Here is a 121,027-nt window from a genome sequence, read left to right on the forward strand (position 1 = left end):
ATGTTGGGCAACCAAGAAAGATCATGTAAGGAGGATAGAGGCCTCAGAAATGAGAATGCTTCGGTGGACATGCGGTAGGACTCTGTGGGATATGACAACAAACTCTGCTATTAGGATGTCCTTGGGGGTGGTGCCTGTTTCCGAGAAATTGAGGGAAGGAAGACTACGGTGGTTTGGGCATGTCCTTAGGCGACTACCATCTGATGTGGTCAGGAGGGTAGAGTCGATTACAGTCGACGGTGCCAGAAGGAGAGGACGACCAAGGCGGAAGTGGGAAGACTGCTTGAGATCTGATATGATGGATTTAGCCCTTACCGAGGACATGACCTCTGATAGGAAAGTATGGAGACTTAAGACTAGGATAGTCGAGTAGTGTGGGTCACATCTCTAGGGTGTATCATCTCTGCCTTCTTTTAATGCCTTTGTAGTAACTTCTACTTTTTATCCGTTTCTGTTATTGGTATTTATGAAGGCTTAGAATTGGCCTTGCTATCGTTTGACTTCTGTGTATCTTTTTCTCCACTTTTAAATTTTAAATTTAGTCGGTTCTTATGTTTCTGTCTATATACAAAGATTACTGCCCATTACAGACGCGCATATGATATTAATGATATTAATGACTGCATATGAATACTGTACAACTATGTATTTATGTATTTATTTATACATGCATTGCATTTTATCTATATTTTTAATTTTCTGACTGCCGGAGGTCTTCCACGGAAGCTACTCTCAACCTGGCGTTGGGGGCAGCCTACTACCCTACCTCCCCCTTACCCCATTGCATATGGGAATTGGGTTTTGTTGTTGTTGTTGTTGTTGAAACGATCAAATGGTAAGAATATTTTATTTGATTAAAAAATTAATATAATATGATTTTAAATTGACTTATATTTAGAGTTGAGTATACGGTCTATCAGTCCGTTTAGCCCGTGGGTTTTGACGGTGTGATCTTAAACGGAGCGGTTTAAAAAGCCTGCAATCATAAACGATATTGAATTCTAAGGCCTGCGGCCCGTCCATTTAACCCGCGGGCTAAACGGGCTTACTCATTTACTGTTTATGTGCAAAAAGAGAGAAATTGGGGAGATAGAGAGAAACGACGGAGAAGGGAAACAAAAAAATGAGGCTATGGTTCCAAAAATTTTATAACGACGTATATATATAATATAAATCACACAAAACAACATATTTTAGGGCAACAATAACAAGTTTTAATGTGTTAATCGTGTAAGAGCTCCACCCACTTTGAATTAATACAATATAATCCTCAAACATAGTTTATTATTTTAATTTTGCACTCTAATTTTATGTATGTTTTTTATCACTGTCTCAAGTTTTATATATTATTTGCATATTATGTTACTTTACTTTTTTAATTTAATTATTATATTTATACATGGTTTAATACTTTGATTTGTTTTTTCTATTTTTTTAACGTATATGTATATAGTTTTTCTTATGATTAATTATTGGAGTATAATAAATATTTTATGACTTATTTATATATATATTGATGGTATTAATTATAAATGGTAAATACATATATAAAAAGATGGAAACCTTTTTGCTTATGTTATCATATTACGTTACGATATGTATAATTAATACATTCGAACTTTAAAATTAGATATTATCAAATTAAAACGTGAATTGGGATTCGGATTTCAGTGCACATAAAACGTGAATTGGGCTATGGCTAAAATGCACATAAAACGTGAATTGAGCTAAACGTGAATTGTCTTCAATAAAACATAAAATAATTAAATTAAGCTGGCTACCTGCAGACTACCCGCGGGTATACCCATTAAACCCACGGGTTTAACGGTCTGGGTTAATAAGCCTGTAATTTAAACGAACTTTATTTTTTGAGACCCGAAGCACGCAAGAACCACGGATTATACGAGTAGCCTGCGGGCCTTAGCCCATATACCCCGCTCTACTTATATTAGATTGTCATCATTTTTACATCATTTAGTGGTTTCTTAAATGCCATTCAAAATAAAAAAAATAAAAGACTGCAACTTTTTGATTTACCAATATCATTTGATTAGCTTGAAATAGAATAATATTAATCTTTTGGTTAAACAAAACTTTCATACTATTAGGATAATAAGATAGAGATGTCTAAGGAATGCAACCTAATATAAGGTTAAGAAAAAACGCTATCGAAAATGTTAATATTTTTTTAACATTTATGGTAGAGCGCTACTAAAATGTTATTTTTTCTATAAAAAATATTAATATCTGAAATATTCATTTTAGGTAGCGAAATTAACATTTACAGTAGAAAAAAATAACGTTTTAGGTATCGCTCTACCGGAAATGATAAAAAGTATTAACATTTTCGATAGCATCTTTCGTTAGCCTTATATTATGTTGTCGTGCAGCAGAACTGCCTATAATAAGGTTGATCGAAGATTATTTTATTCATCGGAAAATCAATCTTCATTATCACTTCTAATTTGAAAAATTATCATTTTTTGGAGAAAGAAAATTTTAATATATCACATCAATATTTCTTAAGTACAACTAATGACAATGACCATAATAAAAGCGAATTAAAAGTTTGATAATTGAAATATAAATTTTAAAAATCTAAGTGACTAAAATGAAAATAGCCTAAAAATTCAGTGACAACCATTATAGTTCACCCAAAAGAATATCAGCAAAATCACTACAAAGTAACCTAACACTCACAATTTTGAATTTAACATAAAAATGGTACAAGTTGCGTATAAGACTTGGTAATAAATATTACAAGCGTGTGTGTATGTGTAGAGGCAAGTATATAGATTTTTATAGTACATAAAAAATGAGTAATAATAATGATTTTGAAGCGACTAATATTACCACGGCTCAATTACAGTTGCAATTCCTATAAGGTTTGATGTAAAATATGTGTGCAAAGTATATTTCAAGTTAATTTTTGATGTTTAAAGAATTATTTATTAAAAATAAGTACCTAACGTTTTTAATATTATATTTTTAGGTTCTTAAAATATAATATCATTATCGTTAAATGATATGTGTTACTGTTATATCTTTTAATTTTTTTTAAAAAAACCCATTTAAAAAAGAAAAGGCCTCCTCCTTGTCCCCACACAACCCCGAGCCTCTATCCCAATTTCCTCCCCCCTCGTAGTACCTCCCGTCCCCTGGTTGTCCCCCACGCTCCCAATAATTGGGATTATGATGATTAAATGTCAACTAAATCATCTTTAAATTTTGTATTAGTCTATTAGAGATTTAAAGGTTTAGGAATTGAGGCAAAGGCAATGGCGATGACTAGTTAATAGGTAAGCAACGTTAGATGAGTGACCTTTTCACGATGATGATATTGGCTGAAAAGGACTGATGACAACTTTAAATGTCTAAAATTAAAGATTTTAATTTTTTTTTATATTTATAAAGATCTTTGTTTTTCTTTCAAAATAAATTATAAATTTAGATTTTTTATGTTAAAATAATAAAACTTTTAAAATTTTATAAGTCTGACATGTGTCAGATAACGATACTTCTTAACGGTATATGTATCTAAAAATTTAACATTGGAATATTAAGCACTTAAAAGTGTAACAGAGAAAACATTAGACACCTACTTTTGATAAAAAATTCTTTAAGCATCAAAAGTTAACTTTAGATACAGTTTGGACACTTATTTTTACATTAAACCTTTATATGACAAAAAAATTCTAACAGAAGACGAATTGCTGGAAAAACAAGAGCAGGAAATATCAAAAGAACTATCTTTCTGCTGGAAAATTCAAGTTCAGGCAAGACAACCCTGAAAACTGCATAGTGATGATTTAAACTTTTCTCACCCTGCAACCTATGAACACTTCCCAATGCCCCGGCTTCAGGGTTCGGCAATGCATAGAATATGCGCCTAATTCTTTGATGAACCAGAGCCATAGCACACCTTAAAAATGCCAAACCAAATGAGCGTATCAGATATATTAACAAGGTTTGGCATAATCTCAAACTAGATTAAATTAGCTACTTCCAATATATTCAATCTACAACCTTTTGTCTTCAACATATGTAAAAAAGTGGGAATGTCTCAGGAAAGGCGGGTTAATATACGGTTAATATACAGCATTACCGGATACATTAAAATGTATTTAATAAATTCGGTTTAGCGGTACCTATTATGTTGACAACTAATAATGTTTTAGGTAGAAAATATGAAAAACTATTAAAAAATTTGGTAACCGGTAAACTTTGGTTATCGGTAAGTATCTATCCTTTTTATAAAAGTGTCCATACTTTTAACATATCAAGTAAATTTTACCGGTTTTGTCATAATGAATCTGGTTTTGTCATATTTTTACCTGTTATATTGTAAATTATCTATCCTTTTTATAAAAGTGTCCATACTTATTTCACTGTGAAAATATATTATTATTAGTTAATATTGTTAAATTTAAAATCTAAATATATTTTATAAAATATCAAAACAATCAAATAATTTTTTGTGTAAATGAAATTATTAAATTAATATTGTAGGTGGAAAACATGAAACACTATTAAAAAAAATTGAAACATAAATACATAACTTTCAAAAAGGTATATATCATTTTTATAAAAGTGTCCATACTTATTTCACTGTTGAAAACATATTTATTATTATATTTGATTAATATTGTTAAATTTAAATTCTAAATAATATTTTATAAAATATCAAAACAATCAAATAAAATTTTGTGTAAATTAAATTATTAAATTAATATTGTAGGTGGAAAACATGAAACACTATTAAATAAATTGAAACATAAATTACATAACTTTAAAAGCAGTTATAAATCCTAAAAAGTGTCGATACTTTTAAAAATATATCGATCCAAAACGATATACCAGGTAAAAATGATAAAACCGGTAACAAAATGATAAAACCGGTAAATTTAAAAGTGTCGATACGTTATATAAGGATCGACACTTTGTGAATTTAAAAGAGAAGCAGTTATAGCGCCTATAATGTGTCGATACTTTAAAAAAATATATCGATCCACAACGATATAACAGGTAAAAATATGATAAAACCGGTATCAAAATGATAAAACCGGTAAAATGATACCGGATATATTGAAAGTGTCGATACTTTCGTAAGTACGTGTAATAAATTATCGACACTTTCAAAGAAATAGGTAATTATCCTTTCGAAAGTATCGACACCTGACATAAAAGTATCGACACTTTTGTATTTGTATCGATTAAATATAAATAACATATCCGATGAAAATATAAAGGAAAAATATCCTCTGAAAAAATATAGAACGGACGAGTTTTTGAAATCGAAGAGTAATTGTTGCTGCATTTCAGAAGGCGTTTCTAAAGCGAAGTTTGTTTGTTTGTTGCTGCAGTCGAATCGAAAAGTATGTTGTCGAAACCCTAATTTTTAATTATTACAGTAATCGCGATAGGGTTTTTTATGTGTTGTTTGGGGTTTTGGAGTAAGGAAGCATTTGGGACCGATTGCAGGTAGAAATAGATATTCAAGGAAAAATATAAATGTCGATACTTTTATTAAATATTATAGGTAGAAAATGATATTTATAGGTTGTATAAATGTGCCGACACATTTTGGTGTGGCCATTCAAATTCTTTTGAAGAAAACCGTTTTACCACAAGAGTAGTTATCTATATTTGTATATTGAAAAGTGTATGTAACAAAATAATTTGATTTGCGTAAACTGATATATGAAGGAAAAATGGAGTCAATGGGTTGGAAAATTGTTGGTGGAGCAGATGACTTTGAAATTGAGGCCGAGACTCGAAAGCAACCAAAGGGTGGATATATGTACTTCTAGTAAGTATCAATGTCTTTTTGTTATTATTGTTGAAATGGTAATTGGATTAAAGTATCGATAAACTTTAAATTGATTACAAATTTTAAATGTTAACAGTATGGCCGAATGCAAAAGGATGAAGGGAGATGGCACACAGAGCGGTTCGGTATGTAAAATGAAATTGACATTGAGTAGTATTAGTATTTAGTGTTAATGTATTGATTAAGAAACGTTTATGTTTAATATTAGGTGAAAAAAGATGTGAGGTCCAAATGGAATTCAATGAGTGATGCTGAAAAGGAACCTTACATCACACAATCAAGAAATGATAGTAAAGAATACAAAGAACGGAGGAAAGCACATGAAAATAAGGTATTCATTAAACTTGTAAATACGTTGATACAAAATATATAAGAACTATAACATTATATATTGTTAAAAAATGTAGGAAGTGTCGACAAGATGCAGCATTAAAAGGGTTAATTTATTAATTAAACACCTTAAGGAGAAGGGTCAGTTGAATGTGCTGGGAGAAATAGGTTTTGGATCGTTGATCGGAGTAAGGGATCGACCTATTCGGAGGGAATTGTGTCGATCCTTGATGGCACAATTTGACGTCAGTCAATGTATGGCTAAGTATGGTGATTATTCATTCCCTCTGGGGGTATCGACTGCTGCAGCCGTATTGGGGGTACAAAACAAAGGCAAAAGTGTTATAGAAGTTTGTAGGAGTAAGAACTGGAAAGCACTTGCCTCCAAATATGGTTTGAATCATAAGGTGACATATGCTGAAGTTGAAGAGGATATCAAAAGTGGATCTTACTGGGGGGATGAGCTGAAGGCCCGAGTTCTATTGTACCTTGTCGGGATATTTCTTTGTCCAACGGGTGATACGTCAACGAACAAGGAATATATGAAGCTCATTTGCGATGAAGGCTTGAAGGGTGAATTCAATTGGGCTGAATATATCCATTCGAGATTGATTGAATCAATCATCACCTTTAAAAAGGGCAGCCAGAGATACCTCAAAGGGTGCATAGCAATCTTAGAGGTAAATGAGTTGAATCACTTTTTTGTGTTTTTATATAAAATATAAATTTTATTATAAATGCAGGTTGCACTGTTCGATTTTTGGTCGGGCTGTGAGGCAGTGCCGGCTTATGAAAGAACCGGAGTGGCACACATCCGTGCATGGGGGAAGGAAGAGGTGGTTAGAGTGATGGTGAAGTTGAAGTTGGATAGAGGGAAGAAGCAAGAAATGGTAATAAATGTAATTAAATAATATTAAGAATATAATCAATGTCTTACTATTGTAATTTAATTTTGAAGGTTATTGGCAAGGATGTAGAGGAGGCAGTGGAGGCAGAGGAGAAGAAAGGAGGGATGGTTGTATTGGGGGATGACGGTGAGTGGGACGACGGTGAAGCAAAACAGAGTAACTTCGACATTTTGATGTCTGAATTGGCTGATATCAAAAAAATCCAATTTGAAATCATGCAAAGACAATCAAGAGTCGAAGAGAAACTTGATCAAGTCGTAGAGAAACTCGAGAGAGTCGAAGATACACTCGAGAGGCATAAGGGGGTAGTGGAAGGAAAAATAGATGGAGTGGTGAAAGAAGTAGAGGTGTTGAGGGTGAAGTGGTGAAAGAAGTTGGGGTGTTAAGGGGTGATATTAAGATGGTGACGGGAGAAAAATTTGAGGGAGTGGTGAAGGAGGTTGTGGATTTGAGGAGTGAACTTACGGGGGTGAAGGGGGTGGTTGATAAATACTCGGATGAAGGAGCTCAATTGAAGGGTGAAATAAAAGAGATGAAGAGCTATGTAGAAAAAAAGTACGATGAACTGAAAAAAATGAAGAAGAAAAGAGGGAGGAGGAAGAAGAAGAGATGGAAGAAATGAGGAGGAAGGAAGTCGATGTCATTTATACACCGGAGAGTGTTATAGCAGCAGTTTTGGATTCGGAATGTCCTGCACCCCAGAAGAAGAAGCAGAAGGTAAGTTTAATAAAAGAATACTTAATTTGATTTTTATTATGTTGTTGTGACAAAAATTTGTATGCAAAATTGTAGGTTGAAAAAGCGGATATTCCAAGCGGAATTGATGACATCGAAGCTGCAATTTGTGATTATTTATGGAATAGCGAGTTAGAATCGGGGTAAGTGAAATATATTGTTTTGTGAGTGATATTTAAATATTTCATGACAACATATTAATCCTAATGATTCATACAGATATTCTGTAATATCAATGGGAAATCAATTCGCTACTGTATACGACGTTGCAACGTTGAAGCCTACGGAATGGGTTGGCGGTGTGGTAAGTAGAAAGTAGAAATGTTAAAACTTATTGAATATGTTCTGATTGTGTAATTAATTTTGTTAGGTTATCGATTTGCTCGCCTGGACCATATGCTACGATTCTCAAAAGTCACTCCGGAGGATTGGCTACCTTCCATACCTCTTAGTGGTGAGTAAATTAATAAATATTGAAAAGTAGTGTTATAGACGGTAAATTAATAATGTTTGTTGCGTAATTACAGCAACAGGCGTTGGAAGCCAACAACAAAGAAAGTGTTGAGGGTATTTCTACCTTCTGGGGTGTCATATTGGATAACTATGTGAAATTGACCGACTGTGAGAAGGTAAGACACCATACCAATTGCAAATGATGTTTTCGGATATAGAATGTTGAATTTTGTCAAATTGGGTGTGAAATTTGTTGCAGATCATGATCACAATAAACTACCATAATTCACATTGGTATCTGTTGGTGTTGGATATGGTAGATCATGTTGTAACAATATATGATAGTATGTTTACAACTGAAGCAGCTAAACAGAGAGTGAAGGATGCTAAGAGATTGGTATGTATGTATGTATGAAATGACATTATGTAAATTATAATGCATAATTTTTTTGGTGCATAACTTCTTCTATTTTAATGCAGATTAAAATATTAGATTCTTATAATAAGAAACGCATTTGGGTTGAGTCCTGTGGATCTCTAGGAAAGTATCCCTTGAAAAATTTCAAATTTGTGGAGCATAAGAAGAATAAGCAATTGAATGGGTATGAGATGTTATCACAAATAGAAAGCTTAATTTATGCAGTATTCATCATAATTGACATGTGTGGTTTTCAAATTTTGTAACAGATATGATTGCGGCATGTATGTGATGATGTGGATGGAATCGATCGGTTCTACAGGGGCAACTGGTGATTTTGTAAGTCGATAGAAAAAATCGTTTGTGGTAAAATTGTTAAAAGTTGTATATTGAATGCTGTAGTTGACAATACTTAACGTTCTGACAATTTGAATATAGGTTGTTGGAGACTGGGATCGATCGCGAGTATTAAACGATCTCGTAAGCCACAATCAAAATGAACGAAGACAGGAGATAACAAAGCTGCAATATTACATAAGAATAACAAAAGAATGCAATGATGTAAATGTAGGGTTAATTTTGTATAAGATTTATAATTTTGTATACGATTTATATTTTCGTATGTGAATATAATTATGAATGAGATGAGAAATTTAGCAGTATGTTGTTGTACATGTTTCTTATACACATTAAGGGTCATGTTGATACTTGGAAGTAAAGGCAAATTTACGTTATGGCCAAAGGATGTAATTTTTCAATCTAACCGGTACAATTATACCGGTTTTATGTGAGAATATGTCTAAATAATGTGTCGACACTAATATAGTTTGTGTCGATATTTTTTTCCAGAATGAATGGAAAACAGGGTGCACCCATAAAGTGTCGATCCATATATAAAAGTGTCGATCCCAAAATCATCGAACCCAAAAGTATAATGTAATATGTAATTTTTCAATCTAACCGGTACAATTATACCGGTTTTATGTGAGAATATGTCTAAATAATGTGTCGACACTAATATAGTTTGTGTCGATATTTTTTTTCCAGAATGAATGGAAAACAGGGTGCACCCATAAAGTGTCGATCCATATATAAAAAGTGTCGATCCCAAAATCATCGAACCCAAAAGTATAATGTAATATGTAATTTTTCAATCTAACCGGTACAATTATACCGGTTTTATGTGAGAATATGTCTAAATAATGTGTCGACACTAATATAGTTTGTGTCGATATTTTTTTTCCAGAATGAATGGAAAACAGGGTGCACCCATAAAGTGTCGATCCATATAAAAAGTGTCGATCCCAAAATCATCGAACCCAAAAGTATAATGTAATATGTAATTTTCAATCTAACCGGTACAATTATACCGGTTTTATGTGAGAATATGTCTAAATAATGTGTCGACACTAATATAGTTTGTGTCGATATTTTTTTTTCCAGAATGAATAGAAACAGGGTGCACCCATAAAGTGTCGATCCATATAAAAAGTGTCGATCCCAAAATCATCGAACCCAAAAGTATAATGTAATATGTAATTTTTCAATCTAACCGGTACAATTATACCGGTTTTATGTGAGAATATGTCTAAATAATGTGTCGACACTATATAGTTGTGTCGATATTTTTTTTCCAGAATGAATGGAAAACAGGGTGCACCATAAAGTGTCGATCCATATATAAAAAGTGTCGATCCCAAAATCATCGAACCCAAAAGTATAATGTAATATGTAGTTTAGCTTTGAACTCAATCAATATTGTCTTTTAGCTTGATGGTTCATAAAGTATGTTACTTGAACAGTATGAATCAATTATGCAATTTTCATGTTCAATTTAACAACGCATTTCAAATTCATTTCATATGTAATTGGAGTTTGAATTTAAATTTCAATTTGAGTTTGAATTTCAATATATATTTCGGCTCCACTATAAATATTAGCCCAAGCCAATATGCATGTTATCATTGATTATTCCTAATTTCCATTGTTTTTTTTAACGTTTAAACGCGAGGGAATTCAGACCATTGTATTTTTTTCAACTTTAAAGCGTCAGAAACGTTTCGGGCGTATGATCTGGGTGGTAAACAAAATAACATCTAAGTCCGAAATGCTTCTGAGTACCACCCAAATCATAAGTCTGAAATACTTCCGATGCTCATCAAAATCCAAAGCTCATATGGTGCCAAGCAAAAGGAAATCAAAATTCAAATCTCATATGATGCCAAGCAAAAGGAAATCAAATCTACAACTTGATTTTGAACATTGATATGATATGTTCAGTTGTTATTGTTGGGATTTTCGTTTTTGATTGCTTGGATAGTTGTTCTCTTGCTTCTTCAAGTGTCCTTAGCTTGTAATTTATAGCTTGGAATGTGTTTGATGTTGTATATATTATTATTAAATTAAAAACAATAAACATATATATTACATATTTATTATTATCTTGGTTAATGTTGTTAAATTAAAAATTCTAAATAATATTTTATAAAATATCAAAAAAATCAATATTTTTTGTGCAAATGAAATTATTAAATTTGTAGGTGAAAACATGAAACACTATTAAAAAAATTGAAACATAAATTACATAACTTTAAAAGAAGTATCGATCCTTTTTATAAAGGTATGGACACTTTCAATATAATGGTAAAAATGTAATAGGTAGCGCTTATATAATGTAATAGGTATCGTTTATAATGTAATAGGTAGTGGTTATATTGTAAAGTGTCTATCCTTTTTATAAAAGTGTCCATACTTTTTTCACTGTGGAAAACATTAATTTAAGGTTATCTTTTGAGTGAGTTTAAGATTTTAATTTAGTAATTATAGGCGTCTAATGATTTATTTTTTACGTTACGATATATTTAATGTTGTTAAATTAAAATTCTAAATAATATTTTATAAATATCAAATAATCAAATATTTTTTTGTGCAAATGAAATTATTAATTAATATTGTAGGTGGAAAATGAAACACTATTAAAAAAAATTGAAACATAAATTACATAACTTTAAAAGAAGTATCGATCCTTTTATAAAAAGTATGGACACTTTAAATATAATAGGTAAAATATGATGTAATAGGTAGCGCTTATATATGTAATAGGTATCGTTTATATGTAATAGGTAGTGGTTATATTGTAAAGTGTCTATCTTTTTTATAAAAAGTGTCCATACTTTTTTTCACTGTTGAAAACATTAATTTAAGGTTATCTTTTGAGTGAGTTTAAGATTTTAATTTAGTAATTATAGGCGTCTAATGATTTATTTTTTACGTTACGATATATATTATTATTAAATTAAAAATTCTAAATAATATTTTATAAAATATCAAATAATTTTTTGTGCAAATGAAATTATTAAATTAATATTGTAGGTGGAAACATGAAACACTATTCAAAAATTGAAACATAAATTACATAACTTTAAAAGAAGTACGATCCTTTTTATAAAAATTATGGACACTTTCAACATATTATAATAAAAGGTAAATTTGCAATATAACCGGTATAAATATACCGTTTACTTATAAATTAGTAATATAAGCACACCTATTACATTATAGCGCTACCTAGTATGTTATTGTACTTTATAATATTTCCGGTTAAATAATATAACATAACCGGTATAAATTTTAACCGGTCACTTATTTAACCGATCACGCCGTATATTAACCGTTTTTTAGGCGCCGCACCGCAGAACTACCCTAAAAAAGTGCAATGTAAAAACAGAGAGAGATAAGCTTAACTAACAACTTCCATTGTACAAGGCTCCCAGACAAGATAGATGTCATTGCCAGTACACAGATAGGGTCTGGTTAAGGAGTTTGAACCTTCGGTGTTCGCATCCTGTTCCCCATCATTGTTTACCTAAAATAGTACTTGTTATACATGTTTTTGAATTTGTCTTGTTCTGTACAGATTTATACTCCACATGATATTCTTAAGAAAACTAGTAAAAATAAACCTTTCAAGAATAAACAAAACCTATTACACATTTGACAATTTGCTATCAATGATCAAGAAATTGTTGTTATTTACAAAAACTCTATTGGAATAAATTTGTTAAAACCTAACGAATACTGCAAATCTGCAATTAGACATACAGCTATCCAGTTTTCTTTCTTCTAAAATGGCAAACATATAAAGGTGTCAAATAACATCATTTTATATCTAAAGGAAAACTAGAAAAACCATAATATATTTTCTACTTACAGACTAACTGATGCTTCAAGTAGAATTATGAAACAAAATTGGAGGATATGCCCCCAGCTTAACCTCAGTTATATGGATCACCAAGATGAATATTCAATACGAGAAGTTAACTCACATTTTCAAGGGTGATCCTTTGTCTCTTTGCTGGAGAACCTGAGGGAGAAGAATGAGTAGAATCAACATCATACAACTTATCACTCTGCCCAGAACCAGGGAACAAATGTCGGTCCCTGGCAGCAGAAGCTTCAATAGCAACAATGGCAGCATGTCGTAATGCTTGACAATAACAAGGACTCGTATCCAATGATTGTTGTGCAAAATGCCAAGGGTTTAAACAAGATACTGTGGTGTGACATTGTTGGAGATTGTCAAATGACCCATTTGAAAGCAAAGTTGTATCTCATGCTATCCTGTTAGCATCAGCATCGGAAGAGAATCCTTCTGACTGTTTGAAGGAGCAGGTTTCTGTCTTTGCTTTTTTTGTTCCCATATGCCACGAGCAGAGTTCATCACATGCACTTGCAATTATATTCCCGACTAATGGATCCACTATCAAAGCAGCATTGACAGTCTGCAGAAAAAAATGCAGAATTAGACAAGAAAAAACTAATATCTGCAACAAAATTAAACTAAGATGAAACACCACCGAAAATGGATTTCAGGGCATACTTAACTTCAGTGAAAATTTAGGAAAAAGTGACTGATTTCTACTAGTCCTTGTTAGACAAAATGTTAATACGAGTAAAAATAAAAATAAATAAATAATATTATATAATCGAAAGAAACAAATAAATAAAGAATCAAAATAGAGAAACGTGATTTGTTTACTCACTCGGAATCAAATGAGTTGAGTAAGATAAACCGAAGAAGGATTTTTGTTGAGGCCTGTATGAACAGTTTCCTTAAGACAAATTCGTCATCTCCTCTGTGTTTTGAGTAACGTTGGACGTCAGTCTCCCAGGATACAACAACAAACGATCACAATAGTAATCACAACCATAGTGATCAGTCAAACACAACTTTCTCTATCACCGGAAAGAACGAATTTAGATGGAATGTTCTAAGTGTTTTCCTATTCCAAGGTTCTACACTTTGTGTTGTAATTTGTAACTTGTGTCTAAGAAGTGTGCCTCAACTAGCCTATAGAGGAGGAAATGGATCGAAGGGCTAAGACCTTTTGATGAAAGGATTTAACCTTTCGATTAAAGGACTTAACCTTTTTGAAATAATTTAATATTTTCATGAAGAAAATTGTTGAATATGTATGATTGAATGGATGCAAATTTAAACCAAAAATTAAGTTCATTCACCAAGTGACATGACTTATTATTAATTAGTTATAAATAGCATCAATTCATTCCATAATTTTTCCAACACTTATTAATTAAGGTTGCACTATATCTTGTTTGTATTAGGGCAGACCACATATGTATAGTTTATTTTTGCAACATATGTTACAACTGATCATTGACAATTTGAACCACGGACTTGAGATTATTTTGAACTTTTTGCAATTTGCTCATTTTAAAAATTGATAGGGACCCAATGAGTATATACACTAATTTGTTAATTAGTTTTTTCAAATATCCGAATTGTAAAAGTTTACCTCGACTCGAACTCAAAAAACTAAAAAACTTATTCGAGTTTATTTAAAAAAACGAATAACTCGGATAACTCAATTCGATTAACTCAAAATTTGGATTTTTTTTCGATTTCCTAAAGTCGGATCGAGTTTCACTAACCCCTAATTTTGATACCATGTAGAGAAACACGAAGCTGAATAAAACTCTCTATATACATTTCTCTTAGAAACATCCTATATAGACACATTAGAGTGATTTACAAAAGGTAAACAATAATACATAAAATCCCTAAGATTAGTCTAATTGATTCCTCTGGTCATGCAAACAGTTGTGTAACAAGTTATAAATGTCCAGGTCAACCTGTGTTCTAGGAGGCTTGGATTAATAAAATATTGAGATTTCAATATTTTGATATTGGAATGTTGAGACACTTGAGGAATTTTAACTAAAAATTCATATAACTGCTTGAGTGTTTGATTCGACAATACTTGTTCTAGATCAAGCATCCTATGTTATCTCTAATTCCACTTCCATGAAGCATTCATAGGGTCCAAATACCTACTATAAAACACTACGTATCAATTATTATATTCTAAATTAACTAATTAACTATAGAAGCTATTTAGACGGTGTATGGATTATGCTATTGTAAAGGGACATCAATTCACGTATTCCAGTATCTCATACATATCCATATACAATAAAACCAGTGCATAAGAAAAATAATTAAATAACTACCAGATGATCACCGGATTTCGCTAACTCTACTGTAAACTTCATAAAACTGAAAACTGATTTAGAATCATCTTCACTAAACCCAGCAATACCAGGAATGTTGCTGTGAATGAAACAAAAGAGAGAAAAAGTAAGCATATAAGGAACGTACTACAGCTTGTGACAGCTGAAAAAATATAAATGAGAGACAATAATTCCAGCACCACGAATAACTATGTCTAAGCATTTCAGAATCCAAACACAATTTCCAACTCTAAAATTCCACCAATGAATGGTAATGGACAATATGGCATTCAAACCCCCCCCCCCCCCCCCCGGGCGCAAACGAAGCCAATCTTTTACATAGCGATTATAATCCACAACTATATCACTTTGTTTGAACAAATACATGAACATTATTTCCATCCTATTATATTTTTTTAATTGTTCTATCATGCAAAGAATCTTCATGAATCAATAAATGAAATACTTGAAACTAATGTTGCTTCACAGTGACAAAGTAAGCATATTTTTAGCACTTAATGGAAATGAAATGAAAGAAAAGAGAACATTCAATGTACAATTGTGTAACAATAGAAAATAAGGATACTATTAGGTGGTGTTTGTTTTTACTGTGTAAGGTATGCAAAGCTCTTATGTCTGCACCGCGCAGACCACATGCAGATATTGGACTTCACAGACCGTTTGTTTTTTAGAAGACAGAAGTTCTTCTAACGTATGCGCGTGCTCTGCGCGGCGCAGACGTGGTCTTATGTCTGCAGACGTCTTCTAACCTCTTCAAAGAGGTTTTATATTTAATTTTATATTATATTTGATTTTAAATTTAATATTAATTTTTAAATAAATTAAATATTAATTTTTTAATATTATATATATTAATTTTAATATTAATTTTTTAAATAAATTAAATATTAATTTTTAATATTATATTATAGATATTTAATTTTAATCATATAAATTATTTTATATATTATTAAAATTTATATTATTTAATTATTTTGGTTTAAGTTTAAATATAATATTTTTTGGATTTGTTATTTTTAAATTATATTTAAACTTTTTATACAAAATGAAGTATTTAAACCACATTGCTTAATAAAAAATGATTTTATTGTTTGATAATTAAGATTTTAAAATATAAAAATTAAAATTATGTTTTTAAAATTTAAAATATAATCACAATTAAATAAAAATAACATAAAAAATTTGATAAATTTAAAAATATTTTCTAAAAATATCATATAATTATAAAAAAATTATGAATATATATTTAAAAAAATTAAAAGTATTACATAATTGCATATTTAAAAAAAATCATATAATATAATTTAATGATCATTTATAAATTTTATTCTATAAAACTTATAAAACTAATAATACATGTGATTATGTGAGACTTATAATAGAATTAATAAGGTGATGTTTGTTTTTCTAAAAAATTTATTATTGTAGTTGTATGAATTATTTAAATTTCAATATTGTAAAACTAAAATTATTTAAATATCAGTATTGCAAAACTCTTTTAAGTTTAAAAAATCAGTTTATTTATATTTCAGTTTATTTTAGCAGTCTACAGATGGTAAAAAACAAACAATTTTCTTCTTGCAGACTGTAGACTTTTGGTCTACCTCTTCTGCTGCAGATACCTGCAGATGTGGTCCTTAGACTGCAAACCTTTTACTTCTGTAAAAACAAACACCACCGTAGTGTTTACTAACCCCTTGGAGTTGCTTCTTGTGAATCCGCTTCAAGTGGTGAAGGTTTTGAAGCGGTGCAATCTGATTAAGCAGCCTATCATTCCCATTCCATCCGATTTCATTCAAGAAAACTACTATTAGTATTACTAATATAATCCATGATGATGATCATCATCATAATAACAATAAAAGTGATAATATTATTATCTGACCTTATAATAGTATTTGCATGTTTCGGTTCAATTAAGGAAACATAAACCTTTTCTGTGTAATGAATATGTCGGTTAAAGAATCATAAAAGGAAAATGAAAAAGGAAACAGGGAAATGAGAATTGATGAACTCACCAGTGGGTCGGTGGGTAGGGGAAACGGGTGGGCTGGGTGGAATATGGATGATTTGTTGCAACTGCCTGTTCATTATTAAGGAACCAAGATGGGCTTCTCCAACAGAACAGCTGCTTCCAAGCAGAGGCAGCACAGCACTGTAGTTGTGTTGTGCTGCCCAAAATCCCTAGAACGTACTGTAGCTGTACTGTAACGAAATAAAATAAAAAACACGCTGCATGCCTACATTCGGCAGAAATAATGAAATAAAATAACAAAATAAAATAAATATGCTGCAAACTGATAAGGTGTCAGATATTTTTTATTGAAGTATTCCAGAGAGTAGAGATCATGGTACTATACAGTAAGGTCCATTTTTTGACATGGAAAAATTTTACCCAAAAATAAACCATCAGTTCTCAAGAGCCCAAACCCAACAGACTATTCCCCTAAACCTGTTTTTCCCTAAACACTTAAAAAAATGGAAAACATAATAATAGGGTACTCGAGATTTTCGGGTACCAAAAGCTCAGCCCATGCCCCGGCCCGTAATACTCGGATATTTGTAAGTCGGGTAACAGAGTGCCCGGTTCTAATTTAAATTAAAATGATGAAATTTTTCCTCACAGTTGGATCATTGTGGCATCATCCTGCATGAATGTCAATCTTTACCATAAAATTGTATAGGGGTAATTAAATTCTTCCAGAAACAATAATTGCAGAGAAACATAATTTTTGGGGTCAATCTTGAAGTGCTTATCCATCACTTTACCCTTTCATTTCAGACTATTAATTGATATTCTTCACTAAGCTTTGGTTTGATCCATAAGGAATTTTAGATTGGGACGACGAAAGCTATTGAAAGCAATACGACATAATTTCAACAGTTTTATGGTTTTATTGGAAGCAATATTTCTTATGGCTGCAATTTGAGCATCCGCATCTCTTCAGTTTCTTCCATCATTTTGTGGATTGAGAAATTCAAATTACAAAGAGAAGAGAAGAGGAGAAGAAAGAGCACCTGGCTAACTAGCTCTAGCTGTGACCCATGTATGACGGCAAGTGACGACTAACGACGAGACGATGATGAAGGCAGCGAGATTGGGAGAGACGATCAGAAGAGAGTAGAGACTGAGAGAGATCGACTGCAATTGGGGTTTGCCCGCTTGGGGACCTGAGGTGAGGGGATGAATGGTACGGAAGTTTTAACGAAATACAAAAAAAAAAAGTAAAAAATAAAATTAAGGGTAAAGTATATAAATAGTCCTCAAACTTTTAAGACGATTGCATTTTGATCATCCAACTTTTGAAACTTGCAATATATTCATCTAACTTTTAGGGGCGCCTCTATTTTGGTCACCCAACTTTTAATCATTTGCAGTAAGGTCTCTGTTGTAACCATTTGTTGACGTGACAATTAACTGTCGTTAACCCATCCCCATTTTTCTTCTTCGTTTTCTTCTTCTTCTCCTATTCACCCTACCTCCGGTCAGCGGTGGGTCACACAACCATCACCATCGTCACCGACGTCGCCTCTCGACTATACCCCGACCCTCGATTCATACTTACCGTCTACCGTTTGTCTCAAATCACGAGAAAATCATTCGAACACCCATCTCCGATCAATCGTCGGTGATCATCACCATCGATATCAGTAGGAGCACCGCCCTATTCCGACCAAAACCTCGTTAGCCACTCACCGAGACTCACCTCTGTTCGTCATGGAGAGGGCCCAGAATCTCGTTGAAAACCCCAAATCTTATTTTCTATTTTGATCGATTTTCGATCGATAGGGTTATCCGTTCGCCACATCGCCACCACCGTTGAAGTCCTCACACCATTCCGAACAAAACCCAGTCAATCTTGGCTCTTCGTCGTAGTCCCTCCTCTGTAGAGGCGAATAAGAAGTAGGCAACTAAATAAGAGGTGAAGAAGAAGAGAAGGAGAAGGGTGTTAACGTCAGTTAAGTGCCACGTCAGCAAAACCTAATGGGAGAGTACAACAGGGATCTTACTGAAAATGATTAAAAGTTTGATGGTTGTATTGCAAATTTTAAAAATTAGGTGACCAAAGTGCAAGTATCCTAAAAGTTTGGAGACTATTTATATACTTTACCCTAAAATTAAAAAGGAATAATGTACTCGATACTCTGATACTCGATTAAGATTTTTTTATCCAAATCTTATTTGAAACTCTAAAAAATAGCGGGTTAGGTATTAAGCCCACAAATTTAAATATTTTCATTATAAACATTCAATAATTTTTAATCGAGTCAACATATCGACAATTTGATAATTCGAATCAAATATTTTTTAACAGCCCTGCATTGAATTTCAATTATCTTAATATATTATATCCATATATTTTTAAATATTGTTGGAATCGAAATTATTTTTTATGTTATTAAACATAAATACTTTTATGTCGCACCTAAATCAATGTACTTATTTTTATACAATTTTTAAATATGAAATTTTTATTATTTCATACATTTAATTAAATATAAAATATACATTTTAAAATTACTTTATTTGGGGTTTCTAAACTATTTTAATTATTTTAAAGCAAAGATAATAATTTTTTTTGAACCAAATAAAGATAATCATTAGTTGGTTTAATGTTCCTTTTAGTTACATAAGTATTAAAATAAGAAAAAGCTAAGTTTTTATATGAATGTTAAAATACTTTTTTCATAATATAAAAAGCATTAATGTAAATTTAAACTTAAAAATTAAAAAATCGTAAGAACTTAAGAAAACAATAATAATTCATCAAAATAAATAATATATATTCTTTCTCTTTGTTTAAATAAATAAGCAAATTTACTAAATAAAATTAATTCATAAAAAATTATTCCTATCATTTTATATGTTTTTGTAAAGTCATATAATTATATATCCTACTTTTCACACTTAGTGACGTTTATGATATGGCATCATTATCATATAATGAAACAAGGAAAGCTACACACACTAACAGAAGATACGGTTTCTTCTCATATTCATACATTAATGAACAAAGCTACATATATTTATCAATATTTCTATATATAATAAAAAGGAAAAAATAACAATAAGAGTATTTTGGTGTAAATTCTAGGTAAAAGCATAGGATAGTATTAATAGATCAAACGGGGGGATCCCTTTCCCTTAGCAAGGTCATCTGATTCTAATTCATCCTGTGTGTCTTCCCCTTCATCCCATTCTTTATTGTTTTCCTTCTCAAGAGACCCAAAAGCCCAACAACACAACAAGTAATAGAAGACATTTATCACGCTTAGAATTGTAAGTACCCAATAATAATAGTCATAATGACCCTTATTAAGGCTGTTTGACACCCAACTCACTTTCCCATGTTTTTTAGTCTCACTGTTTATTATACTAACTATTAGACTCCCAATCAAGTTTCCCACCGCCATGCCAAGGGAAAAGAGTGCGACACCAATGCTAGCCATGCTCTTAGGAAACTGGGAGTAGTAGAACTCTATTTGCCCTATTGCATTCAGAGCCTCAGCTATTCCGATCAGGCTGTATTGTGGCACTAACCACATGGCACTCATGTGCACCGTCGCGTAGGGATGATCGGCTAGTCCTTGTCTTACTGCGGTGGTTCGTCGTTTGTGTTCCACAGTTGCTGCCACCGCTGTTGCCACACAAGATACCACTAAGCCCATCCCCATTCGTTCTTTGAGGCTGAATCCTTGTGATCGTTTGGTGAACTTGGATAGCAAGGGAACTATGATTCGATCGTAGGCGGCTACCCATATCATCAACGAGATCATTGCGAACAAGCCAAAGGAACCTGCAGGGATTTGGAATCCTCCAGGAACTAAGTGTCTGTCCATGGATATCGCCTGGAGCACCGGGAACGAGTGTTGGCTTAGCGTTACAGCGATCATGATCCCACTAGACCAAATCGGGAGCACTTTGATCAATGCTTTCAACTCTTCCACTTGTTTAACGGTGCATAGTTTCCATGGATTCACGGCCCTGCCATCCTTTTCTATGTCCTCGGAGTTTCTTATCATACAAGCTTTGTTAAGAAACCTGACAAGAAATGACATAAGCAACTATCTGTCACATTATTCATAACATAAGTACTACAGTATTATATATGATTGTGTGCTACCTCAGTTTTTCTGTAGGTGCAATAAGCTTGGAGCCTTTGTGAAAGTACCATACGGCTTCACCAGATTCAATTGGAGGCAAAGTCAAGTCTCTATTGTTCCAAGCTGCCTCCATGACTTGGGCAAAGCTTATGAACAAGCTCTTATTCGGCTTCAACTTGATGTAAAGTGGTGAACCCACTAAGAACATGACTGTGGAGAGGAACATGAGCCCTGCAGGAACTCCGAAGCCTACGACCCACCCCACTTTAACTTGAATATAGACGATAACAGTTATCGATATCATGATCGCAAGTCCGACTGAAGCATAATACCAATTGAAGAAGCTTTGCAAGACCCTCTTGTTCTTGGGGTCGCTAGGGTTGTAGAACTGATCTGCACCGAAGGCCAGGGAACATGGCCTGATGCCACCGGCTCCGATCGACATGAGAGCAAAAGACGAGAACAGAAGCGCCAACTGGGCTGCCGTCGGTGAGGCACAAGGTTCTATCAACGGACTGGCGCAATGAGGAGGCCTTGCTTGCGGAAGGACAGCAGTTAACCATAACATGCTAATTCCCTGCCACAATAACAAAACATTAATACATATGTTTTTCCTCACGGATTATAATCATTGACGATAACATTTTACTTACAACAAGGCTGATGACCGTCCCCATTGCAATGACAGAAAAGCGGCCAAGGAAAGAATCGGAGATAAAGGCTCCTAGAATCGGCATGAAATTGGAAATTGCAGACCAGAGGAAGAGAACGTTTGTTCCTGTGGCGTTGGACATGTGATATTCTCTTGTCAAATACAAAATCATATTTGGTAGAAGACCAAAGCTTGCAACTTTCTCAAACGTCTCGTTTGCTGCACAAACAAAACACTTCAATTACTATAATGGGGGCAAAAAGCAATAACTTCATGAGAAGAAACAAATCAATTTTAACACTTACATATGACAAAAGGCATGGTCCTAAGGCCACCCAGTCTCCTGGTGCCATGCTTCTCTTCATCGCCAATTTTCATCTGATCAGAAGATTGCTTCTCCATCAATGTTCTTCCTTGCCGCTGCTGCTGCAAATGCAAAGAGCGAAAGAGTTAATTTGGTGAGATGCCACTCCAATGGAGAAAACTAGTGCGTCTCGTAAGCATCAAATATAATGTCTTGGCTTACCTCATTTCGTCTTATGCTATTCGGTATCAAGTGGCTATGCCGTCTCTAGTAATCAATCTCTGTATGTATAAACTTTGTTGAAATTAAGTCATTCGTGTAGTATTTTATGCAGTTATAGTAATATTTATCCAAACTTTTAGTTTTAGCTAAAGAAGATAAAATAGAGCTTTTGTTGTTGATATAAAAATCAGGTAATAAATAGATTTATAAATTAAATAAAATAGAAGTTCACCTACCACAAAATTTTATCAAAGTAAACTATATCAATTGATTTATTACCATCTTTAGGTATTAGATCACTGTGATTATGAAAATAATTTTTGTAATATTGGTGTGATGTAATTTCCTTTATATTAAGGTCAATATAATCAGTTTTTTTTAGCATTCTTCAAGTATCGGGTTAAATTAGGTAATTTAGATAAACTTAAAATTTCGCTCAGAACATTTTAGCATATATTTCAATCCTCAACCTGTGATTCGATCCAACAACCGTAGTCATGGACGGAGAAATTATATATTGAGGCAAAAAGTTTTAAAATTCCTTTTTCCTGTATATAACTTATATAATATTAAAAAACAAAAAAATGATAATATATTTTTAAAAAGAATTAACACCTCTTAAAAAATTAATTTTATCCTTTTTAAAACTAATTTATAAAGTACTTAATAATAAAAATTTTAAAATTATATTTCACTCCATCAACACTTATCCTTTTCAGAATTTATTATTAATTTACACCTATATTTTAATCATATTGTACATTAATTTATCGAATAGTTATACTATGCGTTAATATATATAACTTATTTTAAATGTAGATTTAACGACGACGTAGGATACTTTTAGTGAATATATGTGACGACTCCAGTCCAACTACAAATAATGTAATGATTTTGCTAGGGTGGGTTTTCAATCTTCCTAATTACTGTTATTTATTTGAATAATTTAAGCAGAGAAGAAAAGGAAGAAGGTTGAGGGGGGTTTGATGTGACTTTGAGAATTGAAGAAATGATGAGTATTTAGAGATACATTTTTTAATCTAAGCATAGTTTCTTACTACACAAATGATAAGATTTGAAGAAATAATATTTATCGATCAACAGAAAATTACATAATTTAAAAATAATATATTATAATCACGTTAGACTATTTATATATATATACTCATACAACATAGGGTACAGATCAGTGGCTACTTGTTTAGCTATCTAATTCTCACTCGTTAGACGCTAGCTAGATCTTTGAATAAGCTTTACAAATTTGAAGGGAATGAATTCGTGTTTACTTGATTAGCTATCTAATTCTTCCCTTAGACATTAGCTCTTTGGATAAGCTTTACGAACTTGACTTTGTCCCTATATTTATCGAGTCCTTTATTGATTAAAAATGCATATTCATTTTTCAACTTATATTTCAAATTACACGATTTGACTCCAAGTATAGCAAAGTTAGAGTATATTATTTCACTTAAAAGCATATAAGTATTAATCTATCAATTGATCTAATATAAAAAGGTATTGGATTTTCTAAATAATATTTATAATTTAAATCTTGACATTATAAATAGAATAAATTAAGTTTAATTAGATTAGAAGGATTGTTTCTATAACGAGTCTATGTAATATTTAATATCGGTCGATCAATAAATATGATATCAATGGTCGTAAAAAATATAAATAACTTAAATTATTTCTCTTTTCTCTAATATCGCGTCATACTCTACTGATAATGGTTGGCAGTTGAGAAGGCGACGACAAAGGTGGGGTTTGAAGGGGAAATGGAGAGGTGCATTGATAATAAATCCACACACTAAAAGGCATTGTCCTAGGAAATGACTCCCACATATCTGACAATAATATTATATATGTCAATTGTCATAAACGTTTTTATCCGAAAATGAAAATCACGTATAACGTCTTAGCAATGCAATTGCAATATGACTGTTTCTGTGTTTTCTTCTTTTTCTGTAACGTCATTTGTGACGATTAGTGGGTTTATTTAATAATAAAGCTATGTCAGCTTTGTTAAATCTTTATATTTTTTTCATAAGAATAATGCACTCTACCATGTAAATACTAGTTAATTGATTAAATTAGTTTAATAAAACTTTATCATATGTAATTAATATAATAAATATAATTTTTAGCGATATGATATTATATGACACCATTTCCCCCATTTAAACTTTCGTGCAAGGTTTTTCATTCATTTCGAGAATTTTCTTTTGTTTATTTGAGTTGTCGAAACTTGCATGTTCATTGATCAACGTTTAGAGTAAGAAAATACAACAAAAGTAAGAAAATATGAGCTATTCGACTGGAAATGGTGCACCACAAATTGATCTTGTTCAATAAAGTCATGTATGTTGAGAACAAGTTTATTATCATCAAACTTAAAAGCATCATTTATTTCGTCTCCTTGATGATTCAAATAAGGCTTAATATAAAAACAAGTGTCTAAGTTATAACTTTTTTGTCAATTAGGTGTGTAATTTTTTTTCTCAATCTAGGTGTCTAACGTTTCTAACATTACACTTTTAAGTGCCTGAAACTAGAGATGTAAATGAGACGAGACAGATCGCGAGCTACTCGAGATCGACTCGATCAAGGCTCGATAAATACTCGGATCGAATGGACTCGACTCGAGCTCGACTCGAGTTCTTAACGAGCCGAAACGAGCTACTCGTTATTCAACTCGAAAAGCTCGTGAGCAGCTCGAAAAAAATGTTATATTATAATTTTAGATTTTTTAAAATTACATTATTAAAAATACATTATTGATAATTATAAAATTTTAAAAATATATTAAAAATTCTATAATACAACTAAACCATATTGTAATGCATTTAATATTAATATATTATATTGTACTTACCTCATAAATCGGTACCAAGTCGATTAATTAATGTATTTGTAATTAACCCTAAACCCTAAAACCTAAACCATAAACCCTAAACCCTAAACCCTAAATCCGATTATGTGATAGGGGTTAAGTTATGTACATGAAGGTAACATATAAATTATGCAAAATGATGTTATGTGACTCCTAAATAAATCATTCGCATACTTATACATAAACATATCAACATGCAAAATAAATATACACAACTTGGTGATTGAGACATGATTTCATCATATTTTAATGATGACTATCGTCACCGTCATTGCTTTCAAGCACTGACTCACCAACATAATATTTCAAGAACTAACTCGACGACATAATGTAAACGGAGATTTGATGTACAAATACAACTAAAACGATGAGATCATATTTTATCATACCCTAGTCAACAGGTTAACATCAATATCATACAATCACCAATTTTTTAATAGAAAATGACGAGTTTGAATCATATGAATCGTCGAGGTAAATACATGATAGGATTATGATATATATAATTATAAACAATTAAAGTGTTTTAGAATGGAAGTAGAATTTGGGATAGTTATAAAGTAATATATATTTAAAATTTTCTTAATCAATTAACAATGCTCACACATCCTATAGATACATTTATTTAAACTCAAAACCTTTATGGAGAACAACATTTCCTTTTGTTACAAAATTATTGATATTTTAAAAAATATACTTGAAATGTGTTATTTATTTTTACCATTTAGTATCCAATGAACTTACCATGACTAGCTGAAAAAACATTTCCCAGATGTTTTTACATACACATGCAGGAAAATTTCCTAAATGTCTTCTTTGGCAGTGGTTGCTACTTCCAGGTTGGGAACTCAGTAAAGCTTGGAATGTCAATTCCTGCTGCCTATAAAACAACATTAAGTACTTGGGCATCATGGGTTGAGAACACGATTGACGCCAACAGAACACTTGTCTTGTTCCGAACATTTGAGCCATCGCACTGGAGGTAACCAATAATACTACAACACTTGCACCTATGACTGAGCGGAATGCTCTGATGCACCATAATGCTCTTTCAGTGGATTACCATCCTGTTAATCAGTGGCATACACACACATATGTTGCAGCTTTTTCTCTTTTTCAACAAACAATCCTGAATTGATTTCTATGTACAATTTGAACTGCTTCACAACTTGATATCTGCTTCACAGTTTCCCAAATATTTTTTTCATTCTTCAATCTTCTGATAAAAGGGCTTTGGAGTTGGGTCTATTTCATGGGTTCCTTGCGCCGTCAATAATCTAATACCATTTATCTACCTATTATCTATTACAATATTTGCTTATTTGGTTGATTTCCAAATGAACTATGTTTGTCAATTTACAAATCATTACTATTTTTTGGTTTCTGCATCAGTGAAAAATCCCGCAGGTTTTGCAATGTGACCCAGAATCCATTGTCAGAAACCGAAGGGAGGGATCAAAGCATTTTCTCAGAGACTGTATTTGATGTGGTAAAGAATATGACTGTCACTGTCCACATAACCATTCTGCAAGTAACTTCATTGTCAGCCTTCCGGAAAGATGCACATGTGGGTGGGTGGAGTGACAATCCGTTGGTACTTGATTGTAGCCATTGGTGTCTTCCTGGCTTGCCTGATGTCTGGAACGAAATTTTCCTCTTGTACCTGCTTGCTGATTATGGACTTCCTGCAGGGAACGGAAAGCAAGTTGAGTTCATTTCCTTTCTAGTTTCACTTCTTTCTGTTGTAATTTTTTACACTGCTCAGTTTGATATTTATCTTCTAAGATGAATGCAAACTATTAGAGGCTTGAATGGCTTGCTTGTGTTCCTTTGTTATTGTAGTCTACGTTACTTGGGCTGGAGTATAAATGTTGAATACGGGTATATATTTTACTTGGGTGTTCCATGTATTTGGAGGTCATATCCTCGAATAAATGTTTCAGACACTAGAGCAACATAAACTAGGTTTGCTTGTGTTCATCTTCGATTCTCGATACTTTTTTTTTGCAACAAAGATAGTGTTCATTCATGGAGTTCCATGCAATCTTGCAATGCTCCTCTTTGTTTCTCGACGATCACGTTTCCATTTCCGCCATTGTAGAATAAACTTGTTAGCTTCGCAGCCTCGGATAATGCAGTGTTGAGGGTTTGAAAGAGGTAGAAAAGCATGTTGGGACTGATGTTTACTGAAATGGAAAGCTTCAGTGAATCGAAACAAGAACCTGGGTATGGAGTTGATTTGCAGAAGCTTCATATGGAAGTGAGATTTGGGTTCAGAGAATTTGTTGAAGAAACGATGAGAGAGAAAATTGAAGAGAAGAAAAAGAAGATGAATATTGGTATAATGATGGAAGCCATTGAAGGCTATTGCAGAAGCTAATAGGATCTTTTTCTGTTTTTATATACCAATGTTAGATCAGATAAGGCAAATTGTTGAGATTGTCAGACTTAGCGTTGAACTTGAGTTGGTTTGATATCTCACATCGTTGGTTCTTAGGGAATAAGGGGTAAAGTGTGAGTGTATAAAAGTGGATGGGTTTCAACAAAGGAAAATAATACCTGTCGAGCTCAGAATTGAGCTCAAAATTGAGCTTGAATCGAGCTCAAAACTGAGCTTGAATCGAGCTCAAAACAGAGCTTGAATCGAGCTTTAATCGAGTTCGAGCTTCAGTCGAGCTCTTGAATTTTTTTTGAGTTCGAGCCTTTTCGAGTTCGAGTCGAGTTTCAATATTATCTTTCGAGTTCGAGTTGAGCTTGAAAATTTTAGGCCTGCGAGTTTTCGAGTTGAGCTTAGATTTATAGTTTTCGAGTTCGAGTCGAGCTCAATAATACTCGAGCTTGACTCAGCTCGTTTACACCCCTATTTGAAACGTTATGGCCGTTAAATTCTACTGTTAAATGACATATGTCATCGTTATAAAAATTTAAAATTTTAATTCTTTTAAAAAACGTCATTTTTCCTAATTTTTTTATAAAAAAACCCAAAAACTTTTAAAACCCTAATTTCACTCCCTTTGTCATCGTCGGCTGCCACCAACACCGTTAATTAGTCGCAACCAACGACGTATGACTGGCTAAACTCCCAATGGTCGAAACCCCTACTCTAACCTTTAATTGCAGCAAAAATATGCAATGTAAGTGAAAATCGACGATTGCAAAATGTTGCATTTACATCGCCATTGGGTGTTCAAACGGTTGAGAAAGTAAGGGGTTTTGATTGTGGGTGGTTGGGCAGTCACACGTCATTGGATGTTCGGTTGATTGACAACAGTGGTGGCAATCGATGGTGGAAAAGAGATTAAAATTAGGGTTTAAAAGGATTTTGAAGATTTTTTTGTAGTTTTATAAAGTTTTGGGGTTTTTCTTTAAAAATTTTGTAAAAGCAACATGTGTCATTTAACGACCATGACAGTCTAAACACCTAAAAGTGTAACGTTGGAAACATTAGGCACATGGATTGGTCGAAAAATAGTTTAAGCACCTAAATAGAAAAAGGGGTATAAACTTGGACACTAATTTTTATATTAAGCCTTCAAATAACATAACACGACACTTTTTTGTAACAAATATGCATATTAACTCATTGATTATAAGATAGTACGTGTTTATAATTTTCTTAAACTCTATAGACACAATTGCTTGAACCCACCACCTATAGTATAGTGAGAAATAAATAACCTTCCCCTTTACCACTACATTTATTTTTCCTGTTTGCGAGGATCTAAAATTCTGATCATATAAATCAGCTGCTATGACTACTGTAGCAGATAGAACATATATGAATGAAAATTCGCATTGAATGCATATTAAAATGAGTCAAGGACAGAAATAATGTAATATTTGAGGTAAAATTATTAACCAGAGAATAAAGATGCATTTTACTAAAACAGAAGGAAATTTGAAGAATCAGAATTAACGGCTATTTTTTCTTCAAGTACCAAACAGTATTTAACCCAGAAATGATTTAATTTTATTTCTCCATTCAAAAATTGAGGTAACACGCCTCTTACATGTAATCCCAACTACAATAATAAAGCAACAGCTTACAAACATAGCTCATATGATGTGGCGAACAATGGCGCATCATCCATAACCCCCATATGACAGTCATCCACAGATGTATAAATTTACTCAGGGATCTGGCAAAACTCTATACAACGGTGGACGACAGCTCTATCAAATCACATTTTGAAAAAAAAGGAAGAAAAAAGAAGTGAGTCTAGTAGAAGCAAACCCCAATTATCAAAGTAAATCCAGGAGATGTGGCTGTTGAGATGTTGATTTGGCATGGGTATTCACCCTTGCCCTCCCCATCCCTCTTCCTCTACCCACGGCCACAGTAGTCGAAGGTGGTGGTGCAAGTTTTGGAGCAGCCTACTCATTTTTGCTACTACTAAATATAGACCCCAGATCTAAGGATTTCTGATTATCGTACAAAGAGTTCATCGAAGCTGAATTTCCCTGATTCTGTTTTATGAACCCAATAGAGTTCTGCAGACTCCCACTGTCCAAAATGCTTGCACTGTAACTTGATCCTCAGAGATTAGGTCTTAGCAGCTCCCCAGAGTTTTGGTTGCTGAAGGCCCAACTGTTGCTTTTGTCATTGGGGTTGTTCATGTTGATTTGCATACTTGTAAAAGAACTGGATCCATAATTGGTCGTGGCTGGTCCTCCCATGGTGCCATCGTTCAAGCTCCCCAAACCATTTGAGGCACTAGTCCGTGGAGGCCAGTTTGGATCTAAATCATCAAAACTTGATGCTGATGATGTTCCAGTATTCAATTGCTTCTCACCATTGTCTGACTCTGCAGTAATACCCGAAGTTGCACGAGGAGGCCACTCAATGTCAACCGCAGGGCAAGAAACAAGAACTTGCTGGCTGGATACAGTAGATATCACGGAAGGCTCTGATTGTTTGGATGCTGATTGAATTGATTTATCACTCAAGATGGAATCAGTGGATGAGTTGTCTTTTGAAGGCTGCTGTGCAGTGGCACTGGCACCGGCACCGGCACCGACACTGGTAGTTCCTCTGGCTGTAGGACCCCAATCTTCATACCAAGCTGTGCTGGGTTTTGCCGAAGCCACAGTTCCACTTTTTTGCTCAAGGCTTCCGACTGAAGCCCATTGGCAGTACTAGAACGTTTTACCTCTGGAATTCCCGAATCATTTAAAGTAACCCCTCGTTTGTAATCTATCTTTCTGAGTTAAAACAAAATCAGAATTATAACATCTTCATTCAAAATGGTAAAAAGATGGGTAATACTAACTAATACTTTTCGCAATGGAGATAATAATCATTTTTTTTTTTGCAGAAATAGGGTCCGAGCGAATTCAACATTCACAACTATAACAATTATACCAGATAACAAACTGCTGAATATTCAACTGTTGGGTGGTGAGAAGAGGTGTGAGTAGAGGGAGGACATTCTCTGCAGTGAATTCAACTCCATACTGAACAAGATGAATGGAAAAGGCAGATACTGAGCTGTTAGGCACCAGGACTTCCCGACGTACAAATGAAAAACAAGTTATGCAACAAAAAATAGAGTCCATCATTACGTGTTTGAGAATCGCATTTGAAATTGCTAGGGTACACATAAGCGTGGGAGCTGAACGATCAACCGCTGTACAACGCTGAATGGTTTGTAGTACATCCAGCACAGCATGTTTATTAAGTGTGTGAACAAAATCCGCTAAGCATAGCAAAGCATTGACTCTGACCCTGCTCAAAGAAACCAAGAGATTCATTAAGAGATTAATAGAAATGAAAGTAGCTATGTTACTTTAAAAGGCACTTTAAAAACTGCTTTAGAATCTAAAAAAAATTAGAAAAGCCCCCAACTCCACACACTTCGAGAAACAGATGTATCTGCTTCATTAAATTATCATGAGCATTTTGAATAATATTGTATGATCGTAAGTTAGAATTCAGATGCCTTCCTAAATGCAACAACGAAGACACATTTCAATAAGCATTCTCTTCCTTTTCCAATATGCTTCTGACCTAAATCCATTTTCTTCGAGAGGCATGAGTCTCTTTCAAGGAAACTAGCAGGGATAATGCATAAAGTTAACCTAAAGCAGCTCTAAAATACGCATTTGAAGCAGACCAAAAGATCACAGACTGCCTCATTTTTTAATAACTTAATGAGAAAGTGACGAGCAACCTTACAAGTTTGGGAAGAATGTGACGCCGGACAGAATAGTGATTATCCTGCAGGCGCTCCAACAGATGATTCACAAGAGAAAATTCGTCCAAAAAAAATCAGAGAAAAAAATCTCTAGGGTTTAATAAAATATTATAAAATCAAACAATCCCCAAAATCAGTCCACAAGCCGGACTGTTATAGCCAAAAATCGTCTTTATTCGAATTTTGCCAAAAATAGCAAAATCCCAAAAATCACTCTAAATTGAAATTCGAAATAAAATAAGCAATCTCAAAAAAATCCGGTCTAAATCAGATTTAAATTGACTTCCTAATTGACAATCAAAATATTACCATAAATAGTAAAAAAATCTAAATCTAGTGATTCGGAGGGGAAAACGACAGAATTTGAGGTTGAAAAAAAGGACACATAGAGGAGAGCGTGCGCGTCGAAAATAGCTTTCTGGATTGGGGTCTTATGCGCGATTCTGACACCTGTAGCCAAAGTTTATGGCCAAAAAACTGAAACATACTCAAAACGACCCAATGAGAAACATGTCACAATCAATTCACGCCTTTGCGTTGATCTGCCAATTCATGGTATCTCAGCGCCATCAAGGTGCAATCTGACAGCTCAGCATCATCTGTGTCGGATCCCCCTGCATCAGAATGTCTATCCTAGCCGTAAATTTAGAAAAAGGGATTTGATCTCTTAGAGGACTTGTTTGGATGGTTTATTTTTATAACTTGCAACTGATTATAATTGTGTAGTTTGTAAATTAGTTTAGAAGATAAACTCTAACCTAAGTTTAAATAAGAGTGGTTAGTTTTGATTAGGATAAACTCTATCCTAAGTTTAAATAAAGAGTTGTACAGCCATAGGAGTTCTAACCTAAGTATACTTTTTTTTTTACAAGACTCGTGTATTTTTTTGTGTTTGAAAATAATAAAAAATACAGACTGAAAAAACAAACTGTTTCTCGTCAACTTCCACAATTTTTATTACTATATTTATTTGGATTAGTTAGGCTTTTTTTCTCTTAAAACCAGGTTATGAAGCTTATATAAATTGTATTATGTTTGGAGGTTAGGTTTGGATAACAGATCAATATTGATACTGAAAATGAATACTATTATTCTGGAGAATTTGTCCTACATCACATGGAAGTGTTTAATCATATAATTACATCTAAAAATTATGATTATATAATTCAATATCAAGATAATTATCAAAAATATGCATACATACCGCAGCAACTGTTGTTTTAAGAGCTAAGCCATGAACGCGAGGCAGAGTGGCATCTTTCACAAGCTGAACAACTTAAAAAGAGTATTATTACTATAAAATGGAAATGGAACTTTTCTATCGAGGAATAAAATTATTTGCCTACTAGATCTGGGTCCATGCTTTTTAAACAAAGAGAATCATCAAAAGTAAACATAAAGACCCAGGCACTAAAAGAGTCTAAGAACAAAAGTTCCCTACAAAAATGTGTCGGATGCCCTAAGAATGTTCTTTAATTTTCTCTATTTTTGTGACACAAGTGCCAACAATATTTCGAAATTTTGTTACTCGAGAAGATAAGAGGAGCCTGGAAGAATAGATAGCTTCTATGAAACTTACAAACCGCAGAACAATGGCTAGATAGAGCAAGTTGGTCAAGCATGCAAGCAATTGATAAATAAAAGGGGGCACAAACAACTATTCAAGCAAAATGATGAAAACCTGTAAATTTGTCTCTTCATCCATTCTTTCAACTTCACAATTGATTCATTTCAAATCCATATAAAATGCAGATAATGAAAAAAGGGTGTGATCCTTCTGCGACAATAATTACTTTATCTTCTTTAAAAACTAAGGCAAAGGTGAGATCTAAGTGTGAGGTCCGTGTATACCTCTTATCAACAGGTACTAATGATTATTGCTTTTTTTTTCTACTATCCAATAACAAGCATCAATAACATCCAAGTAAAAAAAAATCCAACAATATTCTGCCTCTCTTCTAACAGATTGATGATAATTATTATTGCATGCAACAAAAGTATGAGAAGGTAAACTTATGGAAATAACAGTCCATTCGAAAGAAAAAAGCATGACAATCACCTGCGTATCAAGCTGCTTGGCTAGGAGTAGAGATTTTCTCAAAGCATCCTCTTGTATACGAGGATCACTGTCATCATAAGCATGGGCAGTACATGTGACACTCAGTGCTCCGGAGTTGTCTACAGTAATTGGAGCAACTATAGTTAAATGATTATGACCCATGATGAGAACAAGCCTCAGAAGATAATGGGAAACATGACATTGCCATTTCACAAAGGATCCTTTTCAGCAATTACTATACGGTGGAAGGAAGCAAAACACATAACCCCAGTAAAAGTATACAAGTCATTTATATAAATGTAGGTTGTCAATTTGTTATCCTATTATTTTCTGCTTTAAGTTGATTATGCAGTTGTTGAAATCCTAATTAAAGTAGAACATCTGTTCCTTCTAGGAATGAGGGTGTTTGGAGCCAAAATATAAAATTATTGTATGAGAACTTCTAGCAGTACTCTATCATAAGATGTGCTAGAGTCCTAGTTGAGTTAAGTTCTAGCTAAGTGAACTTTATCCTTATCTACAAATTAAATTAAATTAGAGTTAGAGATAAACTCAAATACTAAAATTTACAAGATAATTCCAACATAAATTTCTAAAAATAAGAGCAAAGCCCCTAGCCATGATATGAACATGATAGGAAAGTAGTTTTTCTTATTCAGAGAACAAAATAGGCAATCGAAAAAGTATAAAATTTAATTAGTAAGTACCATCTTGACATTGTTGTTGCAGTCAAACAAAGGCTTTCGAGCAACTAAATGGTAGGCCAGGCATCCAAAACTGAAAATGTCAGAAGACCATCCAACTGAAGATTCTTTATTTCGAACCAATTCAGGTGCAGTATAATTCAATGATGGCTGAAGAGGCATGACATAATCTTCAGTATCATATTCCTGCATGGACCATATCAAATTAGAACATGATGAAAGCTAAATTTAGATAATTATTGCACATGTAAAACCATCCATCATGGTGACTAAAGTGACAAAATATCATAAGAGAACAGTCATATTTGCAAAGACCAAACACATCATGGCTAACAAGTCAAAAGAAAGCAAAGCCAAAAAAGTAGAAAGACAGCTACTAAGAATGGGAGTATTTATGCCAAAACCAATAAGTAATGAGAGAATGGAGTTAGAAGGACATCCCAAAATATACAAAAATAATAAATAAGATTATCATGTATGACAGTGTACTGCATCTATCATGTATCATTTTGGTTCATAAAAGTACACACAACATTCATATCTACATTGCTAAGTGGCTAACCTAATGAAAGATGGCATGACAATTAAGTACATTACCAATAATGAACTAAAGTGTGCTACTTATTCTCAAGGTGAGTATCATACATGCATATTTGCCTGACATTCCAATTTTTCATGCTTTTTCCTATAGGATGACAGTCAGACCGCCATGGCCACATCAGTCGAAAATGTGTTGAACATAGTTACTTCATGGAAAATGAAGTCACAGCTACATAGCTAGAGCAAAATTGTTGATTCAGTTGGTCAATGAATTGAATTAATTTTTTATTTGAGTACAATAAAAAGTATTGTGGCTCAAACCTGGCCTTTCTTCTCATCCTCCACCCATCCTTACAGTTTTGAGCTAAATTATTAAGATATCAAAAGTCCAACTTACAGAATAATGGAAGGCCTTCACAGTAGCTGAATCACTAGAGGTCTGATCCGTTGAGATAGCAAAACGAAACCCAAGTTTCCAAGCTCCACTTGATGTAATTAAGACATTCTGCAAAGTACAAACTCATTCATCAGACATACCTGTAAACCAGTTATATTCCCCACCTGCTATTATCCACCATGTAATCTCGAAATTGTCACTGGTTCTTTATCGCAACACGTGAAAAAAACTAAGCAGAAAAAGGGAAATTTCAAAGCATTTTGAGGATCATTTTAGTATAAACCAGGAAAATATTTTTATCGGAAAAAAATAAAAAATGATAAAGAAACAACCTCAGGTGATATAGCTCGGTGAATAAGATGTGCATTATTATGAAGAAAATCCAAGGATTCCACGATCTGAAGCAAACCATGCTTCACCTCCAACAAACTTATTTCCTGTGAAGCAAGAACACTTTAAGTTTGCTAAAATCATAAAGCTATGATGTCAATACATAACAAGGTGGTGATTCAAACATGCAGCATTCCCACTTAAATATTCAGAAACAGCTTTTTAATCTTATATAAAGAGATGCCAAATAAAAGAAACATGCATATCCGATGTTTAAAAGAAATAAACGGGCTAGCATTCTTTTTTGATTAAAATGGGATGCCTCATTAAAAAACCCCCTTATAACCATCAAGCTACGAAAATAGCTTGACGAACATTGGAAGGAGAAAAAAATACCTCAAAATTTTATTCCTGAAATACCAAGTACATCTATAGTTCATTACAACCATACACAACCAAAATACAACCTCAAAAATAACCTACTCTGAACTACCAACTCATCTAAGACCTTCTCCCTAATTAGAACTAGTTTTCCACCTTATATTACAACGTAAACTTCCTATACATACCAAAACATTATGAAAAACTACAAATAATTACCCAATACCCGACTTTGCAAGCTCATCGGCCTTCCAATTACAACATCTTTGAATGTGCCTTAGGATTACATTTTTATTTGCCAGCACTGCGCAAATTTCCTTAACCAAAGATTCGAACAAGGATGGGCAGGAACCAGGATTTTTAATCCACTCCAATGCCTTCAAACAATCAGTTTCCAAAATCAATCTTCCTTTAGATCCCCAATCCCTCCCAAAGAGTAATCAATAACTATTGGTCGAATGATGCTTTTAGCCTTTGTTTTCGCAATCACCTTATTCTGCAAGTGGGGAAGGGAAATTCCATTTTGTTTTGGGAAGTTGAACAATGGATTGAGTTATTATCGATATTGGATAGTGTTCGTCTTGGATTGGAGCCGGATGATTGCTATGTTTGGAAAGGAAACGGGGAGGGTGTTTATTCAGTTAAATCATGCATTAACTTTGCATCAAGCATGTCCGATCCGGATTTGTCTTGGTCGAAGCTTGTTTGGGTTGGTATAGCTCCTCCAAAAGTGGAGGCTTTCTATGGCAGGTGTTCCACCATAAGTTGGCTGTTAAGACTGTTCTAATGAGTCGGGGTGTACGAGGGATCGAGGATCCTCTTTACCTAGTCTGTGGTTTGGAGCCGGAGTCGATTTGCCACTTGTTCTTTTCGTGCAAAGTAGTTTGGGGGGTTTGGGTGCGGTTTCTACAGTTGTGGAATATATATACAGTCTTGCCTAATAATCCCAAGGCGTTTTTGTACTCATGGTTTGATTTACTACCGGATTCGGACATTTGGAAATTCGTCCCAGGTGCTGTAATGTGGACTGTATGGAAATGTCGAAATCATATGGTGTTCGAGAATGGTAGGTTGGATCAGACTCTTCTATTCTTTTTGGCTAGATATAGGGTGGCTTCCTGGTTCTCGACAAAGAACTCAAATTTCCCTATTCTTCTAGATTGGCTTATGGGAGATTTAACTTTGGTTGATTTGCACCGTACTCCTACGAAGAAAGTTTCCCCTAAGTCACATTGGTGCCCCCCTCTTTCGGATTTTTTTAAAGTGAATGTGGATGGGGTTGTTAGTAGTGATGGAGATGCAGTGGTATTGATGGTTTGCTTAGGGATGCTGATTATAAATAGTTGGGGTATTTCTCGGGAGCATCCGGACTAGGGCCTCTGATTCTTGACGAGCTAAAAGCAATTCAAGCTGGTTTGAGTCTTTTTTGGATTTGAGGTGGAGTGATAAGGGGTGTCTTATTTTAGAAAGTGATTCTTCTATTGCTTTGAAGTGGATTAACAATCCGGAGGCAAGTTCGACTACTTATGTTCTTGTGGTTAAGGAAATTGCCAAGCGTATGCTGGAGTATGTTAGGATTTGCGGAAGCTCGAATCGACAACCGAAGCGGTTCGCCAAGAGGGGTCGGGTCGGTTTTTGTGTTTAGGGAGTAAATATATTGAAAGATAGGAAATTGTACAACGATTTATAGTGGTTCGACTTTTCAATCAACATCCACCACCTTAGCTCCTCACCAAGGATTTTCCAACAAATTCACTAATTTGTTCTTTCTTTTTACAAGACAAAGAGATAACCTTTACAAATTCCCTAGTTTTTCACGGGTTAAACTAGAACCTTTTCCCTAGCTTTTAGCGGGCTTAGCTAGAACCAAAACCCCTTTACAATGAAAGGAAATGTAAACAAGAAGACCTCTCTAAGGTAGGTGTTTACAAGAATTAAGCTCACAAGAACAAAATATTTACAAGAGAAAAATGAAAATAAGATTGAAAAACTCTTCTCTTGTGTTTGATTGCTTGGATATTTGTTCTCTTATTTCTTCAAGTGTCCTTAGCTTGTATTTATAACTTGAAATGAGTTTGAAGTAGTATATAGCCGTTGGGGATGTTTTGGAGCCGTTTGGGGATTATTTTTCTACAAAAATAGGTTGTTCAGAACAGGGGGTATCTGTACCCCTATATGGGGTATCGGTACTACCTTTGTTAAATTTAAATTTAACTAGTCGTTGCTAGCCGTTGGAGCCTTGTAGTATCGATACTACCTAAGGGGTATCGGTGCTACTTTGCACTGTGGTATCGATACCCTTGCATGGTATCGGTACCCTTTTTGCATTCGATGTGTCGGTACCCATTCATAGGAGTATTGATACACATTCATAGGGGTATCGGTACCTCTTAATATTTTTGCGCAAATCCGAATTTAATGGACTTTGAATTATTTTTGAAATCTTTGAATAAATTCAATTCAAGCCCAAAAATATTTTGCCTTAATTTTTATATCGAAACATAGTTCTACAGAGTACGATGTGACTATTAGGCATATTCAGAGATGTTTTAATTGGGAAGCATATAGTTTAGCTAAGTCGGGCATAGGATAATGTGGGGTGTTTTGATTGGGTGTTGTGGGGTGCGTTGGGTGTTTTTGTGGGGAACTTTTGTACTTAAAATGGTTTTATCATGGATGTACTTTATGTTTCAGTAATAAAATTTTGGGCGCTCTTTTCCTCCTTCCAATGTCTGTTGAGTTTCCTACGTAGTTTGACGGTTATGAAGGGGGTTTTTAATGAGGCCGTATTCTTATAAAAAAAATACTATGGTTCCTAGTATTATAATTACTGGTTGTAGTCTGCCTATTATTGGAGCAGAGAAGGTTGCTTCATGTTCTACTATTATTAGTTTGTTTTGTTTACTGGGTTGTTGCATATTTTGTTTGATACCGTCCACCAAACACACTTCATGAGTATTGAAAAGATCCACTTGTTGCTTACTTTTTGCAGGTTTCTGAGGTTAGCTCTCTTTTAGGTAGAGCTGGTACTGTTGGGCTTGGAAAGGCAGTGGAAGTTTTGGACACCCTTGGTAGTAACATGACGAATTTGAACCTCAGCAGTGGCTTTACCTCTGGGGTAACGACAAAAGGGATTAAAATATCAATTCTTGCTTTTGAAGTGGCAAATACAACTGTTAAAGGTGTCAATCTGATACAATCACTTTCTAAGGAGAACATCAGACATTTCAAAGAAGTGGTCTTTCCATCAGAAGGTGTGCAAAATTTGATATCAAGAGATATGGATGAACTCCTGAGAATTGCAGCTTCTGATAAGAGGTGAATAATATCCTTAAATGGTGGTTAAATTCTCAAAGCGTATGAGACCGTTGAACATTTTATGTTATCTATTTCCAACAGGGAAGAGTTAAAAGTTTTTCTGGAGAGGTGGTACGCTTTGGCAATCGTTGTAAAGATCCTCAGTGGCACAATTTAGATCGTTATTTTGAAAAGTAATTTTGCAGATTATTTCACTCTTTCTAAGTGTTATTTACGAAATTAGTGCAAGATTATAAAATCTTTAGTTCACCATCTTTTACAATTTTTTGGTTGGGTTCTGAGCTTACCCTTGAAAAGCAATTGAAGGATGAAGCAGAGACAATAATACAACAATTGATGTCTCTGGTTCAGTACACAGCTGTAAGTTTCAGGTCTTACTATTATTATGAGAAAGCTGCTCTTAGAAGTTGGCAGTGTAAGATAAAACTGTTTAATACCAAGACTTTCATTCCATCTTTTTCTAAGTTGTGGTGAGAAGATTCTATTCTCCCCTTATGTTTGGAGACATTGTGTTAACTATATATCTGTGTGGTAGAGAACCTCCCCCCACCTCTCTTTTGGTTCTTTCTTTTGTAAGGCTTCAAGAGTCTTTTTCTTCTTAAATTATCTTTTGGACTATGTTAAGAAATGAGTATTCTATTTGTAAGGCTTCAAGAGTCTATTTTAACTCATTTCATTTGACTCATTTACAGTTCGCAGATGATTTAATCCTTTTCTGCAGAGATTCTCCAATGCAGATTTTAAATATTAGAAGAGTATTGAGGATTTTCGGGGTCATGTCTGGGTTACATTTAAATTTGTCTAAGAGTTCGTTATTTAGAGTTAATATGGATGTTGACCTGGTTAAAGAATTGGCTACGAAAGCGAGCTGTGGAGTGGGGTCCTTTCCTATGTCTTATCTTGGTCTACCGATTGGCACTAGGAAGAATTCAGAGAGTATGTGGGATCCTGTTTTCCAGAATTTTAATAAAAGACTAGCAGGTTGGAAAGCAAAATCATTGTCGTTGGCGGGTAGACTTGTTCTAGTTAAATCTGTGCTTTCATCCTTGCCGATCTTTTTTTTTTATCTATTTTCAAGATTCCTCTCAAAGTGACTAAGAAGTTGAATTCTCTTATGGCTAACTTCCTTTGGGGTGAAGACCTTGATAAGAAACGAATTCATTGGGTGAGTTGGAAGTCGGTTTGTCAACCTATTGAAGAGGACGGCTTGGGAATCCTTGATTTAAGGGTGATAAATAGAGTCCTACTTGGGAAATGGATTTGGAAATTTGCAAATGAAAAAAGAAGCTTGTGGAAGGAGTTGATCTGCTGCAAAAACAATGTTGATGTCCTGTCCCTTTCTATTTCAAATGCGGCTTCTCCTTTTGATTCTTGGATTTGGAAAGGCATCCTAAGTAACTTTTCGAAGAATGATCAGATCGGTGACTGTTTGAGAGACAATTCAAAGATCCAAGTGGGAAATGGTCAGTCGATTGCTTTCTGGACTGATGTTTGGATCACTAGTCTGCCTTTAAATCATCAATTTCCCAGAATTTTTGCTTTGTCTACAAATAAATGGGGGAAGGTCTCTGAGTTTGGTGGGTATGTAGATAATGTTTGGGTTTGGAACATCCACTTAGAAGGAATTTGTGTGATTGGGAATTGGACCAGTGGATCGATCTAATGTTGTTGATTGACAAGACTAAGCTGTCATGTTCTGTTGATGATTTCCTGGGGTGGTCAGGTAAGGGGGATGGCATGTTCTCGGTTAAAGCTTGTAGACTGTCGTTATATGATAGTTCTAAAGAGAGTTTTGAGTGGAAGAAGTGGGTTTGGGATGGTTTGGCTCCGCCTAGAGTTCAAACCTTCTTATGGCAGATTTGCCATCAGAAACTAGCAGTTAGAGTGGAATTGAAGAAAAGAGGGATCCCTCTAACGGAAGTATGTCCATATGTAATTCCCAGGATGAAACTATAGCTCACCTGTTCTTAACGTGTTCGTTGCTTCGGGATTGTGGTGTAAATTTCTAAGGTTATGGGATATTTCTACTGCTCTGCATCAAGATCCTTCCTCTATTCTCTGCTCATGGTCCAATCTTAGGTATAATTCTATCATTTGGAGGTTTATTCCGACTGTTATTTTCTGGTCAATCTGGAAGGCAAGAAATCTGGTTGTTTTTGGAAATAGAAAATGTGACAGTTCAGTTCTGTATTTTATCACTAGATTTAGATTGGCGAAATGGTTCTTAGCTAAACATCATTCAGTTCAGATTCAAACAGACCTTTTAGTAGAGGATCCTACGAGGGCAGATTCTTTTCTCATTACTTCTGGTCCTAAGAAGGTTATTGGTTGGTCTCCTCCACCAGCGGATATATTTAAACTCAATGTTGATGGAGCAGTGACTGGCGATGGGATGCAAGGGGGTATGGTGGTGTCTTGAGAGACTCTTTCAGCGGCTCTTTAGCTTCTCTTCTGCAGTAGGGCCTGGTTTGCCTATTTTGACTGAACTGAAAGCTATTAAGGAAGGATTGGGTTTTTTCTATTCTTCAAATTGGGCTAAGAAGGGAAGACTTATTATTGAGAGCGACTGCAAATGTGCAGTGGATTGGATTTTAAAGCTGCAACCTGCCCCTTCATTTTTCAGTGATCTGGTGGAGGATATTGAAGCTCTTATTACTGCTAAGGGGGTCGTTCTTAGATGGATTCCTAGGAGCTGTAATTTGGAGGCTGACAGGTTAGCTAAGCAGGGGATCGGTTAAGTGTAACAGGCTTCTTGTAATATTTTGTGCTTTTTAGATGGGTTTGTTGTGGTTGATCCTTTGTAATAGTATTGCTAGTTTGGGAATCATGACTCACCCTCTGATCTAGGGTATGCTGTCGGTTTGAGTAGGTTTCTGTTATAGTTTTGGTTTGCTTTGGGTTTCGAGCGCTTTATGTTGTTTATGGTTTGATGGGGGTGTGGTCCTGGTTGTTTCTTATGTATTTTATGTTGTTGAATTAAATCCTAAGGCGGTCTTTTCTTCCTTTCAATGATTAAGGAGCTTTCTCCAAGTTCTATTAATTACGAAGGGGGTTTTTAACGAGGCCTTCAATTTTTATAAAAAAAAAAGTATTCTATTTTGTTCTCTTGCATTTTACCATGTGAATCAATCTTGCAGAGTGATATCTTCGTTTATAATTATAGATCAAATTCAATATCTTGACCCTATAATATGTTCTGTACTGACTTATGAAAAGTTGTCTTCATCTAGGCCCTAGATATAGGTTGTGGGAGAATCCTACTGCAGTTTTGATTTTATTCTTGTCACAGCATTCATAAAACTTGCTAGCTATTCCAATTATTTGTTGATTCGTGGCTTTGTTACATTAACTTTCAAGTGATTTGCCAATCCAATGACACAATTTTCATTGGCTCGAGATTATCCTCCCCGCTCCTTCCTTATAATATTACTCGTATTGCTCCCATATTTTGCACCCGCTTCTGAACTTTTGTCTTTTGCTTCTTTTCTCATTATTATCTATAATGGATAATTTTTTAGTGGTTGAGAGGAATTTTGACTGCAAAATCTTGGTGTACGAGACAGACTGTAAATTATGGTGGTTTCTTCAAGAATTGTAAAATATTTGTTCAATCCAAATCAAACAAAGCTTGATTTTCACACTTTTGACCTTGGAACTTATAAGGGCCTTGCACTTTAATGCAATTCTTTCTCTTATGGCAGTTTTCCCCCTTTAAAGCTTACTGTGACAATGGTATTCATCCTCTTGATAAAGTAGCACGTTTTATTTTCTATTTTAGTACAAGTAAGTATGATGTAGACTTCTGGCCTCCCAGCCATGCTAAGTTGAAAAATCAATTATCTTGTTCCATTGATGATCTGCTAATGGGGAGTAATTTGCTGCATTGTGCGTGTCAAAAACTGCAACTGCATGTGGGTTTTTTTTTAATGAGAATAGTTACCTTCTAGAGACATCATAGGGAATTTTTAGTTTAAGTTGATTGGCTCTAGGAACCAAAAGGAGGGTACAACCGTTCAGGTGTTATTTAGAATGGCTGATAGTACAGATTTTTAGATTAGCTATGATTGCTGAAAATTTTTCAGACCACCAAATTTACTGTTCTGATGCATTTCTTATGAAAGAAGTCATATGAATAGTGGCACAATCATTTGTTCTGTATTTATATCTGATACCATCTCTAATCATTTAATGAGATGACTGTTTTCTTTGCAGGAATTATATCATGAGTTGCATGCCTTGGACAGATTTGAGCAAGATTATCGATGTAAGCTTCAGGAAGAGGATAATTCAACTGCTCCTCAAAGAGGTAACCTGTTTCTTGGATCTCTATTTTCATTTTTTATCTTTTTTGCAGCGTTGTTACTTCTGGATTTACAAGGTGTTTCTAATTTGTTTTATTGATTAAAAAATGTGTTAAACCCAACAAAAGGGCAGATATGTAGAGTGAATTTTTTTTTTTATGTATTCCATTCAAAACCATATGTGCCGAATTAAGTTTTTTCGAAGGGACTATTAAGGTTTTTCACTGGCCTTGTTGTTCTTGTTAGTGCTTTCTAATGACATTTAGTTTGTGCAATTTCTGTGAAGTACTATGTGCATCCCATACTTCTTTCCCTTTGAATTTATGGCACCTCTCAAATTTACATTGGCAGATGTTACATTCTATTTTTTGGCTGTCCATCCCAGCATTTATACCATAGTTTCCAGATGCCTTGGTTTACTGTTAACCATTTTCATGGACCTTCTTGGGCATGTTAATGCTTTCTTATGTGATTTCGATTGCACAATTTCTGTGAATTTCGAAGTACATTTCATACTGCTACCCTTTGAATTTATTGCACCTCTCATATTTAGATTGGTACATGGTACATTCGATTCTTAGGCTGCCCAGCCTGGGCACTTATACCTTAGTTTTCTGTGGCCTAGTTTGAGTCAAACTGGATATTTCTAGGTTTGTGACACTACAATTATTTTCTGTCTCATTTCTTTTAAGATTGAAGGTGCTCTACAACCAAGTATCCCCCTTGGTAATTTTTTTATGAATGGACTTTTGATATTAATTGAACTTTGAGCTACAGGAGACAGCCTGTCAATGTTGAGAGCTGAACTAAAGAGTCAAAAAAAGCATGTAAGAAGTTTGAAGAAAAAATCCCTTTGGTCAATGATTTTGGAAGAGGTACGATTTAGTAAAGCTCTATCTGTTTTCTTTTCAGTATGAGCTCCTAAATGAATTTTGATATTTGTCATCCGTTTTTCTTTCCATGGACTTTGAGTCTCGACTTAATGCAAGCTTTTTGCACATAATGGTATTATTTTTGAAGTTAATACGAACATATCTGTTGTGGAACAAAGTTTTATATCTTATGTTCATAGGTCATGGAGAAACTCGTAGATGTTGTTCATTTCTTGCACTTGGAAATTCATGAGGCCTTCGGCAGTGCTGGTAAGAATTTAAAACATTAAACTGAAAACATTTGGAAATTGTATTACTTTGTTGTAGAATTTGTAATGGCCAAAATATTTAGTTGGACTTGCTTATAAAACTTGAGCAAGGATTGTGACTTGAGCAATTATCAAAGCTTTAACTAAGTATGATTTCTCGTGTAAATTGAAATTCTTAATTTCGTCAGAGTTTGAGAATGGATAAAATGTTGGAACTTAATTCCTATTCAAAGCTAGTTCTTTACATTAGGTTATTCCCTTTTTGTTTTTCTAGGAAAGCATTCTTCTTTTGTTGATTACATTTGTTAATATGACATATATAACTTTACTGCTCATGCACATTTTCTATTATGCTTAAAAACAGAGTATTTGCTATTTGTCCTATATATGAAATGGTGTTGGTTTTTGTCTGTGACCTTGCAGGTGGTGAGAAACCTGTTAAAAGTTATGTTAACAGTCACAAAAAGTTGGGGTCTGCTGGTCTTGCTTTGCACTATGCAAATATCATTACTCAAATTGATACTCTTGTGAGTTTAAGATTTTCTGCCAAATGGCTTTTTACCTCCTCTTCATTTCTTGAAGATTTAGAATGGATCACTGAATTGATGTCTTAGGTCCTTTTGAGTTGACATATCTTATTAGAGATCAAGGATAGTGAATCTTTTTGTAGTTCAATTTTGGTTATACACCGCAGGAGCATTCTTGCTACCTTTTGTTATATCCTTTCTTCACTTATCATGATTGAGATTTACAAGAATGTTCCAAACAAAAAAGAAAAGACAGAAGGTGTGTTATGATTCAGGAGATAAATACATCAAGAAAATCACCCCAAACAGAGAAAATGCTTTGACAGACTGGAGGAGAATCAGCAACAGACGTGATGAATTTATTCGTCAAACTTGATAAAAGCTTTATAAATATTCTTGTAATTTTAGTAGTGGTATCCTACATTGATCATGAACTGCTTTTGCAAGGAATTGTATGATTGCCCCCCCCCCTCCCAAGGCACAGATAATCCTTTAAGGCATATTATGAATATGCACCAACTAATAGATTGTTTGGTTCAATCTGTGTGCAGAAGAGTATTGAATGTGCCATAGATGATACCAATGAATGCTCAGTTATTCAATTTCTGTTCTTTTGTAGTTGTTTCATCTCTGTTTCGTTTCGTTTCGTTTGAAACTTGCTATTTAGTTAGGAAATTTTAATACTAGTGAGGAATGTGGCTAGGGAATTATTAATGCTTTCCTTTTTTAGCATGGCTTAGAAAAGCCATGATACCACTATTAATAATAATATTATGGAAGCGCGGACATGTAAGATTGGTCTGGGTCTCTAGGTTCTTTGTTTCTTCTAAACCAGTTTCATATGATTTTCCTGTGGTACTTCAAGAAAATATATGCTATATATAAGCATGTAGTTTATGCTCATGGACATGCCAATAATTACAGGTCTACAAGTTTATGATAAAATGTCATAGGCTGGGAATCTTTATGATTCTTCTTCTTCTTTTATATGTAGAAGTAGCCATATAATGGTAGTATGAATAATAACCTGATAACATGTCAAATAGTGGGTACTGAAGTTTTAGGCAATCCATTTTCTATTTCTTCCTCTCAAAGCATAGGATAAATTTTGAGGCATGTTTAGGGTTTGATAAGTTAGTTGTTTAATGTACTCAGGTTTCTGGGTCAAGTTCGGTGCCCCCTAATACAAGGGACTCATTATACCAATGTCTACCGCCAACTATAAAATCTGCATTGTGGTCTAGACTGCAGACATTTCAGATAAAAGAAGAGGTGCAAATCTGCATAATCTTGATGCCGACAATATTACTTACCTACTTGCTCATCTATTATTCATAATTTTGAAGATGCTATTACCCTGTTGCCTGTTGGAAATATTTACTCCTAATATGCACCGAACTTCAAATTCTCAAATTTCTTTTCAGCTAACTGTCCCACAAATCAAAGCGGAAATGGAGAAAACATTGCAGTGGCTAGTTCCCATTGCCACTAACACAATCAAGTAAGCATCTTACAATACCTTATTTTTGTGATCAATTTTTGTTGTCTCTGTTCAAAAGGCATGGCCGGAATTCCTCTCCAGTTTTCAGAATTGAAGCCATTTGCCCACTAGTTTTTGCCCTTCTTCTTACCTGTTATTCATCCTTGTGTCTAGTGTACCAATTTGTTTCAACTAGAGCTCATCATGGGTTTGGCTGGGTTGGAGAATGGGCAAATACTGGGTAAGTTATGTGTATACTTTTTCTTTCCTTGATGCTAATGCTTTTTGTTGCTCAGCTTTTATAATCAAAATTTTCAGGTCTGAAGTGAATCATAGACCTGCTGGCCAAACTGGCTTGCTCAGGATTGAAACACTGCACCATGCAGACAAGGAGAAAACCGAAGTTTATATTCTCGATCTGGTAGTGTGGCTTCATCATCTTGTTACCCAAGTGAGGGCTTGCAATGGTGGAATCAGGTCACCCGTCAAGTCTCCAATTAGGTCTCCTAATCAGAAGATGGTTCAACTATCTATGCAGAAGCCTGCATCACCAATGTTGACGATCGAAGATCAAGAGATGCTTCGAGATGTTAGTAAGAGGAAAAATACACCTGGAATAAGTAAGAGCCAGGAATTAGACACAGCAAAAACTAGGTTAAGTAAAAGCAGTAGCCACTCTCCAACAATTGAAACTAAGAAAGATCCCTTCCCTATTCGGAGGCTATCTTTAGTTCCTTTCATTAACTTTGATATTGACCGAATCAAGGCGTTGGATGTCATCGATCGAGTTGACATGCTCTGAAGTTTGTAATTACATGTTGAATTGAGATTCCTTGGCAAATTAAGAGGCCTTTTTTTGCTTGTGCAAAGAGTCGATATGCTGCTGCAATTTTTTCCTTTTAGAATGGGTCTATATTTGGCGAGTTGGCGGCAGATGTCGGGTCACACAAGCTGTGAACTGCTTTTTTTGTATGTGAAAAGTTAAGGGGTGATAGCTTTAGCCTCAAGATCTAGGGGGATTTAAACTGTTTCAGGATTGAGCTGAATCCAACCTATACTTAGGTTTCTCTCTAGTTCTGTGTACAGAACGTTATATCATAACAATTAACAATTTCTGCTATTTTTTATTTATGTACCGCTATTCGATTTATGGATCGACTATTCTAGATCAGGTTTTATTGAGGCTCATTATGGGATCGACCTTTATAATTCGAGCATTTAACCTTGTTTAAAGTGATATAGTGCCTCCCAAGGTATTTATTTCTTTTCGAATAGTTCTCTGATTAATTTATAGATGATATTTTAAGGGTTCTTTGAAACTAAAAAAACCCTTAAAATATATTATATTATATATTTAAAAATTTGTAGAAAAAAATTAAAAATTCTATAGATTCAAAAATAAAAAAATTCGAAGTTCTAAAAATATTTTTTTAGAAGTGTGATTTACTCCTTTAATGGTAATGGGGTCTATGTAGAATTTGAGATATTCATTTGGTTTTGAATTAAATCATATTAAAATCAGTATCTTTTTATTGAGGAACCGATAGTTTTTTTTTATAGTTTAGAGTATTTATAATATAATATATATTTAGAATTTTACTTAATTATTAATAATTTTTATATATCTTATAGATATAACTGTTCGAATATATGATCTTTAAAAAATAACTCCTATTCGAATATATGATCTTTAAAAAAAATAACTCTTTTTAACCAATAAGATCACTTGATAGATTTGAGTGACCGTTGAGTTAAAGTAACTTTCTTTACAAGAAATTATTTAAAATGGGTTATCTTTTAAGTGATAACAAAATTTTAAGGTTAAGATAACATATCAAAGTATTTGGTCAAAGTTATGCCAGAATTGTTAGGCGATTTAATTATTAAGTGATTAAAATAATAATTTTGTTAATATTAACAATGAGAAAGTCCGATGACTAAAATAAAAGTATTCTAAAAGTTCTATGACCACTTGAGTAACTTGCCTAATAAGAAAGTAAACTCATTTAAAAAAAATTCATCTTATTGATTTTGTTGACAATATAATATACTTGAGAATACGTGGTTAAATATAGGGTATTCATTTTTCGGTTATAACCGAATTAATCGATCAAATCAAATTAGTTTAGTTAATTCAGTCGGTTATCGAATTAGGTCGATCGAGGAACGGTTAATATTTTTTTAATATTCGGTTAACGGTTAATTCGGTTTGAAATTAATTAATTAACCGAATTAACTGAAATTATTAAATATGAAATATATATTATATATATTAAATACATATTTTAAGTTCAAACTCATTAAGAATTAAGACTCAATTATTTTTAACCACACTAAACTCATTAAATTATCAATACCTAATTAAAATTTTAACCCAAATAAAAATAATAATGTTATTATATTCAAATTAATCTAATTAAATAAATTATAAAAAAATTCGGTTAATTCGGTTAACCGGACGAAATAACCGAACTTTGTTCGGCTCGATTAATATTTTCCAAAAAAAAGTTTGGTTCGGTTAAAGGTTAAAGAAAAAAAATTAGTTAATTCGATTAATGAAAATTCGATTTGATCGGTGCCGAATTAACCGTTTGAACACCCTTAGTTAAATATAAGGCAAACCGTTTCACGTGTTCTTAAATTATAACATTTATTTTAACTTGGTTTTTAAACTTTTAATTTTATCTTTTAATTATAATTCTTATTTTAAATTAATCTTTAAATTTTTCAATATTCTAATTTTATCTTTAAACTATGATTTTTATTTTAAATTGATCCTCAATTTTTTAAATATTTAATTTCATCCTTATATTAATTTAAATAAATAATTAGTTTCAATAATAATTTAACCTGATTTTTTCCAAAAAAAACATATAATAATAGAGCTTGACGTCTTTAAAAATAATTGTAATAATATAATTCTCTTTATTGAGAGTCGGCCATGGGAGACGAAAAGTCGGGCTGGAGAAGAGGGCACCGGAGTGCAGCGGATGATCAGCCGGGATGGAGAAGAGGTTATCGGGGTGCAGTTGATTATCAGTCGGGCTGGAGAAGAGGAAACTGGAGTGCAGAGGACTATCGGCGCCGTCGTGGTTTCATTGTTTTCGTGGATAACATCAGTAAGCGGTGCAGTCTCAAACGCTGAACGAAAGACGAGCTTGCTAAAAGGGGTTTGATTTCGGATTCTTTGCAGTGCGTATTGTGCAGAGAAGAGTTTGAATATGTCAACCATCTGTTTTGTCATTGCAGCCTTGTTTGGAAAGTATGGATGAAGTGGTTTAACTGCTGGAATTTAAATTTTGTCGTTCCTTGGGATGTGAAATCAATGTTGTTGGAGTGGGTGGATCTGCCGGTAGCTAATCAGTATAAGCAACCCTGGTTGTTGGCGTTCTTCAGCTTTGTTTGGGCAATTTGGCTGGGCAGAAATGGAGTTTTCAATGATAAATGTTGGGACATTAGTTCGATGTTCGAGGGAGCCATTTTAAAGTTTGGTCATTGGTGTGTGGTGTAATTATAAATGGTCGAGTTCATGTCAGTCGGTGTTAGACTGTCCGTGAGCCCGAGTGCCTTTATCTACTTTTCCAAATTCTCGAGAAGGTGGGGGGGGGGGGGGGAAGATAGGTGCTGGCTCTGGAGTGTGGCTGAGCAGAGGTATGAACTGTTTGGTTCATTGACTAGTTTCCTGATTAAGGTGTGTATAAAGAATCTGGGTTTCTTTAGTTTTTGCTTTAAGATTTGTAGAATGTGGAGGGAGGTGCTTTGTTCTATTATTGGGTACTGGAATTTGTTTGTGTTGAAAACCGTCTCTGTTATGTGGTGGTGTCGTGAGCTGCCTGCTTCTTGGTTTAAGGGTGTTGTAGTTTCGGGGTAGGCGGGGATTGTTCTTTGTGTTTGCTGGATGTCGTTGTGGACTTAGTGATAAGAGCCAGAAGTCTAATTTCCATGCTGTTAGTGACAGATAGTTCCCGCTTTTGAATGTTGCTGCTGTATGGTTCCTTTGCTGCGTCGCTGGGGTGGGTGGCAAGCTGCTGTGGTCGCTTGCTCTGCTGCATAAGGCTGCCCGATTCTTGGTGATCCAACCTTTGTGCTTTGTCTATGGTTGCTTTGGGTCGTGGATTGTTTCCTTGTAAGAGTGTGATTTTGTATTTGCTTAAGCAGGCTGCTTTTTCGATTTGTTTGTCGAGGCCCCGTTCGTGCAAGGGGTGGAGTATTGTGAGGCTTATTTTTGTTTGTGTGGTTGTTTCATATGTTCGAATGTTCCGTGCACTATTTTCCCTTCATTTTATGGTTTGGGGGTTTTTAAAGAGGTCCTTCAATGTTGTTGATTTGTATGATTATTCTCGCATAAGTCGTACAAAATCCCTTTACCAAAAAAAATAGAGCTTCACCTAAAGATTTTATGGAGGTGTGATGGTTTGAGATGAAATTGAAATGTTTAGAAGTTTGTGAACCAATTAGAATGATAGTCATAATTTGAGAATGAAATTGGAATATTTAAAAGTTTGAGGACTAATTTAGAACAAGAGTTATAGTTTGAGTATGAAATTAAAATATTTAAAAGTTTAGGCACTAATTTAGAATAAGGGTTGTAGTTTAAGGATGTGTGATGTTATTAACTCTTAAACATATTTAAATGCTAATATTTTGTTAGAATTTTAGAGATGGTAAAAAAAAGTAAAAGATGGTTACTAAATTTTGAATTTATGATAAATTTTATGATAAAAAAGTGTGACATTTAAACTTGAAATATTAAAATGTTCTAGATAAAGGCAACACAAGATTGCAGGTAAGAATTAGGCATCAGATAATTAACAAAGAGCCAACAGAAACTGTAAAAGATATTGACAAACTTATGTCTACCATTACGCTGCCGATAATGAATTAATGACTGGTTTGGCCGTTTGGTTTACGGTGATGACTTTATTGAGTAGAGTTAAATTAAATTATTTAAGTTGATGAGTCTTATTTTATATATTAAATTTTATTTAAATTTTTTTTAGTCGAGTCAAATTTATAAAATTAAATTCGAATTGATTCTAATTGAGTTATTTTATTCTAATTTAAACGATTTTTTATAATCGTATACAATATACATATATTTTTTATAAGTGATATACAACTCAAAAATTAATCTATTAATTATTAAAAATTAAAAATTATTTTTATTTTAATTTATAACTTAACTTGAATATAATTTTTTAAATTTAAATTGAATTTATGAAATTATAAAATGAATCAAAATAAATAAAATAATTCGATATTCCAAATCCAATAGAGTTCTACTCCCGAATTTAGTGTAAAATGAAATCCGAAAAAGAAAAAGGGGGTAAAGGTAACATGAATTCTGACGTAAAAGCAGCGGTACCTACCTACCAAACCCCACTCTATGTTTGAACTAACCCGGGGTTTCTTACCAACTTTGGTCAAATCCCATCGCCATCAGCAAACCCCCAAATAAAATATCTTCCACATTACTCTCAAATTAACACCCATACCATACCTATTCTATATTTATTTAAACTCACAACTTATCCATTTCCCTTAACCAAGTTCAATCCCACCACTTGTTGTTGTTGCAGCACCTGATTTTCATGGGACGATTACCCTGTTGCGAGAAATCACATACCAACAAAGGCGCATGGACCAAGGAAGAAGACGACCGCCTCATTCATTATATCCGTGTCCATGGCGAAGGTTCTTGGCGTTCCCTCCCCAAAGCTGCTGGTATTCTAACCCTTTTCCCTTTTATTAACCATTTTCATGGACTTCTTTTTCATTTCTTTTTCCTTGGTTTGTCCAATGCTTCCAGGGCTGCTTAGGTGTGGTAAAAGTTGCAGGTTAAGATGGGTGAACTACTTGAGACCTGATCTTAAGAGAGGAAATTTCAGTGAAGATGAAGATCAACTTATCATCAAGCTTCACAGTTCACTTGGAAACAAGTCTGGTTTTTTTTCTTCTTCTTGTTTTAGTAAAAATATATTTGCATCTTCTTCTTGAATTAATGAATCCATTATTCTATTTGCAGATGGTCTTTGATTTCCCGAAGATTGCCGGGAAGAACAGATAACGAGATCAAGAACTACTGGAACACACACATCAAAAGAAAGCTTTTGAGTGAAGGAATCGATCCCCAAACGCATCGTCCTCTCAACGAAACCTCCAATAAAAACAGCACCGCTAAAGCCAAACCCACCACACCCACCGAATTGGATTTTAGAAACGCGCCCACGGTTCCCAAAACCATTTCCGTTACAGCCCCGCCTCTGGTTTTCAATTACGGTGAGTGTCGAGTGAAGGTCAAGTCCGAGTCCAACTGTACTCGCAGTGGCGTGAGTACAGATGAAGAAGAACAACACGAGTTAAATTTGGAGCTCTCGATTGGGAACTCGGCCAGCTCAGCCGAGTCCAAACGGAAAGTGGATAGCTACTACGAGTTCCGGTTCGCCGGAGAAGCTACGGTGGTGGCAAAGCCTGGGGCGGTCTGTTTGTGTTGGCAATTAGGTTTTCAAAGAAGTGAAATTTGTAGGAACTGTGAAAATACAAATGGGTTGTCTAGATATTCTAATTCTCTAGAGCTTTGAGTTCGTAAGGGTCAATTTTGTTAAATTATTACCATCTCATCTTTTTCCTTTTGTAATTCAAAACTATGTATAACGAAGCAAACTTAAATTCTTTAACATTATGTCAAAGAATGATTTTTGATAATATTTTTATATTTTATACACATATTTTTTTACTCGTCTATATTTATAATATATATAAAAATCATCGATTTAATTAAACATTTAATTAAACTATCAACTCCTTTTTTTTATTAAATTCACCCAACTTCCTCATTAAATAGTTTTTTGGGATAAAAACATTAATTGATTAACCAATAATATGTGATATAATTAACTAAAATTAAAATGTTAATAATTAAAATATTTTTAAAAAGCAAAAACTCCAATCAATTATTAAAAATCACTTTAACATTATAACATTAGAATAATGCTTTTTCGAATAAATAATGTTTTAGTTGATTCTAACAACTTTATAACGAAATGTGACATTTGAGAGATATCCATGTGAATGTTGATATCTTTGAACGATAATGATTGTTTTATTATATTTATTATTCAATTGTGAAATAAGTGAATTTGCTTAAGCCGCCGCCAAGTGGGCAAGGTTTACTTTAAGCCGAGTTTGGTTTTGACGAGTAAGTTGTTTAATTAAATTATTACATTTGAGAGATTGGTCAAACACCGAAAACACGGCGGTGAGCAGCGAGGGAAACAAACAACTTCCTAAATTATGGTTTTTATTTTAAATTAATCTTTAAAGTTTTAAATATTTTATTTTCATCTTTAAAACATGACATTCATTTTAAATCAATTCCAAATTTTCGAATATTTAAATTTCATTTCAAACTATAGGTATATGCTAATCATATCTCATGCTAGTAAAGTAGTTAGGCCATACTATATTATTATATGTTTGAAAAAATTAGGTTAAGCTATGGCTTAAACGAATTATATATTTTGATGAAATTAAAATATTTAAAAGTTGCGGGATTAATTTTGAATGAGTAACATAATTTGGGGATGAATTTGGAATGTTCATAAGTTTAAGGATTAATTTCAAACGAGAGTTATATTTGAGGATGAAATTGAAATATTTAAAAATTTAAGGATTAATTTAAAATAAAAGTCATAGTTTATGAACACGCAATACAATTAAGTCATAATTATTTATTTATTTTTATAAAAAAAACACTAATTACCTAAAGAATATTAATGAGCAAAAAGCTCTAGAAGCTATAACTATAAGCTTTAAAATAGTGGGTAGGCCCCTATTATATGCCCTCAGATATGGAAATTGGCTTGCGTAATCTTTACCAACCGGAACTCACCTAACGCAACCAAACTTCTGTTGGTTACAATTAATTGTATTAGAAAACATATAAAATAAAATTAAAATATTGAACGAATAAATTTAAAACATACTAATATTTAATATTTTAAATTTAAAGTAATATAACCTTAAATATAATTATTTTCAATTTTATGATTTGTGAGGTTTAAACACTCAACTAACAATCTACGAAATAGATTATTTAAATTAATTGATTGATTAATGCATAAAAATATGGAGAATATATGAACTCAAATGAAAGGATTAGAATACTCTTTGTAGTTTAGTATATTAAAAAAATCAAATGCAATTATCATATAATATTAAAAATATTAATAATTGCCCTTTTCATTTTGTTGTGCTTATGCAATAAATATATAAGTAAACTACAAGTTTAGTTCCTAAACTAATATTTTTTCCGTTTTGGTATTTAAATTTTATTTTTTTTAAAATTATATCTAAGGTTAGTTTATATTTCAATTTGATACATTGTCATTAAAAACTTATCAAAACTACTAACATAACATTTTTTATTTTTTCAATGATGATGTAACATTTCTTATAGTGACACGTCGATGTCATCGTTAAATTTTTAACAGTAGGGTATCAAAATGAAACCTAAATTAAATATTATGTTTATTTAAAAAAAAGTTTGAATACCAAAATGAAATAAAAATAAGTATAAATACTAAACATATAGTTTAGTTTAAATATATTTAGATCGAACATATTATTATACGCTTTAACGGCCGCAATTTTATACCGGCATTACAAAAATCAGGGGTCGTTGAAGACCATTGTTTAGTTTAAGTTATAAGTTATTTCTAGAAACCTTGATCTAAAAGGTTCCCTGGTATTATATTTAGTTTGATTATATATTTATATAAAGATGGCTACAAGAATGTAGTTTTCATGTAAAATGTATGTACTTCAATTTTATTTTTAAAATATGGATTACAATTAAATATATAATAATATATTTTTTTGTCAACAACCAATTATATTAATTAATTATATGATGGTGACGCTCTCAACAAAATAAAATATATATAATTATATCAATCTACCAAGTAACATCAATAATAAAAGGGAATGTGTTCTTCCTAAAAGTATTGGGTTTGAACAACTACGTTTGTAACGTGTGTTTATGTTTTATTAATATTAATTATAAATATATATTATTTTATAATTACCCGACTATTAAATATATATATATATATATATATGAAAAATATAATATTAATAAAAGATTACATATTATGATTGAACCATATATATATATATTTGGATAGGATATTTTGATCTTATGTTTATAAGATTTTTTTTTCTTTTAGTGTTAATTTTGTTATTCTTTTATTTTTATTTTTGTTGAATAAGATAAATGGTAATAATATATATATATACACTATTTATCATCGAAAAAATATTATTTTTTAATAAAAAGTAGTTGCACTTTTTTAATTGGTTTTTATATAAACAAACTCAAATATACATGTGAGGTAGAGGCCTAAATATGGTAACATAAGTAAATTTGTTCAAACTACCCATCAAACAGGATTCCCGTTAACATAAGTAAATTTGTTTAAATCCACATGTCTTATGTATGTTAAATTTATTTAAAATATCAATACTATAGTTTTGGGTTTGAACTTTATTGATATTAAAAGTCTGAGCACTCAATAATTGAAAATTTTCTTTAAACATATATTACCTTCTACTTTAAACCGTGTTAAAAACACACACCAATACCAAAATTTTAATTACGTTCGTTTATACGTTGCTAAACAAATTATGATCATATCTAACTTCTATTTGATATTAGTAGTTAAAAAAACATATTTTTTCAATCATCTACATTTACAATTTATTAAGAGTTGAATTTATAAATATTATAAATGTAGGGGGCCTAAAAATAATTTTATTTTTATAGATGTCATATTAGTAATTAATGATAAATTTAAATAAGATTAAACTGAATTTTATAAAAATATAATATAATTTTTTTATAAATCTGAGGTGAATACAAAGTAGTATATGTACAAAACTTTTAAGACAATGAAGGGTCATACATATGCATATACGATGTTCAACCCAAAACCTCAAAAAATAACAATAAATCTATTAATCATTAAAGGTAGCAATGGCTGCAAAAAGATTGATGGCATGTTTTACCTTTGTTTTTCTTATAAAAATAATGTTAGTTTTAATTTATTTTCACCTTTTTTACCCTTGGAAATTTTAATTTGTTATTAAATTAAATTGACTGAAAAAAAATAACAACTTCGTTAAGTTGATATAAACTATTTTATCTTTTTATTAATATTGATCTCAATTATTTTATTATTATTATTAAATATGAATTATATAAACAGAAACAATATATGTTCTCACGAAAATAGATATTTTTTTTGAGTGAGAACATATATTGTTTCTTTTTATTAATGTTGATATCCATTATTATTAATAATAATTAAATAAAAAATTAAAAATATAAATATAAATAATATATTTAGATTATTACAAATTATAAAAAGTATAAAAAAATAAAACATAAAAAAAAATGCTTTTTCATTGGTTGATTTTATTTGATAAAAAGTTATAAATTTGCAAGGGAAAAATTAAAATGTGTTTTTTGAAATATAAATTGAAAAATGAGACTGAAAAAATTATTCTGAGGTTCACCCTAGTCATTAGCCAGCATCATATTAATATTTATATTATTTTATTGTGTTGAATTGTCATATCCGTATTTCTCAAATACACATTGAATAATAACGATAAAAAATAAAGTAATTTTTAATCCTTGAATTTTGTAATTTCTTTAATTTGGTCCTAAATTTACTTTGGATACGATACTTGTGCGCACGCCAAACAATTTCATAATATAATATTACATAAAATATTTTTTTTAAATGAATTCAAAAACTAATATAAATAAAAAATAGTTCATGACTTAAATTAGGGAAAATGGTTAAATTCTGGAATTAAGGGTTGTTTTGTAGGAAAAAGCGCAAATCAATAAAAAAAAAGGTTGATTGGAATGTAGCCCAAATCTATTAATATTGGATCCATTAAATTGATTAGAACCCAACCCAATAGTTAGTTATTGAGCTAGATAATCTAAAAATAAATCAATTAACTGGAATTTCGAATTAGGAAACGGAAAGAAAGTAGAAATAGATGTTGCGGAAGACGGCTATCGGATAGAATAAAATCGCAACTGATAATTTGAGAAAATAAAAATGAAGATAAAAGAGACACAAAATTTACGTGGAAAACCCCTAAATAATATAGGGTAAAACCCACAGGCAATAGTAGAATAATTTCACTATAAGAAAATATGAATTACAATATCTCTCGATCTACCAAGGAGAAAACAACTCTCAATAAATTCTCTAAATTCTCTAGTATTGGGAGAAAACTATAATGATTTGGGATGATTTTGAAGCTAAATGAGCTAGGGTATTTATAGTTGAAGCTTAAGGACTAATCTTATAAATACCCTAAAGTAAAATGACTAAAATTAAGATTTTACCATTGTTGAAAAATCAACAATTTCAGCTATATTTTTCCACACCACCAAAAGCCATCGAAATCCATATGCACCGAAATGTTTTGCTTGATTTTTCAACATGTTTGGCCACCTTTGCTTGACTTTTCAGCAATCTCTCACTTGAAGATTTGATTGGAACAATCATATCTTAACACCATTTTTTCTACCTTGTACCATCATGTTTCTTACGTCTCTGACAAACTACAAGAGGATTGACACCAAGTAAATTTATCAGCATTGATTGCCTTCGTCATGAAATCTGCTATGTTGTCTTTGGTATGGATTTTATGCATATCTATCGTCCCTTCTTCCACATTTTCACTAATGAAATGGTACTGAACTTGTATGTGTTTTGTCCTTGAATAAAATGATGGATTCCTTGCTAGATGCAAGGCGCTTTGACTGTCACAAAACAGAGAGACATACTCTTGATTGTGCCCAAGCTCCTCCAATAGCATATTCAACCAAATTGTTTCTTTACTGGCTTGTGTAGCTGCTACATATTTTGCCTCTATTATAGATGTAGCCACAACTTACTGCAATTTTGAAACCCAGCTTACAACTCCACCAGCAACTTTGAACACATATCCTATAGTAGATTTGTTTTTATCCAAATCCCCTGCATAGTTAGAATCTACATACCCATTGATTAGTAAGTTTGATCTTCTGTAACATAATGCAACATTTGAGGCCCATTTGATGTATCTCAGGGTCCTCTTTACTATATTCCAATGTTCTTTCCCTAAAATCGCCATGTACCAACTAACCACTCTCACTGCTTGTGCAATGTCTGGTCTTGTGCATATCATAGTGAACATTAAACTTCCCACTACTGATGCATACAGTACTCGAGACATCTATATCCTCTCTTATTCACTGCTAGGACTCATACTGGAGGATAATTTGAAGTTAATAGGAAGAGGGGTAGAAATTGGCTTACAATCTTGCATGTTGAATCTTGACAAGATCTTCTTCAAGTAATTCTTTTATGAAAGCCAAATCTTCCTATTACTTAAGTCTTGGTGAATTTGCATCCCTAGAATCTTGTTTGTTGATCCCAAGTCCTTCATTTCAAATTCCCTAGCCAATTATGCCTTCAATTCTTCAATATGATCTTTGTTGGGTCCTGCAACCAACATGTCATCCACATACAACAACAATATAACAAAACTGTTATCACCAAACCTCTTGAAATAAGCACAAGGGTCTGCATTAAGTCTGTTGTATCCAAGACACATAATGAATGAATCAAATCTCTTATACCAATACCTCGGCGCCTGCTTTAGACCGTACATATATTTGTTTAACCTGCAAACCAAATTCTTCTTTTCTTGTTCTTCAAAACCTTCAGGCTGGAGCATATAAATCTCTTCTTCAAGATTTCCATGAAGAAAAGTTGTTTTAACATCTAGCTGTTCTAGATGTAAATTCAATGTAGCACACATTGCCAAGACTACTCGAACTGTTGTTAGTTGAACCACAGGAGAAAAGATTTCATTGAAATCAATACCTTCTTTTTGAGCATATCATTTGACCACCAGTATTGCACGATACCTCTCCACTTGATTGACACCATTTCACTTGATTTTGAAGACCCATTTGTCATAATTTCCTTGTGGTAGTGGTACAAGGTCCCATATATTATTTTTATGAAGGGCTTCAATTTCTTCTTGCATCGCCATCATCCATAATGAAGCATCTGAGCTGTTTATTGCCTCCTGGTATGTTGATGGCTCACCGTCCTCTGTTAAAAGGCAGAATGTAATATTTTCTTCTATAACATAATCCGAGTGCCAATTGGGACGTCTTCTCACACGATCTAATTGACGAGTTGTTGGAGCTTCAGAACTCTCTGGTTCTTGTTCATCATGTATTGGTTCTGCTTATGAAGAATCTCATTGTTCAACCTCCTTTTCCACATGTATCTGTGTAGTTTCTGACTTTTCAGCACTATCATCGTCTTCTTTTCTTTGTATTTTATCTTCTATGAAGATAACATCCCTACTGATGATCACTTTGCGGGTAGTGGGATCCCACAAGCGATACTCATTGACTCCATCAGCATACCTCAAGAATTTGCATTTCCTGGATTTTGAATCCATCTTTGAGATTTCTTTGGAGTTGTACATCACGTACACAATACTTCCAAATACATGGAGGTTTGAATAACCAGCTGGTTTACCAGTCCATATCTCCATTGGTGTTTTCAGCTCTATTACAGTTGATGGAGCTCGATTCACCAAATAACAGGCGGTATTGACTGCTTTTGCCCAGAATGATTTTTCTAGGCTTGCATCCCTCAACATTGCTCTTGTTCTTTCTAACAAGGTTCTGTTTATCCGCTCTGCCACTCTATTTTGTTGAGGAGTGTTCGCCACTGTGAACTGTCTTTTGATGCCTTATTTCCTACAAAAGTCATCAAATTCTTCGCTTGTGTATTCTCCTCCATTATCTGTTTTGAAACACTTGATCTTATTTCCATAATCAAGTTTCACCCGCGCTTTAAAGTTTTTGAAAGTTGAAAACACATTTGACTTCTTCTTAATAGGGTACACCCAACATCTCCTGGAGTAGTCATCAATAAATGAGACAAAGTATTTTGCTCCACCTAGGGATGTAACTGGTGCTTGCCATACGTCAGAGTGAACCAATTCTATAACACTTTTGCCTCTAGAATTTGATGTGTTGAATTTCAACCGGTGTTGCTTACTTGTTATGCAATGCTCACACAAAGTAAGTGATGCATTTGTTAAGCCTGGAAGTAGCTTTTACTCCACAAAGACTTTCATTCCTTGTGCTGACATGTGTCCAAGTTTCTGATGCCATAGCATTCCAGAATTTGAACTACATGAGGCAACAGAGGCTTATGGTTCTAGCAAAGTCTTTCCCTTCAACATGTACAAGTTTGCAGTTATCTTTTCGCATTTCAGCACCACAAGCGCTCTACGGAACACATTCATTATTCATTTCCGTGTTTCAATCTTGCTTGCATTATTATCCAACAATCCGTAGGATAATAAATTTTTATTCAGGCCTTTCACGTGTCACACATCTCGAACAATTTTAATTGTTCCATCATATATCTTCAATTCGATGGTTCTCACACCAACGATCTTTAAGGCATGATCATTGCAACTATACACAGATCCTCCTGAGACAAGTTCATAATGATAGAACCATTATCTTCTTGAGGTTATGTGATATGTTGCTCCCGAATAAATGAGCCATATATCTGCAAATCTTTTTATGCCTTCCACGGTGGTTGATGCTTCACAACATAAAGCATCTCCATCATCTGAAGTGCTTGCGGTATTGCCTTGTGGATTGGAGTTTTTATTTAGACTTCAACAATCCTTCTTTAAGTGACCATTCTTTCCACAGTTGTAGCACTTTAAATTATTTTTGCTTCTCGACTTCGATCTACCATGTTTGTGACTGCTACTTTGGACATGTTCTGTTGATCTCCCTCTTATTGTTGTCAACGCTTCTGCTTGTTGCAGATTTACTTGTCTGTCTTCCTTGTTCTTTCGCCGATTTTCTTCTTGTAGAACATCAACTGCAACGTCATCGAAGACTAGACTGGTGACATTATTGTTTGTCAAGTTGATGGTGAGTTGATCATATGAATCAGGTAGACTTTGAAGTAGAAGTTTATCCCGTTCTTGTTCTCATATTGTACATCTTAAGGATGTAAACTGAGAAAATAAAGTGTTTAGTGTGTTTAAGTGCTCCGTCACTGAAGTAGATTCTGGCATACGGAGAGTGTACAATTTTCTCTTAAGAAAATTTTTATTGTGTGACGATGTGGCCTCGTACAATTTGGTGAGATGATCTCATATCTCCTTAGCTGTCTTTTTCTCCTCGATGCTTGACAATACTTCATCTGCTAATGCTAGATGAAAGTTTGCCATAACATTCTCGTCCATCTCGATCCATTTGTTGTCATTTGTGAAATCTACTGGTCTTTCACTGATAGCTGCTAGAAAACCGTCTTTCTTCAAGATGACCTTCATCTTTAATTTTCACAATGATAAATTTCTCCTATTGAATTATTCAATATCAAATTTTGTTGTCATAACTTCTATTACGTATAGCTCCCACTATTTAACTATCGTGAATAGTTATCTGAAACCTTCAAAGAATGGGAAATACCTTCTTACTTTTTATGTTGGATGATCCACCTTTTGGTGGCAACCACAAAGACAATAAGCATATATTACACACTCAAATTTGGCTCTGATACCAATTGTTGCGGAAAACGACTATCAGATAGAGTAAAATTGCAACTCATAATTTGAGAAAATAAAAATGAAGATAAAAGAAACACAAAATTTACGTGGAAAACCCCTAAATAATATAGGGTAAAAACCACAGGCAACGGTATAATAATTTCACTATGAGAAAATATGAATTACAACATCTCTCGATCTACCAAGGAGAAAACAATGATAATTCTCTCTTGATAAAAAAGGAGAAAACAACTCTCAAGAAATTCTCTAAATTCACTAGTATTAGGAGAAAGCTAGAATGATTTGTGATGGTTTTGAAGCTAAATGAGCTAGGGTATTTATAGTTGAAGCTTAAGGACTAATCTTATAAATACCTTAAAGTACAATGACTAAAATTGAGATTTTACCATTGTTGAAAAATCAACAATTTCATATATATTTTTCCACACCATCGAAAGCCATCGAAATCCATGTGCACCGAAATGTTTTGCTTGATTTTTCAACATGTTTGGCCACCTTTACTTGACTTTTCAACAATAGAAAAATATAATGTTAAATACAAAAACTACATGTAAATTATAAGAATTGTTTGGTTCCCGATCTTATGTTATTTTGTTTCGTTTTGTAATGTGGTTTGATGATAATAAAGTAAGATTATTATTAATATGTATTATTTTAAAATATAAGAGTAATGTTAGTATCATTTATTTCGTAGACAACATAATATTCACATGAGAATGTTATTTTTTAAACAATTTTATTCTTAGAATTTATTATTATATCAATTTTTTTCTTTTAAATTAGACTCATCTATAGGTTCAGTGGCACGTTTGGTTTGGTCAAAATATAGGTTAAATAAATCAAAGAACAAAACTTTATTTAATTTTAATTATAAAATAAAATAATACTTATTTTTTTATTATAATTAAAAATAGTTGATTTGGGCAAGACAAGCATAGCCCAAGCTGCTGAAGTTTAGTTTTTTTTTTAAATTGAACTTCACTCGAGTCATTATCATTCTTATTTTAAATAAAATAGAATATAATTTATTCTTTTGGAGTATACAATTATTTAATTTGTTTTTTAATAAATCACTAATTTTATTCAAAATAGAAAATTTTATAAATTATAATAAATATTTACAATTTCGTAAAGTAAACACATAATTAGAACAATTTGATATAATCGTTAAAATAAAACTAGCAACTTAATATCACGTAAGAACCATACAAGAAAAGATTAAAATCTAACCAAGAAACTCGAACAAAGATAGATACAAACATATTTGATCAAATCGGCAAATGAATCACAAAAGGGAATCAAGATATTGAAAGACCACCAACAATCCATAAATCAGACTCGAGTGAAGTAAAAAGCTATTCAGGAACGCATAATGGATATGCAAATCCAATCCGATGTCCAAAGCAGGGAAGATCAACAATATAACAGATAAACAACATCTTAATCAGTCGTGGCGATGTCTAATCAAGCCTTAAAAAATATAAAAGAAAGCAACAACCAAACGATCGAAAAAGATGCCAAAAAAACAGAAGAAAATATGTCATAAAGATAGAGAAAAACGTGTCATACATGTAGACTTATTGAAAATTAAAAAGAAAAATAAAAGGACAATAAAAAATACCAACGGTCAACAACCAATATTAAAATTAGTACTACTGCCGATCAATAAAAATAAAAAGAAAAAGAGATGAATGAATTACCAATAAAATAAAACTAGAAGAGAAAACTTTAGAGTAAATAGTTAATCATTTAATTTGTTTAAAACAATGTCTCCACAATGATGATTATATTATAGGTTATTAACTACTTTTCCGATTTTGTTCATGACACATTTATAAAATTTGACGGGTAAATTGAGATTAATTCCAAAGTTATAATAGAATTAAAAATTGAATTAAATACTCCCCCATTAAAACTAATATATTTTGTTTGTGAGAGAAGGAGAAAACACTATAGCAATTATTTCATGAGTTTTAAGCCCCAATCGCACGTGTGTGATCCCACACGTTTGAATTATAGATTCTATATAGCTAACAGCCCTTGGTAGTGAAATTGGATAAAAGAGGCCTTGTGATTTCTGTAAACAGCTGCCGTCGATTGAGTTCGTTTTTTGTTTTCCTTTTTTCCAAGAAGAAAAGCGATGGCATTGAACGGTGGGCTTAGATCGGCTTCTAAGTTTCTGACATCGTCCTCTCAATCACTTATCCATAAATCAGGTTGGTGACCCACTAACGAGTTTTTCTTTTATTTTCTTGTATTTATCTTTTGTTTGGTAGATGCGAAAGTACAGGAAAGTAGTGGAAGATGAGCATCTGGGTGCTGAGAATTGTTTTTTGTTAGCTAAAATTGAGGGTTCATAACTGCTAATGTAGATCTGCTTAATTGGTATTGTAAATTTTTCATTTTTCATTCGTTTTTTGCTGATTTATGTTTTCGGCGTTCTTGATTGGATTTAAACAAATGTAGGACATATCTATACAAAATAAATTCATAGAACTTAGTTCTATATATGCCTTTAAAGGATTGAGTATTGGTTAGATTGATAAACTTTTGAATACCCTTTTTTTTGCTGATTATTGTGTAGAAGCATTCTTCCTGAAAAGAAAAACCTAATGGAGTTATTAAATAGGCTTAGACATTGATTTTGAATTGCTTTGTGGTCATAGTATGTTGATTTCTAATGGCCTTGAATCAACATTTGCTTTTGCATTTACTTTCAAGAACCTCTACGACTGCTATATGATTTTTGTACTAATTGTAACGACTTTCTTATCATTTTTTTGTGGAAAACTGTTTTGATATGAAAAATGTTGTTGAATTGACTAATTCATGGTTATTTTTCTAACTGATTGTGTGGGTTGACGAGGTGTTGTTTGTTTGATATTACTACCATAGTGCTCTGGCCTATATATACCTTTGAAAATGTCTGCTTTTTCTAGTTAATGTCTATGAGGAAGTTTCTGTGACTTTTACAAGCTGAAATTTTGTTTAAATGATAGAAAGTTCTTTCTCAGTTTTCAACTTTCAAGTGTATGGGGTGCTTTACGTTTGAAAGTTAACATTTCTTTTTAAAAATTTCTAGCAATGTCCTTGATCTGTACGGTGACCGCTGGCTGTTACTCAGCACTCACTAGTTGTTTTTGATGCATTATGTTTCTTCATCAGCAAATGAATGTAGAACATACTCATGGATGATATTTTCTTTAAATCTTATGATATTCTGATGTTTTCGCCTTTTCCAATTTGTTTAAGTGTTTCGAATTTAGACAATAATATAAATATTCATTCTCAATAGAATTGTAGCCTTCAGTATATGATTATCAGAAGTGTATACATATCCTTACACCTTTCTGTGTACCTTTGAAATATTTTTATGTTTCAACTCGTACATGCCTTGAAGTATATTTGTCTTGTAATTATCAATTCTTTTCTTCTATCCCCTGTATTTGCTTGATAAGGATTTAGGCATGCTATATATTTACTAACAATTGTGTAAGTATATGCAAGTTAATTATGCTGGTGGGGATTTATAGGAGGGATAATTATGGTGGAATGTGTTAAAAAAAGGTTCAAAATGAAGTGAACAAATGACCGAGTGGATTGCCAGATTAACATTGTTCTTCACTAATTATGTAGGGTTTTTAGGCTTTCTTTTAGTTTGTTCCTAGTTGAAAGGAGAATAAGAAATTTTCACTTGACCATTGTATTCTTCAAAACTGAAGGACCCACTATCTTTGTTCGGTGCTAACTTTTCCTAGTTTAAACTTTTTAACTTAGTTGTGGTTTGACCTCTCCCTAGTGCTCTGTCTTCGAAGAGATGCAAAATATTTGCCATGACTCTGGGTGGAAGGTCTACCACTTAGGAGAGCAACGTGACTCCATTGATTCTGGAGTATAATCTGGATTTTAATGAGAAATTTAAAAATCCTATGCTTAGATGATAAATGTTGTGAATGGTGGGCTGTGGGCACGAGTTGCGTTTGTTTTGGTTTGTCTGCCTGCTTGTGGTTCATATGCTGGAATCCTCAAACGTTAAAAGAAACTGTTTAGGATCTTCAGCCTTTGTGCTGTTATCTTTATTTTGGGAATAATGTGTGTAACAACTCAAAATCTTTGTTGTGTTTGTGGCAGCCAATAGAGGCTTTCATTCAACTGGAGTGAAGAGGATGGGGGGAGGTCATGGGCACGACGAACCATATTACCTTCATGCTAAGCACATGTATAACTTGGATAGGATGAAAAATCAGAAGCTGAAAATGTCTCTTGGAGTTTTGACAGCCTTCAGCATTGGCGTGTTTGTTCCTGTCTATGCGGTCATTTTCCAGCAGAAAAAGACAGCATCTGGTTGAGCTTTTCGATGCTTGCAATAATTGGAAGAACTTGGGAGTTGGTAATATTCCATTGTAATCCCAACTTTTGAACTGATTTGATGATATTATATATTTGCATTAGAGTTTCTGTTGAAAATCCATGATATACATGGGAATTCAGGATTTTATAGTAATAAAATCAATGTACTTGGATTTGTATGGGAAGGGAATTTGCTTTTATCATTCAAAATGTTTAATCCCGTCTCTCCAATCTCCATTTCCATGCTATGTGTTCTTCAATCCTTAAAATGAAAACGGAGGTACACTTTAGCAAACACGTTAGTTTCATGTTAAATGTTAACGAGTCTCATGGATGTGAACTTTCCTTGAACTCCATCGGTTATATAACTCGATTTCGTCGATGATTTCACATGCAATATGATAAATAAATTTTGATTTAATAAATTTATTTATTTCTGTGTTGGATGTATTCATGATAACATAACAGTTAATGATGAAATTCATCGATCAAAAGGTCACTGCTAATGAAATCTTCTAATTTTATGGTTCAATAAGATGAAAAAAATGGAATTTAAATAAACTTTTCATAATAGTTGGAGATTTTTTTGACTCTTACCCCTATTTTAAAACTATTAATTTTATGATTACTAAACTTATATTTAGAAATTATATGGTATTATCATTTGTCCAATATAAATTATGTTGTTTGATAACACTAAATATTAATTTTATAATTTTCACCTTATTAATACAGTATTTCATATTATTTTGATATTTTAAATATAGTAGTTTGAATATTTAAATTTGTATAAAGATAACAGATAATATATTTCATTTTTAAAAAGAATATTATCAATTTAATATTTTTAAAATTAAATGATAACTAGCTTATACTTACCATGCTCAACACTTTTGTTGAATTTCTTATTAAAGAAAATTTTGAATTTTTGTTAATAAAAAATTAATATGATAATCAAACATAATTTTAAAAAAGTAAATGTTAATAACTTCACTTTTAGTAAAATAAACTGAAAATTATCAATGGATTATAAGAAAATCTTAGAGTGTTTGGATAAGGGATTTTTAGGAGATTTATTTTTATCGAGATTTAAAAAAAAATCTTAAAAATGATTTTGTTTGTTTGGATAAAATTCACCCTAATTAATTTCGTTTTTATTAAAATTTTAACAGACAACTTTATTTGTCTGAATAGAAATAATGAAAATTTCCGGAATTTATAATGGATTTAGAAAGAGAATTTAATTAGCTTAAATTTTAGTTTAATCGTAAGTATTTGATTTATTATTTATTTTATTTAATATACACTATAAAATAAAAATTTTAAACTTCAAACTATTTTTTAATTTAATTAAATTTTAATATATATTTTATTTTACATTATTAAAAATATTTATATATTTTCACAAATTTAGAGATGTCCATGTTACTTTAAAAAAAAGATATATATGTTGTATATGTTGTATATTATTGTTAATATCATTATTCTTATTTTAATAACATAGATTTCTTTAAAATATATTTATCCAAATAAAATAGTTATTTTTTTATTAATACGGGATAAGTACAAGGCAATATATATTAAAAGAATATTCTCAATCATTCGATATTAAATGTTCATTCCTCTAACATTCATAATGCTCGAATCGAGATCTTAAGAAATAATAACAATTCATTTACCATCAAGATCGTTTTATTCTTGCACAAAATAATTACAAATAATAATATTTTAAAATATTATTAAAATTTTAAAATTCTTACCACATTTAATTTATAAAAAAATTAGATACTAAAATGTAAAAAGACATAGAGATGGACCAAATCATATGTAGAGAAGTTTATCGTTGGTGAAATTCCTTTTTCCTGTTATCATTCAACGAGGCATGGGGTCATCGTCCCCGAAACTAGTGATAAACAATCCGGAGAAATGAATACAAAGGAGAAAACCAAAACAGAAAGAAACAGTCAAGAGAAATGCACAAAAGACACAACTGATCTCCATTCCCCGTCATTACGAAAATTACAAGAAAAAGAGAAAGACCCATCTTTCCTTTTCAACCATCTCAGATCAGACATTCATCCGCCTTGTTTCCAGGTACAATTATTATTGTTATTTTCACCTCACAAATGTGTTTCGTTGCATGGTGTCTTGCTTATTTCTGTTTTGGGTCAAATTGGGATCTCTTTTGGAACATTCTCTGTTTTGTTTATTCTTGGAATATTTGAATTTGCAGTGTTTGTTTGTTTTTTAAAACTAAGGATTTGAAATCACACAAGAGGAGAGCGACCATAGATAATGGTGAGACAGGGAATACTTGGCGCTTGCAACTTTGATCGGAAACGGGGATGATTTAGGTCCCCTTGTTAGACATGCATTCGAAATGGGGCGGCCGGAGCCGCTTGTTCAGCAACTGAAGCATCTCATGAAAAAGAAAGAAGTGGAGATTGAGGAGCTCTGCAAGACCCACTACGAGGAATTCATTCGTGCTGTCGACGAGCTTCGGGCGTCTTGGTCGACGCCGAAGAGCTTAAAAGCGATCTCGCCAGTGATAATTTCAGGTTGCAGGAGGTAGGGAGTGCTTTGCTCCTCAAACTTTAAGAGCTTCTTGAATCTTATTCCATCAAGAAGAGTGTAACTGAAGCTATTAAGATGTCCAGGATTTGCATTCAAGTGTTGGAGCTTTTTATTAAATGTAACAAGCACCTTTCACAAGCCCAGTTTTACCTTGCTTTGAAAGCTGCTGATTTAATTGAGAAGAACTACTTGCAGAATATCCCAGTGAATAAAGTCGAGATTGTTATAGAAAAGGCCTTCCCTATGATAAAAGATCATATTGAGAAGAAAGTGACTGCACACTTTAATGACTGGTTAGTTCACATCAGGAGTTCCGCTAAGGATATTGGACAGACCGCGATAGGACAAGCCGCATCAGCTCGCCAGAGAGACGAGGAAATGCTCGAACGACAGAGAAAAGCCGAGGAAATGAACATGGCTGGCATGGATTTCATGTATCAATTAGAAGTTGATGAAGTTGCTGAGGAACCTGTTTTGAAGTTTGATCTTACACCCCTTCATCGGTCTTATGACATCCATACCTGCCTTGGACTCCAAGAGCAATTTTGTGATTATTACTACAAAAATAGATCAATGCAACTCACTTCAGACTTGCAAATCCCTTCCTCGCAAGCATTCATTGAATCACATCAAACATATCTATCACAAATTGCAGGCTACTTCATTGTGGAAGATAGGGTCCTAAGGACTTCTGGAGGTTTGTTCTCGGATGAACAAGTTGAGACAACGTGGGAACAAACGGCGGCTAAAGTGGCACCAGTTTTGGATAAACAGTTTGCTCTAATGAATTCCGCAACTCACCTTCTCTTGGTGAAGGATTATATCACTCTTCTTGGGGCAACTCTTAGGCAGCATGGGTATGACGTGAGTTTGATTCTTGAGGTATTAGATAAGAGCCGAGAAAAATACCACGATCTTCTTGTTGAAGAGTGTCGTCAGCAAATTGAGAGCATTATTTCTAATGATACGTGTGACCAGATGATGATGAAGAAGGATTCGGAATATGATAGTAACATTTTGGCATTTCATCTTCTGTCTTCAGATACAATGCCAGCTTTTCCATATATTGCACCATTCTCCTCTATGGTGCCTGATTCCTGTCGTATTGTTCGATCCTTCATCAAAGGCTCCGTCGAATACTTGTCCTATGGATTAAATCCTAATTTTTATGATGTAGTGCGGAAGCACTTGGACAATCTCTTGATTGATGTGCTTAATGAAGTGGTCCTTAATAAAGTTCATAATACTGGCCTTGGTGAATCTCAAGTCATGCAGCTTGCCGCAAATATATCATACCTCGAACGAGCTTGTGACTTTTTCCTACAATATGCTGCCCAACTGTGTGGGATTCCAGTTCGATCCGTCGATTGGCCTCGATCTGGTTTGACAGCCAAAGCCATCTTAAAAACATCAAGAGATGAAGCTTACCTGGCTCTCCTGACTCTGGTAAATAGTAAGTTGGAAGAGTTCATGGAACTCACAGAAAAACATAAACTGGACATCAGAAGAGCTAGTCCAAAACAACTAGTACATGAATGAGGCTGTTTTTTACCTCGAGACGCTGCTGTCAAAAGGACAGCAAATTCTGCCAGTGGATGCTTTATACAAGGTCGGGAGCGGGGCTCTCGAGCATATATCGAGTTCCATCGTCGCAGCATTTCTAAGCGATAGTGTGAAGAGGTTCAACGCCAATGCGGTGATCGTAATCAACAATGATCTAAAGATGCTAGAGAATTTTGCAGACGAGAGGTTCCAAACCACGGGGCTAAGCGAGGTATACAGGGATGGCAGTTTCCGGGGTTGCTTGGTCGAAGCTCGACAGTTGATAAACCTGTTGTCCAGCAGCCAGCCAGAGAATTTCATGAATCCTGTAATTAGACAGAAAAATTACAACGCCTTGGATTACAAGAAAGTGGGCATCATTTGTGACAAATTCAAGGATACGGCAGATAGCATCTTTGGGAGCATTTCTAACAGAAATACAAAAACAAATTCACGCAAGAAGTCCATGGACATGCTCAAGAAAAGATTGAAGGACTTCAACTGACAACAACTAGAACAAAATGAATTTTAGGGTTTAAATGTTCTTTGCGTGCATTACAAGGCGAAGCCGTTCCTATTTCTGTTCCCGACTTCCTATTATTTCCAACTGATAGTATCTATTTTGGTCATATATTATAAATATTTATTTTAATAATGAATTTTTTATATCATTTCTCGTTCTCAAAGTTCTGTAAAATTCATTTATTATCTATTTAGACCTCGATTTAGTTAATAAATAATTAAAACATCCTTATTTTAATTTATAATTAATATACTATATTCTTTACTTTTATATTTTTAAATAGACTAATTAATATACTATTTTTTTTTACTTTTATATAGTAAATTTTAAACAGGAATGAGAAATCAACTATATTTTTATTAATCTCAATTGTAAATTGGAGCACCTTAAAAATGAAGTAACATAGTTTGAAATTGACGCAGTCCGATATTGAATATGAAAATTTTAAAAAAATTCGAAAGATTAAATGTTAGATTTGTAGAATTTAAAATATTTTCGGTGAAATGGATGCTAAATTTATATTTATAAAAATTAAAAATTTTATAATCAAACAATCATTGACTATAAATATTAATAGTGATGAGTGAATATTGATATGAAATTTTCGATCAAATTATAAGATTTAAAGGTTTTTTTAAAATATTAATAATGAATAAACCGGGTCACATTAATCTTTTATTTATTATAAATTTAATTATTAAATCATAGCAAATTAATAGTTTAAATGAACAAAATATAAAATAAATTGGAAAAAACAGAAACATTATGTGATACGATGCGGCTCTGTTTGATGAACGCCATAAAGTTCAAGGCCAAGGCGCCGCTTCTGCTGCATTCCTTCTCTCTGCCCACAGCCAAAAGTACTCTCGCTTTTCGCGGAGTTTTAACTCCCCCAAATGCAACACCTTTATCCCTAACTAAAATCCCCAATACCCTAACCTTTATTTCCTCGCCGTTTCTCTCCTGCCGAGCAGCCATGGTACCCGCCGCCTGCGTCGAAGTCAAGGAGAAAATTGAGTTGACAGAGACGGAAAAGAAGATTTTCGATAGGCTTTTGAACACTCTTCTTCACTTCAATCTCCAAACTCAGCTTCGAGTTGCTGGTGGATGGGTCCGTGATAAGGTGATTGTACTCGCATTTCGAATAATTTATAAATTACGGCTGTCGTCTTTCTTTTTTATGGATTGTATAAGTATCATTCAGTGTTCAAGAGAAAAACTAACAAGTGAAAGAGAGAGAGAGAATGAAATTTTATGGTACGAAATCTCAACGAATGAAAGAGAGGGATGCGTGGTTATATAAAATACGGCAGCTGTGTATCTGTATTGTACCACATAACTCATAACTTGCATCCTCTGTCTGTATGAGTGCTTCATAAATGGCTTCTGACGTTTCTATAGATTTGACTTATGTTGGGTTTAATTTCCTTGGCAGCTTCTCGGAAAAGAGTGTTATGACATTGATATTGCACTTGACAACATGTTGGGTAGTGAATTTGTTAATAAGGTTCAGGAATACTTGTCATCTACAGGGGAAGTGGCACAAGGTCTTGCCGTCATTCCAAGGTACTTTCATTGTACAATAAAAATGGCATCTTTCACTGCCTTACTAGCTGAGCCAATAGACATCATATTGTTATTTTATACAGTTTTAATCTGCTTCCTTTTGTTTTAGAACTTCAGTTGGATAGTGCTTGAATAATATAGTTTTGCGAGGGTAATTTAATAATCCTCAAGGATAGCAATTAGAGTCCTGAACTAGCTGTTGTTTGTGAAGTATGGAAGGAGATCAAATTTGAATTCACTGCAGTGGATACTTTAGATAAACAAAATTTGATTTTGAAGCAATTTGCAACTTCTAGGATATTATAAATTTCATCTGGATAGTGTGTATACATTTTAATTTTTAGCTTTTATTTGCATAATAAGTTCATTGCCTTTGTGGGCTTTTCCTGATATAATTATATATTGGCTCATAGTATTTTGTTTGTTATTTTTTTATTTTTTTGCATTATTTCTGTCCATTATACAGTTTAATTTCATTTTGCAGTAATCCTGAGCAATCTAAGCACTTAGAAACTGCAAGGATGCGCCTTTTTGATTTATGGATTGATTTTGTGAACTTAAGGTGTGAAGACTATAGTGAGAACAGCCGCATCCCTACGATGGTAAGCAAATATTGATATTTAATTTCTATATAACTGTTTTTTTCTTTCCTTCCCCCCCCCCCCCAACCTGGAGGGCAAAAGATCACATATAGAAATCTTTGGTTATTATACTATATATGTTCCGTTTCTGACTTTTGAGGATTGATGGCCTTAGCCGTTAATTGTGGGTGTTGAGAATGAAGTATACTGGAACTTTACTGTTTATTAAATGATTTGTTGTTGTAGAGAAATGGATTGTTTACTTATTCTAGCAATGAAACCATATGAACCTGTTAAAGACGGTTTCATTGCTTAACACAATTTTTTTTTTGTTTCTTAATTAGTTTATATATATGGTACCTAGCTGCTACATTTATAAGTTTTTATTTACTGTTCCTTCATGTCTTGAATTAGAAATTTGGTACTGCTGAGGAGGATGCGTACAGAAGAGATTTGACCATTAATAGGTAAGTTATTTCCTTTTAATCATGAGTTATAGCTAGGAAATGATCATAATACTTCTATGAGAATCATTAGCTTTTGGAAAATGAGTAATTCAAATAATAATGCTTCTGTGAACATTTGTTTTGCCTTTTTCTTGATATCATTTGTGTTCACGGAATTAATGGAGTTTTCTCTTCACTTACCAGCTTGTTCTACAATATTAACACCAACTTAGTTGAAGACTTAACTGAAAGAGGTAATGCCTTCTGCCTACTGATTTTACTTTTTCGGATTCCGCATATTTTCGGGTTGCTGTTATGTTTCATTTTTATTCCTTCTCATTTAATAAAATACAGGACTTGAGGATCTAAAATTCGGAAGGATAGTGACTCCATTACCTCCGAAGGCAACATTTTTGGATGATCCCCTACGGGTTCTTCGAGCTATTCGTTTTGGTACTTTTTTAAATTTTCCTCTAGTGCCCTTCACCCTTTGATAGTTTATCGTGGAGGGAATGTCCTTCATTCTAGTGCTCTTTCCACCCCCTTAAATGAAATTTACTAGCGTTGCATTTTCTAACCAAGAATGCAGCATGTAAGAATTTGGAGTCGGAGGCATGGCAAGTGTTGTGGATATAAGTTGTGATTATATCAGAAATTCCAAGTCTTAGGCAGAGAAACTATAGAAAAAGTGTTGTGCTGCTGAATGAGAGCTTCTGAATTATGTTTGAATGGCTGTTTTAATTCTATCTATGAACAGAATACAGAAAATAAAATAAGTAGAATGTCGGAAATGCTTGGATTCTCAGTCTTTTGCAAAGTAGGCTGACGTTCTTGTGCTTCTAGCAACTTTCTTGTGCAATAATTGCTGCATGGTGGGTGCATATCCCGTTTGATTCCTTAGTGGGAGATCTAAAACTAGCTGATTCAATGGGAAGACAGAATAAGGGCTGCTCTACTTCTTCGTGGTGGGTGCATCCTCTTGATGGTTTCGTTAAACTTAATGTTGATGGTGCGATGGTGAGGGGTTGGGATAAAGGAGGTATAGGCGGGCTGATTAAGGACAACAGAGGTATGTTGATAAAATCGTTTTCAGAAAGGGTTGGGGGTGGGAACATGGGGCTAATCATGCGTTTATCACGCTTATTCCGAAGAAGATTAATCCGGAGACCGTGGAGGACTTTAGACCTATCAGCCTCGTAGGTAGTCTTTACAAGATCCTCTCTAAAGTTTTATCTAAGAGATTGAGTTGTTGTATTGGGGATATAATCAGTCAGTCCCAGTTTGCTTTTGTACCGGGGAGACAACTGTTGGATTGTGCTTTTATTGCGAATGAAGGAATCGACTATAGGAGAAAACAAGGGTTGCAAGGGGTTGTTTTAAAGGTTGATTTTCGTAGAGCTTACGATTCTGTGGAATGGCCAATTTTATTTAGAGCAATGGCAGAGATGGGTTTTGGGAATAGATGGTCCTCGTGGATTTCTCAGTGCCTTTCAACAGCTTCCATCTCGATACTCGTTAATGGGTCTCCTTCGGAAGAGTTTCCTATGGCCAAAGGTCTTAGACAAGGGTGTAGTCTCTCTCCTCTCCTATTAACATCGTAGGTGAGATGCTCCATTTGATGATTTCTAAAGCAGTCGACAGGGGTTTGTTCCAAGGCTTTGTCATTGGGAAATCGGAAAATTCTGCTAGGTTGTCTCACTTGCAGTTCGTCGATGACTTAACCATTTTTTGTCAAGCCTCTCTAACTCAGATCAAGAATGTGAAAAGAGTGTTGAGGATTTTTAGTATTATGGCTGGTTTGCATTTAAATTTAGAGAAGAGTAAGCTGTTTGGAATTAATATGGAGCAGGATGTACTAACAGATTGGGCAGTCCAAGTGGGCTGTTCAGTTGGTTCCTTTCCAACGGAATATTTGGGTCTTCCACTGGGTGCTAAGAAAAATTCAGAGGCTTTATGGGATCCTGTATTTAAAAACTTCAGTTCCAAACTTGTTGGGTGGAAAGCGTCTTGTTTGTCTTTGACTGGAAGGACAATATTATTGAAGTCGGTTTTAACTTCCTTACCAATTTTTTTCTTATCGTTGTTTAAAATGCCTTGCAAAATTGGTAAGAAGTTAAATTCCTTATTAGCTAATTTTCTATGAGGAGATAAGGAGGAAAAGAGGAAGATTCATTGGGTGAAATGGAGCACGGTTTGTAGGCCATTGAACAGTGGTGGTCTGGGTGTACTAGATTTGAACCTCACTAATCGGGCTCTTCTAGGTAAGTGGGTGTGAAAATTTGCCAATGATAAAAACTCCCTATGGAAAGGTGTGTTGTGTAGCAAACACAAGGTAAGTTGCAATACAATGTCCATTAGGGAGGTTACTACTCCGCAATCTTCTTGGATTTGGAGAGGTATAGCAAATAGCTTTTTGAAGAATGATTCGGAAGGTGACTGTCTTAGATCAAATGCGAGGTTGCAAGTGGGAAATGGAACATCTATTTCTTTTTGGAATGATGTATGGGCAGATGATGTTCCACTAAAGATCTTGTTTCCTAGAATTTACGTGCTTTCCCCTATTAAAGGGGGGAAGGTTGTAGAGTTTGGTAGCGTGGAACTGAGTGGTTGGGTGTGGAATGTTGAAACAAGAAGGAATTTGTGTGATTGGGAGTTGAATTAGTGGATGGATTTGATGTCTAAGCTGAAGGATATTCAACTGTCAGAGTTGGTTGAAGATTTGCTATCTTGGTCTGCAAGTGGGGATGGACTGTTTTCGGTTAAATCGTGCAGAAATACTTTTGGTAATGTGTTTGGGGGCAGTGTGCCGTGGTGTAAAGGGGTATGGCTGGGATTTGCTCCACCTAGAGTGGATGCTTTCCTGTGGCAGTTTGCTCATCAGAAAGTGGCAGTTTAACTGAGTTGGTTAAGAGAGGATTGTCTCTAGGGGATGATATCCTATGTCCTTTATGTAAGAAACAGGAGGAATCAATGCAGCATTTATTCATTTCTTGTCAAGTTTGGGAATTATAGAACAAAATAGTTAATTTCTGGGACTTATCATTCGTTATACCAAAAGACCCTCCTTCTCTTCTTTGTTCCTGGGGTGAGTTGAGGGAGAACTCGATGATTTGGAAGTTCATCTCGGGTGTCATTTTTTGGTCGATTTAGAAAGTTAGGAATGCAATGGTTTTTAATAGATCTTCTCTTGATAGGCTGTCTTTATTCTTCATTGTCAGATTCAGGCTGTCTAAATGGTTCCTAGCCAAGTTTCCTAAGATATCGATACAGGAGGATGTGCTGATTGGTAATCCATGTCTAGCAGATGGGTTTTCTCTATCAAAACGTAAAGAGTGTCATGTCATATGATGGATTCCTCCCCCAGTAGATTTTCTTAAGATGAATGTTGATGGAGCTGTTAGGAGTGATGGCTTGGGTGGTGGGCTTGGAGGTATTTTAAGAGATTGGAATTGTTGCACCCTTTTGACTTTTTCAGAGAAAGTTGCTCAAGGAAATCCTCCACTTGTGGAGTTAAAGGCTATTAAAAGAGGCATTGATTTATTTTTATCATCACGTTGGGAAGCAGTGGGTAGGTTGATTGTCGAGACTGATTGTAAATCGGCAGTAGAATGGATTCAAGCCCCGGGTTTAGCTCCTGTTTTCTTAATGTCTATAGTCTATCAGATTTCGACTCTTGTCACTGGTAAGGTACATTCAGTGAGGTGGATCCCAAGAGCGTGCAATGGGAAGGCAGACAATTTAGTAGCTAAGAGTGGGATAGGTTGATTGCAAGGAGTCAACCATGGTTTTCTAATCTACTGTGAAGGTTTTTATGGCAGGGGGTGTTTTTAAGTCTGATGTATTGTAAAGGCTTTTAAGCCAGGGGATGTTTTTAAGATTTATGTACTGTTATTGGTGTAATGGTTGTATCTTATGTAATTTTTCCATTATTAATAAAATTCAAGGCACTCTTTTCCTCCTTTCGCTGATTAAAGAGTTTATTATCAAGCTCCTTAATCAAGAAGGGGGGTTTTTAACGAGGCCTTACATTCCTATCAAAAAAAAAGAAAGGGTTGGGGGAGGTCCTCCTATAATGGCAGAACTATTGTCGATTAAGAGAGGACTGATTCTTATTGAAGAATTAGGATCTGCCCTAAGTCAGAGGGTTATTCTAGAATCGGATTCGAGTAAAACACTGAAGTGGATTAAAAATCCGAACTTATGCATCCCTATGTTTCAGTCCTTGGTGAAGGACATAGCTACTCGTATGAAAGGACAAGATATCATTTCAAGGCATGTTCTGAGAGCTGCTAATTGGGAAGCAGATAAGTTAGCTAAAGATGGTATAGGCTGATTTGTAGGTTATGTTTTTGGGTATGTTAACATGTACGAAAATGTTTGTTTTCCGTAGGGGGTTTGTTTTCAGTCTTATGTCTCAGTGTTATGTTGTATCAGCAGGTTATGGTTTTGGCTGTGTATTATTGTTTTGATTAATAAAGTAATAGACACTCTTTTCCTCCTTCCTATGTCCTTCATGTTACTGTTGCAACATGGAGGGTATGAAGGGGGTTTTTAATGAGGCATAATTTTCTATAAAAAAAGTAAAAAATAAAATAATTGCTGCATGGTCACCCTTTTCCTGTTGTTCGACCTCTGAATATACGTACACAAAAGGAGATGCATTATATGACTTTATTTTGTTGATTAGGTGCAAGGTTTGATTTCACGCTGGACAAAGAATTAAAGAAAGTTGCTGCTTGTGATGATGTCAAAACAGCTCTTGCAGCAAAAATTAGCAGAGAGCGCATTGGAACTGAAGTATGTTATTTCATGTCTTGCACTGTTGCTGCTCTGTATAAAATCATATTTTTCGGATATTCATGGTAACTTTTTCAGAATATTCTCTACCATTCTGTGTACCTTGTTAAACTTATTACTTGTTCTTTTTCCATGTTGCTTGTCTTCCGCGCAGATTGATCTCATGATCTCTGGAAACCAACCTGTTAAAGCAATCAACTACATTTGTGATTTGACATTATTTTGGGTTGTCTTCAGTCTCCCTCCGAAGGTTGAGCCTGCTGTATCAGAAGAATGCAACAGGTTTTTAGTAATTTAATAATGTTATTTATTATTCATTCTAGACATTTTTTTCTTCTTAATATTATATTTGTTTTTTTTATTGAGACACAAGTCTATCTTAACTTCATAAGTTCTTTTTTTTTATAAGAATTTCAGGCCTCATTAAAAACCCCCTTCTTGATTAATGGATCTTTTAGGAAAGCTCCTTAATTAGCGGAAGGTGGAAAAGAGTGTCTTAGGATTTTATTCATCAAAGACAGTACATAAAATACAGCCATAAGACAAAATAACAAAACCTAAAAAATTACAGAACGTAGAAAGCAAAACCCCAATGTGACTAGAACTCCCTTAAACAACACCAAAACTGACTCAACCCCAACAACCTCAATAGACCACCAACCCGACTGCAAAACCTCTAAGGCAACCTTCATTCATCATCCAATCCCCTGTTTAGCTAAAGTATCAGCCTCACAATTGCAGCTCCTCGGAATATGTCTAATAATTATCTCCCTCTCCAAGATTAGGGAAGCAATTTTCTGAACCAACGAACTAAAAAAACGAGGAGATGATGTCGGCAGCAAAATCCAATCCACTACTGATTTACAATCACTCTCTATAATTAACCTTCCCTTCCTCGCCCAATCCGACGAGAGAAAAAAGTCAATGCCTTTCTCAATGGCTTTCAGCTCAGCAAGTGGGGGAGGACCTGGTCCAACAGCGTGCGAGAAGGACCCAAGAATTTTACTTTCTGAATCTCTTAAAATGCCCCCCATTCCCCCTAGTATCCCGTCCCCACTGACTGCCCCATCAACGTTAACTTTGAAAAAATGAAGTGGAGGAGGAAGCCAGCCCTGGACCTTCATCTTTTTACGGTTCCTAGTATGGTGCTTGTCTGCAAGTGTAGGGTCCCCAACAAGGGAGTCTACCTGAATAAAGACGTCAGGGTGCTTAGCCAGGAACCATTTAGCCAATCTAAATCTACAAATGAAGAAAAGAGTATGGCTGTCCAGTTTCCAATCATCGAAAACCACCGAGTTTCTAGCCTTCCATAATGACCATAGAACTACACCCGGTATAAAGCTCCATATTAGAGAATTTGGCCTCATGTCCGACCAAGAGCACAGCAAAGAGACTGGGTCTTTAGGTAAGACTGACGAGACTTCCCATAACCTCCAAAAACTGCTCCATAGGTCCCATGCTACCAAACACGATATGAACAAGTGCTGAACTGATTCTTCCTGTTGAGCACAAAACGGATAAGAGACCTCCTCCAATGAAACACCTCTCCTTGTCAACTCCGTTCTAACTGCCAATCTTTGATGAGAGACCTGCCACAGAAAAGTTTCTACTCTTGGGGGAGCCAAACCTGACCAAACGAACCTTTTCCACTTGAAACTACCCCCTGAATTTGTAGAAAGAGTCAACCTACATGCTTTAGCGATGAACAGTCCATCTCCTTTCCCCGACCACGCCAGAAAATCATCCACCGATTCAGACAGACCAACATTTTCCAATAATGACATCAGTTGAATCCAGTAATCCAACTCCCAATCACATAGATTCCTTCTCGTTTGAATATTCCAAATCCATCTATTGCTCAAGAAACTGCCAAACTCAGAAACGTTTCCCCACTTGGTATTGGAAAGAACATAGATCCTTGGAAATTTTGATTCTTTAAAGAATCCTCATTTAGCCAAACATCGTGCCAGAATACAATAGACTTGCCATTGCCTACTTGAATCTTCGAGTGAGATCGCAAACCATGACCAATTGCATCCTCTGCCAAATAGTTTCTTGTAATACCCTTCCATATCCAAGAATCCGAAGGAGAGACTACCTTTTTTAGGTCTAAAGACAGATTACTCACATTATGTTTACTGCAAATCATGTTCTTCCAAAGAGTGTCTTTTTCATTTGCGAACTTCCATACCCATTTACCTAGCAACACTCTGTTAGCGAAATTCAGATCCAAGATTCCCAAACCTCCCTCCTCGAGGGGTTGACAAACCCTTTTCCAATTCACCCAGTGAATTCGACTTTTTGTAGAACCTTCCCCCCACAAAAAGTTGGCCATAAGAGAATTTAACTTCCTATAAACCTTACTCGGGATTCTGAAAACAGAGAGGTAGAAAATCGGCAAGGAGGACAGAATTGATTTTATCAATACCAATCTGCCCGCCATAGATAGTGTGGAAGCTTTCCATCCGGATAGCTTTTTGATGAAACCCTGAAAGACTGGCTCCCAATCAGCCTCTGAATTTCTCTTTGCACCTAATGGTAAACCTAAATATACTGTGGGCAGAACACCTACTGCGCAACCAGCCTCCTTAGCCCATTCATTTAATACGTCGTCATCCACATTAATTCCATACAAATTACTCTTCGACAAATTCAAACGGAGTCCAGTCATTAGGGTAAAAATCCTCAAGACTCTCTTAATATTGAGAATATAGGTAGGTGAACCTCGGCAAAACAAAATCAGGTCGTCAGCAAATTGTAAATGGGTTAAATTAAAGGAAACCGATCTTCCAAAAGCAAAACCCTGAAAAAGTCCCACATCCGCTGATTTCACTAACATACGATTTAACAGTTCCCCCACTAAATTAAACAAGAGAGGAGACAAACTGCATCCTTGTCTCAACCCTTTGCCCATCGAGAACTCCTCTGTAGGAGAGCCATTCACTAACACCGAAATTGACGTCGTGGAGAGGCAATATTTTATCCAGGAAACCCATCTCTCCCCAAAGCCCATGACTCTCAATAACCTAAAGATAATTGGCCATTCAACCGTGTCATACGCCCTCTGAAAATCAGCTTTGAAAACTACCCCTTTCAGCCCTTGCTTCCTCCAATAGTCTATGCCTTCGTTTGCAAGAAAAGCACAATCTAAAAGCTGTCTCCCCGGAATAAATGCAAATTGTGAAGGGCTCACAGTATCTTGAATCACCGAAACTAGTCTCCTTGCTAAAACTTTGGAAATGATTTTATAGAGACTGCCAACGAGACTTATAGGTCTATAATCTTCTATTACTTCCGGATTGTTTTTCTTTGGGATCAGAGAAATGAACGCATGATTGACCCCATGATCCGATTTTCTTCCGCAATAAAAATCCTCCATAAACTTCATGAGTTGCCCCTTCATAGTTGGCCAGAATTTCTTGAAAAAACCCATCGTAAACCCATCGGGACCTGGTGCTTTAGAACTGTCCGAAGAGAAAATAGCCTCCCTTACTTCCTCCTCTGAAAACATAACCTCCAGGCTATTCCTTTGATCTCCTCTCAATTTAGCAAATTCTAAATTCAAGTTCTCCACCTCTAAAAAATCTTTAGAGTTATAGGCTTTCTTAAAGAACTGGTAGACATAATCTTTAATCAGCACTGGATCTATCATCACCTCCCCATCCACTTTCAATGTCGAAATGGTGTTGAATCTGTTTCTGTTTACAGCACATAGGTGGAAGAACCTAGTGTTTCTATCCCCATCATTTATCCATTTCGCCCTCGACATTTGAAACCAAATACTTTCTTCAATTCTATGCAATTTCCAGAGCTCTTTTCTGGATGACAGAAGCTGTTCCCAGTCAAAAGTAGAAAGCCCACTGCCTTGCGCCTTAATTTCCAAATCATTTATTTTGCTCTCCAACCCTGTAATAGCTTCAGATATCCCCTGTTTATTTCTGAATGGCCATTCCTTGATACGTTTCTTAGTTCCCTTTAATACACTGTAAATTCCTCTTCCTCCTCTATCTTCAACCCGATCTGACATTGCATTCTGAACCATATCTACAAAACCATCTTCCTCCAGCATATAATTAAAGAACCGAAAAGGTTTAGGGCCCCATTTTTTCACATCTTCAACCAATAGTATCGGGTTGTGATCAGAGAGAGATCTAGGAAGCAATTTCTGAACAGACTTGGGGAAGCAGCTTAAGAAGCTGCTACTCAATAAGAACCGATCAAGCCTTACCCAAGTAGTGCTTTCTCTATTATTACCCCAAGTGAAAGTGCCACCTGCCAAAGGAAGATCTATTAAATTTGATTGTTGTAAGAAATTCCTTAGCAGACCCATTGAATGCCAATTTTGTGAGGCACCAATCTTCTCCTCTTGGTCAAGATAAGCATTAAAATCTCCCCCGATGCAAATTGGCAGATTAACAGAGTGAACATAACTCAACAGTTGCCTGAAAAACTCATTTTCTTCCTCTACAGAAGGACCATACACATTAATAATAACGCATTCTACTTTAGACATCTTGAACTTCCCTGTTAACACATGAAATCTACTTTGATTATACACCTTGCTTACCTCATAAGTATTTTCATTCCACAAACACAACAATCCACCGGCTGACCCATCCGCTGGCTGGAAACTTTCTCCCATCAGCAGCTTTCCTCCTAATTTCCTTCTAAGCCCCTTCTTGTTTTTACTCAGTTTTGTCTCCTGTAAAAGCAATATGACCGGTTTGTTCTTATTTACAAGTCTCGACACCCCTCTAATTTTTTCCTTTCTTCCTAAGCTCCTAACATTCCACGAAATAATATTACATTCCAACATATACACTTCAAGCCCAAACCTTCGAGGAAGCAAGTAACTGACTCACTTAGCAGCTTCATTTGCCACCCCTGCCCCTTCCTCCATCTTCCTAATTTTATCAATAAAAGCCTCCCTCCCTTCCTTGAAAGAAATGCCTAAACTCTGACAGACTTCCCAAGTATTCAATGCTTCCTCAAGAACTTTAGAGAAGGAACAAGAGTAGACTGTAGATACATATGCATTAGCCAGAGCTTCTGAGATTAAACCTCTTCTCTTCTTTCTGTATTTTCTTCTATTCCTAGAAGCAATATCCTGATCTGCCATCCCACTTACTGGAGAAATGCTGTTAGTAATAGGGCCCATAGGCTTGTTATGACCATGGGCAGAAACAATAGTATCCTTATCCTGACCCCTAACCCCTAACCCCTGAAGCTGATGAAAATTGCTTAGAATTATGAAGTACCAGCCTGTTCTGACTGTGCCTATGAATATTTGCTGAACATAACCAAACTCGTCTTGTTTTTGACCTTCTGTAGACCCTCGCAAAACGTCTGCCACCCCTCAATCCTTCGGAAGTCTTACTTATTGACAGGCCTTTAGATACCTGATATCCTAATCTCCATCTCCTACAACTCTTCACCTTTGCATTTCTGTTGACCTTATTAGACTTACTTCCTTTGTCACCCATATCAAAAACCTCTACTTCCTGAATGCCTTCATTCTCTTCCTCTACCATGATAGTATTGTTCTCCTCATATGTTTCAGAATGTGTTTGGTCCTGTAAATGGCTTTCATTGTCCGCAGGACATCGCTGGGCTAGTGAAACACACCCATACTGCTCAGGCCCAAACACCTTAGATCTACCCGTTTTATAGTTAATCCCACAATCTTTGACAACTTTATCTTGTCCCGAGGAGCCACCTTCCACTCTGAACATCTTTTTCCTTCCAACAGCTAGAACACCTAACACTTTCTGCTTACTTTTCGCCTCACCTAGTACTGTCCCCTCATCCCAATGGTCAGCCCCTGTAATATTATTGGCTTCCACGTTTAAATTCAAATTATCATCGGTCATTGTGTCATCCCCATGAGAAGCACCTTTAGCCTGTGCTTCTTGTCTATTCTGAGCATCTGACATCTTCTGGAAATTCAACTGCCCTTGCTGACCTTCTCTATCATCCCTTTTGCTCCCTTCCGATGAAGTCTTCTCCCTGGTCAACTCGTTCTTCCACAGAGCCTTCTTCTACCTCCCCCTCATCAAGCTCGGGAAAGAATTCATCACAGCCTTCCACTTTAATCTTAATAATAAAAGATCTACCATAAGTATTAATAATTTCCTGGGGCGGAATATCGAACGGGCTTTCCACTCTTAACAGCAAATGAGCCACCCTGCAGTCCACTTTTTGAGCCGTTTGATCCTGAATCTTCACTAACTTTCCCCATCTCGCAGCCAAACTAGAAAAGAATGAAACTGACCAGCAATTTAAAGGAACACCCATCAAGGATACTGCACAGAAAGGTAATGGAACGCCCTTCTCCTCCATGACAGGCTCCAGCCTTTCAAACCAGAAAGACAATGCCTCCCATTTGTCCTCCACCGCTGCGATTTTCTCCTCCACAGACTTAAATACAATCAGACATGCATTTCTCGCAAAACCCCACCTTATCACCTTGACATTAAAACCCTCAGTCCTTAAACCTCTTTGCACAAGCTCAACTTCGAAAATCTGCTTGCATATACCAGTTAGAGATGATCTTAACCAAGTCCTTTCTTCCATTGGAATATGAACTTCCAAAGGCTTCTTAACCTCCCTCGTATCTCCACATATATTCCTCTGCTGACCCTCAGTATTATCCCTTCCCACTACCGCATCCTTGTAAGATCTTCCATCATGATATTTACTTACTCCCTCCTACTCGCCTCAACTTGGACTGTTGATATGTTCCCTCTCGGCTCCACTTCGCTGGCAACTCCGCTCCCCACTCCTTTAGCTCGCTCTCAGCCATGCGGATTACTTCTCTTCTGGTATTTCGCAATCGACACCGATATCCTCCTTCCATCTACCACAACATTATTCATCCTATCCTTTGCATTGAACAGATCCTCCTTACAAGCAAAATGCACAAAAGCGAATGTATAATCCTTGTACTTTGGTCTCCTATTAACGAACGGAATAAACACTTTGATCACCTTGCCAAAATAGCTAAAACGTTCCCATAAAACGCTTCTATGCACTCTCCTACTAAGATTATCTATGAAAGCTACCCATGCTCCTTCTCCAGGCAGTGCTCCGCCTCTGTCAGAAGAACCCAAACCAAGCTCCACGTTCGCTCTCTCACTAGTTTTCTCACTCATGTTTTTCTTTATTCACTCCTTAATGTATTTAACTTCATAAGTTCTTGTTTAATAGTCAAATAGAATTATACCAGTTATCTTTTAATAATCAATTGGAGGATGCATGTCAAGTGCCACAAATTGACAAGATATTAAGTTGCACTTCTTTAAATATGGGGGATAGATTAAATGATTCAAGGTAACTAAGATATAATATATTAAGTCGCATTTCTCTAAGTCTAGAGAGAAAAAAATTGAGGTACTTGTGACAGACATAGCATGTGTTCATGACCATGATTTGTCCAGACAATATAGCTTGAGTTTGATCTTTGGCTGGTGCTTGCTTTATCTGTAGTTGGTTTGGGGTGGGTGGAAGCTGACGTTTGTAGATACTGTTTTTTAGTGGGCCATAAGAATGCCCAATTGTACTGAGCAAATATAGTTGAGTTTTGTTTTTGGCTGGTGTTTGCTTTATCTGTAGTTGGTTTGGGGTAGGCAGAAGCTGGCGTTTGTAGATATTGTTTTTAGTGGGCCAGAAGAATGCCCAAGTGTACTGAGCATTCTTTTTGAAATTTCTGAGTTTCCTACTCAAGTATTGTTCCTTTCACAACTATACAGGCTTTCTGCTGCCTATTTGGATGCTTCGTGGCAACTTATTCAACTTATTGGATGCTCCAACTTTGATGTGAGTAATGGAAGTGCTAAAAGTTTTTTTTTCATTCTCCATGCAGCTTCTATCATCCTCACCTGGCAGCAGGTTCATTTTTTTTATTTGCCTATTTTCCTCTGTGTATTTGTTCTCTTATCTTCTGAGTTATGGAATGTGAATTGTAGGATGAACAGAGAAGGCTCTGTCTGTACTCTGCTTTATTTCTTCCATTGCGCAGTACCACATACAAGGATCGTAAAGATAAAATGGTACCAATCCTGCTCCTTCCATAAGCTTCTATGCATGAAGACTTTATTCTTTCTTTTTGGTATCACTTTTTTTGTTTTTTATGTATAGCATTGTGCAAGATTTTGATAGGGTTCTATATATAATGCAGTTGATTATTATTTCTACATATTGGACACTTGCACTTACTGAAAAGTATTTGTTGAATAAGTTGTTCTTCATCCTGCTTGGTTTATATTGTTTAAACTTTTTTTGTTTATGATAAATCCATGAGTTGCTGTTATGACTCTAAACCTGTATAACTGGGCTGCAGATTCCTGTGGTCAATTACATTTTCAGGGATTCTCTTAAACGAAAAGCCAGTGATGCTGACACAGTGAGTCTAGATTTCCTCCTGATTTCCTTTCATATTGCTTTTTTTTTCTTATGATTGATTCATTATAAGCTGAATTGACAGCCTTCTTTTAGCATTCATTACATATCTCTTTGCTTTGTAGGTCATAAGCATCCACAAATCATTGGAGAAATTCTTGTCCTTGATTCCTTCTCTTTTATCAAACGAGGATGTCCAAATCACTGAGGTTGGCTGGGGAGAAGAATTTTATGTCCCTGTTACTTCAAAATTGCGGGTATTGACAGGTATCTATTTTCAAATTTTCAGTGTAATTGTTTTCTCTTCGAAGATAGATTTACCAGAATAGTTCATTATAAGTCGGTTCTTCAGAAAGCCGACTTTTCGTTATATAACCATCTAGTGAGAATTGATATATTTTACATGTACTACTATAATTATATATATATATATATTTAATAATAGCAGTATTTTTTTAAATATGAAACATCAAAACTGGATAAAAAGTGGCTGGGGAACATTTTTTCTTTTGGATTCAATCTGTTTAGGATATTTATGCTTTCTCATAATTAGTTATTTCTATTGAACACTTCACTCATCTTTACAGGTGTTTGTCTATCAACTTGGTTTTCTTTTCACTGTTAGAACAGTTCAACAGCTGGAGTGTTTTTTGGATTTTACTGTGGTAATTTATTATTCTTATACATACAGGGTTTCTGCTCAGAGAAATTAAAGATTTTTGGCGAGTTGCTTTGTTGATGTCTACATTGCTATATCCCACTGATATTGATTGCAGTAAGGATATTATAAACAAGCACTTTCAACTGGACAAGAAAAAAGGCATCTTTAAGTCTGTCGATAATGCCATTGTTAAATTAGGTATCAACGTTCTCTCTTTCCTATTTGTAAGTTTTATGTTCAATCCTTGCAGCAACTCCTATTCCTGGTCTATTTAATTAAGAGGTTAAACAATCCCTTGGGTTTTGTTTATTCATGTGAATTATAATCTTCCACATAGACCTTGTTCTTAGTGTTCCCTAGCATAAGAATAATCATGCTTCTTCTATTCTTGCTTCACTCACGTAGTTCTTACTTCCCTGATTTTGTTTTATATTAAATGATTACAAGACCTAATGTCTGGTTGCTGACTATGATTTTGTTTACAAATATCAAACATAAAATTATTTTTGCATTGTCATCCAGACAGCCAGAAGAGAGTTTTATTTTCTTTCTCATTTATAAATTTTGTTCATGGTCCAAGCACCGCCTCTCTATATCTTCTGATGTCTGATGGTCAATTAATATGTTCAAGCTGGATTGCGAGCATCTGCCTTTCAATTTTTGCATGAATGCAGGTCTTGAGAAAGTTTGGGATTTAAAACCATTGGTTAATGGGAAAGACATCATGAATGTTTTGCAGCTTAAAGTTGGAGGGCCACTTGTTAGGGAATGGGTAGGGCATAATCAGCTGTCCTATATATATTATATACATAATCTAGAACTTGAAATGCTAATCTGTTCCTTCCTTGGCAGCAACAAAAGACTCTCTCATGGCAGCTGGCACACCCTTCTGGGACTGCAGAGGAATGTCTTGATTGGATGAAGGAAACACATTCGAAGCGCATAAAGATGGAGTAACTGATCGATTCTTTGCTATTTTCTTCAGTAAAAGACTAGGTGGTAAATTTTTTCTGATTAGTGTTGGATGTCTCAAATAAAAGGAATAGTTGGATATGAAAATTTATGTTGCTCCAAAATAATTGATCTGTACATAAAGCACAAGGTTAGATCCATAAGCAATTTGTCTATGTTCTAATCTTATTTTCAGTTTTAATTAAGCTAGTTTACTTGAATTCTTCATTTTAGTTCCCTAAATTACTAGTGTTAGACACATATTCCAACAGGTTGAAGTATCGAGATAGTCTTATTGTATTACTAATTTGTACTCTATTTCTTTTTATGTTATCAGAGTTTACCCTTGATCTCTGGAATAAGAGTCCAGGCACTTAATATAAGTTTAAATTGCACTTTTGACTTAGGGATTGGCTAGATGCTTCAACCTATTCCTATTCCTATTCCTAATCCTATAGTTATGTCATAACACTAGTATAGGAAAATGGAGTTGGTTTGATGAGTGTAGTTGATTGCCTTCTCTGCTCCTTTGACTTGCCTACTTTCCCTTACTGACTTCACCATTTCCTTTTGATTTTTTCTTTCTTTTTTCATTTTAATGCTTTAAAAAGAATTAATTTCGATATTCTAATGTTAATTCTTGGTATGGCCTTTTCGTTTTTGTTTTACGAACTGTGCAAAATTTGTTTCGGTTGCTATGATATGATGACAGTGGAAATAACTGCAAATAGATTGTTTGATAAATGGGAAACTTCTATGATAATATACTTAAAAGTAAGTCAAAGTAGATAAAAAGAAAGGCAAGTGTTAAGTTGATCCATATCTATTTATCATCTTCAACACTTTTTCATAGTACAAATTTATCAGATAACTTTTATTATAAGTTATTAAATATATTTAAAAATTAAATGATTGAATATATGAATTTTCAATTGAATAAATTTTCTGACAATTTATCAAATAAAATCTTATTTTATTTAAACAAAAAGTGGTTAACTTACGTTGTTGGGGCCAGATAATAGTCTTGTTTGATTGGTACGGAGATTGAGAATTAATTCCATAGATTATTTCGTGAATGATTCTGAATATATTGATAAATTGTCGTTAAAGGAGATCTAATTATGAAGAGTTGTCTACCTTTCATGATTAAGAGATGTTTCGTGATGAATGTTACTATGAAACGATAAACTATCACAACGATAGAGAAAATTGTGTCATAGAAATAGAAGAACAAACTTACCATAAAAGTAGATAAAAATCAATGCTTTAAGAATATGTAAAAACGAAAATAAAACAAAGAAAGAAGAAAATAAGAACAAGCAAGACGATGACACTTGCAGTTTATTTTGAATATACACTAGAGACATTTATTTATGAAAAGGAAATGATATAATAAAATGTAATAACGAGTTGATGTGTTAATTTAAAACGGCTATACAGAAATGAATGTTTTCTTTAAATATTAATGTAATGTAAATAATTATTGATAATTTATCGAATACATAGTATTAATATATAATTTTTATATAATATTTATATAAAATTGTTAAGATTTTTTTGTATTAAAAATCGAACACATTACACATATTTAATAATATATATACATTCTTTTATCGTTTCACCTATAATATTGTTAAATAAAATTTAAAAATATTTTTTTTACTTCAAATAATATATATATATGGGTTAGACTTGTATATATATATATTCCTTCTTATTCATAGTCGTTCTAGTTTTAGACTTGTAGATTTGATTAAAAAAAGTCATAAACTTGTAGCTGTAACCTGTGGACCAAAAACCAAAGAAACAGTAATCCTGCCAGTGCCATTGCGGTGGTGATCGGTTATTGGTGATGGTGTTCTGTCAACTCTTCAGTCTTCATCATCACCCATAAATCAACAGCTTCGTATTTTAGCGAGTCCAAGTTTGTTTGGAAAGATGGGTTGGCGAACGATTTTGTGCGGCTTGCAGTTTCTGTTATGCATCTTGAAACCAGCAATTTGTTCTTCAGCTAATCAGTTCAAGGGTAGATTAGATGGGAGAGTGTTGGAGTTGGACGAATCCAACTTTGACTCCGCTATTTCCTCTTTCAATTACATCCTCGTCGACTTCTACGCTCCCTGGTGCGGCCATTGCAAACGCCTTTCACCCCAGGTTGGCTTATCTCTGAAATTTGGGCTTTCAATTTTTTCTTTGAAATTATGGCCGTTTTTTATATTTGGCTTGGAGATCGAATCTTCCTTTTAGGATTTTCAGGGACTTGAATTTTATATTCCAACTGTGATTCTTGGTTTGCAGTTAGATAAGGCTGCCCCAATTCTTGCTGGATTAAAGGATCCCATAGTGATAGCTAAACTAGATGCTGACAGATTCACCACTCTTGCTCGTAAATACGAGATTGAGTAAGTAACTATTGCCTTGTTGTTTCTGCTTCACTTTTAAATTTGATTTTCATTCATTCATTACTCATTAGTCCCATGCCCAGCTAGAATTCGTTTTTCACCCGATAAGTTTTATATATTAATAGTTGATAATAGTTATAATGTAATGCTAATTTTGCAGTGGATATCCTACACTCAAGCTCTTTATACATGGTGTTCCTGTAGACTATCGTGGGCCAAGGAAACCGGATTTACTTGTTCGTTATCTCAAGAAATTTGTCGCTCCTGATGTCTCTATTCTCGGTTCAGACTCCACCATTAGTGATTTTGTAGAGGCAGCTGGTACTGAATTTCCTATATACTTAGGTTTTGGCTTGAATGAAACGGTGATATCTCATTTAGCCATCAAGTATAAAAAGAGGGCATGGTTTTCCGTTGCTAAGGATTTCTCCGAGGATGCCATGGTGCTGTATGACTTTGACAAAGTTCCTGCTTTGGTGGTTCTCCATCCAAGTTATAATGAACAGAGCATTTTCTATGGTCCATTTGAAGGTTAGTTTAGTTGGTTATCAAAGATTAACGATAGTTCTGATACTAAAATCTTCTCAAGTGACAAGCCCTTATCGCCTGCCTTCAATCTCATATCATTCCGTTGACATTGTCATCTATTTTAGTCTATTCCTTAATTTCAATCAGTATTAATAGTCGAAAAAATTTGATTGGTGTGACTTGAGCTAGATTTTATAACAAGAATTTATAGTGGTTATGATTCAAGGTTGGTTTATTAATCTAAAACTCAAATGGAAACTGGAAAAATAAGAAAAAAAGCAGATATCTAGGCTTCTTGCCTTAGGTTTGGCTGTTATATAGGAACAATGAAAAATAGCATGTGCTATTCAATACTAGTACTAAACTAGTATGAGTGTCAGATGAGGTTTTTCCATTTATTAGAGGGTCCTTGAAGGTCGTATTCTCGTGTTCATGTGTTAGACAATGACTTTTGCAAACTTAGCTATAAGTTATAGCTGAAAAATAAATCACAGATAATGGCAGGTGAATATTAACCGCTTTCCTGTATGTTGAATTTTTCATGCATAAACTTTTATGGTCATTGCAAACTTCTTTGAATCATTCTTTTCGGTTTCCCTGGTCCATTGTGCTCATATGTTGACAGGTCTATCATTTGTGCATACATTCAAATAAATCATTTCTTGTATTCCTCCATCTTTGTTGCCTACATTTTTCTACATCCATTAACTAATCCGGATTAAATGTTTAACGTCATGAATCAGTCTACCCATTTTTCTTTTTCGACCTTATTGGGTTTAGCTCATGACAAAACAATTTAGTCAAGTTCTTGCTAAACTTCAAAATTATTGGATCGACTGATGCCCCAGCTTTGCCAGTGAGTAAGTACGATGGTCTTGATCTATTTTTAAGTTTTATACTCTTGTCAACTTGCCTTCATATGCTATCTTTTCATGTTAAAATTTCTCTAATGCTTGAATTTTTCTAGTCATAATGTTATCTTTTCTTGCTTCAATGACGCAGATGAATTTTTGGGGGATTTTATAAAGCAAAATTTGCTCCCTCTAGTTGTGCCCATGAACCAAGAAACACTCGGTCAATTAAGATTCGATGATAGAAAAATTGTCTTAACAATTATGGAGGATGCAAATGAAGAGAAATCACAGAAATTGATCAAGTTATTGAAGGCTGCTGCCTCTGCAAATCGTGACTTGGTATTTGGCTATGTTGGAGTTAAACAGTGGAAAGAGTTTGCTGATTCATTTGGTGCCAATAAGAATAAAAAATTTCCGAAACTGATAATCTGGAATGGTGATGAAGAGTACTTTTCAGTAAGTTTCAACTCTTCAAACATTGTGCTTAGTTCGTAATGCTATAGGTAAACGGAATTCGTTTTGTTTAGTTCTTAGTGCTATTGATAGAGATAGAGGGTAACTGGTTATCTTGTTGAATACTGCTTAATTTATCATTGGTGGTACATGGATGTTAATCTCGTGCATCATCATAGTTCTAGGCTGCATTTTTATTTTCTTAATACTGTTATCGATATCAGCATTGCTGATGTTCATAAAGGGTTATCAGCTTTGATCACTCTTCCTTTCAGATTTCCTGAATTCATGGAACTTCACCATTTCTTTTCCATGAGCCCTAAAAATTTCATCCTGAAGCAATTTTTAATACATTTGTACTCAATATCTTTGGGGTTCCGTACGAGCAATGGCGGTTGACTTTAAGTAGTTTGTTTCTCTTTTATTTTTTCAACTAAGATATTCGTTTAAAAAAATAGCAGACATTGACTCATCTTCTGCATGTTGTGGAAGGTTATTGGCTATGAAAGCCTTGACGAAGAAGATCAAGGGTCTCAAATCTCACGATTCCTGGAAGGATATAGGGAAGGAAGAACAGAAAAGAAAATGATAGAAGGGGCATCATTCAAGGACTATATGATGTCTACAATCGGCATTGGAGCTCTGGTTATAGTCATATTTTTGGTTGCAATGTTGATGCTTATTCGAAGCCTAAGCAAAGATGACGATGAATCTCGTGGGGTTAACACTCACCGAGACATTGATCATGATGATAGTTCTGACGACGAAAGCTCTGATACTGAGCATGAAGCTCGGAAAAAAGAAGATTAAAAGTGAAGCATGTCTTTGGATGCTTTTGGAACAGAGTTATTGATAAAGAGATAAAAGCTAAAGTACAAGTGTTTTCAATCTTATAACATTTCATCTTGTAAAGAGAAGAGACCAAATTTATTTTGTAGTTCTTTTATGATATTTGCTACTATATAATCATTTTTTGGCTTAATGGTATAAAACTTTTAGGAGTTGGATTTTTTTAATTAAGTCATAATTATTCTTCAAATTGTGTAATTATTTTATTTTTATTATCTTTTTAAAAATAAATTGGTATCGCTAGAGTTAGTGAAATTCAATTTTAATTAAAAAAATCATGTATGCTAGAAGCTATCTTAATTAAATGGGTAAGTTACAAATTTAGTAATTAAATTTTACTCTCTCTCTCTCTCCTATTTCACTGAATTTTATAACTGAATTTTATATATCAATTTTTTAGTCATTCTACCGTTAATTTTATAACCGCATAATTAAAAAAATTGTGAAAGAGCAAACCCCAACCCCTGTCTCAACTTCAAAAAGATAAACACATGAGACTACCCCGAACCCCACCGACCTTATCCTCAGCCTTCTTCACTGCCATGAGACTCGCTTTGGTTTTTGTTAGGATGGAAATGAGGATATAAAGAACACTGGTTTCAGCAAGTTTTACGAGGAGTATCAGCTGAGGAGAAACGAGAGACTGAAGTGAAGAGGCAAAACCGGGTTAGAGGCGAACAACGGGCACCATCTTGTTCTTGAAGTAACCACTGAATCTTGAAAGAAAATACAATCGAAGAAGCTCAAGAGCTTGAGAAAATCGGAAGCATAAGCAAGCAAGATCAGGTTGTGTCTATGATTGGCTACAAACAAAACTACGACTATATGAGTTGGTATAAGAGTCTGGAAGTTGGATTTCAATTAGCCTTTTTTTTTAAAGAAATTTGGGTTTCCATTTAATTTCATTTATGAATTTTATGTTTAATCGAGCTCAGTTGTGAATGATGAGGATGTTACTAACTAACATGATGGAGGCGTTTGCAGTGGTTTTGAATCGTGTTTGTTCTCTCTCTAAAACCCAGAAATGAGAATACCAAAACAGGGGAGAAACATACTGACTTTTTTCATTGAACATTGGGATTTGGACTAAAACGACCGGGAAATTTGAGTTGTCGAGTTCGACATCATCTCAAACTTGCAACGCTTCTCTGGTTTTTTCAGAAAAGGTTAACCAAAATAATTATTATTTCCATGTAAACCCGCTCCATGAAGAGCATAAGCGACATGACTAAGCAAATGTAGACACCGAGTTGCAGCAAAGGAACTATCAATGGTGCTTTGATCAACTCCCATATCAAACCGAGTTGGCTTGTGATATCATCTCGCTACACTTGAAACGACTCCGGAATCAGCAACTTTGGTGAAATATGATCCATCCCCGTAAAATTGCGTTTTCCCCTTAAAACAAAATATGGTCGAAAATGGCGCTTTCTTTAAAAAAAATGAAAGAAACCCTTGGTTTTTTAAAAGGAAATAAAACATGTGACGACCAATGTAGCTTACGTTTTAGTATAAAAAACGAAACAAAAATGGGGGCAATGAGAGAGAGAGAGGGGGGGGGGTTGTGGTTTTATAATGAAAATAAACCACGTATTTCTCTCATTGATATTAAAATAAACCATGTCATAACACTAATATATAGTGTTAACAGTAGAGTGACAAAAAATATATAAAATTTAATTATTAAATTAAAAACTTTTAAAATATGATAAGTAAAATAATAGAGAATAAAATTTAGTTACTATTTAACTTTGGCCTCAACAGTCAACACAGCATCCGAAGGACGTAAACATATTTGTACCAAACTATCAAGGACATTTCCGTCAATGGACATAAACCCAGAACAACCGCAACCGTTCTTTCTTATTCGTCTAAAGTCCAGAGAGAGTTCAAATGACGATGATATAAGCGCAAACACTGCCAATCTCATCGTCATTTGCTCACTGTTTGATATTTTTATTTTCTTTTTGAGATCTGAATTTGTTCGAAATAAAAGAAGAGCAATGGAAGAGCTGAGATCAGCTATGGAGGAGCACATGGATTTAATGGCGGATCTAGTTCAGAAGCTATCCTCGGAGCTTCGCTCGGGCCTACGGCCCTCCTATGATAACTTTATGGGGTTCTTCCATGCAATCGACTGGAAGGTTCGCCTCCTTTATTTTCTCTTTATTTATTAGTTTCTGATTCGTTCCCCGGAATTTCGAGTGAAGTTTAGCTCCAGGAGATGGGTGAAGAGAGATTTAGAGATTTTGAGTGTTTCATTGTTTTATCTTCAGCGTTTTCTCAGTAACCAAAGTGAATGTTAATAAATGTTAGTGTATTTGAGAATCACGAATTTTCATTTTAATCGGTGATTGGAACAATGCTAAATCCAAGTTTAAACTTGGAATAATGTCTTTGTGTAGTTCTTTATGTGATCTGTTCGGTTTATAGGCGGTTTCTTGAGTTTAGATCGTTCACAGCTCTATGTTGACGCTGATATTTGGTTAGCAAACTAAAGATGTCATGTCTGAGTTATGAGTTCAACTTGTGTTACTTGAGCATTTTTAATATGTTTGTTTTCGAACAGTTTTTTAGCTTTCATTGTATGCACGTGGTCAGTAATGGAAAGTACAAAACTCTTCAAATAGGATGCTTAAGGCCATTGACTTGCTGTTTAGCATCAAGTGTTAGACATAGTGTTTATAATCTATATGGAAACATCATCGTAGATTTTTCTAATAATGCTACAATACTTTCTATTGTGCTGTTAGAGAGAGGGCCGAGGGGGGCACAAATTTTGACTTGATCCTACTTGAGTTCTTGATCCACGTAACAACCATCAAGTCTTAGGCATGGTCTTTATTAATAATATGGAAACATCATCGTAGATTTTTTCTAATAATGCTACAATCCTCTCTATTGTGCTGTTAGAGAGAGGGGGTCACAAATTTTGACTTGATCCACCATCTATTGGTAACAATTCCCTAACCTTTTCCCCCTTTTGGCAGGAACCATGGTTAATATGCTTGCTTGGATTTCATGTTTTCTTACTGATAGTAACAATCTTGTCCAGGAAGAATAATAACTTCCAGATGTCTTTGTTCCTTCTGGCATGTAAGTTTCTTGTTTCTAAGTTATCTTCAATTATCATCAATATATGAGTATTTTGAACTCTCACCTTACTTATAGTAGTCCCTTATCAATCCCTTTTTTACTTGCTTTATTTAAATGTGAAGCTTCTCAAAGGAACTCTCTCTTGTGGTTGAATGATTGAGGACATAGGTACATTGCATGTTAATATATCATACTGTCCGTGCGGTCTGATTATAGTTAGCCCAATAGCTTGATTGTTAATCTTGGATATTGAATGGAACTTAGCAGCTCCACAATATTTAGAAGTACCAGCTTCTTTTAGTGAACGATGTTCCCTCAACTCGACCTTCAATTAGTAATGCAAGGCTATATAAGAACATTTACACTTTTGTCTTACTTAAAAAGGTGATATTGTTTCTTGCAATCTTAAACTCCAAAGGTGAGAAGGATACAAGCTGATGCTTCTATTTTATACATATACTTCATATAAGAGGGAGAGTGTGATAAGTTGCATATCTTACTAGTCCCAACAATGGTCAGTGCTTGAGATGCATAAATGATGAAACGATAGGCAGAAACAAATTGATTATGAAGCAAAAAGTAGTTGTTTCATTCTATAACTGGCTTAAATATATTAGAATTCCTGTTTTACGTCATAGAAATTTTAGCAATATTGCATGCCAAGCTGGCGATTTGGAAATAGAAGCCTAGTCTTTGAGAAGACATCAATGGAATGGATGATCTTTACCGGAAAGAATTTTGAATAGAATTTGGATAACGATGATAGATAACTTGATAAGTGAAACAACCCTGTCAATTTCCATATGCAAGGTTAGTGCACCTCGTTCCGTGTTTGTTCCTAGCATTTAGACTTCTAGGCTAGATAGTCAACTATATAGGGGGGACATAAAGTAGGGGATCCAAGATAGGACTTCCCATTTTGGAAATCTTTTTAAATTATGTACAATAAAGTCATTTGTAAAGTCAGATAAATGGGGGGGTGAAATGTAGTGTGGTCAAGAATATATTTATACCATGCTTGGAATCTGTGAAGTAGAAACACAGCTGAAACTTTGGGATGAAGGTCATCTTGCCATTGAAGGGGTTACAAGAGAAAATAGTTGAAATCATTAAATTTATAACTTCTGCTTTGTAGGTTACTAATCCTGTATATTTTTATTCACTTTTTGTATGGTTGTTGGGAATTTTGATTAAGAAGTCTTACTAAGTAGGACTCACCTGAGTAACCCAGCTGTAACTCAATATTGAAGCGTTTAAATGTTATCAAGCATTCCGAAACAGTGAGCAGGATTCTGATGAACGTCTGGACAATAGGACATAAGTATTGCTTTCTTTGTGACAGATTAGTCACTGCTGTGTTACATGCATCGCCAAAAATATCTGCAATGTAAAAATAATATTTTAGCTCAATTGTTTTGAATATTCTTTGCAATTGTAGCTTATTTGTTTGATTATGTCTTGTAGTGCTTGGTGTTTATTTTGCTGAGTCGCTGAATAGATTCCTTGGTGACAACTGGAAGGAATTTGCTAAACAAAACTATTTTGATCGGAGTGGACTTTTCTTGTCGGTACTCTGGTCTGGTCCCCTTCTCATTATTGCAATCATCATCTTGGTCAGTGTTCAGGATCTCTGTGCCCTCTTTAAACTTATTTTATATATATGTATGTATTTTCTTTCTAAACATCAACATCAGCTACTTTCTGCAGATAAATAGTCTCTTCTCAATGTGTTACCTAATAGTTAGATGGAAAAAGGCAGAGCTTAGACATCGTGCAAGGCTTGCTCGTAGCAAGCAGGATTGAAATTGTCAGGTGTTGCATTACTGCCACTTTCGGTGTGATAAGCATGAGCAATACTTCTTATGTTTCTTATTTTTGTTTTTTATTTCTTATATTGAAAGGTGTTTACCTCTTTTGAAATGTAGAATTGTTCCCTTGCATCTAGTTCTCCTTTCAGGATTCGGAAGTTAAATTTCCTTTTTCTATTTCAAGTTTTAAGTTTATTTTGTCTGTTGTGTCTGGTTATACTAAATTAAGGATATATTAGAAGGTTTTAGTTTTGGTATTGAGATGGTGGTAGGTAGGTTTGTTGAGGGAATATAGGCTGAGATAGATGACTTGGTGTTGGAATGTGGTAATTTGGATTTTGTTTAGGCGACGATTATGGCATCTCAAAATTCATTTCCTGTAAGAATGACTTGAATTTCAAAGCTTGAAACACGACTCAAGCTGCACGAACTTTACTTCTAAAGTTCAAGTTTGATTCGAGATAAAAATTGAATTTCTTGAATTTATTTGGTTAGCTTTTTTTCAACTTATTTACTTGGGGGAAAATGAGCTCGATTCGTCCCAAATTCGATTATTTATGCTTACATTTTTCCTAAACAACACAAGATGGTGACTGCTTAATTTTATCATGGTAATTGTGGGCGAGATGTTCTAAATATTTTCTAATCGTGGTGATTGGATGCTCCTAAGTCTTAATTTTCTTCAAACATATGAATTGGGAAGCCAAAATCACTTTCAATGAAAAATGTTGAGCTGCGTAAATCAAATGAACAAATTTTGTTTTAAAAAGAAAGCTGCATTGTGCATGTATGGCTTCAACATGGGTCATGGAGTTGGTGTTTGAGGATCTCACTGAAAATCATAAAGGCATAGTTCTAACAAAAGTAGGCATTGGGCCTTACTGAACAAAATAATATGTGCACTTAACTTTTGTCGTAAATTTTAATATTTTTATAATGTCATCAATTGATTGTAACAAAAATATTTTTAAAAAGGGTATTAAAATTATAAATTCAATTTAAAAGATAAAAAATATTTTATTACATATCAATCCAATTTAAAAAATAAAAATTTATTAATATTACAAGTATATTTTAGTTTATATATTTTTATATAATTTTTAAATAAGATAATTATAATTTATTTAAGAATTGAATATAATGTTAATAAATAAAATAATTATTTGCATCAGACGATAAAAGAACATACCTTATCTTAAGCCCAATTTGAAGCCGGCATGTGACTCAAAGCCGAAGCCCTTCAGTGGATAATGCGATAAAAACCCGCTCTTACATTCGTCTTTTCCTCAATACTATCTTTATCCCAATCAGAGAAAATGGCTTCAATGTCATCTCTAATATCACCACCATTTCCTACCAAACTCTCCTCCAAACCCCAATTAAAGCAATCCTCTCTCCAAATTCTCCAACCCAATTTGCCCCAAAATCTCATACTGAGTTCACGTCCAAGAAAATTAAGGTTGTACGTTGCGGCAGAAGAGCGAACCTCAACGGTGACATCCCCTTCTTCCGAGGCCGACAGGAGGCTTTACATTGGCAACATACCCAGAACTGTAAACAATGACCAGTTGAAAAAGATTGTCGAAGAACATGGCGCTGTGGAAAAAGCAGAGGTGCTTCCTTTTCTATCTATAATATCACATAATAATTTCGTATGGAAAATGAAAATGATTTTTGTATGGATGTAAAAAAAATCCTTTTTATGTTCTTTTTTTTTTTCCAGGTGATGTATGATAAGTACTCTGGAAGAAGCCGCCGATTTGCTTTTGTTACAATGAAAACCGTGGAGGATGCAAATGCGGCAATAGAGAAAATAAACGGAACTGTAAGCCCAAACAATATGCTTTTTGCTACGTTTGGTAGGGTTATTACTTTTTCAACATGTTTTAGTGCATGACTTAGCAACAGAATTTTTAAAAAGTTATGTAATAATCAAGCTTTTTCCTTGGATAATCAGGGATCGACCTAGGATTTTATGATAAGGAGATAATTTATAAAATTTTAGAGGTTGAATTTATAAAATTATTAATAGAAAATATAAAAAAAAACTTAAATTATACGAGAATTTGAAATTTTCAGCTCGCTCATTAACTAAATGTGATATTTTTGTTCTAAAATTATGATGAGACACAACATATAATGTTGGTATCTGGTTTTCATGGTGATATTCTTTTCTTTCCAGCAAATTGGAGGGCGGGAGATAAAGGTAAACATTACTGAAAAGCCTATTGCGCAAGTGGATTTGTCTGTCCTTCAGGCAGAGGATACCCAGTTTATTGACAGTCCGCACAAGGTTTATGTGGGAAACCTTGCCAAGACAGTAACTTCGGATACACTGAAGAATTTCTTTTCCGAGAAAGGGAAGGTGAAGAGCGCCAAGGTTTCACGAGTCCCAGGGACATCCAAATCAGGGGGATTTGGGTTTGTATCATTCTCTTCAGAAGAGGAAGTTGAAGCTGCTATCACGTCTTTTAACAATGCAGTAAGTCATTCTTCACTTTTGCCTTGTTTCTGCAATACCCTTGTTGTATGCATTGGTAAATGTTCATAAATTCTTCTTGGTATTAGGATTAATGAGATATTTATTTGCCATTTGCTGACAACCTTTAGAATAAGATGCCTTTTACTTTTGTATATCCATTTTGTTGTGAAATGTGTTTGCAGCTCTTTTATGTTTCCAGATGATTCATGAATGTATTAGGAAAACTGTTGATTTTCTGGTAGTTGCAATCTATGTTGCTCCGACTCCGCATTTTTATTAAAGTACCCTTTGTCCTACACCTATGTCCGGCAGTTATCCAGATGCGTTCAAACATATGAAAATCTTGGAAAAAATTGAACATATACGTGTCGGATTTGTGATTCGAGTCAAGTAACATAGATTTTGAATTCCTTTTAATGATCAAATGTTTTTGTTTCGTTTGATAGTCTCAATCTGTTAAAATATTTCTCTGCTGTTGCACTTTTGCAAATCTGCTATGCATGCATGTGTTAGTTTAGTTCAACTTATGGCCCAAAGAGATGCATGTAACAATTGGATGTCATATTCATATATGCTATGGGCTCTTTAGTTCGTGCTGTTTCTACTAGTAAGTTTCCTTGCTCTGATTCTTTACTTTTTCTTGAATTACCCGTGGTTGTGCTGATATGACTTTCAAAGATCTTCCCAAATGCCCGGAAGAACTTAAAAAAAATCTGGTCACACTCAGTGCTTGTATCGGATACTCATGCCTGAGTGTGAGTAACATAGGTTTATGGGGGAACGGGCGATGTGAAGATGTAAAGTATTACTGATATAAAACGGTTGGTTATTGCAGATGTTGGAGGGGCAACAAATTCGTGTAAACAAGGCGTAAAATGGGATGCAACGTCTTATCCGGTGTCCATTTCGAAACCATTGCAAAGTAGGGTGGTTGTTTGATTCTGTTGAATGGGCAAATGCCAAGTTGTTAGTGCCCCTGAGGTTGTTGTAATTAATTAAACGAGGCTGCAGCTTAGTTGTGGAGCTGGAGATAAACACATTTCATTTGGGAGGCTGATGCATCATCTTATTATAATATCTCATTTTCCCCTAAACCTTATGTTCTTCTGGTTCTCCCATCCAGGCTTTAGCAAAATGAATTTGAAATGTTTTTAAGAGAAAAATGACTACTGTTTTCATATATGGTAATAAGAGTTCATTAACGAATGATAATAATTTTTAACAGATGATATGAAAAATTGATTACAGTATAAAATATTAACCACATAATTTGATGGAAAAAAAATAAACATCTAAATAAATAATAATAATTTAAATATTTATTTTTAATTAAATTTAGTCTATTTATTAATCATTACTTATTGGCAGTTTTAGAATAATTTGTATTAATCTATTTATTTATTCTATCAAATTAAAATATAAAAAAGACTTTATTTATTTCTAATATATACTAATAAAAATATGTTTTTAAATACAATTAAGAAATATAATATTAGAAATTATTCCGAGTTTAAATATTTTAAATTTGAAATGTGATAAACTATGATTTAAATGGTTTATGATCCAAATAAAACTGTCAAATTTAAAGATGTAATCTTATTAAATTAAATTTGGGTAAATTACACGAGAGACAACTAAACTATGGTCAAAAAACAATGTGACTATCGAACTTTCAATTGAATCAATCAGACCACCCAACTATTTAATTGATTCAATCAAACCACCGGCCGTTAATTTTTAACAGAGGTGATGACGTGTCCGTTAATAAAATTTGCATCATTATATATTTGGTCCTTATTCTATCAATTTAGTCACTATTTTAATTCAATTAAATAAATTTAATTATCCAATTAGAACGTGACACGTGTCAATATATGATTAAAATGTTTTATTTATGAATTTTAAATTATTTAATTAAATAATTTTTCTATCCATGTGTCACCATCAATTGAAATGAAAATAAAAGGATAATCTTGTGCTCAAGGGATAATCAAACCAGGGTCTTATGGGAGGGATAGAACATACGCCCAAACCATTGGGCCAAAGGTCTCTAATGATTTAAAGCTACAACAATTTGTATTTGTCTTTTAAAGATTTATCAAGGATACAAAAATTAAAAAAATATTTTTTAAATAAATTATTAACGACTAATAATTTTCAAATAAATTTTGGTTCGATTAACTATTAAAGAAAAAATTCGGTTAATTCGGTTCGGTTAATCGAATCAAAATTTATTTGAAAATGATTAACCGAATCGAATTAACCGATTTTTTTAAAAATTATTAAGTGAATTAATCGAAGCAAAAAATCGGTTAATTCGGTTTGGTTAATCAAACCAAAATTTATTTGAAAATTATTAACCGAAACAAGTTAACCGGTTTTTTTTAAATTATTAAGTGAATTAATCGAAGCAAAAATTTGGTTAATTCGGTTCGATTAATCGAACCGAAAATTTTTTTAACCGATTTTTTTAAAAAAATTATTAACCGAATTTTGATTCGATTAACCAACTTTCCTAAAACTTACGAATTTGATCTCTATCTTATATAACTTTTCTCAATTTAACTATTCAAGTCCCTCTAATAATTATTTAAACTTTACACATCATCTTATACTTAATTTCTACTTTAATCCCTAATTTCTCCATATTTATAATTTAGTTCTTTAGCTTATATATTCCTCCAAATTTGATTCTAAATCCATAATATCATAATTTCAACCATAAGTTAATTTCTTTTAAATTTTCAATTCAACTTTTCTATTTTTGGGTCACACACGTAAACGCCTTTTGTCATTTGCATCTCATCTCACTTTACGTCCAAGACCTTGACTGTGACTTTCGCAAATCTCATCCCTAAAGTCCCATAAATGTATATGGTGTGGGTAAACAAATATTATCATAGTAACTGATTACAAACAGAGTAGTCTCTATCATACTGCTACATTCGATCCGAATCAAATTGTATATTGACATCGAAATCTAATATTTTATATTAAAAAATAAATTTAATATTTTTTTAAAAAAAATAAAATAAATTATTATAAAAATATAAATAATATGAGAATTTAAAATTTGTAAAAAGGACAGACCTGCTAGTCTCTTTTGTCCAGCCTGATTGGAGTGGTTAGTGATATAAGTTGTTGGGTTTGGGTGATTACAGATGAGTTAGTTACTTTGACAGAATCCTTCGGAAAGTGATAGCTTGGGGATTGGTGGCCTCACAGCTGGTTCAAAGATGACGTGGCTTCTCATTCAGTTGCTCCAGTGGCCTCTGGCATCTGCACTTCTAAATGTGGCTTCTCTAGTTATGTACAGATAAATAGTGGCCGAATAACATTTTTGACCCATTAACTTCATCGGTTTAGTTATTTTTACTTTTAAACTTTTATCGTATTCCTTTTAACCCTTATACTTCTATTCTTTTTCCAGATTAACCCAAATATAATGGAATAAGAACGTAAAACGACGACATCAATTGTTTTATAATTTTCTACCGTATCATTTTAAAAATAAAATAAAAAATAAAGGACTATCTATCCTCGTATACACATTTTATACTTTTCAAGACATCCAAAACATATCATTTACCAATTTTAATCGGTTAAGAGCTAAGTACAACATCAAGCACAAGAACATATAAACTAGCACTAAAATTCATTCCAAACTATAAAATCAAGTTTTTGAATGCTTTAGTCCATAGACATATCACTCTTTTTCTTTTGAAGATTATCCATTTTCCTTTAAAATTTCTAATCATTGTGTTTAACTATGAGTTTCATGAATTTACACATTCAAATTGGATATAAGTTTCATGAATTCTTACCCCTTTCAGATGAACTCAAACTCTAGCTTATCCAACATATCAAGTCCTTCCTTCGATTATTTAAAAATCAAATGGATACTTGGGTTTCGAAGAATGAAACTCACGGATGAAAATCCCTTTCTCATTTTGTTAAAGCCAATTGCAAAATTTTAATTCTCTGATTCATTCTTGATTCCAATGGCAATGAGGTAGAAAGAAATAACAATGGATTTCCATTTTTATTTCGGTTGGACAAGGATAGTGCACGAAGATGATGACATGTTCGTATTTCCTCCCCCTCTATATGCGGTTTAAGATGACACATATTTTGGATATTTGTCCCATTAGTACGCCGTCCTTTTCTTCAATCATTTACCAAATTTTAATTTTTTTTTTATTTTTTCAATTAAAACCTTAAATTGAGTCTATTCTATATCCAAATCTGTCTGACGTATTAAAATATTTAACACGGGACTCGTAACTCGAATTTTTTTTAATATTACATTGTCGAATATATAAATTCTGACATGGGGGTGTTACAAATTCTTTGGGAATAATAAGGAAATGTGTGTGTGTGTGTGTGGTTAATGGGAGCCTGAGAAATCTTGTAGTTTCGAAAAGGAAGTTTGGCGTGTATGGCACTACTCTTCAAGCCCAACACTTGGTTAGTTCCATAAGAACTTTCTAATCCATTTCACGTGCTGTGCTTGAGGCAATGTTGACTTTGGTTTATGAAGAAAAGTTTACAACATATATAGAAACACCCCATCTTATAGAATCATTTTTTTTTGTTTGGAAACCTACGGGGAAGGGTGTGCTCTACTCTGTATAACCAGACACCATGACCACTTGAAATTTTTATCAACAGAAAACAGAGAGAAAGAAAAGAACAGCCGAGGGATGCAAATTTACATTTATATCAGTTAAGGTGCCGAGACAAACAAAAAGCTTCTCCCTGCCCCCCCTCCGCCAACCTTCTCTCCAAACAGCAAGCTGTTAGCTGCCGGAGTAGTCTTTCGAGATAAGATTGTAGGCAGCCTTGCACGTCTTTCATTTTGGGATTTGTTGACAATATCATTGCATTAACCGTGTCTGCCACAACATCTCTACGCGACTCTTGGAGAAGATATCCAAATGAGGACTCCTGTGGACGTTCGTATGCCAGCAGGGCAACGCAGTCCTAACAAGAAAACCAACTCAAAATATTAGCTTCGGCTGCAAGGATCTGGTTTTAATTTTCTTAGTTGAAAGAGATACTAGATCAACCTAAGGACAGGAATTAAAGCATACCAGAAAGCTGTAAAAACCAGATAAGCAAGTTACACTGCATCTATGTATGTGTCAAGCAGGAATGTTCAATTTTTCGAATATGTTCAAGTATACATCGATCATCAGTTTTTCAAGAAAAAAAATGGAGTCGAAGCGAAAGTAACTCCAAATTGTCCAATCATGACATACACTAATGCTCAGAAATAAATGCAAGAAACTAGGCATGCACACCAGACCAGATGCTAGTCAAATTTGCCTAAAAACGAGTACAACAGGAAAAGGCAAGTCTTGAAACATAGTTCTTCAAACAATGCACCTAAATGAAAAACAAATTACATCAGCTTGTACTTGCAGTTACGGTGAACTAAAACATGTCCAGGTGTTAACATAAGCTAAAATAAAGCATATAAAAGGCACATCCCTAGTATAATCTAATACATTCTAGGAGCAAGAGCAATGGTCCAGATAGAAAGTTTTAAGAAAAGAATTCTCCTATGATTACCATCACTAAAGCATCAAATAAATTTTCCTCGGGCAACCCCAAAAATTTAGCTAATTCAATCCTTCCATGCTTGACAGCCTCTTCCAGTGCTCCAACCTACAAATAAATGTGCCATCTTTTTCGTCCACATCAGTAAAACAAAGAATAAACTAAACAGATATATAGTTTACCGCTATACAGTAAAAAACACACAAGGATAAACTGTTGTTCAGGAATCCATGTCCAAAGGTTATGCTATCATTGTTTTACAATAGGCCTGCAACTTCAGGATTCTTTGTGAAACCAGATCAAGAACGCAACGCAATGTTTTTATACAATTATGAATATACCATTCAAATTTATATTATAGGCATCTAAAACTATTCAACAACGGCAGAGAGGCCTCCTAAAATTAAGAAACCAGGGCACCCCATGCGTGTCAGATGAGAAGAAAAACTTTTATCACCAACTATATTTATCCTATCATGGGGTATTTACTGCACACAAGCATAAGAAACTTATCACATGAGGTCAACAACAGAACTGTTAGGCCGTGTTATGTCATTTGGTTTTGGAGCTTACGGCTCTTCAATTGTTGTCTGCATGGTAAGAACTGTTAATGTATTTTTTTTATAAGAATTTCAGGCCTTGTTAAAAACCTCCTTCTTGATTAAAGGTGCTTGTAGGTAAGCTCCTTAATCAGCGGAAGGAGAAAAAGATTGCCTTAGGAATAACCTCCTTCTTGTTAATGTATTGACTTTAATAGATTGATTTTATTTTATTTTTGTAGAATAACCAAACTATTTAATTATGGAATTTCTTGTAGCGTTCTATTCAGAATGTCTCCTAACCTACTGAAAACTAGAATATGTACTTGAATCAAATGGATGACTATGTACAACCACTAAACTATTTTCCATCAGATGTTAAAAACTGGGGGATCTGTGTTTTTTTTGGTAATCAGTTTTTTTTTTTTCTTTTGTAAAAAAAGAAAAGAAAAGATGTATTAACTAGAAAGAGGACAGAATATGTACCCGTATCAATTCAATAAATTTTTGGCAGTGAAGCAGAAAGCAAACAGCTGATTTGTCTTCCTGCATGTAACGTGTAAGTAGACAGAAATTATGCCTCAATCCAGAAAAGTCTAACTATATCAAGTAAATGGAAAAATGACCAAGCAGAAATAAAATCTTGCCTCAGCACAACTAAATCCACTCAACATTTTTCTTACAATTAAAACTTATGCGCAATTGAAAACAATCACGGAATTAGTAGCAAGCTACAAGACAACGTAAATCACAATTGCTGCGACTAATATCCAGGCAACCTTAAAGGCTTGAGGAAAGAACATAGGATTTTTAATGTAATCCTATTGAAAGTAGAATAATATGCAATTCTTCCCTCTTTTTTGTTATACGGATAGAATGCCATGGACATTAACATGTTTAGCAGTATTCCTGGGTACTGCCAGAGTTTATACATCATCTAATAGCAAATAAGCCTGTTCCAATTCCATCCCAAAATAAAAATGTTTTCTAATTTTTTTCCCCAACAGTCCCAATTCATTCACATCATTGTATAAATGTATTGCCAAATACCAATACAAGTAAATAACCTGCCATAATAGACGTACAAAGAGAAGGTGGGAGAAAGAGAGAGAATGAATGAAAGAATAATTAAGTAGAGGCAAATGCCAAGATGGGATGGGAATCAGGAATTTGCAAATGCAGGGATTGAACCCTAGACTTGCTGGAATCTAGTTCTAAGCCCCAGGTCTAGAATGCATGTCAGACCTGATATCAACAAGTGAAGCCCATCTTATTAAAAAACTTATAAATTCCATGCAGGTCAACTCAAGGTTCCAATGAGCATTAGATTTGATAAGAAAAAAATAAGAACAAACCGAAGCCAAAAATTGATAGAATCTGAATGGAAAAAACTTAGAGAGATGTCCTAACAGAACAAAAAGATTTTTTTCTAGAATAATGTTAAAAGAAAAACACATGCTTGCTTCACCAATGCGTACTAATTAACAACATAATTCAGTCCACTAAAGACAGTTGATTTATAGTATATAACAATAGTTGACAAATCATGTATACACCTGAACAATCTGGGGATACCAATCACGGAGTCTGTTCATAGCTGCATCAATCTCACCATTTCTGATTAGCTTCATTAGCAAGGAAAATAAAAAAAAAATCTTCAGTTTAACCAGAACAGCTACAATAACATGGATAACTCAAAGAAATAGGAAAGTATACAAGGAAGATTACACAAGTTTTCCGTGTAATAGGAAAGAAAATAAATCTATATCAGAAGAATCAAGGGAATAGCCCCTCCAGAGAAAAAAACATAACTGATAATGTTAATATAAAAATGTGAATCATCAAACCATACCTGCCGTACGGTCTTTCTCTGATTTAGCGCATACATGATATCCTGATCATCAAAACCATTTTCTTGAGCTATACAGATAGGAGGGATAGTGCTTTTACTAGCCAAATCAAATGAATTGAGTGTATCTTCATAGCCATAATGCAGCAAGTACGCACGAACAAGTCTGTTGAACAAGATTAAATATATATATATATATAAATTAGAATACAAATACACCATATTTATACAACTTATCTAGTGTGAAGGAACAATAAGTTCTCAGGTTGATTTTTACACCCACCCAAAAAGCAGCAGATAAAATGAACAGCTCCATAATGAAGAATTTATATTTTAAACTCAAGTTCGGGCCAAACACATGTAACTTGCATGCATAAGATTTTATTCTCTAGATTTAGTCTGACACATATATCTTCAAGTATTAATATTTTATCTTCTACTCATACCGCTTCTGGTGCTTCAAAACCCTTTCAGACTTCTTCAATGCCTTATTACACTGTGATGTAACATGAGGCAGAAGATAGACCAGTTATCAAGAACCAACAACATGCAGTTAATATTACCACCATTGCCTAGAGGACAAGTTTCTATTTTACAGAAACTGTTACATTATCAAAGCAGTAGCCTAGATTTAAATAATTCAGATACTTCTTTAACCACAAACATCAAATCATCCAATAGGTAACTGCAATGGACAGGCATGTAAAACAACAGAACAGAAAATACATAAAAGCAGAAGGAGAAAAAAAAATACCCATAACTAATATTTGGAGGTAGAGGCATATTTTCAATAGTCATCTGCTGCTTCAACCTTTCTTGAGCTTCATATTCCTGATATATAGCATCAAAGATGATAAACAGGAAGATACAGAAAAGAAACATTTAAGAAACCAGTTAAAATGACAGACTGAGGGAACCATGGTTTACTAAGATTAATTAGACTATTTACAAGCAGAAAAAGGAAGCATAACTTGCCTTCAGATCAAAAGAAAACTTCTTTTGCCCAAAGTTGACATGAACCCTGCACATTTTGAAATAAATAAAAAAGCTCATTAGAAAAACTTGAAATATCATAATTGCATGATGATGAAACTATGTAATAAATATCAATGCAAGTAGTAAGGAAAAACCAAAGTAGATAAGATATATCGTAATTGCATTTTAGGTGTTTTTAACAACCAAAGCAGCATATCAGAAAGGCCAACCTAGTAGCATACCGAATGAGAAGAGTTTGTTTAATTTTTCAAATAACAGAATCACTATAAGCATCATTTGCAAATTGCATATAAAAGTCACATCCATAACACATACTTCTGCCACTTTTGCATTAATCACAAAATTTCCCCTCGGACATATAGCCTAATTTTAACATTCCAAAGCCAAGTTTTTTGAAAATATACATGACATTATTAACGGAGTAGGACAATATTGTGTTATATTTGATTTAAACATAGCGCACCAATTGCCCAAGGATAGGGCTGTAAACTAGCTTAGCAGAGTCTGGCAAAAGCCTACTACACTTCAGCTTGATAATTTATTAACTTGCTCAAGCCACATTTAAGCTCTGTTCAGATCTGAAAATTTTATATTGAAGCCATATAAACCGACTCTGGCACTGTCACTATCATGAAATAAGTTTGAATAACCTCAGGCAACTTTTAGCTTATTTTACCCCTTAAAGTAATTTTACAAGGCCAAAAATGGCAGGAAAAAAGGTGTCATAACTAACCCATCACTTCTCATTCATTATAGACAAACCTCAATGTATCAATTAAATGCAACTGAAGAGGAAGGAATAGAGAGAAATGGCATATCCATTATTCCTATATTTCGCCAAATGCAAATATGGGTAAGTTATAACAACATATAGATGAGAGAATTCATATAAATACACAATAAAAGAAGGTAAACATACTCCTCATTTTGGCTGTGGACAGCAATGGTGGGAAACAAGCAACGGTTCATTTCCTTTTCCTTGCTAAAAGTTCCTACTATTGCCCCATTTTTACTGGCATCAACATATGAGCATAAAGAATCATGAGAATCTTCAGAAATGAACAGAACTTCACATGTAAGCAGCATAGACATTTGAGCCACAAGTGCTCCTAAATACAGTGCTTGATGAACAACTGCACTTACGTGAAAAAGAATTCCTGTGAAGCAAAGTTTATGCCGCCACCAACCGTATCACCTGTTGTATATGTTGGACCAAAAGCATCTCCCTTTGCTTGCCCACGATAGAGCCTACCATCATCCCCATGATACCCGCAACTGTTTACTTCCCACCTGACACAGTTAAGGATACTTTGAACTTAGTGTGTACATATAAGAATTTACGAAAAATAAAATTTTTCTTATATGTATTACATAATTAAAAGCTTTCATCTTGATTATATTTCTTTCATTCTTTAAAAATCTTGTGTTTCCCACAATATTAAAAGAGAGAATTCATTCCTTTCTCCCCCCCCCCCAATGCACACACATTCCCAATCACTAAAAGGAGATTCATTTATCTAAATATTCTGGATCTCTCACTAAAACAAGACATAAGCGTAATTTAACTGAATTACCAAAAATAGGGACCCTCAACACAAGATCATTTCTTTGACATAGGAGAAGATTTGCTTCTCTCAATATCCAGAATCTCTCATCAAAACTAGTCATAGAATCAGTTGAACTGAATGAACAACAGGCAGAACACAAGATCAGTTCTCTTTCACTTCAACTAAGAGCAACTCCCTTTCCTCTTTTTCCAGACTGGATTTAATCTTCTTATGCATTGTTTTCCATTATCAAGCAGCTATAAACGATCATACATAATGATAAAACTAGAAAACATCAAATGAAATTAATTCTCACTCTATCCTTGCTTTTCTTTTTCTCTTTTGCTCCTTTGTTAACTAACTGAAAAGCGCTCGGTTATTTTTCTCTCTTGCTTTTCTTTTTTTTTTCTTCTTAATTTCCAGTTTTTCCCCAATTCATCAAACAAATGCAAACTATTTCAAATGAAAAGTACTCCAATTAAAACTGGTTTTCAACAACAGTATCTTGAAACAGAGAAGAAGAAAAAAGCCAGAGATTACCCCGGTTGCCTGCGCATCTTGAAGCCTTCACTGGTGAATCCAATAGCAATTTGACCCTTGACTCCAGCGTCCTTCACATAAATCTCGAAGTAATAAACCAGACGCTTTACAGGAACCGGGTTATTGGCTTGAACCACACCGACATCATGGCCATGGAGGCTTACGGCAGTATACTTCACCGACAACTTATCAGGCGCCACCACCAAGAACCCTGCCGAGCTATTAATCGTATTGAGCTCAGTCGGTACCACCTCCTCATCCTCTTCCATCTCTACCGGAGCCTTAGACGAGCCGATCCGAGCCAGCTCCAAGAAGTATAAACCGAGATCTTGGCTTAAGCTATCGAAACTGTTGTTGTTTCCGTTGTTGCTCTGGCTGGAGTTCATTTTTACCAAAGATTAAGAAAAAGGAAAGTCCAAAATTTCGTTTTAAGTTATCCTTTTGTTCCTTTGGGGGTTTTTTAAAGTTTCGGTCTTTCCTGGAAAAATGATTTTCAGACGGAAGGAAAACTATGGGGGCGTTTTATTTGGTCTAATAAAACATTTGGCCTCTAAACTATATTCATTTTATTAAATTGTTCTTCAAAGTTTTTTTTATAAAACCAGTAGTCTCTAATATTAATTTAATTATTATATAATCCCAAATCATTAATGTCCGCAAAGAAAAAAAATCAATCAAAACGCATTAAGACACTTTTGATAAAAAAAATACATACTTTTAATAAATAAAAAAAGTAAATAGTATTTTAAATTATTTAAAACTTTAATCAATTTAATCTCTAAAAATATTATTAATTTTAAATAAATCTTCATTTATTTATAAATATTAAATTTCAATTTAAAATGTATTATTATTTTAATATTATGTATTTTATTATTTTTATTTACATGTTTTAAAGTTAAATGGACTCATAATTCTAAAAAAGTTTGAGTGACAATTTGATAAAATAAACATATTTTAACAGATAATTGGTTCATGAAACCTTTTATTTTCTTAATTTTATTCATGTATTACGAATTTTGAATCGTTTTGGAGTTGTATTTTCATTTATTTTTAGTTTTATTAATTGATTAAAAAATATTGATAAAATTAAAAATTGATCGATGACAATTAATTTTTTTTTGTTAAAAATGAAATTTAAAGAAAAAGATTTTATATATTTAACCCACTTTCTGGTACTATTTAATTTTTTATTAATTCTTATCGATTTTTTTAATTTTCTGATCCAAATTAAATTGTTAAACTATCTGATTAATTAAATTTTAGTTTAATAAGTTAAACCAATTTATTTAATTTCTTAATGTCCAATTTTATTGTATTACACCTTTCTCTTTGCTTGTTGAGGGAGGAAAGGATTTTCTTTATTTTACCTTTCTCTTTGTTTAATGAGAGAGAGAGAGAGAGATATTTTCTACATTAGTTTTAAATTATATATTTTAATTTTATAAATAATTAATAAAATTAAGGATTTTATTTTTCTTTGCTTTTTTTTAAAAAGGAGCAATGTGTCGGCACATTGACTTGGTGACGAAGATGGTGGAAGGTCACAGAAGTGAAGGTGCACCCCAAACAACGAATAGCAGCGAGGAACACACCACCAAGTGAGAATTTTGGTTGCGATGAGAGTGCTCGGAGTACAACCGACCTTGAATCCCCTTCAACAACGAGAGACCGGAAAGCCCTGCATGCTGTAAAACGCAAGGAGGTAAAACATGCTTGAGCCTCAAGCGTGAAAGCATCTGCAACATGATAACGGCCTGAACAATCATGGATGGATCACAAAACCAATACCACCAGTACCAGTCAGGGGATTAAAAGCCCCATCAAAATCTATCTTGACACAAGCAGGAGGTTGGCACTGTTCAAAAGATAAGAGCACGAGGGGTGTAAACAGGCTGACAATGGACACATGATTTTCCGAATCTACGAACTTCGGTCCCACTAAATGCACCAAAGAAGCACCAAGAACTGGGTTTGTTGTGGAGGTGATAAAGACGACCGATACATCAGAAGCTAGTTCCAAAACTAATGGCAATACAAGTTTTAGTGTCGGTCTCCATAATCAATGCACTACAAAAAAAAAAAAGACAAGCATCAGAAAACATCAAATGATGTAAAGTAGGGCCATTACGACTAATTTGGACCACATGTAAATTGCCAAAATCAGAATGAGCTTGATGGCGAAATAAATTGAAAAGGCCCTCGATACAGATGAGAAATGGGTATGATGACAGCGGATTGCCCCTACATAAACCATGAGATGACTGAAATACATCAGTCGAGTTCCCATTAACCAAAGTCAAATATTGTACCATAGTGACACACAACAAACCAAATGAACCCAGTTCAAATGAAATCCCAGATGAAGCATCATACTTTCTAAGAACGGCCATCCAACTCGATCGTACCCTTTGATCATATTGAATTTTAAAGCAAAGGAATTATGATTACCCGTTTGTTTCGTACAGAGATAAAGAAAGACTATGAAGCTATCAAAACATTATCCGTGACTAGGGATAAAGATACGAAAACCTTGAACATTACGGCTCGGGGCTCGGGGTGATCTCATTGAAAGTAGAATAATATGCAATTCTTCCCTTTTTTTGTTCTAGGGATAGAATGCCATGGACATTAACATGTTTAGCTGTATTCCTGGGCAAACTTCCAGAGTTTATACATCCCTTAATAGCAAATAAGCCTGTTTCAATTCCACACCAACATAGGAGTGTTTTCTAAAATTTTCCCCATCGGACCCAATTCATTCACATCAGTGTATAAATGTATTGCCAAATACCAAAAAAAAAATCTGCCGCAACAGATGTACTAAGAGGAGGGGAAAGAGAGAGAATGAATGAAAATAATAATTAAAGTAGGGGAAAATGTAGAGCGTAAACGTTTAATGTTAGAGGTTGAGAGTTATTTTTATTACAATTATTAAAAAAAACAGATGTCATTAGCATCTCGAACCACATCGTGAATCCAATAGCAATTTGTCCTCCCTTTGACTCCAGCATCCTTCACATAAATCTCGAAGTAATGAACCAGACGCTTTACTGGAACCGGGTTATCGGCTTGAACCACATCGACATCATGGCCATAGAGGCTTAAGCCCGTATACTTCACCGACAACTTATCAAGCGCCACCACCAAGAACCCTGTCGAGCTCAGTCGGTACCACCTCCCCATCCTCTTCCATCTCCACCGGAGCCTTAGACGAGCCGATCCGAGCCAGCTTCAAGAAGTATTAACCAAGAGGAATAACAATGGGATTTTTTAAAGGTTCGGTCTTTCTTGAAAAATGATTTCCAGACGGAAGGAAAACTATGGGTAATAATATTTTGGTCTAATGACACATTTGTCCCCCTTTACTAAATTTAAATACGCAAAACATTAAGCAATTTAGTAAAAATTTGAACATTTTTATGATATATCGAAGGCATTCACTACAGCAAAATTGTTATACAGCGGCGTTTTTAGCGGCGTTTTGAGAGTAAACGCCACTAACTTTAAACATATAACGGCGTTTACACTTCAAACGCCACAAAATAGTAACTTTAGCGGCGTTTTTATACAAAACGCCGCAACAGAGTAGTATTTTAGTGGTGTTTTTATACAAACGCCGCAATAGGTTCATCCATAGTGGCGTTTTTTAAACAAACGCCGTGACATAGTAGTACTTTAGCGGCGTTTTAATAAAAACGCCGCAATAGGGTTCATATATTATGGCATTTTCAATAAACGCCGCAACAGAGTAGTACTTTAGCGGCGTTTTTTATACAAACACCGCAAAAGAGTAGTACTTTAGCGGCGTTTTTATACAAAAGCCGCTATAGACACATACTTTAGTGGCGTTTTTATTCAAACGCCGCTATAAATACGTTCTTTAGCGGCATTTTTATACAAACGCCGCTATAGACTCGTACTTTAGTGGCGTTTGTGTTTACAAATGCTGCTAAAGTTTAAAGTTTACAATTCCCGCATCCTTTTTCATGTTTTCCCTTTCACCTATTTTTTTCATTCTGGCTCCCTCCCTTTCTGAAAAATAAAAATGTTCTATCTTCTCTCTTCCCTCTCTACTTCACCACCACTTAATTCAAATTTCTTGTTTCACCACCACTACACCTCTCTTAGCGCTCTGCCTCCAGTGCCACTGCTCTGGGTTGCTCCCAATACATTTAGACCAAAAGTAAAACGAGATATAAGTCCAGAGGGAACCGTTGAATATGTCAAAAAGGTGAACCTTTCCATTAATCCGTTTATTTTCCTCTCTTGTTCTGTTATCTTTGTTCCTTTACACTAAAATAAATTAGATCCATTCTTATGATTTGCAGATCTTTGATTTTGATTATTTCATTCAAGATATTTGCGAGCGAGATTGCAGTTGTGCAGGCAAAAGGAGATGAAGACGAGCTTCGATGATGGCCAAATAAGTTAGGCAATGCCTGGCTCCAGGAGTGTTTAGAGCAGAAACTCTGGAAAAAGGAGGTATATATATATATTAGATTTGTTTGTTTATGGGATTTGATGATATCAGCTTAATAGTTTACTGCAAAAAAATTTGCTTCTTCCCAGTTCCCACCACCTTTGTCCTCACTAGGGAAAAGATTCAAAAGCGTATTTGATTAATTACTTGATGAAAACAGAAGTTTTGTGGACATTCTTCCAACTTCCAAGTGGATTTTATCAGTAGATCGTTGAAAATTGGAACTACAGTCCGGGACTTCAAATGCGTAAGAGAGATGGTGTTGGAAACATGTCAGATTATTGGTATTGCCATTTGCCACTGCCCACTGCCATTGTTTTGTGATGATAGCCATTCGCAGTAATCATCCATCATCTCTTGTTGGTGGACCATCCACCAGAGACGCATTCTCTCTGATCAATTTGAAGACCATCCAGTCCCACCTATTCGTCATCCCGTTCAATAATACACGTAACCCATAAATTTTCCTCATCTAAATTTGCTTCTTAAGTCATGAAAAGGACAATTCAAGTGTCTAAAAAGTTATGGATATCTGTGTGCCTCCATCACTTTCCAAGCTTTAGGTACTCGATATATATATTAATGGCATATACCCATAGTTTCTTTCAGCTGAGTTCTTTATTGCCTTAATTCTAAGCCTAACTGATACGAAAAGTTTGGCCCACTGGTTATCAACTCTTCCAATGATAAACAATATACCCTTGTTATCGGTTACTAAAAGTTACTAATTTTGGAAAATCCTTAGTCTGTTCTTCATTAAAGAGAAATAAAGCGTTAAGCGAAGAACATAGCAGTACTATGTCTTTATCATGCATATTGCAATCAATTTTCCTTTTGCTTGTTGTGGCTTCAATGTTTCAATCAGTTAAAAATGGGGTTCTTCTCTTGTTTTGGCTTGTAGGTCTTATTAAACTCTTATAATTTATATATACAGACACGCAAACACATCTTAGACGAGTTCTCTAGGTTTTGTTAAGCTTTTAGAATTTATACATACATCTTAGACATGTTCTTACTGTTTCTCTTGGAGTCAGTTTCATAGCAGAAAAATCTTTCAGGTTTTCTTTTTGGGTTCAAACTTTCAAGGGTTTTATAGTAAATAGTCGTGTAGCAAGTATTATATGTGGAACTTTGTAACAAGTCGGTATTGGAACTTGAGCCTTTAGCTTTGTCTGCTTCTCCAATCTCTAGTCAGTTAAATTAAGCTCCCTTCACTTCTCCCCCGTGAGTATGAGACTGCATCATCCGTTGCCAATCATTTCTTGTTGTCTGCTTAGGTCATGGGCACTATCTCTCCAATTTGTATGGCAGTTCCTTATTCAGTTTTTGAACATTATATACTTACAAATTCTGTTATTATTAATATGATTTTTTTTAGGTTAATTTGATTCTTTATTCTTAATGAGTATGTCTTTATAGTTATTTATATAACTTTGATATTGAACGCTATTGAGAGGTGTCAATAAAAAAACTTTAAACATGCGCAATTGGGTTGTTCAATATTTCATGTTGAGAGTGTATTAACAGGCTAGCTTACAGAATATACATTGTGGTAGGGTAATTGGGTAAAGGGTGGATCTTTTCAATTTGACTTTTGCGATACTTTAGTTGAATAGCTGTGAAAGAATGGTCAATGATCAATAGCAAAACTAAATTAACTTCAGTCCTTAGTTCCTTGTGTTGATTAAAATGCATGCTGCTTACAAAACTCGGTGCATAAATTTAATTTAAGCTTCTCACTGGATTTTCTAATTCCGCTGATTGATTTGTGTCAGGTGTTCCATTTATACTAAAGGCAGGGAAAGCTTTGAATTCAAGAAAGGCGGAGATACACATTCAATTTAAGGAGGTTCTTGGGGATATATTCCAATGTATGACAGTAGATCTATAAGATTATTTGGAACTTCATTTATATGATTGCTTGTTTCAGTAGAGCTGCAACTCTTTTGAAGTATTCTGACATTTTATTTAGGTCAAAAGCAAGGAAGAAATGAGTTTATCATACGCTTGCAACCTTATGAAGCGATGTACATGAAACTAACAGTGAGTTCGCTTAACTCATCGTATCCATCTGAAAGCTATTAGAGCTATAATTTCCATGTATGCAGAGTTTCCTGCTTGTAGAGTTTCCTTTATGCATCAAGAGAAATCAATAAGTTCAGCTATTTCTATCCTAAATTTGAACATAATATATTTCAGAGCCAACAGTTACCTTTTCACATAATCATACATCTTCAGTTGTCGATCGTACATATGTTCCGATTCTCCTTGTGGAATCCTTTAGGCACTGTTGAGAACCAATCCTGAATACTTGATGTCCCTTCTTCATTTTATCATATTTTAGAAACATCCATATCGATGTTCTAGATTTTACTGATATTCGAAGTGGTGTTCTATGAAAACTGCTCATGCAGCCAACCATGAGTGTCAGGATCCTGCGTTTTTAGTTTAAGCTAGGAAACCGTTGCTATAATTTATTGCAAGATCTTTATGCATGTATGCTGATTTGCATTTTGCTTATGTTGTAGGTGAAGCAGGCTGGTCTGGAGTTCTCAACGGTGCAAAGTGAACTGGATTTTTCATACAGGCAACACTATCAAGGTGTTACGATCTCAGAAGCTTATGAACGTCTTATTCTTGACACGTACGATCCTTGCCTTTCCTGGTCATCGAAATATTCTTATTCATAATCCTTTAATCTTCCTGCTTGAAACGAAATGCATCATTTTCATCTGAGCTTCAAACAATAGGGTTTAAGGTGCTGAAGTGATGATCGATGGAATCTGTTTATCGTTATGCAGGATAAGGGGTGATCAACAGCATTTTGTACGTAGAGACGAGTTAAAGGTAAGAATTTGTGATATGTATGCTTGGGATGTTTAACCATTTGCGACCATTTTCATACTTGTGTTGGGATGTTGGTTGTATTTGATATGTTTAACCATCAGTTGAAGCTCTCTGTTATATGCATGTGAGCTTATTTGCAACTATTTGGTTTATATCTACCTGTAAATATTTGTTCCCTGTTATTATTGTATTTTACGTTTTCAACTTTGTTTTGACATGGCAACTCTCTTTTCTTGTGTTATAACTTTAATAATTCAATCAATATATCTTTGACAGATACACCCAGTTATGCTAGATGTTGGTACTAACAATCTAAAGCTAATTAACAACCCACTTTGTGAGTAAAAAATGTATTTAATTACTTTGTTCTTATGTAGTTATTCCCTGCATAGACTGGAACATATGAAATGCTTTCTGTTACCTTTTTTAACAGATTGTTAAGATTTCTTTTGACTTTTTTTTGGGTTTGTACAGATTTAGGACTAAGACAACCTAGGTTAGAAGGGGAAAAGTATCTATCAATTATTGATCAGTTCATTGAAGCAGTTTTAACACGTTGGCCTAAGGCTATTATACAGGTTTCTTTCTTTCAGAAGTGAGGTTTTTATTTTATGCTTGTAGCGTGATGTTTATTTAATGGCTTCCCCATTCAGGATTCCACATCATAATCACTGTGTAGGAAGGCCATTTTAATCTAGGAAGACTTAGTTTAGATTTCTGGAATGATTTAATTGCTTAGGTATCCTATGCTTTGGCCTGCTCTGAATAGTACTCACAGTTTTGCATCAAAAATTGTGGGTTGATATCGAAAGTTATGGCGTTTAATTTGTATTTTCTCAAACTTGTTCTTTTACCTTACAGTGTTAAATTTTGTTCACAGACACCATATTTGCTTATGGCGTGACAAGCAGTGGGAAGACTCATACGATGCATGTAAGAAACAATTTGATACTTCGTTATCTGTTTCAAGTGAAGTATTGAAGCGCGCAAGGAGTCTTCTTGGTGAACCGGAGCCAGGGGATTTATTTGGTGAATTTCTAGTGAATAGTATTTTTTTAATTGAAAGTGAAAGTAGCTAGACTAAATTCTAAAGAACAATATTAAACTACATTACTTTTAATTTTAATGTTTATAAATTTTAATTTATTTTGTTTAAATTTATGGTTGATGTCAATTAGATAAAGCTACATGATAATAAATTTAGGTGATGTAGAGAAGAAATGAAATATGCAAAATATAAATTAATCTTAGAACAAGAACGATAATTAGCGGCGTTTGCATCCAAAAACGCCGCTATAGATCTGAAATTTTACGGCGTTTATTCCAAAAACGCC

At 34.1% G+C, this 121,027-nt stretch overlaps 8 protein-coding genes, 1 long non-coding RNA gene and 3 pseudogenes across 11 annotated transcripts; 8 read left to right on the forward strand and 4 right to left on the reverse strand.

Moving 5' to 3' along the window:
* Positions 1-12,420: 12,420 nt before the first annotated feature.
* On the reverse strand, positions 12,421-15,304 carry LOC120180697. The gene is made up of 3 exons (XR_005521703.1): positions 15,206-15,304; positions 13,000-13,455; positions 12,421-12,539 (listed from the first exon to the last, which is right to left on the reverse strand). It is a non-coding gene; the product is annotated as an uncharacterized LOC120180697 (long non-coding RNA).
* Positions 15,305-20,341: 5,037 nt separating this feature from the next.
* Positions 20,342-22,462, reverse strand: LOC120180610 (protein NRT1/ PTR FAMILY 1.1-like). The gene is made up of 4 exons (XM_039185917.1): positions 22,289-22,462; positions 21,985-22,202; positions 21,352-21,908; positions 20,342-21,269 (listed from the first exon to the last, which is right to left on the reverse strand). The coding sequence occupies exons 1-4, from the start codon at positions 22,383-22,385 to the stop codon at positions 20,342-20,344; spliced, it is 1,800 nt and encodes a 599-aa protein (XP_039041848.1). The 5' UTR covers positions 22,386-22,462.
* A 7,135-nt stretch (positions 22,463-29,597) lies between these two features.
* LOC120180611 lies at positions 29,598-36,055 on the reverse strand (annotated as a pseudogene).
* A 738-nt stretch (positions 36,056-36,793) lies between these two features.
* LOC120180613 lies at positions 36,794-47,779 on the forward strand (annotated as a pseudogene).
* A 4,554-nt stretch (positions 47,780-52,333) lies between these two features.
* Positions 52,334-53,451, forward strand: LOC120180586 (transcription repressor MYB6-like). Its single transcript, XM_039185900.1, has 3 exons — positions 52,334-52,498; positions 52,584-52,713; positions 52,800-53,451. The coding sequence occupies exons 1-3, from the start codon at positions 52,366-52,368 to the stop codon at positions 53,353-53,355; spliced, it is 819 nt and encodes a 272-aa protein (XP_039041831.1). The 5' UTR covers positions 52,334-52,365; the 3' UTR covers positions 53,356-53,451.
* An 11,072-nt stretch (positions 53,452-64,523) lies between these two features.
* Positions 64,524-66,921, forward strand: LOC120180519. The gene is made up of 2 exons (XM_039185834.1): positions 64,524-64,686; positions 66,602-66,921. Exons 1-2 carry the CDS (start codon positions 64,611-64,613, stop codon positions 66,817-66,819), a joined length of 294 nt encoding a protein of 97 aa, XP_039041765.1. The 5' UTR covers positions 64,524-64,610; the 3' UTR covers positions 66,820-66,921.
* Positions 66,922-68,746: 1,825 nt separating this feature from the next.
* LOC120180614 lies at positions 68,747-71,598 on the forward strand (annotated as a pseudogene).
* Positions 71,599-72,234: 636 nt separating this feature from the next.
* On the forward strand, positions 72,235-89,109 carry LOC120180517 (tRNA nucleotidyltransferase cca2-like). Its single transcript, XM_039185832.1, has 15 exons — positions 72,235-72,582; positions 72,895-73,025; positions 73,510-73,627; positions 74,021-74,073; positions 74,257-74,306; positions 74,407-74,505; positions 78,740-78,849; positions 79,004-79,131; positions 86,598-86,664; positions 86,814-86,897; positions 87,188-87,250; positions 87,372-87,513; positions 87,938-88,105; positions 88,582-88,679; positions 88,760-89,109. The coding sequence occupies exons 1-15, from the start codon at positions 72,235-72,237 to the stop codon at positions 88,862-88,864; spliced, it is 1,764 nt and encodes a 587-aa protein (XP_039041763.1). The 3' UTR covers positions 88,865-89,109.
* Positions 89,110-90,620: 1,511 nt separating this feature from the next.
* Positions 90,621-93,969, forward strand: LOC120180518 (protein disulfide-isomerase 5-2-like). The gene is made up of 5 exons (XM_039185833.1): positions 90,621-91,012; positions 91,157-91,260; positions 91,421-91,791; positions 92,791-93,098; positions 93,588-93,969. Exons 1-5 carry the CDS (start codon positions 90,797-90,799, stop codon positions 93,903-93,905), a joined length of 1,317 nt encoding a protein of 438 aa, XP_039041764.1. The 5' UTR covers positions 90,621-90,796; the 3' UTR covers positions 93,906-93,969.
* Positions 93,970-95,803: 1,834 nt separating this feature from the next.
* Positions 95,804-98,904, forward strand: LOC120180520 (transmembrane protein 18-like). Its single transcript, XM_039185835.1, has 4 exons — positions 95,804-96,088; positions 96,935-97,040; positions 98,505-98,653; positions 98,748-98,904. The coding sequence occupies exons 1-4, from the start codon at positions 95,948-95,950 to the stop codon at positions 98,841-98,843; spliced, it is 492 nt and encodes a 163-aa protein (XP_039041766.1). The 5' UTR covers positions 95,804-95,947; the 3' UTR covers positions 98,844-98,904.
* Positions 98,905-100,111: 1,207 nt separating this feature from the next.
* LOC120180596 (30S ribosomal protein 2, chloroplastic-like) lies at positions 100,112-102,424 on the forward strand. The gene is made up of 4 exons (XM_039185909.1): positions 100,112-100,461; positions 100,572-100,673; positions 101,031-101,330; positions 102,166-102,424. Exons 1-4 carry the CDS (start codon positions 100,165-100,167, stop codon positions 102,202-102,204), a joined length of 738 nt encoding a protein of 245 aa, XP_039041840.1. The 5' UTR covers positions 100,112-100,164; the 3' UTR covers positions 102,205-102,424.
* A 3,416-nt stretch (positions 102,425-105,840) lies between these two features.
* LOC120180595 (ran-binding protein M homolog) lies at positions 105,841-112,852 on the reverse strand. 3 transcript variants are annotated; one of them, XM_039185907.1, is made up of 10 exons: positions 112,364-112,852; positions 111,420-111,566; positions 111,196-111,288; positions 110,256-110,301; positions 110,041-110,111; positions 109,284-109,446; positions 108,988-109,056; positions 107,918-107,977; positions 106,905-107,000; positions 105,841-106,313 (listed from the first exon to the last, which is right to left on the reverse strand). In XM_039185907.1, the coding sequence occupies exons 1-10, from the start codon at positions 112,747-112,749 to the stop codon at positions 106,053-106,055; spliced, it is 1,392 nt and encodes a 463-aa protein (XP_039041838.1). In that variant the 5' UTR covers positions 112,750-112,852; the 3' UTR covers positions 105,841-106,052. The 3 variants fall into 3 exon arrangements, with proteins under 3 accessions (XP_039041838.1, XP_039041837.1, XP_039041839.1); XM_039185906.1 differs by having other exon boundaries at positions 110,035-110,111; positions 112,364-112,850; XM_039185908.1 differs by lacking the exon at positions 107,918-107,977 and having other exon boundaries at positions 110,035-110,111; positions 112,364-112,850.
* Positions 112,853-121,027: the final 8,175 nt, after the last annotated feature.

Source organism: Hibiscus syriacus, unplaced genomic scaffold, assembly GCF_006381635.1.
Source record: "Hibiscus syriacus cultivar Baekdansim isolate YM2019G1 unplaced genomic scaffold, ASM638163v2 tig00112498_pilon, whole genome shotgun sequence".
Taxonomy (NCBI): Eukaryota; Viridiplantae; Streptophyta; class Magnoliopsida; order Malvales; family Malvaceae; genus Hibiscus; species Hibiscus syriacus.

Excerpts from the sequence above, each read along its gene's own strand:
- LOC120180586 (XM_039185900.1), top strand. The coding sequence starts at position 52,366 with ATGGGACGATTACCCTGTTGCGAGAAATCACATACCAACAAAGGCGCA. Across the intron at positions 52,499-52,583 it reads TTCCCTCCCCAAAGCTGCTG|GGCTGCTTAGGTGTGGTAAA; the intron begins GTATTCTAACCC and ends CAATGCTTCCAG. Across the intron at positions 52,714-52,799 it reads CACAGTTCACTTGGAAACAA|ATGGTCTTTGATTTCCCGAA; the intron begins GTCTGGTTTTTT and ends TTCTATTTGCAG.
- LOC120180610 (XM_039185917.1), bottom strand. The coding sequence starts at position 22,385 with ATGGAGAAGCAATCTTCTGATCAGATGAAAATTGGCGATGAAGAGAAG. Across the intron at positions 21,909-21,984 it reads GGACGGTCATCAGCCTTGTT|GGAATTAGCATGTTATGGTT; the intron begins GTAAGTAAAATG and ends TTATTGTGGCAG. Across the intron at positions 21,270-21,351 it reads GCACCTACAGAAAAACTGAG|GTTTCTTAACAAAGCTTGTA; the intron begins GTAGCACACAAT and ends ATTTCTTGTCAG.
- LOC120180518 (XM_039185833.1), top strand. The coding sequence starts at position 90,797 with ATGGGTTGGCGAACGATTTTGTGCGGCTTGCAGTTTCTGTTATGCATC. Across the intron at positions 91,261-91,420 it reads GCTCGTAAATACGAGATTGA|TGGATATCCTACACTCAAGC; the intron begins GTAAGTAACTAT and ends CTAATTTTGCAG. Across the intron at positions 93,099-93,587 it reads GTGATGAAGAGTACTTTTCA|GTTATTGGCTATGAAAGCCT; the intron begins GTAAGTTTCAAC and ends ATGTTGTGGAAG.
- LOC120180595 (XM_039185906.1), bottom strand. The coding sequence starts at position 112,749 with ATGAACTCCAGCCAGAGCAACAACGGAAACAACAACAGTTTCGATAGC. Across the intron at positions 111,567-112,363 it reads AAGATGCGCAGGCAACCGGG|GTGGGAAGTAAACAGTTGCG; the intron begins GTAATCTCTGGC and ends TAACTGTGTCAG. Across the intron at positions 110,302-111,195 it reads GTCCACAGCCAAAATGAGGA|GGTTCATGTCAACTTTGGGC; the intron begins GTATGTTTACCT and ends CAAAATGTGCAG.
- LOC120180596 (XM_039185909.1), top strand. The coding sequence starts at position 100,165 with ATGGCTTCAATGTCATCTCTAATATCACCACCATTTCCTACCAAACTC. Across the intron at positions 100,462-100,571 it reads GCGCTGTGGAAAAAGCAGAG|GTGATGTATGATAAGTACTC; the intron begins GTGCTTCCTTTT and ends TTTTTTTTCCAG. Across the intron at positions 101,331-102,165 it reads TCACGTCTTTTAACAATGCA|ATGTTGGAGGGGCAACAAAT; the intron begins GTAAGTCATTCT and ends TGGTTATTGCAG.
- LOC120180519 (XM_039185834.1), top strand. The coding sequence starts at position 64,611 with ATGGCATTGAACGGTGGGCTTAGATCGGCTTCTAAGTTTCTGACATCG. Across the intron at positions 64,687-66,601 it reads ATCACTTATCCATAAATCAG|CCAATAGAGGCTTTCATTCA; the intron begins GTTGGTGACCCA and ends TGTTTGTGGCAG.
- LOC120180517 (XM_039185832.1), top strand. The coding sequence starts at position 72,235 with ATGCGGCTCTGTTTGATGAACGCCATAAAGTTCAAGGCCAAGGCGCCG. Across the intron at positions 73,628-74,020 it reads ACAGCCGCATCCCTACGATG|AAATTTGGTACTGCTGAGGA; the intron begins GTAAGCAAATAT and ends GTCTTGAATTAG. Across the intron at positions 86,665-86,813 it reads TTGGATGCTCCAACTTTGAT|GATGAACAGAGAAGGCTCTG; the intron begins GTGAGTAATGGA and ends TGTGAATTGTAG.
- LOC120180520 (XM_039185835.1), top strand. The coding sequence starts at position 95,948 with ATGGAAGAGCTGAGATCAGCTATGGAGGAGCACATGGATTTAATGGCG. Across the intron at positions 97,041-98,504 it reads GTCTTTGTTCCTTCTGGCAT|TGCTTGGTGTTTATTTTGCT; the intron begins GTAAGTTTCTTG and ends TATGTCTTGTAG. Across the intron at positions 98,654-98,747 it reads TTATTGCAATCATCATCTTG|ATAAATAGTCTCTTCTCAAT; the intron begins GTCAGTGTTCAG and ends TACTTTCTGCAG.